This window comes from Aquarana catesbeiana, linkage group LG10 (assembly GCF_042186555.1).
Source record: "Aquarana catesbeiana isolate 2022-GZ linkage group LG10, ASM4218655v1, whole genome shotgun sequence".
Taxonomy (NCBI): domain Eukaryota; kingdom Metazoa; phylum Chordata; class Amphibia; order Anura; family Ranidae; genus Aquarana; species Aquarana catesbeiana.
This window is the reverse complement of record NC_133333.1, coordinates 20,110,074-20,254,252: the sequence shown is the minus strand read 5'-3', so window position 1 is coordinate 20,254,252 and position 144,179 is coordinate 20,110,074. Positions and strand designations below refer to the sequence as shown.

The window sequence follows — 144,179 nt, the reverse complement described above, 5'->3', positions numbered from 1 at the left end:
AACAGGCTCTTACCAGACCCGGTGAAACTGCAACAGTGATCCCTCCGGCTGGACGTTCGCTCACTCTGGGTTGCCCAGGCTGACTCTGGTCAGTAGTGTAGCATGTCTCTACCCTGGCAGTGGCTTTATCTTTCTCCCCCTCTGGTATATAAAAAATTATATACATTTTGTTTGTGTACAGTGTTGCATGACAACGCAATTACCAGTTAAAGTAGAGCAGTGCCAAATAGCAAAAAAATGGCCTGGTCATGTTGGTGGTAAAACCTTCTGGAGATGAGGTGGTTAAAATATATTTGAAAGCCAACATATATTTTTAGCCTAATGACAAAAATTCCTGTTGTAATTTAGAATTATATTTTTTACTCCAGGTGAAGAAAATATGGTGGGCTGCTCTACTCAAAGTATCTGTAATATGAACATCCGACATGATTTGGGAGACAGCTATCTTAACCTTGCTTTTTATTGTGATCCGGGAACCCCGGAAACTGAAAGTGGTAAGAAAAAAAAAGAGTTCCAAACAAATTTTTTTTTTTTTCTCGTGCTTTAAAGAAAGGAGTAAGGTTTGCTCCAGGTATGAAGTGAAGTGCAGACTTCCCAAAGCCACTGCTAATTCTCATACCATTCTAATGCCCCGTACACACGATCGGACATTGATCGGACATTCCGACAACAAAATCCATGGATTTTTTCCGATGGATGTTGGCTCAAACTTGTTTTGCGTACACACGGTCGCACAAAGTTGTCGGAATTTCCGCTCGCTAAGAACGCGGTGACGTACACCACGTACGATGAGACTAGAAAAGGTCAGTTCAGAACCAAGCGCGGCACCCTTTGGGCTCCTTTTGATAATCTCATGTTAGTAAAAGTTTGGTGAGAGACGATTCGCGCTTTTTCAGACTCGTGGCTTTCAGATCGTTTTCTACTGTTCAGCTTGTGCTTGTGGGTTTGTATCTGCTCTTCAGTGCGTGCAGCGAGTACCCTTGACTTGTCATTGTGTTCTTGTTCGTTCATTACTGTTTTTCAGGTCGCTCTTCACAGGCCTTGCTGTTCTTCAGTGCGTTCTGTTACTTCGTTCTGAGCAGCCGACCGTTTTCTAGCCATGTTGCGTATACATACTCCTCATAGCGTTTGTGCTGTGCGCAGTGCTGTGTCTAGGGCGGCACTGTGTGGGGGGGGCGGCAAAAAGCCGCCCCCCCCGAAAATGGCAGCGGCGCCCTCTTCCAGATTCCTGCACAGCAGGGCCACCATCTGGGGAGTACAGCTTAGCAGTGCAGTGGCGTCCCGGGTGCCGTCAAGCCGCCCCTCCGTAAAGCTGTGATTCTGTCTCTGATTGGCCCTCTGCTGTGGCCAATCATGGGGAGGAAAACAGCGGTCAGGAAGCTGGGCGGCGGCACGGTAAAACCAATTAGAGCCGCTCTCTCTCTCTCTCTCTTCTCCCTTCAGCTGACAGAAAGGGGAGGGGGGGCGAGCGGGGGAGTTCCCTGGTAAATGGAGCAGCAGATCTGTGACAGGGAGAAGAGAGATGCGGGTTGTCTGTGTATCTCCCCTGCTCGCCCCCCCTCCCCTTTCTGTCAGCTGAAGGGAGAAGAGAGAGAGAGCGGCTCTAATTGGTTTTACCGTGCCGCCGCCCAGCTTCCTGACCGCTGTTTCTCACCCCATACTTGGCCACAGCAGAGGGCCAATCAGAAGACTCTGGGGGGCATCATGGGAAAAGTAGTCCCTGAAGAACGACGGCCCCTGTGTGTCCACAGACATGCTACAGCCCCCAGCATGCATGCACTCTGCTGAGGGGGGTGTTAGAGGAGAAAAAGAGAGTACTGTGCTGGGGGAAGCCAAAGAGGGAGCCAAGCTGTACATGCACCACCAGAGAGCCACGCTGTACCTGCACCACCAGAGAGCCACGCTGTACCTGCACCACCAGAGAGCCACGCTGTACCTGCACCACCAGAGAGCCACGCTGTACCCGCACCACCAGAGAGCCACGCTGTACCCGCACCACCAGAGAGCCACGCTGTACCCGCACCACCAGAGAGCCACGCTGTACCCGCACCACCAGAGAGCCACGCTGTACCCGCACCACCAGAGAGCCACGCTGCACCCGCACCACCAGAGAGCCACGCTGCACCCGCACCACCAGAAAGCCACGCTGCACCCGCACCACCAGAGAGCCACGCTGTACCCGCACCACCAGAGAGCCACGCTGTACCCGCACCACCAGAGAGCCACGCTGTACCCGCACCACCAGAGAGCCACGCTGTACCCGCACCACCAGAGAGCCACGCTGTACCCGCACCACCAGAGAGCCACGCTGTACCCGCACCACCAGAGAGCCACGCTGTACCCGCACCACCAGAGAGCCACGCTGTACCCGCACCACCAGAGAGCCACGCTGTACCCGCACCACCAGAGAGCCACGCTGTACCCGCACCACCAGAGAGCCAGCCACACTGTTCCCGCACCACCAGAGAGCCAGCCACACTGTTCCCGCACCACCAGAGAGCCAGCCACACTGTTCCCGCACCACCAGAGAGCCAGCCACACTGTTCCCGCACCACCAGAGAGCCAGCCACACTGTTCCCGCACCACCAGAGAGCCAGCCACACTGTTCCCGCACCACCAAAGAGAGAGCCACGCTGTACCCGCACCACCAGAGGGGGAGAAAGATAAAGCCACTGCCAGGGTAGAGACATGCTACACTACTGACCAGAGTCAGCCTGGGCAACCCAGAGTGAGCGAACGTCCAGCCGGAGGGATCACTGTTGCAGTTTCACCGGGTCTGGTAAGAGCCTGTTGGCCATTATTCATTACTGTTCCCAGGGACTGAGCCATTAGGAAGTGCCTAACCTGATATCCTCTAGGCCTTGTTGACCGCCATAATGAGCTCCAACGCTGGGCCTCCAGTCAAAAAATTAAGGGGGATGACACAATTTTTACAGCTCCAGGTGACACCAAACCTAGTGACGCCACTGTCCCGGAGCCCACAACAAGTTCCGGCACTGAGCTTCGGTAACTGGCAGCCAGAGTGCGCTAGCGTGGGCAACCAGGACATCTGCCACCTGGGGTCCCACAAGCGGCGATCGGCTTTCTGTAGCAGCCGCCACCTCTCTCCCCACTGTCAGCCACACACACTCCTCAGCTCCTCCTCCTTCTCGGCTCCAATGTTCTAGTGTACACAGCCAGGAGGAGGAGGGGCCACAGAGGAGGGACACGACTTCAGTGCATGAGCCGCGCTGCTGCTCTGAGGTCTGTGTATAGTTTACAGTGGAGGGGGACACAGTAACCGGGAAGGGGGCAGATAACAGATGCACACATGGATGAGGGGGGGTAAGGGGATATGTGCTGGGTGCTTTGGGAGGGGAGAGGATATGTGCCAGTGGGGGGGGTTTGATCCTCCCCTCCCAAAGCAACTAGCACATATCCCCTTACCCCCCAAATGAAAAGATGCCGCATTGCCTCTCTGTCCTCTTTCCGCGGCGTCCCTCTGTCCTCCTCCAATGAAGATGACAGGGCGGATCTTTAAAAGAAAGGGGTGTGGCCTTGACAGGAAGGGGTGGGTCATATTTAAATTAGGGGGTGCGCAAGCTCAGTCAGGCCTAGGGCATCACAAAACCTAAATACACCACTGGCTGTGCGGGGGCTTGGTGTTGGGGTCCTGACCTTGACACAAGTCCAGTCCATGAACAGGGTGGGGAGGAGTTCATGAACCAAGAATTGGTTCCTCCAGCGTGACCAGTTCTGTCATATGCCTTTGCTCCGTGAGATCCGTGAGAATAATCCTAATGATTTCAGGAACTTTCTCCGGATGACGGACCCCGTATTTCACCGTTTGTTGGCTTTGCTGACCCCTTATATTAGCAGGCAGGATACCTGCATGAGGCAAGCCATCACTCCGGAGCAGAGGCTAGTCACCACCCTGTGGTACTTGGCGACAGGGAGAAGCCTGCAGGACCTCAAGTTCTTGACAGGCATCTCCCCCCAGGCTCTGGGGATCATTATCCCAGAGACCTGTTCTGCCATCATTCAGGTCCTGCAGAAGGAGTATATGAAGGTAAGATTTATCCTTTAACATCACATTTTATTGTATATAATGTTTGATAATATATTGTATTTCTTTCCTCATCCCCTAATTACCATGATTGTAATATGCTGTGAATGTCCCCTTTGTCCTCATGCATGCTGGATTTTTATGTAATTTATTTTTTTGCTCCTTCATACATATTTGCCTTCACTTACCTCCCCAGCATGGTCTCCTGGCCCTATATTCACCTCATGTAGTCACTTAACAATGTATTTTAGCAGCTCCATAGTAGTGCTTTACCCCAAACACCCCCTAAAATTTTAGGAAATGTGATTGGTGCTTAAAATTCATGCAGAGTTCCAGAGGCTTTTTTTGGGGGGTGCCCAAATCATTTGGAACCCTCCCTCCCCCCCAATTGCTAAGTCAGCTGATACCAATTCTCTATCTATCCTCAATCATCTATCTGCTGACTTTGCCAAACCCATACACACCATACCCATCTCTTTAGTGGTCAGATTTATGGATGAATTCCCCAAAGCATGTAGTGCAAGGGCCTGCCTGTATACTTTCAAATGGCACTGTTTTAAAGTTTTTGTATACTATTATTATCTTGATAGGTAATAGCAGAATGACCAAATGTGCTAAAATGTGTACAGTGTGTATTTATATCTTTGTATTATGACACTTCTTATCTGTCCAGTGGGCTGTCAATAGTGTAACTAAGGAGGGGCTGGCCAAAGTAATACCCATTATTTAGGCATTCATCTCTCAATGAAGTGGAGAGGGTTACCTGTCTCAGAGTTCCCCCCCCTATAATGTTAGAAATGGCCCAAGAGAAGGGGGGGAATCTGATAATTGGACCTTATACTTTTGGTTTTAAAAAATTTCCTCTAATAAATGTTATCTTGATGTTGGCCAAGAATGTTTGTGTCTAATCTGCTTTCCCTGTTTATGTGCACAAAGACTAATTATTTTTTTGGTTTTGACCCCACAGTTTCCTTCAACGCCACAGGAATGGCAGACTGTGGCCTCCCACTTTGCCCATCGGTGGGACTTTCCTAACTGCGGAGGGGCAATTGATGGGAAACACGTCCACATCGTCCCACCACCCAACTCTGGGTCGTACTATTATAATTATAAGGGTTTCAATAGTATTTTGATGTTGGCGGTGGTGTTGGCTACTTATGAATTTCTGTATGTGGACGTGGAGAAGAATGGCCGGATGTCCGATGGTGGAGTCATCGCCCAGACCGAGTTCTACAGGCGTCTCCAGAATGGCAACTTGGACTTGCCACCTCCAGAAGACAATGTGGAAGGACTCCCATTCGTCTTCGTTGCGGATGAAGCTTTTGGGCTGGGGGACCATCTTATGCAGCCATTCCCGATGAGGACCCTCACCCCGGACCAGAGGGTTTTTAATTACCGGCTGGCCAGAGCCAGAAGAGTGGTGGAGAACACATTTCGAATCATGGCCAGCCGGTTCCGCCTATTTCTTACACCCATACATATGGTGGAGTACAAACTGAATCACATCATCCTGGCGTGCTGTGTTCTACACAACTTTTTACGGCAACATTTTGCCCACTATGGTGGCTCAGTTGGGCCTGAGGCCGGAATTCAACATGAATCAACCCTGACTGCGCTTGAAAGTGGCCGTACTGGCTTGACCCCCCTGAGTGCCCGTGATGTCTGGCTAAGATACCTTGAATTCTTTGCGGGTAGGGGGGCTATAAATATGCCAGACAATGTGTAAAACCTTTTTAAAATTAAAAAAAAAAAACTCAAATCTTTGGTGACATTTACTGCTTGTGTTTTTTTTAGCTGACCCTGACAGAAATGTGGTGAGTCCTGAAAAGGGCGCGATTGTGTAACATTACAAAGCACTGTTGGGTAATATTTACTAAAGGCAAAGGCACTTTGCACTACAAGTGCACGTGAAACTGCACTGAAACTGCACTTGTAGTGCAAAGTGTATTTTCCCTTAGGAAATAACCCCCATTATCACAGAAAACACCAATTAGAGCACCACAAAAGTGTTGGAGCGTTGAGACAATAATCCACACAATGTTGATTACCAATCTTTTTAATAACAGCACAATCACATGTGCATTTAGAAAAGGTTTTTAAAACAAACCAACATGTTTGTTGTTTAACAATTTTTGGGGTCACATTAGAAAAAGTAGAAATGTCCATTTAAGATAAAACAGGCATGTGTAAAACCCACAAGAAAGACACAAATTTAGAACTTACAAAGTTCACATTTGGTAGAACTTGAAGGCAATATCAGACATGAGTATTTACAAACTGTGTTTGATATTGTGTTCAGATGGGGTGAAGTCACCACTAGAAAACCCAAATTTGGAAGATGCACACAAATTTCCAAATGTCAACATGTGCTAGCTGCCATCACGGGGGATCAAGGGACGTGTTTTGGGGGTGCAACCCCTTCCTCACAGCTACTTTATTATTGAGGAAGGGGTTGCACCCCCAAAACGCGTCCATTGATCTCCCGTGATGGCAGATAGCACATGTTGACACACTGTGTGCCTCTTCCAAATTTGGCTTTGCTACAAATTGACATGAAAAATTCTAAAAAATTCGGCACAACAAAAACCCAAGGCATTTTGAGGGGTTTTAAACTCTCCCTAAAACATCAATGATGTTCTTCATTTTTTGCTGAACATCATTGATGCTTTTCACGATGTTTTCCAAGTCCCTATTACACCCCATGATCTCCCCAATCAGGATCTGTGCACTTTCACTGATGAAAGGATCTGGATCCACAACATCACGATCCCCTAAAAAGATAGAAACAAAAAAACACCACGTATTATAAATATGGCGGCATCCATCTCTTACCTGAGCCTGTGGTCGTAGACACTCACCTGTTGTGGTGACAATTTCCACCACGTCCTCCTCCTCCTCCTGCTCTGCTGGTCTTCGGTGGATTTCCCCTTCTTCCAGAGGTGGGGGGTTTGTGGTCTCCTTGGATGAGGGGTGTCCTCCGAGTCTTTTATCCCCTATGTACAAAAAAATAGGTATACTTAGCACACAGATATTTGATCGCAGAAATAGGAATATGAAACATTGTTTGGAAGTGGGGTACAATTGTCTGTTTTGGCAGAGTTCCAAGATGTGGCATTTTTCTTGTCCTTTGTCAAGCTTGAATACTTACCTGTCTTGTACAAGCTTCACAGATGGAGCCCCCTCTATAGTATACACTGAAGCACCTGTGTGGGCCCCCCTAATAAAAAGGGTGTTCTTGTGTCCCACACTAGTGCTCCAGCGTCCAGATGTGTAAACTGCTGCTGAGTGTCCTCTCCTTACACAGAATCTAGTTGGCATTTCATTCTAGTAACAAACCCATCTACACAACCCAATTCTTTTCACACAAGTAGGCCCTAAAAAATGCTGGCAAATGCATATGGCCAAACAGAATATGTTTGATACGAACGAATAATGTGCCCATGAACATGAAAGTTGCCATTTTGAACTGGATAACAGTTAAGAAAAGCACATGGAGCAGAACGAACATAATAAACATAAAGAATAGTAACACAGCACAACTACCTACTTTTTTGCAGCACTCTCCAGATATTTCTGTACTGCTCGTGCGCTCTTAATTTCAGGTCCGACCACCGCTTCCTGAGCTGATCTTTCGATCGTCGTACCCCGAAATTCCGGTGCAGACTCTTGACTACTTTCACCATGATCTTGGCCTTTCGGACATTGGGGTTGGGGTAAGGTCCATACTTCCCGTCATAGTCGGTCTTCTTCAGGATGTCCACCATCTCCAACATCTCCCCAAAGGACATATTTGATGCCTTAAATCGTCTCTTCCAGGATCGGAACGTTTCTGCCTCCGGGCTTTCCTTCTCCTCCTCGTTGCTGTAATTAGCACGCACCTGCTCTGACTCCGCCGTGTGCTCTTCCCCACTGCACAGAACGAGAAGGGGCCGGAAATAGACTAGAAAGAACGTCAGGGGCGGGCAGAGTTACACGCATGCGCAGTGTCTATAAAGCGTAACACGCGTGCGTAGTACGTACGATCTGTGAGCAGAGGAAGGAGTATCGGAGGCGCCGATCGTGAAAACGAAGGTAAGATCTAAACTTGGGCCTATACTGCTTCTAAATTGAGGCCTATATTGTAACTATATTAGGAGAGTTTCGCCTGACATTAGTGTTTGTCTTGTGTTGTGTCTTGCAGAGAAAATGGATGGCTTCAATGACCACAATTTCCTCCCCCTGTTCATAGACAAATACAGGGAGCTGCTCTGTCTGTGGCAGGTGAGACATCCACATTACAACAATAAACAAAAGAGGCAGACAGCGCTGGAGAAACTGCTGGAGTTGGTGAAGCCGGTGGTCCCCACAGCAACCATCCCCTATTTAAAAACCAAAATTGGTGGCCTGAGGAGCACTTATCTAAGGGAGCGCAAGAAGGTCACAGATTCCCAGAGATCCGGAGCTGGAGCAGATGACGTTTATGTCCCCAGGCTGTGGTACTATGAGAGACTATGATTTCTGTCAGACCAGACTGGAGTCAGGGAATCCCTCTCTACTCTTCCTTCCACCCTTCCTTCCACCCTATCTTCCACCCCAGCTGAGGCTTCCGATGTCCTACCTGGGACTTCCAGCCAGGAAGAAGTGGAGGAGCCCAGCTTGAGTCAGGTATAGTATTCTTCTACAGATTTCTGGTCACTAAATAAATGATGTTTACTAGATGTTATTATTGATCACTAATTGGTGATTTAATAAAGTGTTTTACATATCAATAGACAGTAGTGGGCACAAAAAATTCGGACAAGAAAGAAAAATGCTGGGCTCAGAATGATAATCTGTTATATTTGTTAACATTCAATTTGCAACAGTCATGAGATGAAAATTGTGTGTGATTGATGAATAAAAAACTAAAACTATGTCCCTTTTTCATACACAGGTATACCTCAGCCAGGAGAAGGCTCTGGAATGTGGCACACAGGAGGAGGCTGTGGAATGTGGCAGCCAGGGGGAGGCGGGGGTTAGTGGCAGCCAGGAGGAGGCGGGGCTAAGTGGCAGCCAGGAGAAGCCTGGGACCAGTTGCAGCCTGACAGAATCGCAGGTTCCTCCCCTCCGCCTTCCATACAAAAGACCGAGGAAGGGGACTCACATGCAGGATTCAGCGCTCAGGCTCAGTCAGGAGGCTTCTGCGTCCCTCAGAGCCTTACCCACTCCTGAAGAGGCCTTTGCCTGCATGGCTGCCACCAAACTGAAGGGCATGCAGGAGGGTCAACGCAAGCTGTGTGAGGATCTTCTGTATAAAGTCCTAAGTAAGGGGGTGAGTGGCGAAATAACACCCAATACCCCCCTGAGTAAGTTGGCCCATCCCCCTCCTCCTCCTCCTGCCACAACTCCACCACAGCCACAGCGTGGAAGGAAGCGTGGAAGGAAGACCAGAGAGTGATGGCCCTGGGTTCAGTCTGGTCTGACAAAAAATGCAGTCTCTTTTAGCCTGGGGACATAGATGTCATCTGCTGCTTTCATGATCTCTGGGACTTCTGGACCAGACTGCACTCCCTTAGATATGGACTCCTCAGGCCACCAATTTTGCTTGCAAATAGTTGATATCTGTCCTGGGGGCCAAAGGCTTCACCAATTTCAGCTGTTTCTCCAGCGTTGCCTCCCTCGTTGTTTAGTTGTGAGCCCTTAATAAAGGAATTTTTGTTTCAATTATACTTGCCTATATGTGTTTTCCTTCAAAAATGACAGTTTGTTTGTGAGGAGGCAGGTACGTTTCAAAAATACAATGTGAAATTAACAAGGGACACCAATACCAAGAAACCTCCTTGAGATTAAATAATATAAGATATCAATGGTGTGGTAACTTGACACACAAAACACAGACAAAAATATTATGGAGTAAAACACAAAAAAAACATCAGCCTTGGAAAAAATACAAACACAAAAAAAAAAAAATGCCTTGACCAAAAAAAAAAAAAAAAATTTAAAAACCAACAAAAAAAAATTTGGTCAGATGTGATAAATCTAAATATATTGAGGGAATCACAATAAATAAATAAGAAAGAAGTTTGTGAGAAGTCTGTGTGAATATGAGCAGCAAAACTACTTCATTCTTCTCACATTATAAAGAAGAGAGTGCGCTGTATTAAACTATTTCAAACATTGCAGCCTGACGAAAGTGCTGTATCCATTCCGAACGTTAATTTTACCAGACCGAGCTGTTCCGTCTCGGAATTTCTTCTGAGCCTGCGTGGCACTTTGTGCGTCGGAACTGGCCACACACGGTCGGAATTGACGCGATCGGATTTTGTTGTTGGAAAATTTTATAGCCTGCTCTCAAACTTTGTGTGTCGGAAAATCCGATGGAGCCCACACACGGTCGGAATGTCCGACAACACGCTCCGATCGGACATTTTCCATTGGAAAATCCGATCGTGTGTACGGGGCATAACAAGCAATATTCCATCACTTTTTGAGAGTGTTGAAGCTGTCAACCTTTCTAAGGCCATGACTATGGTAAGACAAATGCAAACTGCCTATACCTATAATACCATAACCCTACTTCACCTATCAATAACCAGACAACACCCATTTTGGAGTAAATTGGCCGCACCGGCCATTTTATTAACATTGAACTATAACCTTTACTTACAAACAATCCTTTCACAGATACATTGTAACCATGTTGTGGATCATTGAAGGCACTGACCAAATTTTCTTCGTATCAGCGTGGCCACACAAGGTCCCCAGTCACTGCACGCCGACTCGAGGACCATACCACTCTGCACCATCCCACGCTGATACCCATCTCCCAATGCCAGTTAAACCTCAGTTAACTGGCATAAACCGAGGATCCCATACCATGATGGTTCCCCACTTATGCCATATTGGTCTTACTTTCAAATGCCTCCAAAGATCCCCAACTGCTACCCCTTACCCCAATAACCAACATACAGACAGTCAAACCAAATTATTAGGGCAGGAGGGTGGAAGCTCCTTCTTCCAGTGACCTGTGACTGAACCACCGGACCCAGGCCCCTCCCGCCCCCGAGAATAAACTTCCTAAGGCCACCCCCTACCCTGGCCAGCTACACTCCCCCAAATGTAACCCCTATAACTGCTGTTTTGCCCTGCTACCCTGTCATGCCAGCCAGCCCTGCGCCTAAGCCTCCCACCCCCGAGAATAAACTTCCTAAGGCCACCCCCTACCCTGGCCAGCTACACTCCCCCAAATGTAACCCCTATAACTGCTGTTTTGCCCTGCTACCCTGTCATGCCAGCCCTGCGCCTAAGCCTGCGTCTTGCTGCAGTTTCTCTTTACTATGGTAAGACAGATGCAAACTGCCTATACCTATAATACCATAACCCTACTTCACCTATCAGTAACCAGACGACACCCATTTTGGAGTAAATTGGCCGCACCAGCCATTTTATTAACATTTAACCATAACCTTTATTTACAAACAATCCTTTCACAGATACATTCTAACCGTGTTGAGGATCATTGAAGGCACTGACCAAATTTTCTTCATATCAGAGTGGCCACACAAGGTCCCCAGTCACTGCACGCCAACCCAAGGACCATACCACTCTGCACCTTCCCACGCTGATACCCATACCCATCTCCCAATGCCAGTTAAACCTTGGTTAGGATCCAGGCGGGCATACTTGTGAACTTCGGGAAACACCCTGCTCCATAGCATGCCTGGCACTCCAATCCAAAGCACCATAGCTACCTCCCTGGGGACTCCCAACTGGCGGCTGTTTGGCCGTACATCCACCCGCTTTGCCCCCCAAAAGACAAAAGAGTGTCCCATGATCTACATGAGATCAGCATCTTCATCTGAAAGAAAAATGCAGCACATAGCACTAACAACACCAATAGACAACAGAGGGACATAACACATTGAACTCTTATCTTAAAATAACCTATACCAGATGGGGGCAGCTCTGGAGCTCCCACTAGGCCTTCCACGCAGAGAGAGACGGACAGTACGGGCTCCGCCCCTGGAGAGTGTGCAGTGGGGGCGGGGCTTCAGCGGGGGACTCGGTCTGCAGCGGCCACCGAGCCCTCTCCATCCACAGCCGGCAGCTCCCATACAGTTGAGGGTCAGAGGAAGAAGCCAGCAGAGGGCCATGACACAGGCTGACAGAGCGGTGGAGGTAGCAGAGGCCCAGGCAAAGTGACCAAGAAGTTAATGGGCAGATCTGGCGCGCGGAGGCGGGGCATGGAACAGCGCAAATCCTCTAGGGACAGATCCCCGGGAGGGCTGTCTGCAGGGGCCGAAGAAATGGTGGTTGATCATTCAGAGGGTGAGCAGTCGCTGTCGGAAGAAGAGGGGCCACAAGGACGCCCAGCGGCAATGGAGGCGGGGCCTTCAGCTGGTGGAACCCTTCCTAGGCAGCCCGGTAAGTCTGTTTTTTCTTCTTTGCATATTGTGGGTGCTGATAGGGTGGTGGGACTAGGTCTAGTAGTCAGCTCCCTGCACAGCGGGCGGCCCCACCCATTCCCCCCCCTCTGGCCGTGTCAGTCCATGACTACGCCACGGCGGATCTGGGACTACAGGGTTTTCTGGTGGGTTTAAAGGAATTGGTGCACAGGTTTGAGCCGGGGCCGAGGGGGCACATGTCGCCAGCCTGGGTGGCGCCCGGGGGGTTGCTCCCACACCTCCCACAGTGGCAGCAGCACCCACGGCGAGTGTACCTTTGGTGGCGGGACAGGATGAGGCTCCCAAGACATCGGCGGGGGAGGCAGGCAAAAAACAGAATCTGGTCAGGCTGGCAGACGCTGCGAAGTGTGGGGTTTATGTATGTTTTGAGGGGCCCCTTGGGGCTCACCTTAAGCCAGAGGTGCGGGAGAAGGTCTGGAAAAGTGAGTATGTGGAGATATTCGCACTGCTGCCGCTAGAGAAGTTTAATTTAGACAGAGTGAAGCCTGAGAATCATAAGAAGGAGGATGAAGAGAAGAGAAGGTACAGGCTCATCCCGCGGACTTTCCAGAACTGGCTTCGGGCTTTCGCCATAATGGCTAGCGTGATTGGAGAGAAGAACCAGGAACATTGTTCGGCGCTGTTTTGCTATTTGGACGCCGTGGGCGAGGCAATAGAGTCTATGGGGGAACGGCGTGGTTGTGATACGACAAGCAGTTCCAGCAGCGGGGGGGGCGGTGGCTCATCCAACCCTGGACAATTGGCCACAAGGAAAAAGGGGGTGTGCTGGCAATATAGCGAGGGTTCCTGCAAGTTTGGGGGGGCTGAAAGTACAAGCACAAATGCTCCGGTTGCGGAGGTGCTCATCCTGTGTCCCGTTGCTGTAAGCAAGGAAAAGGCCCGCGCCGGTGAGTCTGTTAGTAAAAGGGACCACGCCAGTGAAGGTGGAAAGGATGCAGCCTTTTCTCGATAGGTACCCGGTAGGGGGGACAGCGCGGTTGTTGAGCCTGGGGTTTTTAGAGGGGTTTCGGATTCTGTCGACGCTGGTCGATGCGCCCCCTGTGTCTCGTAACCTGCGCTCAGCCTTGCAAAATGCGGATGTGGTTTTGGAGAAATTGCGGAAGGAGGTGGTGTTGGGCCACATGGGTGGCCCTTTTCCTTATTTGCCATTACCGGATTTGGTGGTCTCACCTTTGGGGGTCGTGCCAAAAAAGGAGCCCTATAAATTTAGGCTGATCCACCATCTTTCATTCCCAAAAGGGGGATCGGTCAATGATGCAATCGACCCAGAAATGTGTGCTGTATGTATCGTATACATCCTTTGATGCGGCTGTGTTTTGGGTTCGTAGGTTTGGGCAGGGGGCTCGTATGGCCAAAGCCGACATAGAATCGGCTTTCAGACTGCTTCCTGTTCATCTGGATAGTTTTCGGTTGCTAGGTTGTCATTGGAAGGAGGAGTTCTATGTGGACCGCTGCCTGCCCATGGGTTGCTCTGTATCATGTGCTTTGTTTGAGCAGTTCAGTTCATTCGTGGAGTGGGTAGTGCGAGCCGTCGCGGGAGTGAATTCTATCACCCACTACCTGGATGATTTTCTGTGTGTGGGCCTGGCCTCGTGTGGTGCTGTTGGCTACGCTGGAACACATTGCCGCTTGTTTCGGCATCCCCTTGGCCCCGGAGTAGACGGAGGGACCGAGTACGGTGCTGAGTTTCTTAGGCATTGTCCTGGATTCGGACACCATGGAGTGTAGACTACCAGAGGATAACCTGGTGGCGCTGCAGGCTGAGATTCGGGGGATACTGGGACTACGCAAGGTGCAACTTCGGACTCTGCAGTCATTATTGGGTAAGTTGAACTTTGCATGTCGCATTCTCCCAATGGGGAGAGTATTTTGCAGACGGCTGTCGGCAAGTACGGGAGGGAGAGTTACGTCTCCCACTCATTATTTGCGACTGGTACGGGAGCACAGGGAAGATTTAAGAATTTGGCAAGTGTTTCTGGATGGTTTTAACGGAAGGGCACTGTGAATGTCAGGGCCTGTTATCTTTGGTCTGGAACTTTACATGGATGCGGCAGGATCAGCTGGTTTTGGGGCCTTTTTTCAAGGTAAGTGGAATGCAGGGCCCTGGCCAGAGGCAGGTCTTTTGAGAAATATGTTGTTGCTGGAATTGTTTCCCGTGATTTTGGTGGTGGAGTTATGGGGGGAGTCCTTCAGGAACTTGAAAGTGCGCTTTCACAGAGATATTCTGGGGGTGGTACAGGTCATCAACAAGGTTTCGGCTGCGTCCCTGCCGGTGGTCCGGCTTCTCAGACACCTAGTTTTGCACTGTCTACAGCTGAATGTTTTTATTTATGGAAAACATCATTGCTGGCGCTTTGTCTCGCTTTCAGTGGGACAAGTTCCGGGAGTTGGAGGCGGGTCAACGCGGGGTTCCTTGTTCCCAATGGCTGTGGAGAATTGCCTTGGATGAGTATCCGTATGGATCAGACAGTCAATGAGCGCCGCGACGTAGGCGGCTTATAATAGGGTATGGCGCGAATGGTTGTCCCTGTCGCAGCAGGTCACAAGTAGGTGGGAGGGGCAGGACTTAAGGTTAATGGTGCTGTACTTTGTCTCGCATAATTTGGAAGCTGGGATGCCGGTGTCGGGGTTAGAGAAGAAGTTGACCTGGTAGGCTTTTTGGTTTAAATTTCAAGGTTGCCCAGATTTTACAAAAGATTTTTGGGTACGGCAAGCGATGAAGGGGTATTGACGCTCTAAGCCGAGCAAGGACTCAAGACGCCCTGTTTCTTTTGCGCTATTGGGGATGTTATTGGCGCAGCTGGTTAATGCTGTGTGCACACTGGCATACTTTTCGACCGGACTGGTCCGACGGACCGAATCCGGCGGACAACCGACCGTGTGTGGGCTCCATCGGTCCTGCAGCGTACTTTTTCGGTCAAAAATCTGACGGACTTTAGATTTGGAACATGTTTCAAATTTGTCCGACGGACTCGAGTCCAGACGAAAAATCCGCTTGTCTGTATGCTAGTCTGATGGACGAAAACCCATGCTAGAGCAGCTATTGGCTACCAGCTATCAACTTCCTTATTTTAGTCTGGTCGTACATCATCACATACGAAACCGTCGGACTTTCGGTTCATTCAAAAGTCCATCAGAAGTCCGTTGGAAGTGCGACGGAAAGTCAGTCGGACCAGTCCGGTCGATAAGTCCACCCGTGTGTACGCGGCATAATACGTGTTCATCTCAGTATGAGGTGGTGTTGTTCAAATAGGCGTTTACCCTGGCGTTCTTTGTGACTTTTCGGATTAGTGAGTTAGTTAGCCCTTCCAAGAAGATACAAGGGGGCATAGGGGCGGCTGAGGTCACCTGTGGCAAAGATAGGTTGTCCATATTGGTGTGCAGATCAAAAACGGATCAGTGGGTCAAGGGCAGGACAGTGCAGGTATTTTCACTACCGGGCTCGCCCTCGTGCCCAGTGGAGTTAGTTAAGGAATTCCTCGCGGTAAGCTCAGATGTGGCGGGGTCCTTCTTAGTGCACAGGGATGGCAACTCTTTGTCGAGATTTCAGTTCATTGCAGTTTTTAGAAAATGTTTGGCGGCCCTGGGTTTGTGGGATTAGAAATTTTCCTCTCATTCATTTTGCATTGGAGCTACTATGGAGGTGGTCAGATGGAGGTTGGACGAGGATGCGGTAAAATGCATTGGGAGTTGGGTGTCGTGGCAGTTCAAATCTTATGTGCGTCCCCACCTGTTGATAGTTTAGAGGGGTAGGGGAGTGCATAGGATGTGTGGGCATTGATATACCTGCTCTCGGGTGAGCAATTATTGTTATGTGGGTTGTTATTTCTTCTCTTTCAGGAGGAACCCAAGGCCTGGTCTGGATACTGGGCCATTCATATGTTTTTTGGGGGGAAAGAAGGGCAGATGTGTGGCCCGAGGGTAGAAAATTGGGCATTTCAAGACAGGAGGCTTGTATTAGGTAGCTGGGAGTACCTGCGATGCTACGGAGCAGGACAATTCCAGAAGTGCACAGATTTACGCGTTTGGATAGGCCGCCTGACATTCTAGTGTTACATGTGGGCGGCAATGACTTAGGGCTCAGGTCTATGTTGGATATTGTGCTGGATATCAAGTTTGATTTCTTGCGGCCCTGCATGGCCTTTCCAGAGATGCTAATAGCGTGGTCCGACATTGTGGCATGGACTACTTGGTGCTTAGGTCAGTGGAGAGGATTAATAAGGCCAGGAAGAAAGTGAACAGGGATGTCAGTAGATCTGTTGTCTCGAATGAGGGGTTGGCGATCAGACACTTGAAGCTGGAAGTTGAGACCTGGCGTTACATTCGGGGTGACGGGGTACACCTCAGTGCTGTGGGGATTGACATGTGGGCTTTAGGTTTACAGGATGGGATCCAGAGAGCATTGAGGGTGTGGCGGGGCACACAAGGGTAAGGTTTTCCCCTGGTGTGCTGTGGCGGGTTGTTGGTTTTGCGGGTGAAGGAAGAAACCTTGAGTTCGGGACCCATCGGTGGTATGGGTCCCATTGGTGGTATTCCAGCTAACGGTGGTTTAGCTGGAATTTGGTTATTGGGTGCACTGCGGTCAGTGTTTTTGTTGTCTCCGAGCTAGTATGTCAGCTGGAGGCCTATTTAAGTTAAAGGTACCACAGTGCCTGATTGGATCGTGTGGCAAGCTTGGGGTTTTCCTGCAAAGACCAACGCGAGTATGTGACTGATGGGTGGTGGTTTAATGGATGTTTTATAAAGTTATGTAAATGTACTTGAGTTGTTAATAAAGTGGCTGCTACGAACAATATTTACTCCAGCTTGGTGTGGTCTTCATTTATGGGTAAGGGTAAGGTAAAGTGGAACTGGGTATTGGTCTGGCAGATAGATGGTAAGTATGTAGCATCTGTTATACAATAGTCATGTGCACTGCATACATAAAAATATTTAATTGCAAACAACGCATCACCAGGTGACACAACAAGCACACCACCGGAGCAGAAGAAGCCGTCACTTGATTGATGACCTAAACTACCCCCAGATTATAGCAGTTGAGCCGTATCTTCCGGTCCTGGAAGATCACCTCCCCAAATCTTCACTGCCACAATCACTGGAAAAAGTTCCAGCAATACCAGGTTCCTAAGAAACCCCACCCACGCCAAGCCTTCGGCCAACTCTCCGCACACCACCATCCCCCAACATAGGCCCCAAAACCATACTATCCGGCTGCATCGGTGTAAAAGTCCAGATCAAAATTACTCACCGGCCCCTCCATCCATAAAGACCGGACAAAAAAACATGCAGGTGCTCCCGCATCAGAGTAATGAAATGAGTAGGAGAAGAGACGCCAGCAGTCGCCACTGTCAAACGGTGAAAAAACACCCGCCCCATGGGCATAAACCTGCACGCAAAATTCAACTTCCCTAACAGGGACTGCAGCTGCCGTAATTGGATTTTGCGTTTGCCCCCCACTGAGCGGATCTTAGCCTGTAGAGCATGCAACTTGTCTTCCAGTGCAGGCGACACTCCATGGCCCGCAAATCAATTACTATACCAAAGAAGCTAATTTCAACCACTGGGCCAACAGTTTGGTCAGTCGCCAGTGGTATTCTGAAACGTTCCGCAATATGCTGCAAAGTAGCCAGCAAAATCCCGCACGACCTGGAGGAAGGAGGGCCCACACATAGAAAGTCGTCCAGGTAATGGATGATGGAATTGATGCCCGACACGTCCCTCACCACCCATTCCACAAATGAACTGAAGGTCTCAAACAGAGAGCATGAGATCGAACAGCCCATAGGCAAACTCTGGTTGACATAAAAAACGTCCCGCCACTGACACCCCAAAAGGTAAAAACCGTCCGGATGAACTGGCAGCAGCCGGAATGCAGCCTCCACATCCATTTTTGCCATAAGGGCACCCTGGCCATAACGCCGGACCCAACACACCGCGGCATCAAATGAGGTATATGATATCGAGCATGCCTCCGGATCAATGGCGTCATTTACAGAACCCCCTTTTGGGAAGGACAAGTGGTGAATCAAATTAAATTTACCTGGCTCCTTCTTGGGCATCACCCCCAATGGAGAAACCACTAGGTCCTCCAATGGATGAGTTGGGAAGGGGCCACACATGCGATCCAATGCCACTTCCTTGGACAGTTTCTCCAAAACTACCAAAGGATGTTGTAACGCTGAACGTAAATTCCGAGACACAGGGGGGAATGCGCTGCAACGGAAAAGCATGGAATATGAAACCCTTCCCTAAAACCCAATTACAAGAGTCGGGCAGCCACCCGGTCTGGATACCTACTTAGAAAAGGAAGCATCCTTCCCACTCTTACCGGAGTCATCCCTCTTTCCCGAAGAATCTCCGGAACGTCCTTTCCCTTGTTTAAAACAGCGTGACAGTATGTGACTACCCCCTCAGCCGGAACATTCATGTTTGAAACGGCAACCGTTTCCAAACCTGCACACCCGTTCACTGAACTGCCAACACACCCTTTTTTGTTTCTGGGCTGGCTGTCCTGGTGCCTCTGAACCACCGTCCCTGCTAGGAAAAAACTACGTAGGGGTCCGCGCCAAAGACATAAGTTTCATCCATAAACTGATGTCTTTGTGGTCCCAGCGTAGGGATTGCTTTCCACTGACGAAATTGTCAATCATACCGAAGCCATGCCTGCCCCCCGTACACCTGTTGGGCCTCCCCAAAGGCATCCAGATAGCAAAAAAGCACCGAGCAGCACTCGGGCTGTTTCTCACCAATTACGCTCCCTAAGATTGCGAACGCCTGAAGCCAGTTAATGAAGGAGTGGGAAATAAGGCGATATCGATGCTTTTCTTTCTCCTCCTTTTTCGACTCGTCCGGTTTCACCCTATCCAAATTGAACTTCTCAAGTGGTAGTAAGGAAAAAACCTCCACATACTCACCCTTCCATATTTTTTCCCTCACTTCCAACTTGAAAAGCGCCCCAAAAGGGCCCTCAAAACACACGTACACCTCACATTTGGCAGCATCCGCCAAACGCATGGTGTCAGCCACCTTACTTGAATCCTTAACTGCGTCGGGTTTGTCGGAAACGGACGCTCCCAACTGCCCGCCCCCTCCCCCCGACTGAAGTCAGACCACTGACTGCCCCCAGCCCTGGAACCTACACTGGGGAAGGGGTGCTGCTACTTACCTCAAAACGCTGGAACAGCAATCGTAAACCTGTCAAGAAATTCTGCAAATCATACCTAGCTCCTGAGGCAGCAGCCGCGGGGGACGCTGAGTGAGGTGAGGGTGCGCTAGACAACACCGGCGAGAGAGGGGGTACACCCTACTCTCACCTGCCCCTTGCCCCAAGCTTAAAAGCCCACCCAAAACAGCCTGTAAAGAGGAAAAAGCATTAGTAATGGACTCACCAGGCTGCACAGGAGGACCCCGAGATGTATGTCCAGCATCCACCGCCGCCACTCGATCTGGCACCTCATCCTCTGAGCTGGACAGCTCACTTTCTGACTGGAGGAAGCCAACTTGCCACAGAAGGGACCACCACCAAAGAAGTGCTGGCACCAGATCCGGAAGTGCCCATCCCAGCCCCCGGGCTGCGCCTCACTCCTGCACTTGCCACGCCATCCGAACTTCTGGCTGTCCTCCTGGTAGTATTTCCTGAAGTGGGGGGTGCACACCCGGCCCCGCCCTCTGAACAGAGGACCCTACCAGCCTGATGTGGGGGTAGGGGGCCGCCGGCCACTTTAGACGACTGGCTGGCGCCTGCAGAACGCCCTCTCCCACACCGGGCTGCCTCCCTGGCAGGAGCATCACCAGGAGAGGTGGCCGCCCACTCCTGTCTCCCGTGACGTGCTGGCGGGACCGGGGGGAAAGCCGCACTGTGGTCTCGCCAGCCGAGCTCCGCCTCTGCCGGGGATTCCTCCCAGTGCTAGCACTGGCCGCCTGTGGGGCCGGTGGAGCCGGTGTGCCTGGAAGGTCCCTCAGAGTGGGGCTCCCAAAATGACACTGAGCTTGGGGGGATGAGGGGGGTGAGAAGCGCTCTGGAGGCCGAGACCTCCGAGTGCGCCGGCCCCCAGAAGTGTCTGCCACAAGGTTCCCCTCCTGTTCAATGGCAGCGATCTGCCTCTGTAGCCACGCTGAGCCCTTGGACGCAGCGGCCGCCTGTAGTTGGGATAAAAAAGTCCTCCATGTCAGCCATGCTTAAGGGGAAAGATCAGACTCACAGCAGCAGGAGCAGGCACAAGCTCCTACCTCCAGTGACCTGTGACTGAACCACTGGACCCAGGCCCCTCCTACCCCCTGGAATAAACTTCCTAAGGCCACCCCTACCCTGGCCAGCTACACTCCCACAAATTTAACCCCTATAACTGCTGTTTTGCCCTGCCACCCTGTCATGCCAGCCCTGAGCCTACGCCTGAGTCTTGTTGCGGGCTTCTCTTTTTATTTTAAGTTTTGGGTAGAGTTGAAAAAGGTAAGAACCTATTCCCTGTCAGTTTGCTTTTCTTGTCTTTTTCTCTTTGGGGAGACTTACCTTCACTTCCTGTACTAGAGATGTAACAGGAAGTGATAGTAAATCTCTAAGTAAAGGCAATTTCCTTTTCTGGACAGTTAAACTCAAAAGCTCATATCGTTTAATCGCTTGACCCCTAGCCAATTCTAACATTTCTCGCATACATGTAAAAATCAGCATTATTTTGCTAGAAAATTACTTAGAACCCCCATACATTATATATTTTATTAATCTCCCTGATGGTATTCCCGAGTGTGGCTCGGGGTTAAATTTCAGCACCATTAGCGGTAGCCCCGAGCCACACTCGGGATTACATCTCAGGATCCTGGTGCTGGTTACTTACCTTGTCCCCAGGATCCTGCAATGTCCCCCCGCGGTGTCTGCAGGCTCCGTCCAATGCCCGGAGCCTCTCTGTGCCAGGCTCCGTTCCCTAGTAGCATCGCGACGCACGGGGGTGGAGCCTGGCGGCAAATTCAAAAAAATGTCAAAATCATAACACATACAGTACTGTAATCTTACAGATTACAGTACTGTATGAAATCATTTCACTTCCCTTTTGTCCCCGGTGCTTTGGCCCATGCCCTGCATGCAGTTTTATATTATATATACTGTTCTTTCTGCCTGGAAACTGGAGATTGTCCATAGCAACCAAAAAGTGTCCCTTTACGTCAAAAGTGGCTTTAGACTAGCTAGAAAACAGCGATAATAAATTAGAACACTTGCAGAATTGAGCAATAGTGAATCATGGGGAAATTTATTTTATTATTATTATATTATTTTTTTTTTTATTATTTATATTTATTTATTATATTATAATTTATGATTTTGTGTTTCAAACTTCATCATACCCGGGATGTCTACTAGGCTCTTGGTGGACAGATATAGGTGTTATTGCTAAGAATTACAGACCTACAATATAAAACACCAAATTTCTATGCAAAATAATTGTACCGCTTTGAGACACAAAAATCTGAAATAATCATCCTGCCAGGGTGGTTAAGCAGAGGCCCTGGAGAATAAAATGGTGATGGTTGCAATTTTTTATGTTGCCCGATATTTGGAAAGAGGTTTATCAAGTGCACATTTTTTTGAAAAAAAAATCACTTTAATGAATTTCAGTGCACACAAACACAATATAATACCCATTTTTTTGGTAAAGTATAAAAGATGATGTTATGCTAAGTAAAATAGATACCTAACATGCCGCACTTTAAAAAATGCATATGCTCATGGAATGCTGACGGTACCTAAAAATCTCCAATGCTTTAAAAGCCATTCCTGGTTACCAGTTTAAAGTTAAATAGGAGGTCTGGTGCTAGAATTATTGCTCTCACTCTGACGTTCATCGCGATACCTCATATGTGTGGTGCAATCACTGTTTACATATGCATGTGGGACCTATGTGCCAAGATTGGTTTGATCAGATGCTGTACAAGTCGGTAACCTGAAGTGACTAAACAGAAAACGGGACGTGATGAAATCCTCATCACTTCCACTTTCTGACATCACACAGTAGGAGGATCAATGTTAGTTGCTCTCACAGTGTACAAGAAAGCCAATGCCACTGGTTGGATCTGTCCCAGGCTTCCCGGTGGAACAGAAGAGCCCAAGAAAGGCAATAGTGCTACCTTTAAATGTGATCGAGTAGCTGTATAGCCACTCAGAGAACTTTTTACTGTGTAGGGAATCGCCTGCAAAAAAAACAATACCGGGGCCATGGTTGTAGCCTGTAGTTTTCAGGGCTTTCCTGCCCACTTTTTTTTAAAAGAAAAGCAAAATTCATACAGGTATGTTTTCTCATGCAGGGGGATTTCACCATCACTACAAACAAAACATTCAGCCTCCTGGCTCTCTTATGGCAGCTTTACTGCTCTAAGTACCTCTTCAGGTTCTTCCTGACCATCGATACCTCTTTGGTCCTCCTGACCATGAAACACCTCCCGGTGTTTATGCACAGATGCTGCACCTCAGTGTCTTCCTTACAGCTTCCTAGCTGCTTTGTCCCTCATGGACTCTCTCTACAACTTCCTAGCTGCTCTGTCCCTCATGGACTCTCTCTACAACTTCCTAGCTGCTCTGTCCCTCATGGACTCTCTCTACAACTTCCTAGCTGCTCTGTCCCCCATGGACTCTCTCTACAACTTCCTAGCTGCTTTGTCCCCCATGGACTCTCTCTACAACTTCCTAGCTGCTCTGTCCCTCATGGACTCTCTCTACTAATTTCTAGCTGCGTTGTCCCCCATGGAATCTCTACACAACTTCCTAGTTGCTCTGTCCCTCATGGACTCTCTCTACAACTTCCTAGCTGCTCTGTCCCTCATGGACTCTCTCTACAACTTCCTAGCTGCTCAGTCCCTCATGGACTCTCTCTCAAGCTCGGGCCTTGCTCTGTCCCGACCTGGACACCATGGTGCACACAGCACCTCTCACGGCTCCCATCACACACTGATTCCCTCAGGAGGGTAGGGCTCTGAGCTCTAACTATGGCTCTCATAGGAAGCCAGCACACACCTGTGCAATTAGTGTGCTTGCTTCTTAGAAACTCTGGAGTAAACCATTTTAAACAGTGGCTTGCGGTCATCCATCCACAATCAGGGCCAGACTGGCCATAGGGCACACCGGGCACTTGCCCAATGGGCCGGGGGCCGAAGGGCCACATGTCCTTCTGGGGCCCAAGGCATTAATTGGTTAAGGGCATCAAATACAGCCAACAAGGTTCATATTTGGGGCTTGAGCAGTTGATGTTGTTAAAATCACAATGAGATGTCATAGAAGACCTATGTTCGGTCTTGACATAAACTGACATAAAAGTGAACAAAAAGAAGATTCCATGTGTGTGTCACCAAATCAACAGCACTCAATCTGTGCAAGAGGTCAAAATGAATATAAAAGTGTGATATCAAAGCACAAACAAAGATGTATTGATTGGTAAAAAAACTGTGAATCAATGTGAATAGCTTAAAAATAATTATAAAACAACTGCCGAGTAACCAGGAGAGGGCATTTTATTTAAAGTGAATGTAAAGTCTCGTGTTTTTTTTTTTTTTTTTTATTCAATAAAAATAACAAACATGTCATACATACCTGCCCTGTGCAGTGGATTTGCAAAGAGCAGCCCAGATCCTACTCTTCTCGGGTCCCTCTCCTGTGCTCCTGGCCCCTCCCTCCTGGTGAGTGCCCCCACAGCAAGCAGCTTGCAATGGGGCAACTGAACCGAGTCCCAGCTCCCTGTGTCCATTCAGACAAGGAGCTGTGGCCCGGCCCTGCCCCCTCTCTCTCCCGATTGGCTGACTGACTTTGATTGACAGCAACTGGAGCCAATGGCTCCGCTGCTGTGTCTCAGCCAATCAGGATGGAGAGTCCCGAATGGCTGAGACACTCGTGGACATCGCTGGGCAGAGATGGGGCTCAGGTAAGTTTTAGTGGGTGCTGGGGCAGCTGCTGCACACAGAAGGCTTTTTATCTTGATGCATAGTATGCATTAAGATAAAAAAAAACTTCTGCCTTTAGAACTAAGAACTTGGGGGCAATGGATAAATAGGAGGAGCCAGGCTGCCCGGCAGGGGACCCAAAAAGAGGAGGATCTGGGCTGCTCTGTACAAAATCACTGCACAGAGCAGGTAAGTATAACATGTTTGTTATTTTATAAAAAAAATATATATCTATATATAACCATTATATCTTATTTAAATTATCATGTTTTTGACTGCTGTACAAACATAATCATTTTCCCTTTCTTTGTATTGCTCAGATGTTCCCCTTTCGTGTTTTCAATGTGCAAAAACAAACTCAACCTGCCAAGGCTTTAAGGTGACCTGCCCACCTAACCACAGCTGTGGTTTAACCTATCTGGAAATGACTGAAGGTACAGTATAATGTGAAATTTGCATTAAATTCATTTTAAAGTGTACTTCAATAATGCATTTTTAGTTGCTCTCTTTTGGTCGTTTCTTGAAAGTATTTAATACAATGACAACAAAGAAGAAAAAACTATTAATCCTACCAGAAAGCCAATGAGCTGGTAGGAAGCTGCAGCTAGCTAGTCTGACACTAGGTGGCTCTGTGCCAGAATGGTGTCTGGTTACAGCAGACAGTGTCATCAGGTGCTAGGCCCCTTTTAGTTAGAGCCCCCTGCAGTGATGTCATGGGCGAGTCATTGCCCACATATAATCTAGGTTGGGAGGAGCCCTAGTGCACTCAGGGCCTGGAATCCAGGCACCCCACACTAACACATACAGTATGTAACGAGCACGTGTAGGCCCTGTACAGGGTGGGAGGGGGGGGGAGAGTAGACCTGCACCCACGAGAGCCAACTGTAGACTTTCTGACCTTTCAGGGCCAAGGCCAAGAGTTCCCTGAGTGGGGCTATTCCCCTGGAGGGTCTGAGGAGAAGTGAAGCCATGGAGGAGATCTCTACGGAGAACAAGTTCTGTGAGTACTAATGACCCTGGGTGGAAGGACAGATTATTAGAAGGAGATGGCTTAAAGTGCTGCATATGCTTTCACATGTGATTGCTGCAGACCGTCCACTAAATGTGATTGACTGTGTACTGTCAAGTGACTCCAGAATGTATGCCATTGTGATGTGACCGGTATGCCGTTTCCTAAATTTCATCAGTAAAGTGCAACAAGTCTACCCATTTGTGTGGACATTTCTTCCTTGGGATATAAAGGTCAATGTTGTATGGAGGCCTCTGGCGCGGAGTAGACACAATATGGTGGAGGGTTTGGCCTCACCAGGAGGGGTAGTGTTCTAGCAAAAGGACAGGAGTGGGGCAGGGACTAGTGCTCTTGGCACCAATTCTAGCCAATCACAAAGTCCCTCTTACAAGCTAACACCATGTGCTGTCTACATGTTCTTCTCTCTTATGAGTTACCTGTTCCAAGTCCTCTTTATGGCCTACGGAATACCTCCAGGGTGACAACCCTGCTCTTCATAGATAAAGAACAGTGAGCAAGCATTGTCACCTTTTTCTTTTTCATTATTGTAATACAATCAGGCTGCTTAAAAAGTAAAGGATGTGTCCATCCTTCTTTTTTTTCTTTTTTTTTTTAATGTGCTAGTGTTTTGCAGCTTTTGATAAGCTCCCCTGAGCCTGTTGAACGCCAAAGACCTGGACCCCTGTTTTCACACAGGGGGCAGCGGCCAAATCTCCAGTGATCCGATGTGCCCATTTGCATAGCTCCCAACTGTCCCTGAATTCGTGGGACTGTCCCGGATTTGGAGCAATGTCCCTCTGTCCCTCATTCCTCCTCATTTGTCCCTCATTTTGGTCTGATCTATATAGTTGTATATAAAATGCACTTTTTATCTTTCAAAAATTGTTTCCCAGTGCTGAACTTTTCATCCAAATTCTAAATTGTTGCATTTGTAAATGTTAAAAGCCAATACAAAGGAATAGTAGTGGTAAAAAAAAGCCCTTGTGGATTTAATGAACCTTTTTTTTTGGTTAATTCTCCTTTAAGGGGGTGTGGCAGGGAGCGCGTCCTATGCCTACATACGTTTGCTAGTAGGTGTCCCTCATTCCCATCTCAAAATGTTGGGAGCGTGTGTCATTCTGTCACATGCTCCCCCGATGGAGACTACAAGGGGTCATGCCGACCAACATCGCACAGAAATATCTAGATCAGGAACCCACACTGAAAAATGGCATGCATCTATCACTGTAGATTATGTACTCTTTGCAAAGAGGCTGCAGGACACTAGCTGTCCCAATGTGCAAAAAAAGAATTCAAAATGAGACGGTTACATTTTATTAAAAAAACGTGGCAAGTGTTTATGATACACATTTCTTTAGCAAATTCTACTCCCACCCTGACGTCTCTTTAAAAAGTGCCCGGGGAGCAGGAAGAATCAGCAGTCATGTACCCACTGTGATTGGCTGTATTTTATAAAAAAAATAAAACATTAAAAAAATGTGTTTTTAACTGATCATATAATCTCTGATCTCAGTTGCATAAGGGGCCTGGAGAGGAGGGGATGAAACAGCGGGTACACTGATCTTCCCAGTGAATGGCTATGAGGGGGGGGGGGGGCGTGTCGGCACATGTCTTGGCCATTGGAGGACAGGCAGGCAATGCTTCCAGCACAGCTAGAAAACTGACCATGCTGGGATCGATGTGATCAGTTTGAAATTGGAAAGCAATGGGACTGGCAGGATCACCAAGTATTTCACACAAAGAAATACAAAGAGAAGAGGATACTTTTCAAGTACAGGCACACATCAGGAACATGACATGTTGGGGTAGCATTTTCTTTAGGTTTATTTTTTTTCCCATGATTAAAACTCCTGAACACGTACAGCCGTGGCCAAACGTTTTCAGAATGACACAAATATTATTTTTTACAAAGTCGGCTGCCTCAGTGTTTTTAGATCTTTTTGTCAGATGTTACTATGGTATACTGAAGTTTAAATATAATATAATACAGGTGGTCCCCTACTTACAAACATCCGACTTACAAACGACTCCTACTTACAAACGGAAGGAGACAACAGGAAGTGGGAGGAAATCTACCCCTAGGAAGGGAAATTCTCTCCTGTAATGCCCCGTACACACGGTCGGACTTTGTTCGAACATTCCGACAACAAAATCCTAGGATTTCTTCCGTCGGATGTTGGCTCAAACTTGTCTTGCATACACACGGTCACACAAAGTTGTCGGAAAATCCGATCGTTCTAAACGCGGTGACGTAAAACACGTACGTCGGGACTATAAACGGGGCAGTGGCCAATAGCTTTCATATCTTTATTTATTCTGAGCATGCGTGGCACTTTGTCCGTCGGATTTGTGTACACACGATCGGAATTTCCGACAACGGATTTTGTTGTCGGAAAATTTTATCTCCTGCTGTCCAACTTTGTGTGTCGGAAAATCCGATGGAAAATGTCCGATGGAGCCCACACACGGTCGGAATTTCCGACAACACGCTCCGATCGGACATTTTCCATCGGAAAATCCGACCATGTGTACGGGGCATAAGAGTTAATATGGGAAAATGTGTCTCCACTGATGTTTTATTACCAATCCTTATTTCATTAAAAAACCCAAATTTTCAAAATCCAATTGTCATTGGGACAGAAAGTGAGGTGAAATCTTCTGAAGAGGAGCACAGACAGCAAAACAAATGTCACAGGGGTGATAACCCTTCCCTATGTTTTCCAAAAAGCTTAAAATAGATATTTTGGCTGGAGCTAAACACGTTACAAATGAACCAGTTCAAAATTACAAACAGATTCTACTTAACAACAAACCTACAGTCCCTGTCTTGTTTGTAACCCAGGGACTGCCTGTAAAAGCATTTTATGAGTGTGAAAGGCTTTTATTGACAATTACATTCAATTTAAGAGTCAATATTTGCAGTGTTGACCCTTCCTTTTCAAGACCAATGATGTTGTCAACGACAAGAACGAAGAATGGTTCTTATTTTTTTTTTTTTTACTTAGGTTCTATATAGATGATTTCTTAACAAGTTTAGAATCTGAGCATAGAAGTATAGTTTATATAATGATGATGACAATTATTATTATTATTTTTAAATTTGGCTTTGGTTGGGTATTGATGATTTAATAACAAGTTTAGACTTTGAACATATTGTGGATGATGAATATGATGATTATGATGATTATTATTATTATTATTATTTGCTTTGGCTCTGGTTAGATGATTTTTTTAAACAAATTTTGAATTTCAGCATAAATGTATAAACCAAAATAGTTTATATTATTAACATTATTATTGTAAAATATTATTATTATTATTATTATTATTATTATTAACATCTGTTTTACAATTCACTACACAGATGGAAAAGTCAATACAGACTATATAAAGTCATGTGTGCCAACAGAAAAGTGTAATAAAACTGGCAGCATTACCCATCTAAATGGCACAATGAAAATGGGGATTTCATGCTGTGACACTGATTCCTGCACTCCATTGCTACCCCAATGTAAGCTCCTTTATTTAAAGTGGAACTAAACTGTATGTGAGAACCACAAACTGAAAACACTATTTTGAATGAATGTTTACTATAATAAGCAAACTCCCCGATCCATCCATGTCTCCATGTCTTATTTTGTTGAGAAATCACTTTCAATCCCCGTCCACACACCCCCCCTAGCATTTCAAGCCGCATCCATCCGCGGCAAGGGAAAATTATTAATTTAAAATGTACTTCCTGGAATCCATCTGTCTATAGCTCAGGCATACAGGCAGGGTGTGTGCTTAGCTGAGAAAGCCCCTCCTCCTGATGAAAGAACAAAAATGTCCATGGCCTAGAGCAGAAACCAGGAAGAAACTGAAGAAATCTAATAACATGTTTAAAGCAAGCAAATCTAATATACCTTCCTATCTACGGTATTTACCGGATGTACTGCAGCAGGTTGGTTCTATTGTGTGAAACAACATACTGTACCTGTACAGTATAATAAATATTTATAATTTATAAATACAAATAATAATATTCGCATATCATGCACTAGACACTTGATGGCGCAAGTGCGCCGCTGGAGGTGCGTGCCGATTGGACAGAGGGGGAGCTAATCAGTGGGTCCGGCGGACCCGATGTCCGCTGGCCACCCGCGAATATTCCCCAGAAAGGCGGAACTGTAAAACAGGGCAGATTGCTGATAGAGATCTTGTGTTCCTGCTAAGCAGGAACACGGATCTCCATCTTCATCCAGTCAGACCACCCCCCCCCCACAGTTAGCAAGCACCTACTAGGGACACACTTAACCCTTTGATCGCCCCTAATTTTAACCCCCTTCCCTGCCAGTGCCATTGGTACAATGACGGTGCATATTTTTAGCACTGATCACTGTAATAATTTCACTGGTTCCCAAAAAGTGTCAGTTAGGTGCCCGATTTGTCCGCCGCAATGTCAGTCCCACTAAAAATCACTGATCGTCGACACTACTAGTAAAAAAAAAAAAAGAAATGTAATAAAAATATCCCATAGTTTGTAGACATGATAACTTTTGCGCAAACCAACCAATATGCGCTTATTGGGATTTTTTTTTTTTTACCAAAAATATGTAGCAGAATACATATTGGCCTAAATTGATAAATACATTTGATTTTTTACATTTTTTATTGGGTATGTTTTATAGCAGAAAGTAAAAAATATTGTTTTTTTTTTTTTTTTTTTCAAAATTGTCTGATTTTTTTGTTTATAGCGCAAAAAATAAAAACCACAGAGGTGATCAAATACCACCAAAATAAATCTCTATTGGATGGGAAAAAAAGGACAAAAACTTTATTTGTGTAGTGTCACACGACCACGCAATTGTCAGTTAAAGAATCGCAGTGCCGTATCACAAAAAATGGCCTGGTCATTAAGGGGGGTAAACCTGAAGTGGTTAATGCTAGCAGTATAAAGATTAAAATAGGTAACGTTGATTGAAAGAGTTTAGTTCTGGTTTAATTATTTTTTTTTGTAACACATTGATGGATGTTTGTAAAAAAAAAAAAAAAAAAAAAAAAAAAAAACCCTTGGTTTACATAATCGAAAACTGCTAATTTCACCAATCCCTTAAGGGGGCGAAATACTCCTCTGACTCATTCAGTTGAGTGAGTAAATTTAAACATGGTAAGGTCAGCAATGCACATCGGTTTAGTAAACTTTGCTTTTATTTTTAACATGCTTTTTTTTTTTTTTTTTTTTAAATGCTATTTTTATTATCTTCTGAAAGGGCCAGCTGACAGTTCTAAGGCCAATGGGCTGTCATGCCCAACATGCAGAGATTTAAAAAACAGCAAGTGTAACCCGGAATCAGAATTACAATGTGCCGGCAGTGAGCAAATGTGTGTTGCTCAATCCACTGAAACAGCAGGTATTTAATTAATCACAAGGACATATGTATTTTTTTGGGGATACTGTTTAAGTAAAAAAAAAGAAACTTAAAATAAAAACTCAGTTTTTATTTTTATTTTTCATTTTTCATAGGCAGACACATGCACAAAAATGTAAAATAAATGACATAAAAAATATATATAATTTTTTTTTAATGCATTATTATTTATTAATACTGTAATTGTATCTGACATTATTGTGACATTTAGGCTGCAACGGCATCTGAAGTGCTTATGAGGGCTTATTATGTTATTGAAGCTTCCAGTCTACATGTGATTACTGTGTCATAGCTGACATGGGGATGAAGTGATTTATTTTTTTTGCTTATATTTTTTTTTGGGCACTTTGCACTGAGCACATTTCTTGCTATTCATCCCTGATGAAGCCAATAACTGCTTCTGCGAAACATGCTGGGTTATGAAATTATGTAGCCCCCTTGTCCTAAACAGGGGCCTACTATGTCAATTTAGTTTTTGGCTGGGCTGTAGTTAGTTTAGACTAATTGTACAGTTTTTCACTTGGTTTTTCCCTAAGCTAACGTTGGCTTGGGATTTCTCACTGTCACCAGTAGATGTCACTGTTATTACTGGTCACAGTATGAGATAATACAAACAAAAATAAGCTATGAATATCGTCTTCAGCCAATCCAGAAGGAAGTTTATGTCACTGGTGTATGTTGGGGGAGGATATAAATTTCTGGGACAGGCCATGTCTCTCTTCCCCTGGACTGAGGCCCAGGGAGGTGCTGCTGGACGGGGCTCTGCTGTTAGGCCCAATATCCTGTTTTGGGGCCTAACATGTGCTGAAGTGGTCCTGAAGCTGTCCTGCCTGGTCTGGAGGAAGCCATGCCAAGGAGGAGACCCAGGGGAGCCCCCTTGCTGGAGAAAGCCAGGAAGAAGGTTGGTCTCTCACAAGGGCCTGGTGACTCACTTGGAGGATCCACTTCTATTTGGGAATGTGCTTAAAGTGTTGCTGGGTCAGCTTCAAGGATCTGACACACTGAAGCTTAACATTGATCTGGATCTGGGGAGGCTGTAAGTGATCTGCTACGGTATCTGGGACCCCCCTAACCCTCACCTCCTTAACCGTTCTGCAATAAAATTTAAAAAAGACAAAAGTGATTGGCGCTCAATATTGTTTCCCCCCATTTTAGCCATGGACTCAGCCCTGGGGGGAAATGCTAGCCTGCCCCTGCCTCTGGAGGTGCTATCCTGCTTTTGGGGTTCTCAGAGGGATGCTGCATTTAATTTTTTTGAAATTTGGCACTTTACATTCAGTTTACATGGTGCTTTCTGGCAGTGCCGGGACAAAGCCATCCAGCAACCAGGGTGAAGATGCCAAACTGTGCCCCCCATTATATGCAAGCTTAAGGGATCCTACCCCCAGCAGTCATTCACTTGTCAATAGGAGGATTTTTGTCAAGAGTGGAGTCATCGCAAGAACTGAGGCTGGTGGGAGAACCATGTGGCAGAGAGGAGATATAGAGCACAGCCTCCTGTCTCTCTACTGCTCTTCTCACTGCTCCCAGTGCTTGGCTGACAGAAGTAGTGATGCTGCTGTCACTACTCTTGTCAGGAATATAGTGAGAATGGCAACCCCCCAGGGTAGGGGTCCTATCTGCCCACCCCTGTCCTGGCCCTGCTTTCACAATAAACTTTGCTATGTTAGAGATCTTTGAGTTTATTTAGAGAGATTGTAGATTAGCTTATTTTGGAGGAGATCCCCATGAAAGACAAAGAGAAATCATTTACCTAGCAAAAGTCTAGGGGGGTTTGAAAGTTTGTATGCAAATAGTGAATATAGAGTTATGGTAGAAATGTGAGAAGTGGGAGATGTTTTGAGTATCCTTAAGGGAGAAGAAGTAGATATGATTACAGGTAATTCATATCTTGAACTGTTAAATATGATATATAATATAGGTCAGGGTTTCTCAACCAGGGTTCTGTGGAACGCTAAGGTTCCTCCAGAGCTTGCTAGAGGTTTCTTGAGTAATGAGCAATTTCCGCCTCTCAGATAAGTTCCCACTGACATCATTGATCTTTTTAGCTACCTGTAAGGGGGTAATTCTTCCCAATGACCACAAGTGCAAGGAGCATTCTTACCACTGACCATCACACTAATGTATCATGAGTTGTAGATAAAGTAATTTTTAGCAGGGGTTCCTGAGACCGAAAAGTTATTTCAAGGGTTTCAAGGTTTTCAAGGGTTTCAAGGGTTCCTCTATGTTGAAAAGGTTAAGAAAGGTTGATATAGATCCTCACAGGGAATAATAGAGTATTTTCAAGGAGAACACGTTAGTTACAGTATGTGAATATGCCTCAATGACAGGTGCGGAGTCTTGGAGAACACCCTCCAAATTAGTAATTATGTGAAAAAAAACCCAAAAAACGACTATACTTAAAACTATATTTGAATCGTAAAAATAAAAATGTGTAGTGTACTCTGAAGGGGATGGACAAGCATAGGGCATGCATGTCATACCTTAAATGCAGTATACTGTGTATTCCTGGCTACAGAGTAATGTAGATATACAGAAAAGCAAAATCTCCTTTTGGAGCACAGGTCGCAGACCTACCGCAGAAGCACATGTCAGAATTGTTTTAAATATAATTTAAAGGTTATATTATATTATATATATTATTGTTAAAGGTTATATAAGTTACAATCTTAAGGTTTTGAAAGCCTTTCTTTTCTTGTTTCGTCTGTAAACATACCATTGGAAGCTTTTTGTATTATCTGTTTGGTAAGTACAAAAAACACATGTTGATCCTGCCAGAAATTGTGAACAGAAAACCTTCTATGCTCTCTGCATTCTTCTTAGTGTAGCGCTATTCCTCTAGGGGCTGTGGTGAATAATCAGGTTCTTCCCCCCAAATAAGTGCAGAGGCTACCAGGCATGCAGTAATAGTCCACTCACTCTGGCTCATTGATGGTTGTCTTTTTAAAGTTTATTTGCTAGTAGAAGGATTTGGGGTGAGGTGGGATAGTCCAAAATGTCAGCTGTTGTTAACAGAGGACACTTCTCTGTCTAAGTAACAGAAGATCCAGTACAGGTAGACTAGAGCAGTCTATGGGATCATGGCTGGGACCCATGAAGTAGCTTTAGCACAGGTATAGATAGACTGGAACAGTCTAAGTTCACAGCTTGGGACCATGAAGTAGATTCAAGAACAGGTAAAGGCAAACTGGAACAGTCCACAGGTTCACAAATGGGGACCATGAAGTAGCTTTAGCACAGGTATAGTCAGACTTTAACAGTCTGTAGGTTTATGGCTGGGGACCATGAAGTAGATTCGAGAACAAATAAAGACAGATTGGAACAGTCCACATGTTCACAGCTGGGGACCATGAAGTAGCTTTATCACAAGTATAGATAGGCTAGAACAGTCTATAGGTTCACGGCTGGGGACCATGAAGTAGATTCAAGAACAGGTAAAGGCAGACTGGAACAGTCCACAGGTTCATGGCTGGGGACCATAAAGTACCTGTAGAACAGGTATAACTAGACTGAGACAGCCCATAGGTTCAGGCTGGGGACCATGAAGTACTTTTAGCACAGGTATAACTAGGCTGGAACAGTCTATAGGTTCACAACTGGATACCAAGAAGTAGCTTGAGCATAGAAAGTAGACTCTACTCACAGAATCCTGGAACAAGGTCAGTCCATGGGTTCAGCCCCTTGTAAAGTAATCCAGCATCCAGTCCAAAGGATGCCAGGGGCAAGCAGCCCCCTTCCTCTCCCAGCTCACAGATCCATTCCCTCACAGGGGAAAAAGATCATCTTCCCAGGGCTCCAGACTAACAACAACCCAACCACCATCTGAGCACATTTCCCCAGGTATTGGCTAGGTCCTGTTCAGTATTCAGGCAGGTCATTTAAATTCTCAATTCCTTACGTTCCTGAAGCTTCTCCTAGAGGCAGGGGGAAGCAAACATGCTATTAACCTGTGAAGCCCTGAACAAATCATACAAAACAACTACTGCTCCCCTGGATACAGCAGGAGCCAAAAACTAGATTTACCTAGTAGCCTAACTAGGTGGGTGCTACAGTAGGACAGGAGGTGTAATACTGACAGGATCACCAGGTGAAAATAAAGGAAAAAAATGTCTGATACAACTACTGCAGCCACCAAATGTAAGAATTGGTTTGCTGTAATATTTAACATTTTTATTTTTGGGGTTTAATCTCTATGTTTTGTTTGGTTTCTAAAGGTGTTAAAGAAAGTGCAATGGGTTGTGCTACTAAAAGTGTCTGTGATATAAAGAGCTATTCCTATAAAAATGACCCTTCTTTCATTAACATGGACTTTTCTTGTGACCCTAAAATTGGCAACCCCAAGGACCAACCTTCACAAGGTAAGAAAATATTACACATTTCATTCAATATAAGCACTGTGTGTTCTTATCATACACTTTTCCTGGGAAACATATGGGGTGATTTTCTGAAAGTCTAGTGTACTGGCTGTTTTGTCGACCCTTTTGTCGGCTTGTTGAGACCCATTCCTAAACAGTTGTCACCAGAACAGGTTTACCCATTAGACGATTTTTCCTTGCCTCCTGTTACTGTGACAACTCAAATATTTTTTATTTCCTATCATCTTCTGTGCAATGGTCACCAGGACAAATAGAAAGGGGGAATCTTTCCAGATAGGATACAGTATAAGCAGAAAAAAGCTAGGAAAAAAAATTTGATTTGCATACAGTTTAGGTTAAAAGCTTTCAAACTGTTGCAGTTTATATACAGCATATATTTATACATACAGTATATATAAATTTGGTGTTATCGCTCTCACTCTCTCATACTGATCACTGGAAGTTAAACATGGCACCTCATGGCAAAGAACTCTGAGGATCTGAAAAAAAGAATTGTTGCCCTACATAAAGATGGCCTATGCTATAAGAAAATTGCCAAGACCCTGGAACTGAGCTGCAGCATGGTGGCCAAGACCATACAGTGGTTTAACAGGACAGGTTCCACTCAGAACAGTCCTCGGCATGCTCGACCAAAGAAGTTGAGTGCACGTTCTCAGCATCATATCCAGAGGTTGTCTTTGGGAAATAGATGTATGAGCGCTGCTAGCATTGCTGCAGAGGTTGAAGGGGTGGGGGGTCAGCCTATCAATGCTCAGGCCATACACACTGCATCAAATTGGTCTGCATGACTGTCATCCCAGAAGAAAGCCTCTTCTAAAGATGATACACAAGAAAGCCCGCAAACAGTTTGCTGAAGACAAGCAGACTGAGGACATGGATTACTGGAACCATGTCCTGTGGTCTGATGAGACCAAGATAAATGTATTTGGTTCAGATGGTGTCAAGCATATGTGGCAGCAACCAGGTGAGGAGTACAAAGACAAGTGTGTCTTGCCTACAGTCAAGCATGGTGGTGGGAGTGTCATGGTCTGGGGCTGCATGAGTGCTGCCGGCACTGGGGAGATACAGTTCATTGAGGGAACCAAGAATGCCAACAAGTACTGTGACATACTGAAGCAGAGCATGATCCCCTCCCTTCAGAGACTGGGCCGCAGGGCAGTATTTCAGCATGATGATGACCCCAAATACACCTCCAAGATGACCACTGCCTTGGTAAAGAAGCTGTGGGTAAAGGTGATGGACTGGCCAAGCATGTCTCCAGACCTAAACCCTATTGAGCATCTGTGGGGCATCCTCAAATGGAAGGTGGAGGAGCGCAAGGTCTCTAACATCCATCAGCTCTGTGATGTCGTCATGGAAGAGTGGAAGAGGACTCCAGTGGCAACCTGTGAAGCTCTGGTGAACTCCATGCCCAAAAGGGTAAGGCAGTGCTAGGAAATAATGGTGGCCACACAAAATATTGACACTTTGGACACAATTTGGAAATTTTCACTTTTGTTGCCAACGGTTTAGACATTATTGGCTGTGTGTTGAGTTATTTTGAGGGGACAGCAAATTTACACTGTTATACAAGCTGTACACTCATTACAGCGCTAACAATCACTCAGTGTGAACCAAATCACCGCTTGTATAGTAAAGATCCCCACTCAAACATCGCTTAAGTGGTCCCTGTGAACAAGGAGTGTCCTCCGGCCGCTGTCCAATGTCTTTTCCTCGTGGTGGTGTGCCTGATAATTCCAGTGACAGGGTTTAATAGCGGAGAGAAAAAAAAAAGAGAAGAGTAGGCTCCTTATAGTGTAAAAAATGTAATATATTTATTATAAAAACCTCCCTATTAGTTTGGCATACATAAAAAGTTCCAAACATAGGAAACCGCAATGTCGTAAAAGCAGGGAACCGATGGGTATCAGATTGTGATCCACCTGCACTTCCTTCTCTTTGTATGGTGTATTTATTTGTTCCCATGTTAAAGAGATTCCCCATTAATTATAACTACAAAATTAAAAAACAATAAATAGGTGTTTCACAAAATGTAAAAATTCCTATACTATTTTGATATAGAAATAAACATAGTTACATAGTAGGTGAGGTTGAAAAAAGACACAAGTCCATCAAGTCCAACCTATGTGTGTGATTATGTGTCAGTATTACATTATATATCCCTGTATGTTGTGGTCGTTCAGGTGCTTATCTAATAGTTTTTTGAAACTACCGATCCCCCCCCGCTGAGACCACCGCCTGTGGAAGGGAATTCCACATCCTTGCTGCTCTTACATTAAAGAACCCTCTATGCAGTTTGTATAGTCATTTGTAAAATTATTTGAAAAAAAAAATATTTATACATTTTTTTTAATTTCCTAGTGTCAGTTTTTTTTTGGGAGTATAAAGTTTTATCCTTCGTTCTGTTTGGTTATATAATTTTTTTCCCATGTTGCAGTGATTTCCCATTACTTTTTTTCTTGACATTTTTTTTTTTCTGATAGATTTTTTTTGTCTTTAATTATTTTATATTTTAGGCGCTCCTCTTATGTGTGTACTCTGCAGAGCTGAGGATTCTTTAGAATGTGAAGGTATACTAGAGTTTTGCCCTACAAATCAGGTCTGTGCCTCCTCATACAGAGTAACTGCATCTGGTAAGTCAAAACCCATCACAAACCCAGGAGTTTGAAACTGAGTGTAGTGCTACCCCCCGAAAGGGGGCGCTGTAGTTTTAACTGGTTCTTTTCTCAAATTAGTGCAGGGGTAGCCAGGTACACAGAAACAGTCACTCTGTCCAGCTCAATGAACTAGGGGTTTGTCTTTTTGATTCATTATTGAAAATTGAACTTGGATGGGGTGTAAGGAGTTGTGGGATACCCCAAAAACACAGTAACAGTAATAGGAGGACACCCTTCACTTTGGGAAAGCTTCTTAGTTATTTCCTTATAGGATGCAGTTAAGGGAATGAGTAATATCTTGAGACGCTATTGGAACTGTCCCAGCACACACTGGCACTGATGTACAAGGGATTGTATCATCAAACAGTCACTAGGATCCTACACAAAGGTCCGTACTCACAATGTCCCCAGGTGTGCTATACCATACACCCCCCACCCCCTCAGTTCAGTTCACACCAGAACTTCCGAACATGGAAAAAGTTTGGACACGAACCGCAAATCCTATTAAAGTCTATGGGACCTGAACTTGAAAAATCAAAAGTCCCCATTTGAAGGCCTATATGTAAGTAATTGGCCATAAAAGGGTATGGGGGCCTGGGTACTGCCCTGGGAGACATGTATCAATGCAAACATTTTTCCTAAATATCATTTTTACAGGAGAAGTGATTTTAATGAAACTTAAAGTGAAATAATACAAATGAAAAATTATTTTAAATATATTGACACAGGGGTCCCCTTAGTCTGTCTGTAAAGTGGCTCACCTGTAGCATGTATAGAACCTGCTGCAGCAAAACTGACATATATAAAGAAAAGAAGTGACACTTAAAGCGGAGTTCCACCCAATAATGGAACTTCCACTTTAAGGGAAGGTGACCCCCTGACATGCCACATTTGGCATGTAATTTTTTGGGGGGGAGAGCGGATACCCTCTTTTTAAAGGGTTCCAGCTCCCGCTTCCTCCCGGAGCACCGCAGCACCGGAAGGGGAATCACCTCTCCCTCCTCCCTCTCGGCAATCACCTGGGACACATCACAGGTTCCAGATGATTGCCCGGCCAGTCACGGCGCGCTGCGCAGCTCACGCATACGCAGCACGTGCCCGGCTGTGAAGTCACAGCCGGATGCCCACAGTGACAATGCTGGCGCTGTAGAGAGGACATGAACACGAGCGGGGCTTCCCCCCGCATCGCTGGATCCTGGGACAGATAAGTGTCTGATTATTAAAAGTCAGCATCTGCAATATTTGTAGCTGCTGACTTTTATTTATTTTTTATTTTTTTAAGCAGAACTCCGCTTTAAATTAATTTTCCCGGCTGCAAGGAGATTCCAATCTCGCTTTGGTTTCCGGTCTGGACAAATCTAGACCTTCCGCTACCTACTGTAATTTAAGCGGTCCTCTAAGGCGAGTCTTTATCTCGCCAAGTTACTCCATTCTCTCTGTCTGGTTGACGTATGGAGGGAAACCCACCCTACGGGCAGGGATTACACTCATTATTCTGCTCCTCATGCCACATATGCCAGAATTGATCACATTTTTATCCCTAGCGGTAGTATCCCTCTGGTACATAAGACACTTATCAGAGAGACAGCTTGGTCTGATCACTCCATGGTCTGTCTGGGGCTCTCTGAACTTTCAGGCTCACCAGGCCCTTTTTTAGTGGCGGCTGAATAAATCCCTGCTCAGTGATCGGATTAGGTGCACTGAAATTGACCGGGCTTTGTGCGACTACTTTCAACAAAATTACACTATGGGGGTGAACCCCACTATGTTATGAGTGGCCCACAAAGCCACTATACAGGGGAAAATAAATCAAATATTGACCCAGATTAAGAGAGAGAACCGGCTGAATCTGGAGAGACTAGATTCCGATCTGCAGACCCTTTGTAAGGCACATAAACTTAAGCCCAATCGAAAGACACTCACTAAAACTGAGTCCACTAGGTTGGCGTTAAATCTAGCCCTGACTACTAGAGCCGAGAAGAGCTTGCGGTGGAGGGGTGCCTGTTTTTTTGTAGACTCTTTTTTGACTGACCTCTCCTTGCCGAAGCTGACTGCAGAACATTGCGCTCTGTTGGATGCCCTTATTTTAGAGGGTGAGGTTTTGGGGGTGATTAAACATGCTAAAACAGGCTCTGCGCCAAGGCCAGATGGCTTTTCTGTTGTCTGCTAAAAGAAGTTTGCTGATACCTTATCCCCATACGTGACTTACTTTTTAAATTCTCTGCGGGAGGAGGGCTCCCTGGATTCGGCCCTAAACATGGCATGTATTACAGTTATACCTAAGCCGGGTCAGGATCCCAGTGAGGTTAGCAATTATAGACCCATTTCTTTGATTAACAACAACCTAAAGCTCCTGACCAAAATTTTAGCTTACCGACTGACCTCCTTCATTGCCTCCATAAGGATCAGGTGGGCTTCATTTCCCTGGAAGCAGGGTCCTGATCAGATTTGTCAGGCTATAGACATAATTTCTCTGCTTCGAGTCGGGATGGGATGGGGGTCCTTCTCTCTCTCCTACTATCCATAGATTTGCAGAAGGCCTTTGATACGGTCTCTTGGCCCTATATGTTCAAGGTCTTAGATGTGTGGGGGTTCAGGTCCCAGTTTCTTATGATCTTGCAAAGCCAATTCTCTTCCCCCATTTATATAGCGTGGGGTACAAGGAAGGGCTGCCCCTTTGTCCCCTTTACTTTTTGCAATCCCTATCAAGACCGTCCCAGACATCAGGGGGGGGGGGTGCGTTGCGGGGAGTGGGAACATAAATGCATGGTTCGCAGATGATTTGTTGTTGTTTCTGACCTCTCCCATGACTTCTACCCCTAAGGTATTCAAATTGCTCCAAGACTTTGGTAGGGTGTCAAGGGTGGAAGTTAATTTGGCTAAGTCCGTGGCACTGAATGAGGATATGGTTGTCCGCCTTAAGAACCTCTTCCCTTTCAGTTGGAATCCTACTCATTTACAGTAATGACTTCTATAGACTATTTATAAATATAATTATCCCTGTGCCATAATTGGAAGCAGACCTCCAGTGGTGGTCCATACATAACTTATCCTGGCTGGGTTGACTCCATACAGTCAAGATGACATTATTGCCAAGAATTCTTTGAAGGTAAAAAAACCTTGAGACTTTACAACCACTGTAAGCGGCACCCCAACTCAGAAGTGAGCCGAATGCTTTTGCACAGTTCCACTTTTTAGACTCACAGCCATAGCTTGTCACCTTACTCCCAGTCACAATGTGAGTTCCTGCCAAAATCTTAGCACAGAACTTGGTTGTTAACAAGGTTTTTACTTGACTTATATCCACTTCAGTACTGCCTCTAGCTTCGGTACCTCCGGGGTCGGTCCCTAGGTCCCCTGTGCTGTGATGTTGGTCCCATGTGTGACCACGGATCTCTGCCTATGTAAACAAAGGGGGGAGGGGGTGGATTTTGTGTCCCTGAAAAGCAGAAAATAGAATCCTTCACTTCCCTTAGTAAAAGCAGCACACAGTACACAAAAACACTGGTTAGGCACACAGTTAACGCTTTGACCACACTAGATGTGTAACCCCTTCCCAACCAGTGTCATTAGTACAGTAACAGTGCATATTTTTTGCACTGATCAATGTATTAGTGTCACTGGTTCCCACAAAGTGTCAGTTAGTGTCCAACTGTCCACCGCAATATCGCAGTCCCACTATGTCATTGATAATACGCTAATATAATATAAAAAAATACATCTTCCAGTATATACTGTATACCATAGTTTGTAGATGCTATAAGTTTGGCGCAAACCAATCAATATACGTTTATTGCTTTTGTTTTGTTTTGTTTTTTTTACCAAAAATATGTAGCAGAATACATGTTGGCCGAAATTGATGTTGACATTTTATTTTTTTTATTTTTTCATTGGATATGTTTTATAGCAGAAAGTAAAAACCTTGATTGTGGAAAAAAAAAAAGTAAAAAATATTGTTTGTTTGTTTTTTTTTTGTTTTTTTCAAAATTGTAGATCTTTTTTTGTATAGAGTGCAAAAAATTAAAACCGCAGAGGTGACCAAATACCACCAAAAGAAAGATCTATTTGTGAGAAAAAAGGACATGCATTTTATTTGGGTACAGCTTTGCATGACCGCGCAATTGTCAGTTAAAGTAACGCAGTGCCGTATCGCAAAAAATACCCTGGTCAGGAAGGGGGGTAAATCTTGTGATTAAAGAAAACCAACTCTAACACTCTGCGTACCTTTTTGCTTTGATGCCCCTGTAATGTATAGTATGTAGGTGACCCCAGTTGGGATTTAATACAGATTTTTTGAATAATGAATACAGATGATGTCTTTTTTTCTGGTTTAGGAAACATTTTATTAGATTTCCTCTGCAATCCTTAAAGGCTCGATCTTGACTATTTAGTGTAGTACAGTGTTGAAGTAGGGGGGACTAAGAGTAATCTATAATACAAAACACAAGTGGTGCACACAACTGGCAGCACAAACATTTTTGCTTCTGTAACTTTGAGCACCTTTTATTTTTTATTTTCAGCTGCAAACACAACATCTTCCATTGCCCGATCATGTGTTCCGGAAGACAAGTGTAACATCTTTGGAACCATGAGTATAACCGGCAAAAGATTTGCCACGGGAACAAGTTGCTGTAAAGAAGACGGCTGTACACCTTCAATAGCACCATGTAAGGAAATCTCCAACTTCTGTTTTCTGTTCTAATTTGGAGAGTTCTTTTTTTTTTTTTTTTTTTTTTTTTTTATACATTGGCTGTTTTTTCACCTCCTGCCTTCAAGCAAAATTGCATAAATAAAATATTCATATACAGTTATCCTGGTAGGGGCTAGGGAGAAGGTTGAGTTTGTAGCTAATCCCTGGGGTTTTGCCAGAAATAGGAAAAACCCCATATTGCGGTTTAAGCCTTTGCCATTGGTCAGTCGAGTCACAAGAGCCAATAATATGAAGGAGTGGATAACCAAGCCTCCTTTTTAAGCAAGCTTGTATCAAACTATTGGTATGGGAAATGGGTACTGCCATGGGTGGGCATGTATCAAAGCCAAAATTGAAGAAAGAATGTTATGGAGGGGAGGGGAGAAGAGGGAAGGTGAGGAGAGGGAAGGTGAGGATAGAGGAGGGGAGAGAGGAGAGGGGAGGTGAGGAGAGGAGAGGAGAGGAGAGGGGAAAGAGAGTGAAGGGGAGAGAGGAGAGGGAAGAGAGAGTGGAGGGGAGAAGGGAGAGGGGAGGGAAGAGGAGAGGAGAGGGGAGGTGAGGGGAAAGAGAGTGAAGGGGAGAGAGGAGAGGGAAGAGACAGTGGAGGGGAGAAGGGAGAGGGGAGGGAAGAGGAGAGGAGAGGGGAGGGGAGGGGAAAGAGAGTGAAGGGGAGAAGGGAGAGGGGAGGGAAGAGAGAGTGGAGGGGAGAAGGGAGAGGGGAGGAGAGGAGAGGAGTACTGCCATGGGTGGGCATGTATCAAAGCCAAAATTGAAGAAAGTGAAAGTGAAAGGGAAGAGAAGGGAAGAGAGAAGGGAGAGGGGAGGGAAGAGGAGAGGAGAGGAGTGAAGGGGAGAATGGAGAGGGGAGGGAAGAGAGAGTGGAGGGGAGAAGGGAGAGGAGAGGAGAGGAGAGGAGAGGAGAGGAGAGGAGAGGAGAGGAGAGGAGAGGTGAGGTGAGGGAAAAGAGAGTGAAGGGGAGAAGGGAGAGGGGAGGGAAGAGAGAGTGAAGGGGAGAAGGTGGAGGGGAGAAGGGAGAGGGGAGGGAAGAGAGAGTGAAGGGGAGAAGGGAAAGGGGAGGGAAGAGGGAGGTGAGGAGAACGAGAGTGAAGGGGAGAAGGGAGAGGGGAGGGAAGAGAGAATGAAGGGGAGAAGGGAGAGGGGAGGGAAGAGAGAGTGGAGGGGAGAAGGGAAAGGGGAGGGAAGAGAGTGGAGAGGAGAGGGGAAGGGAGATGAGGGGAAAAAGAGTGAAGGGGAGAAGGGAGAGGGGAGGGAAGAGAGAGTGAAGGGGAGAAGGGAGAGGAGAGGGGAGGGGAGGTGCGGAGAAAGAGAGTGAAGGGGAGAAGGGAGAGGGGAGGGAAGAGAGAATGAAGGGGAGAAGGGAGAGGGGAGGGAAGAGAGAGTGGAGGGGAGAAGGGAGAGGGGAGGGAAGAGAGAGTGGAGGAGAGGAGAGGAGAGGAGAGAGGAGGTGAGGGGAAAGAGAGTGAAGTGGAGAGAGGAGAGGGAAGAGAGAGTGGAAGGGTGAAGGGAGAGGGGTGGGAAGAGGAGAGAAGGGGAGAGACGGGGAAGGTAGAGGAGAGAGGGCAGGGGAGGGGAGGGGAGGGGAGAGGAGAGGAAAGGGACAGACACCATTGAAGATAAGTGCCCAGTAGGTCACAAAGGCCCCCCATCTCCATACCACCTTTACTCACCTTACCAGTGCTCCCGCCCTGCTTTAGACAATTGAATAATGTGAATTGCCATTTGTAGGGCTAAAACACAAGCTATTGTAAAACTTTTGGTATAGGAAACTGGGCACTGCCATAGGGCGCATGTACCAAAGCCAAAATTGGGGAAGGGAAAGGAGAATGGAAAGGAGAATGGAAAGGAAAATGGAAAGAAACAGGCACCACTGAAGATAAGTGCCCAATGGGCCGCAAAGGCCCCCCTCCCCAAACCATCTTTACTCACCTTACCAGTGCACCCTTGCTGCTCCTGTGAACCATGGCCCTGCTATAGACAATTAACATGAGCTTCAAGACAAGACCTTACTGACCTACTTATGTAATTAAAGCCACTATGGAGCAATTCATCCTCAAATTCACGCTACAAGCAGAAATATCATTCAACTCAGGTCTCAGCACTTTGCTCTCTCCACTCTTCCATGGCACTTGCTCACAGTTCACATTAAAGGTTAGAAGACTGTCATCTCTCCAGCATGTACACAGATAGCAGTAAAAAAAAAAATATTTGATGTTATAACCCTTGCCAGTTCCTTTCAAAACTACAACCAAAAAAAAAAGGTTTAGGCCAGAGCTCCTCCCTAAATACATTCCTCTAACATTGTAATACTTATATTATTGTGCAGGGAAATCTAAATTAGCAAGACCCAACGGTGTGAAATGCAAAACATGTCTATCATCTTATTCTGACTCCTGTGAGACCGCTGACACCCTGGACTGTCGGGGGGATGAGAAGCAGTGTGTGAGTTATGCAGTGACAATGTCCACAGGTAAGTTTACTTTTTTATCTCATAATGACTTTATCAGATATACACAATCACATGTACATTCAGTCACAGCACACAGACCACACAATTTCAGCACTAGACATCGCCATGTCAGGGAATTCATAGAACATTGAGGCCTCATGCACACTGGATGTTTTTTGCAGCTGCTTCTAGGGGTGTCGGGCATTTTTTTTCCTGCCTCTAAACTCCCTTGCATGTTAGCCTAAGTATCCATGCACACATAGGCTTAGTTTTTGCAGCGTGTAGTGGCAGGGGCTTTTAGAGCAATAAATGAAACAATAATTGCGTTAGGTGTTACAAATGAAACAGAAAATACATAAACTTCGGTGACAGCTTCACTCACCAAAAATCCACATAGAAATATAAGTAAATAGTAAACCCAAATGTGTTGCGCTTCCCAACAATTAAAGTGCAAATGCATAAATAAATATATGAAAATGAATCAAGTGGAGATTGCAAAATAAATAAATGTATCCATATACAGTGCCTTGAAAAAGTATTCATATACATTGAAGTTTTCCACATTTTGTCATGTTACAGCCAAAAACGTAAATGTATTTTATTGGGATTTTATGTGATAGACCAACACAAAGTGGCACATAACTGTGAAGTGGAAGGAAAATTAAAAAATGTTTTTCAATTTTTTTTTTACAAATAAATATGTTAAAAGTGTGGGGTACATTTGAATTCAGCCCCCTACTTTGTAGAACTGCCTTTCACTGCAATTACAGCTGCAAGTCTTTTTGGGGATGTCTCTACCAACTTTGCACATCTAGAGAGGGACATTTTTGCCCATTCTTCTTTGTAACATAGCTCAAGCTCTGTCAGATTGGATGGAGAGCGTCTGTGAACAGAAATTTTGCCACAGATTCTCAATTGGATTTAGGTCTGGACTTTGACTGGGCCATTCTAACACATGAATATGCTTTGATCTAAATAGTGAAAATATGTAGCGCATAAACAAAATATGCATAATATTGTGATAAAAATGTGAAAAAAAATTAAAGTTCATATAAAAGTCAATTAACCAAATCAATATTAAACAAAAATAATTGCCTAAAACCAAAATGGAAAAGGCAAGTGAACGTCCAGCTGTGTGTAAACAGAATGTACAGCCACCGGGTGGTGTGAATTCCATGGAGGACAAACATGAACAGGATGGTAGGTATATGCTCTTACCAGATCTGGTGGACTCTATTGTCAATGACATAGAGTCATCAAGGCAGTGTGCCACACATGAAAAGTGTGTCGATGTGCAAGTGGATGAAGCCTTTACGATGGATTCCGGGGGTCTCCTAGGACTTTCCATTTCGGCCACCACTTCAGGAACTCCGGAATGGAATCTTGGAAGGTAGATGTAGCCGGATGGAACGCCAACTCATACCGGAAAATTATGTGGAGAAAAAATATTGCTTCCACATAGTGCAGGTAAAAAGGAGGTATTTTATTTTTAAAAAACCCATAACATTAAAAAGTGATCACAATGAGATAAAATAAAGGGCAACATAAAGGGTGAAAAAGCAACTCTACGCGTTTCTAAGGGTCTTCTACTGGGGCATAAATCACCTCTTCATATTGCCTGTATATATAGATATAATAAATAATATAGACCAATCAGCAGGAGGAACGTAAATACTTCACCTAATTGGAGGGAAATGGTCATCTGACTAGCGAACCCATGACCTAGTTACATGGACCAATGATGTGTTGAGAATGTGAGACATGTGGGCCCGTTGGTCAACCAGTGTGAAGATCGGAGAAACAAACTCCACGGCCATGGCCCGCATGGCAAACAAAAGGAAATGACGTCCATGACAGAAAGCCTGCGAAAACGTGGGCTTCGAGTCACGTGACCGATCCGGACCATATCATGTGACCGCACGAGGGGAATATCTGAGAACCACAACGGGCAGCCAAATGCTTGCGCAATACATCCTATCACATGATCCAACTTGCCCACATGACCAAAACCCAGGTCACTGGGAAAAGTATGATAAAAAGGGATAATAGTCTATTCTATAATGGTGGCCCTGGCGAACCACCAAAGCATGGTTAATAGTGGACAGGCAAGATGTATAAAACATATGTGTAATAATAAAAAAGGGGGGACAGGCTCCGTGGTAAGGAGACATGACTGGAAATGGGGGGCTATACACCAGTCACCCAACCGGAAGTGACTCCAGACCTCAAATTCAAAACTACATACAAAGAGGCAAAAAGGAAATGAGTGAAAAAATAAATAAAAAATATGTATAAAAAGTATAAAATAAAAGGGAATGATTCAAATGTCCAAGGACCACGACAGGAATTGGGAGACAAGGCAAGGAGTATGTAAGTCACCCAACCAGAAGTAGTAACGGACTAAAATAACTGTACACGGTTGAAAGAACCTTATGCAGTAAAGGATGGTTAAGACTGATTGAAGAACGAGTTGAGGTCCCACTCCACATTCAACCCAAACGGAAAGTAGGACCTAAACTCATGAATCCAATACGTCTCTAAGCGTGAGACCCCGCTAAGGCAGGACTCACCCCTCCAATGAGGGATAAATTTGTCAATCACTTGGAACAACGTGCCAGTGGGGTCTTTATTATGGAACTGTAAATAGTGACGTGGTACTGTATGTTTGCTTTTCCCACCCTTAATCCCAGCAATATGTTTGTTGACTCTGGTAGAAAAGGTCCTGGTGGTACGACCAACGTATTGCTTATGGCAAGGGCAGGTAAGCAAATATATGATGTATCGGGAAGCACAGGTGGTAAAATGCCTCATGGAATAAATACATGAAGAAACAGTAGATCTAAAAGTGTCAGTTTTATGTCTCCCCCCAGTATTGTGAAGGCACACGTTACACCTGCAGCAAGGATAGTAACCTTTACACTGCTGGAAGAAAGACACTTTCTCAGGGAGATCAATTACATTCTGGGCAACTTGCCCCTGAATAGACAGTGCACCCCTAAAGATGACACCGACTTGTTCAGGGAGAACAGGACCGAGCAATCTATCATTCTGGAGCACCTTTCAATGTTTTTTGAAAATCTCCCTGATCTGTTTAGACTGGGTGGAATAAGTGGTGAAAAAGGACCATCTGAATCTAGAATCCAGAGCTTCTTTGGGATGTTCCACTAAGGTGGAGCTTCTCTCTATAGAAAGTACTTTATTAATTTCAAGATCTAAAATGTCAGAGTTATAACCTTTTTCCAAAAATCTATCCTTGAGAACTTGAGATTGGGACAAGTAGTCTGAGGTCCTTGTACAGTTACGACGTAACCTCAAGAACTGACTGCGAGGAATTGACTTCAACCATTGGGCCTGGTTGAAGTCAATTCCTCGCAGTCAGTTGGAATGTATCCATTGGAATGTATCCATTATGGTCAGTAGGTTTGAAGTATGTCTTGAACTCCAAATGTTGCTCAACTACCATAATCTCAAGATCTAGAAAGTGGACTGAAGTGGTACTAGCCTCATAGCTCAACACAATCCCACAATCATTGAGATTGAGTGTGGCCATGAAACTATCCAATGATGTACGATCTCCATCCCATAGGAGGAGGATGTCGTCAATGTACCTCGCCCAGTGGATTGACTCAGATCTCTGGGCGGCATAGACGACATCCTCCTCCTATTGGGCCATAAAGAGGTTGGCAAGACTGGGGACGAACTTTGCCCCCATAGCCACACCTTTTTTTTGTAGGTAGAATTGGTTTTGGAACCAAAAATAATTATGTCGGGTGGCAAATTTGAGGAGCTGCATAATAAATTTCTGTTGTAATAGAGGGAGTTTGGCATCCTTCAAGAGATAATTCTCAACAGCATCAAAGCCCAAACTATGAGGTATACACGTATAAAGTGCAGCTACATCAGCTGTAACTAAAATCATCCCTTCTCTAAATTTGACCAACTCAAGCAATTTGATAGTGTCTCTAGTGTAGAGCGAACCAGGAGTTGGAGATAGAAGTCAACATATCTTCCTATGCGAGCCGTGACAGAGACGATCCCGCTGACTATAGGTCGGCCTGGGGGATTTACAGGGTCCTATTGGACCTTGGGGAGGTAATAGATGGCAGGAATACGTGGAACCTGGGGAACTAAAAAACTTTTCTCTTTCTTTTTTAGAATCCCCAATGAGAAACCTTCATCAATTAGTTCCACTAAAGCTTTTTTGTAACTAACAGTAGGGTCCAATTATTTCTATTAGGTAATCCTCTTTGTTTAAAATGACAATCCCCCCGCCTTTGTCAGCGGGACGGATTACAAGGTTTTTTCTCTCCCATAGTAACTTTAATCCAACTTTGATGCTAGGATTAATGTAAACTTTTTTCTTTGAAATGGATAATTTATCTAAATCCTGTAAAACGAGATTTTTGAAAACTTGAATGGAAGGTGCTATAATGCCAGGAGGGTTCAAAAGGGAAGGATTCGATAATCCCGAATGTACAAAATCTTTTTCAGATGGAATGACATCTATAGAAAGGAGGACCTTATCGGATGTGGGAGGTCTCAGAGGTTGGGCTAAAAAGTGCCTTTGTATACTAAGCTTCCGGGTGAACTTTAAAACATCAATAAATGTAGAAAACTTGTTAAGGGGTCCAGGAGGGACATATTTAAGCCCCCTATCGAGAACTGACTTTTCGGCATCTGTCAAGATAGCCGAGCTTTTAGGTCCTTTTTCTTTTTGCCTTGGACCCTCCACCCCCTGGGGTCCATCTTTTCTTTCTAAATTTCCCAGATATTCTTCTGTTGGTCTCTGAAAACCTGTATGTTGAATGGAAACTGGATGGTTTTGGTTGTAATTATAAAATCAAATCAAATAATAAATCATCTTCCCTATCATAGTAAGAATTGGATTATTGATAAGCATCATAAGAAACATTTTCTCGGAGTGGTGTAAATCGATTTTGTAAGCGAATTGGAGTACGGTAGTTAGAATCGTAATTCAGATGTCATTGACCATGATTAATGTGGTTATTTCCCTGATGGTAGGGGGAACCTCCAGAGTTTCTTCTATAATATGGGTCAACAGAATGTCCACGTTGTTGACCTCTACTTCTACCTCTGGAGCCTCCACCCCTATAGAACGGAATAAGGGGCGGGAGACCCATAGGAGGGCGGGGAGGCACTTGTCTGAAACACCCTTGGACTATGTTTTTGAGTTGGATGGGCTGCAATAGCAATCTTCTGGGAAGGCTCGTACACTAATCTCCTATCGGGATTGGATGCTATGGAATTGGAAGCCTCCATGGGAAGCAGCTCCCCATTGCCAGCTGAAGGTGGAATAATCTTCTTCTGCCAATTAAAGACTAAATTAGTCATATAATCGATGAAGTCTCTGTTGTATTTCTTTTGTTTTTTATTCCTTTGATCCTTTTCCTCTTTTTCTAAAATATTTTTCAAATTAGTAGATAAAGTAATATATTCTGCTGTGATCTTATGTGGAATCAACTTATCTCTCAAGTCTTTAATTTCTTAATCTATAAGAGAGAGTTTGGCTTTCTGTCACTGACATCATTTCCTTTTGTTTGCCATGCGGGCACGCGGCCATGGAGTTTGTTTCTCCGATCTGCTCACTGATTGGCCAACGGGCCCACATGTCTCCACACTTCATTGGTCCACGTAACTAGGTCACGGGTTCGCTAGTCAGATGACCATTTCTCTCCAATTAGGTGAAGTATTTACATTCCTCCTGCTGATTGGTCTATATTATTTATTATATCTGTATATACAGGCAATATGAAGAGGTGATTTATGCCCCAGTAGAAGACCTTTAGGTTGAAACGCGTAGGGATGCTTTTTCACCCTTTATGTTGCCCTTTTATTTTATCTCATTGTGATCACTTTTTAATGGTATGGGTTTTTTATAAATAAAATACCTCCCTTTTACCTGCACTATGTGGAAACAATATTTTTTCTCCACATAACTTACCGGTATGAGTTGGCGTTCCATCCGGCTACATCTACCTTCCAAGATTCCATTCCGGAGTTCCTGAAGTGGTGGCTGACTTGGAAAGTCCTAGGAGATCCCCGGAATCCATCGTAAAGGCTTCATCCACTTGGACATCGACACACTTTTCATGTGTGGCACACTGCCTTGATGACTTTATATCATTGACAATAGAGTCCACCAGATCTGGTAAGAGCATATACCTACCATCCTGTTCATGTTTGTCCTCCATGGAATTCACACCACCCGGTGGCTGTATATTCTGTTTACACAGACGGATCTGCATACCCATTTCCACCATTTTGGGGTTCACACCACACAGCTGGACATTCACTTGCCTTTTCCATTTTGGATATAGGCAATTATTTTTGTTTAATATTGATTTGGTTGATTGACTTTTATATGAACTTTTTTTTTTATATGAACAAATTTTTTTCACATTAATATCACCATATTATGCATATTTGTTTATGCGCTACATTTTTTCACTATTTTGTTTATTGTACTAGTCACACTGTAGGTAGCTGCTCCCCTTTCTATACTGTAGTTAGCGCGGTGTTTTCCCCATTCTTACAATACTTTGATCTAAACCATTCCATTGTAGCTCTGGCTGTATGTTGAGGGTCGTTGTCCTGCTGGAAGGTGAACCTCTGCCCCAGTCTCAAGTCTTTTGCAGACTCTAACAAGTTTTCTTCTAAGATTGCCCTGTATTTGGCTCCATCCATCTTCCTGTCAACTCTAACCAGCTTCCCTGTCCCTGCTGAAGAAAAGCATCCCCACAACATGATGCTGCCACCACCATGTTTCACGGTGGGGATGGTGTGTTAGTTTTCCACCACACATAGCGTTTTGCTTTTGGGCCACAAAGTTCAATTTTGGCCTCATTTGACCAGAGCACCTTCTTCCACATGTTTGCTGTGTCCCCCACATGGCTTCTCGCCAGGGCTGGACTGGGACAAAAATTTGGCCCTCAACTTCCTCCAAAACGGCCCACTTTAATTTTTTATTCCTGACCTGTATGGTGTGTTCCTTGGCCTTCATGAAGCTGTTTGTTCACTAAGGTTCTCTAATAAACCTCTGAGGGTTTCACAGAACAGCCGTATTTATACTGAGATTAGATTACACACAGGTGCACACTATTTACTAATTAGGTGACATCTGAAGGCAACTGGTTCCACTAGATTTTAGTTAGGGGTATCAGAGTAAAGGGGGATGAATACAAATGCACGCCACACTTTTCACATATTTATTTGTAAAAAATTTTGAAAGCCGTTTATCATTTTCCTTCCACTTCACAATTATGTGCCACTTTGTGTTGGTCTATCACATAAAATTGCAATAAAATACATTTACACACACAAATCCCCGCGCTGGCTCTCACGCACTCAATTGCGTGTGGCCGGCGGCGACCGCCGGGTCATGCGCATTGGGTCCCTCGCTGTGCAGCGGGTGCATGCACGCCCTCTGGCGGCTCTTAAAGGGAACCCCCCGTACCTGTACGGAGTTTTGCGCAGCGGTGCCATTGTGCCGCAGTATATGTGCGTGAGCCGGTACGGAACCGGTCAAACTTTAACGATAAGAAATTCTCTGGGGAAAAGAGAGAGATGGTTGGTTATGCCCCCACCCAGACACAGTTTGCTCCCAAGAGGGGTTTTCCGTTGTCTTGGAGGCATGGTCAACATCATCATCAGTTTGATACAGAGCTCCCCATAAGCATTGTTCTTCTCGCTTGGTTTTACATGTTCTTTACTGTGCACATCGATTATGCTTAGCTAGGCATCAATGTCTTTTCTTTACATTTTCAGAAATGGATTATGTCCTATTTGACTGTTTGTAATCCTTTTCTATCTGAAAAACCTCAATAAAAACATTGTTAAAAAAAAAAAATCCAGTATATATACCATAGCTTGTAGATGCTATAACATTTGCACAGATCAATTATTATACGCTTTTTGAGATTTTTTTTATAACAAAAAATGTAGCAATACATATTGGCCTAAATTTATGAAGACATTTTATTTTTTCATTTTTTTTTTTTATTGGATATGTTTTATAGCAGGAGGTAAAAAAAAATATATTTTTTTTTTAATTGCTGGTATTTTTGTTGATAAAAAAAAAACAAAAAAAAAAAAAACGCAATGGTGATCAAATATCACCAAAAGAAAGCTCTATTTGTGGGGAAAAAAAAACTGATATAAATTTTATTTGGGTACAGCGATGCATTTGACAGTAACGCAGTGCCATATCACAAAAAAATTGACCTGGTCATGAAGGGGGTTAAACTTCCGGAGCTTAAGTGGTTAATACATTCACCATAGAAAAACAGCAGCATGTCAAAGGGGAATATGGACTGTAACTTTAGAATACTGAATTTCATTTAGTTGACATTATTTAGCTTTGCGATTTAGAGAACGATAGTTAGGAGCGTGGGTTTTGTGAATAAAATGATGATTTATTATAGTACATTCACTCATGTTGAATTTATTTATTTATTCATTTATTCATTTATTATGACTAGCTGTATATTGAAGATCATTTCTGTAAGCTTGGTGGTATAATTGTGTAAAATTTGTCTGTTCCTACAGATTTTGACTCTGCAGCTTTTTCGTTCCGTGGCTGCGGCACTAAGGCGCTGTGCGAAGCCCAAAATTATCTCATGATCATTAATGATGTAGAATTTAACCATCGCTTTACCTGTACATAAGGTAAAATTGATTCCAGCAGTGGAGGACGCAGCATTAAAGTGTTACCAAACCCAGGACCCTGTATTCACTAGATCTGGTTTCCCACAGTACGCCGAACATGTTTTGGTAAATATAAACGGCTAAAATCATCAGCATTATATAGCAGTCTTGTGACTTCTACCAGTGTCTGGTTAAAGATTATAAGGAGGGGTTTTCATTCTGCTCTGACTGTCCTATGAGGCTGCAGGACCCCTGACCCTCTGTCTGAGCAGTGCTGATTGGCCCTGTGCTGATCACATGCACTCTCCAAACAACCCAAAAAAAAAAAAAAAAAACTCCCTAGTAGACATGGGCAATTTGTTTAGTCCTGAATTCGTTTTTTAACGAATTTAGACAAATTAGTTAATTCGGAAATATATGAATTTCCGAATTTTCTTATTTCCACATTTTTCCGAATATTCAAAATTTCGAAAATTCGGAATTTTGAAAATTCAAAAATTTGGAAATTCAGAAATTCGAAGTTTGAAAATCTGAAAAATCAAAAAAATTGGAAATTTGGGAATCCAACAATAACAATGAAAATCCGAAAATTCAAAAGAACGAAAATCTTAAATAATAATGACTAAATATTAAATTATAGGTATGCGAATTTCCTTTCAAATTTGGCTGTTAGTGAACTGAACAAATACAAATTTATCTGAAGTTACGAATTATCCAAAATAACGAATGAAGCATCTAAACAAATGGAACTGAACAAATTAATAATAAATAATAATATGTTTTTATTATTATTATTGTTATTTATTATTATTAATTTGTTATGTTCCATTTGTTTTGATATGGCATTCATTATTACAGATAATAAGTAACTTCGGATAAATTCATAACGTTCACTAACAGACAAAGTTACTTATTATCCGTAATAACGAATACCGTATCAAAACAAATGGAACGTAACAAATTAATAATAATAAATAACAATAATAATAATAAAAACATATTATTATTGTTATTTGTTATTAATTTGTTCCGTTCCATCTGTTTAGATGCTGCATTCATTATTTTGGATAATTCGTAACTTTGTAAATTTGTATTTGTTCAGTTAACTAACAGCCAAATTTGAAAGGAATTCACATACCTATAATTTAGTTATTATTAGTTAGTTAGTTTAGTTATTATTTAGAATTTTTGTATTTTCGGATTTTCCTTACTTATTTTCAGATTTCGAATTTTCAAATTTCCGAATTTTCGGATTCCGAATTTTCGAATTTACAAATTTTTGAATTTTTGAAAAAAACAAAAAACAAATGAAATGAAAACTAATTAGTTTTTTCGGCAGTGCACATGTCTACTCTCTAGCAATACACACCAAACTGAGCATGTGCAGCTTGTCCCCAAGCCTCTGTTCTATCAGCAGATAATTTGGGGACAGTGGAAGAAGGGGAAGATCAGAGAAGACAGGATCACACAGCCTTTTTACACAATGCAGAGGATTAACCCCTTAGGTTCCACAGTAAGTATAACAAACATGCTTTACTGCATATACAGACTGATTTTACTGTTGTGGGTTTAGTAACACTTTAACAGTCCCAACAATGGGGTTGGCAGAATTTCTCTTCTTATTGCAGCCGTCATCCTAAACAACCACCTTTAAGCCTAAATATAAAGGCACACATTATCACTGTTCTGTAATCATTATTAAATCATTAAAGTGATTGCAAATCTTTCGATTTTTTGTTGTGTGTTATTTTATTTAAATAAAAAAAAACATGTTATACTTACCTGCTCTGTACAAAAGCTCCCTTTGCTATCAATCTGCCCAGTGAGGAGGGAGAGAGTGGAGAGCGTCACTGCTCCCATGCATAACACTAGAGTGAGATTGGGCTCAGGTAAGTATAAGGTGGGAGAGGGTGGGATCCTTTCACACAGAAGGTTTTTTTAACTTAATACATAGAATGCATTAAGGTAAACAAAAACTTTAGGCTTTGTAACCACTTGAAACCTTTTTTGTAATGCAAACAGTGTAAATACTTGGATTTGATTTGGTATTGGTGCCTTGCTATGCTCAGACTTAAAGTGGGAGAAGCAGCACAATGAGGTCTGCTACAGCATGCTAATAAAAGCAGAGTAGAGTTACAAGAGATGAGGTCATCAGTGTGCTGCTTCTCCTTTCACTGTCCAGTTACAAGTTAGGAGTGTTATTATCTTATTATGACCCTAAACTAATCAAGGAATTACGGGGACAGTCCACCTAAACAGATCATAATTCAGTTTCCGGTAGATGCCGGAGAGGTAAACCACTTGACAGAATCTTTCAGGAACTCAGTGAGATGTCTTTATATTGAGTTCCGGGATCTGCACACACCCTGCTATAAGAGGTTCTCACTATCCTTGCGCTGAGTTCCCTGATCTGCACATCTGCTGTGCCCATTATAAGGGACTCTTGCCATCCCTACACTGAGTTCCTGAGTCTGCACACCTCCATTGCCCATTATAAAGGACTTCAGCCATCCCTACACTGAGTTCCTGGGTCTTCACACCTCCATTGCCCATTGTGAGTGGCTAGCACCATCCCTGAACTGACTTCCTAAGTCTCATTATAAGGGCTTCCAACTATCCTTGCTCTGAGTTACTGGGTCTGAACAGCTGCTGTGCCCGTCATGAGTTACTTCCACCATTCCTGTTGGATCTCTTGTTTATTTTCTATTATGCAGGATACATGAGGAACATCTGTTGATCAAAACAGATCCAGTTTAATTTTTTATCAACTTTGGGTATAGTTATTTATGCCATCCCTGACTTTTTCAGAAGACAGAAGTGAAAATGCCAAACATCGGAGCCCAGCCACCATACAAAAAGGTGAAGGTATGGTTTCAGCCTAAGCTCCTCCTGACTGCACCCCTCTGACGTTTTTCGCCATGGAGATCTCTATGATTAAGCCCCATGAGTGGGGTGAAACATGTCAGAGGAGTGTACTGAGGAGGAGCATAGGCTGAAGCTGTATCTTTAACTTTCTGCATAGTGGCTGGGCTCTGTTGTGTGGCGGTTCTACCTTTTGTCTTCTGATTTTCTTCTGATAGCTTGGATGAGCTTGCTTGGACACCAGCTTTGGAATGCAGGGGGGAGGCGTTATAGTGTTCTTTGCAAATAGATCACTGATTCTTTAATTACATAAACACACTTCTCTTTCTTCTATCTGCATATATGTATAAAGCAATATTTGGTCCACTTGCTCCTAGTTTGACTGTTGTTTTCAGGGGAACATCCTTCCAAAGAATTACAACATTTATAAAACACGTGACCTCCAAATCTGGTTAAAGCTTTAACCTGAATGAGCCAAATTTGCTGATGTTCTCCCAGTTTCTAAAACTAAAAAACAGATACAAATGTTTATCTAAGAGACACATCTATATACTATATATTGATTCACAATCCAAGGTTGGAAGGCACTCACCTTATGTGTTGGGTATTTCAACTTGTAGGAACTTTGTGAGTACTAACGTCAGGTCTACTCTGGGTTAGACATTATCACAAGAACAAATAGACACCATTGTTGTTCAGTAATAGTGAGTGATTGTTCTGTGCTGCATAGAGAAACCCCCATGGCAACCTCACTCTAGTAAATGAAGAAACTTTATTGAGCTGTTATAGAAATCTGAACACTTTTTGAAGCTGGTCTCTGCTTCTTCCTTATGAGATACCGTATGTACTACAATAAACACATCCAAAGTGATATAGAAATGTAAATGAACCTGGTGTTACATAAGAGATAATAAGATTACACTTAATTGAGTGAAAATCCATCTTGTGGTATTGTAAAAAATATATTACAGCACAAAATGACTCAACAAAAAAGAACTGAAAACTCTGAGTATTTAACTTAGTTCCCTATAGATGTTATCTCGTTTTATTACTGTTATTGTTTTTATTTATTAATATTATTTTTGTTTAGCATATAAGCTACTTATCCCAAGCGACCACTGTAAGGGCCACTATCAGAGTTCCTGAACATGCATCATACTAGCCTGCTCATGGTATGTTTCCAATAGGGATGACAGGCTTCTCTTCATGAAGAGGATATCCCAACATATATTATTAGGAACCCTGGAAAAGCATAGCAATAGTATATGTATAGGTTGTAAACTTTGTATGTCTTATTATTGAATGTACAATGTATTGGTTCAAAGCACCTATATGTTCATTGTGTTTGTGCATCTTGACGTTTAATAGAAAAACTATGGTTAAAAAATATATATTTATATGTAAATGAATAAAGTTCAGGTTACTTTCTATATCAAAAAAGACTAGTTTAAGCAGTTGTGGTAAATTTAAAGGGGTTGTAAAGTTAATTTTTTTTTTTTTTAAAAATAACAAACATGTTATACTTACCTTCACTGTGCAGCTCGTTCTGCACAGAGTGGCCCCGAACCTGGTCTTCTGGGGTCCCTCAGCGGCTGTTTCAGCTCCTCCCTGCAAGCATTTACCACCTTAATGCGAGCTCCCTCGCACGGTGGTGAGTGCTTGCGGGCGCGCTCCCGTGATACAGCTGGCGGCTATAGCCGCTCGCTGTATCACTCGGCCCCGCCCCCCGGCACGCCGCGTCATCGGATGTGATTGACAGCAGCGCGAGCCAATGGCTGCGCTGCTTTCAATCCATCCACTGCAGCCAATCAGCGACCAGGCTGAGCTGCAATGAAGATGACGAGGACGAGCAGCGAAGATTCGAGGCGTCAGGTAAGTAAAACGGGGGGCCTGGGGGCGGCGGTACTGTCAAAAGTTTTTTCACCTTAATGCATAGAATGCATTAAGGTGAAAACATTTTTACCTTTTACAACCCCTTTAATGCCATAGAATTCTGTCAGATACTGCACCACAGACTATGTGCACAGACAAGAAATGGTCAGAGACTGCAGACATGCATCAGGAGATAGTCAAAGGCTAGCAGGATGCAACAAGAGATGGTTGGAGTTAGTGATGGGCTAAACATACTTGGGTTTGGTTTGAGGAGGGGTCAGTGAACATTAGTAAATTCAGGTGTCGAATTTGATCCCTATTAAAGTCAATGCTAGCTGAACCTTAAAACGCAATAATACTTCCAGTTCCAGCGCCTTATGAAGTAGCTGTACTCCACCTCAGCTCCCGCAGCACGGCCCAGATTACTGCTTATAAAATCAGCCCTGACACCCGCTGCTGCCTGCACAGCCTTTTGAAAGCCCCTTGTAAACATGGACAGCTTTTTGGACAAAAGCGGTCCGTGAGTCCCGCCGGCACAGCTGCAAATCGAGGTCCGGGATGTGGCCTTGCCATTCATCATGGCGGACGTGCCTCATATGGAGGCGAGTGGCGGTCCTACCCATCCCTCACCCCCATCAGTGACAGACAACATTGAGAGAATCGCCCAAGCTGTTTCTGCGATTCTGGCCCCCACAATAGAAGCCTCTGTGGAAAAGGCTGTCAATGCAGGCATGCTGCTTATAAAAAAAGAGCTGGGAGACCATGCCTCCCGCCTCAATGAAGCTGAGCATAAAATCCCTAACATTAGGGAAGAGTTGTATCGGGCACAGGGAGCGGAGCAGGAACAGGATAAAACAAACCAGTACATCTTACAAAAACTGGAAGACCTGGAAAATAGATTGTGACGCAACAACCTACGCTTCATAGGTGTCCCAGAATCCATGCAATCATCTGCCATAACAGAATTTTGCGCCAGGTGCATACCTGAAGTGCTAGGCCTTCCAGGCCCTTGCACAGCAGAACATGCACATCGCATAGGGGCTTTTTCACGGAACGCACATCCCCCGTCCGATCATTGCCAAATATCTGAACTATGCTCATAAAGCCGCCATCTTAAAAAAATACAGACAGGCTAGGTCTTTACAAATCGATGGAATCAAAATCCTGATATTTATTGATTATTTCATTGAAGTCTCAAAGAAAAGGAAAGCTTTTCAGCACATATGCACGGGATTATACCAGCAACAGTTAAAATTCACTTTGGCCTTCCTCGCGGTACTATGCCTCAAAGCTCCCAACGGGGATCAGTTCACCTTCCACAACCCATCAGAGGTGGAGGTGTTTCTACACTCCCTCCACAAAGATCCACAATTAAACCCTCCTTCCAGGGCATCCTCCTCGCCTCGACCTATGGAACAGCGCAGCCCATGTAAGGACTCTCCTAAACGCCTCAAGTTCTCTGGATCCAGCAATCGCTCCAGCCATCCTACTCCTAGGTTATCTTTCCTTCATTCACATGAGTAAATGGTACACTGCTTAGACATTAATATGGGAATGTCCCCATTGGCGTTTACTTTTGCATCTATTGCCACATCCCTTTCTAGTTAGGCGGTCTATACTCATCCAATAAAAATTAATTCTTGTCTCTCTACCTTTTCTCATGGGCCTCCCCTTCTAGTGTCCTGAGGCAGACTAAATGAGTCACCTGCTCAATCAGGCAACTGTCCGTACTGCCTAATGGGTCTGTCTATGGGGAGCTGGCTCTTACAGCGAACCTATGTGGAAAAAAGTGAAGTCCTATGGTGGTTTTGTTGTATGGTTTATTTTTGCTCTCTCCTCCACATCTCATGTCTCCTACTATCCATTTACCTCTCTTACCTCTCTCCACCTGTTTGCACTTCAGGCAATCTCCGAATCGCCTAATGAACAACCACTACTACCCTTCAAAGCAATAATCCCCCTATCCCTGGTATTCACCCCTTCTAAAATATCAGCCAAATTCTTTCCTCCAAAAACCCCCCATGAGAGTTACCTCATGGAATGTAAAGGGACTTCGATCCCCTGACTCAAGATATTAAGACATCTCAAGAGACTGAAAACAGACATCACTCTACTCCAGGAAACTCACTTGACATCCCCTGACTTTCACTGCATGACAAAATTATGGGTAAGCACTGTAATAGGATCCGATGCAGTCGGCCGAAAGGCTGGGGTTGTGGTATTGGGCATTGGGTGGCGGTGGTGGTGTCATAACTCTGTAACCCCTAACAGTTACTCTTGTTGGGCGCATGAATGGGCCCTGCTGTTAAATATTATTTCAAAAATTGTAATTTCATGACTCAGTCAAACAGGGGCAGAAAAATTGGGCATTGGGTGGTGGTGCCACAACACTGTAACCCCTTACAGCTACTCTTGTTGGGCGCAGGAACAGGCCCTGCTGTTAAATATTATTTCAAAAATTGTAATTACATGCCCCAGTCAAACAGGGGCAGAAAAATTGGGCCTTGGGTGGTGGTGGTGCCCTAAACCAAAAATATTGTTGGAAGCTAGCATCATCAAGATTCAGGAGGAATAGGATAGGCAGCATAGGCAGTCTTCAAGGGATCCCAGATCCATAGCAAATTCAATTAGTTACATCAGCATCAGGTGCTTGATAGCTGCTGATCCAGGACTGATTCATTTTTATAAATTTAAGCCTGTCAAGGAAGTCTGTGGACAGGAGCACTCTTTGATCCGTTACAAACCCTCCAGCAGCACTGAATGTGCGTTCAGAAAGAACGCTGGATGCAGGACAGGCCAGTAGCTCAATTTTATATTGAGCAAGTTCTGGCCTGTGGTCCATCCTGAAGACCTAGTAACCCAGTGGATGCGCTGTTGGAAAGGTCTCCAAGTCTGCTCTTGCTCCTAGATATTCCTGCACCATATAATGCAGACGCTGGCGATGGTTGCTTGAACTGATCAGGCTTTGGCGCTGAGGACTGAAAAATTGTTTAAAGGCATCGCTTAGCCGGCCACCTTCTCCACGCTCTTCCTCTGACTGAACGAAGCCTCATCAACAAGTCGTCCAGCACCAGGAAATGGTAACCTCCCAGGGTCTGCAAATGCGTTACACAAACCTTTCTTCAAGGCCTCCTGAAGATGTTTCATCCTCTCCTCCCTCTGCAAAGGCAGGATGAGTTCTGCAACTTTACCCTTGCAATGTGGATTAAGAAGGGTTGCCAGCCAGTAATGATCCCTCTCCTTGATACCATGAATCCTAGGGTTCTTTCACAGGCTATGCAGAATCAGGGAGGCCATGCAGCGTAAGTTTGAAGAGGCATTCGATTCTGAGTCCTCTGCATCACTAAAGATCACATTATCTGTAACTACATGCATTGTCGCTGCTCACCATCCTTGTGGCCTCCTCAAATGGTGACAGGACAGTGCATGCATCCTTGATCAGTGACCATTGGCGTGGCGAAAAGATATTCGATATTCCATATTTGCACAGGTACTCATTGATGGCTCTCTGCTGTGTGTGCAGCCGCTGCAGCATTGCCAATGTTGAGTTCCACCTGGTGGGCATGTCAATCACAAATGAGGTGGATGGTGGGCAGGTTGCACTCCCTTTGAATTTCAGTCAGCCGAGCACTGTATGACCTGTGGAAAAGACCACACTTTTCTGACCTGCCTCAGTGAAAGGAAATAGTAGGTATTCTGGACGACCACCCTTCTTATAGGTACACCAACAGGGCCCTCAGATATCTGGAGGCACCAAATGAAGGAGAGGCAGGTTGTGCATGCATAAGATGTCTGCTTTATTGTAGCTTGTGTCTAAGCTTTTATTCCGTTACAAAACAAAGAAAGGCGTGATTATAAGAAGGGACACGTGTCCTTCTGCTTACACAAGCTTATTATATGGAAAGTTACATATTGTGCAAAATATCATATGACTTAGGATCTTACAAATTTAAATAGACAAAATGAGGAAGAAAAGATAACAAATCCAGTATATATATATATATATATATATATATATATTAATATATTAAAATATTTATATATTAATACATTAATACACCGCCTGAAGTGTATTAGAAACTGTACACACTGTATTATATACTTTGTACACCGCCTGCACTGTATTAGAAAATGTACAACGGCTGCACTGTATTATATACTGTGTACACCACCTGCACTGTATTAGAAACTATACACCACTGAATGCACGAATGCACTGTATATATAGGCTACACTGAATGCAGAATATATATATATACAGTATATACTAAACTGTGTGTGTGTGTGCATACTGCTGAATGCACTGTATATACACAATACACTGAATGCAGTGTGTATATATATATATATATATATATATATATATATATATATATATATATAAATATATATACATACTAAACTGTGTATATATATATAATATAAATGCAGAGTTTTAACCACTTGCCGACCGCCTCACATCTATATACGTGAGCAGAATGGCACGGGCAGGCAAAATCACGTACCCATACGTGATTGCCTTCCCGCGGGCGGGGAGTCCGATCGGACCCCCCCCCCCGGTGCCAGCAGCGGTCGGCATTTGTCTGGGAGCGTTGAGAGGCGAGGGGGAGGCCATCCGATCGTGGCCCCCCCTCGCGATCGCTCCCAGCCAATGAGAGACATCCCCTGCCTGTGTATAGTACACACAGGCAGAGGATGTGATGTCATCTCTCCTCGGCTCGGCAGTTTCCGTTCCGGCACTGAGGAGAGAAGACATCTGAGTAAGTGTAACACACACACACAGTAGAACATGCCAGGCATACATTACACCCCCGATCCCCCCCCGATCGCCCCCCGATCCCCCCCAATCACCCCCCCTGTCACAAACTGACACCAAGCAGTTTTTTTTTTTTTTTTTCCCTGATTACTGCATGGTGTCAGTTTGTGACATTTAGAAGTGGTAGGGCAGTAAGTGTTAGCCCCCTTTAGGTCTAGGGTACCCCCTAACACCCCCTAATAAAGTTTTAACCCCTTGATCACCCCCTGTCACCAGTGTCACTAAGCGATCATTTTTCTGATCGCTGTATTAGTGTCACTGGTTCCGCTAGTTAGGGACGTAAATATTTAGGTTCGCCGTCAGCGTTTTATAGCGTCAGGGACCCCCATATACTACCTAATAAATGTTTTAAGCCCTTGATTACCCCCTAGTTAACCCTTTCACCACTGATCACCATATAACCGTTACGGGTGACGCTGGTTAGTCCGTTTATTTTTTATAGTGTCAGGGCACCCGCCGTTTATTACCGAATAAAGGTTTAGCCCCCTGATCGCCCGGCGGTGATATGCGTCGCCCCAGGCAGCATCAGATTAGCGCCAGTACCGCTAACACCCACGCACGCAACATACGCCTCCCTTAGTGGTAGTATAGTATCTGAACGGATCAATATCTGATCCATCAGATCTATACTAGCATCCCCAGCAGTTTAGGGTTCCCAAAAACGCAGTGTTAGCGGGATCAGCCCAGATACCTGCTAGCACCTGCGTTTTGCCCCTCCGCCCGGCCCAGCCCGGCCCACCCAAGTGCAGTATCGATCGATCACTGTCACTTACAAAACACTAAACGCATAACTGCAGCGTTTGCAGAGTCAGGCCTGATCCCTGCGATCGCTAACAGTTTTTTTGGTAGCGTTTTGGTGAACTGGCAAGCACCAGTGGCCTAGTACACTCCGGTCGTAGTCAAACCAGCACTGCAGTAACACTTGGTGACATGGCGAGTCCCATAAGTGCAGTTCAAGCTGGTGAGGTGGCAAGCACAAGTAGTGTCCCGCTGCCACCAAAAAGACAAACAGGCCCGTCGTGCCCATAATGCCCTTCCTGCTGCATTCGCCAATCCTAATTGGGAACCCACCAATTCTGCAGCGCCCGTACTTCCCCCATTCACATCCCCAACCAAATGCAGTCGGCTGCATGAGAGGCATTTTCTTTATGTCCTCCCGAGTACCCCTACCCAACGAACCCCCCCCAAAAAAGATGTCGTGTCTGCAGCAAGCGCGGATATAGGCGTGACACCCGCTATTATTGTCCCTCCTGTCCTGACAATCGTGGTCTTTGCATTGGTGAATGTTTTGAACGCTACCATTCACTAGTTGAGTATTAGCGTAGGGTACAGCATTGCACAGACTAGGACACACTTTCACAGGGTCTCCCAAGATGCCATCGCATTTTGAGAGACCCGAACCTGGAACCGGTTACAGTTATAAAAGTTACAGTTACAAAAAAAAGTGTAAAAAAAAACAAAAAAAAAAAAAAACAAACAAAAATATAAAATAAAAAAAAAATAGTTGTCGTTTTATTGTTCTCTCTCTCTCTATTCTCTCTCTATTGTTCTGCTCTTTTTTACTGTATTCTATTCTGCAATGTTTTATTGTTATTATGTTTTATCATGTTTGCTTTTCAGGTATGCAATTTTTTATACTTTACTGTTTACTGTGTTTTATTGTTAACCATTTTTTTGTCTTCAGGTACGCCATTCACGACTTTGAGTGGTTATACCAGAATGATGCCTGCAGGTTTAGGTATCATCTTGGTATCATTCTTTTCAGCCAGCGGTCGGCTTTCATGTAAACGCAATCCTAGCGGCTAATTAGCCTCTAGACTGCTTTTACAAGCCATGGGAGGGAATGCCCCCCCCCCCCACTGTCTTCCGTGTTTTTCTCTGCTCTCCTGTCTCAACAGGGAACCTGAGAATGCAGCCGGTGATTCAGCCAGCTGACCATAGAGCTGATCAGAGACCAGAGTGGCTCCAAACATCTCTATGGCCTAAGAAACTGGAAGCTACGAGCATTTTATGACTTAGATTTCGCCGGATGTAAACAGCGCCATTGGGAAATTGGGGAAGCATTTAATCACACCGATCTTGGTGTGGTCAGATGCTTTGAGGGCAGAGGAGAGATCTAGGGTCTAATAGACCCCAATTTTTTCAAAAAAGAGTACCTGTCACTACCTATTGCTATCATAGGGGATATTTACATTCCCTGAGATAACAATAAAAATGATTTAAAAAAAAAAAAATGAAAGGAACAGTTTAAAAATAAGATAAAAAAGCAAAAAAAAAAAAAAAAAAAAAAAAAAAAAAAGCACCCCTGTCCCCCCTGCTCTCGCGCTAAGGCGAACGCAAGCGTCGGTCTGGCGTCAAATGTAAACGGCAATTGCACCATGCATGTGAGGTATCACCGCGAAGGTCAGATCGAGGGAAGTAATTTTAGCAGTAGACCTCCTCTGTAAATCTAAAGTGGTAACCTGTAAAGGCTTTTAAAGGCTTTTAAAAATGTATTAATTTTGTTGCCACTGCACGTTTGTGCGCAATTTTAAAGCATGTCATGTTTGGTATCCATGTACTCGACCTAAGATCATCTTTTTTATTTCATCAAACATTTGGGCAATATAATGTGTTTTAGTGCATTAAAATTTTAAAAAGTGTGTTTTTTCCACAAAAAATGCGTTTGAAAAATCGCTGCGCAAATACTGTGTGAAAAAAAAAAATGAAACACCCACCATTTTAATCTGTAGGGCATTTACTTTAAAAAAATATATAATGTTTGGGGGTTCAAAGTAATTTTCTTGCAAAAAAAAATAATCTTTTCATGTAATCAAAAAGTGTTAGAGAGGGCTTTGTCTTCAAGTGGTTAGAAGAGTGGGTGATGTGTGACATAAGCTTCTAAATGTTGTGCATAAAATGCCAGGACAGTTCAAAACCCCCCCAAATGACCCCATTTTGGAAAGTAGACACCCCAAGCTATTTGCTGAGAGGCATGTCGAGTCCATGGAATATTTTATATTGTGACACAAGTTGCGGGAAAGAGACAAATTTTTTTTTTTTTTTTTGCACAAAGTTGTCACTAAATGATATATTGCTCAAACATGCCATGGGGATATGTGAAATTACACCCCAAAATAAATTCTGTTGCTTCTCCTGAGTACGGGGATACCACATGTGTGGGACTTTTTGGGAGCCTAGCCGCGTATGGGGCCCCGAAAACCAAGCACCGCCTTCAGGCTTTCTAGGGGCGTAAATTTTTTATTTCACTCTTCACTGCCTATCACAGTTTCGGAGGCCATGGAATGCCCAGGTGGCACAAAACCCCCCCAAATGACCCCATTTTGGAAAGTAGACACCCCAAGCTATTTGCTGAGAGGTATAGTGAGTATTTTGCAGACCTCAATATTTGTCACAAAGTTTTGAAAATTGAAAAAAGAAAAAAAAAAAAAATTTTTTCTGGTCTTTCTTCATTTTCAAAAACAAATGAGAGCTGCAAAATACTCACCATGCCTCTCAGCAAATAGCTTGGGGTGTCTACTTTCCAAAATGGGGTCATTTGGGGGGGTTTGTGCCATCTTGGCATTTTATGGCCTTCAAAACTGTGATAGGTAGTGAGGAGTGAAATCAAAAATTTATGCCCTTAGAAATCCTGAAGGCGGTGCTTGGTTTTCGGGGCCCCGTACGTGGCTAGGCTCCCAAAAAGTCCCACACATGTGGTATCCCCGTACTCAGGAGAAGCAGCTGAATGTATTTTGGGGTGCAATTCCACATATATATTAAATACACTGCCACTAACTAAATAGCCTGCCTGCTTAAGCTAACTCAAGCTATGTCTCTGTCCACGCCAACAACACTACACACGGTCGCTCTGTAAGCAGCCTTATATAGTGTGGGGCATGGACTTAGTCCCCCTGAGCCATGCCAATTAGGGCTATCTCAGCAGAGTGCACTGTGATTGGCCAAAGCATACAGGTCAGGTGCATGCTTTGGCCAATCATCAGACGTCAATGCACTGCGATCTCGCAGTGCATTACGGGGCGTTCCGAGGTGCTCGAATTTCCCGCGAATGCCCATAATGTTCACTGTTTGGCGAACACCCAATGTTTGAGCACATCCCTATTTCTGATATGTCTGTTGTATCATGTACTGTACTTGTTTTAAAAAGTCTCCTGTTTTCTTTGTATTGCTTCCTTTGTGCAAAATACCTGCTGATCCTGCCAGTCCCTCTACTTTCCTATACCAAACGGACCATGTTACACATAGAAGAACATCCATATCAGCCTGGTCAGTTTTCTGACTGTCCTGGGAGCACAGCCTGACTTTCCTCCAACGATCAGACTTGTGCTGACATGCCCCACCCACTCCACAGTCATTCACTGATCAGTGTGCTGTTGAGCGCACTGCTGTTTCTCCTCCTCCTAGCTTTCTAAGCCCCTTATGCAGCTGAGAACATGAGAAAAGCGATTATGTAATCATTTATTTAAAAAAAGAAAAAAAACGTATTTAGATTTTTTTTAGATATAAACACAAATGTTTTGCCTTTAAATTTCAATTTTATATCGATTGGGTTGTTTTACAAAGAAAGCTTCACATATACTTTAGGGAATGTCATGCAGCCATCACTGGAGTGCATGTAGACAGGAAGGGGCTGCAGAGAGACTGCAGGAGAACAGCAGGAGTGAGATGTGAAAGGAGTTAGACTAAAAAAAAAAAAAAAAAAAAATTAAAACAATATGAAGCTTGCAACTGTTTTCCAAATATTACGATAATGCTTGTGTAAGATGTGTCTCAAAATCTGTTATCGTTTCAGAATAAATATTCAGACAAATTTTCCGTTATGCGGAGATTCGGATTTATCCGAATAACCGAATTACAGTATAAACAAAATTTACCGAATGCTCCGAATAACGAAACAAAATTTGTCTGAATTTCCGAAATTTGAATTGAAATTCGAATTTTACATCGAACTCCAGTCGATTTTCTAACTGCAAACATATTTCTGAAATCAAAGACTGTGTGTGTTATTAGAGTACTCTTTGGAAATAATGCTGTTTTTGTTAAGCCAAAGCTGATTAAAAGAGTCATTGTAATCATTTGATGAAAATGTTTGTTTGTTCCCTTTGCCACATTCGAATCGAAAAAAAAAAAATCTAAAGTTTAAAAAAAAAAACGGTAAATTCGAAGAAAGTTTGAAAAAGACATAAAACACATTACAAATACGGATTGAACAAATCAACCAAATTTAATGAAACTAAATGAAACAAAACAAAACACATTTTTTTTCGTCATGCACATGACTAGTCATTAATTTATCCTCAATTTAAAGTGATTGTAAAGTCTCATTTTTTTTCCTATAAAAATAACAAACATGTTATACATACCTGCCCCGTGTAGTGGATTTGCACAGAGATGCCCAGATCCTCATCTTCTCGGGTCCCTCTCCTGTGCTCCTGGCCCCTCCCTCCTGTTCAGTGCCCCCACAGCAAGCAGCTTGCTATGGGGGCACTGGAGCCGAGTCACAGCTCCCTGTGTCTATTCAGGCATGGAGCCCGGCCCCGCCCCCTCTTATTCCTGATTGGCTAGCTGACTTTGATTGACATAAACAGCAGCCAATGGCGCTGCTGCTGTGTCTCAGCCAAGCAGGAGGGAGAATCTCAGATGGCTGGACATCGCTGGACAGAGATGGGGCTCAGGTAAGTCTTAGGAGGGCTTGTGGGGGGCTGCTGCACACAGAAGGCGTTTTGTCTTAATGCATAGAATGCATTAAGATGAAAAAGAAACTTCTGCCCTTACAACCCCTTTAAATAGATCAATATCCGAGATTGCTCTTTTAGGAATCAATATGATCGCCTTAGGGGATCACAAACTATTTTTTCCCTATTGGAGCAAATTGGACCATGCTTTATAAGGGTTTCTTTTTTGTAGTCCTTATAATCATTTGTGGCTACATAGTTCTCCATAAATGTTTTTTTTATTTAATTATTTACTTTTATTGGTTGAACTTAATGGACCTGTGAATTTTTTTTTTTTTTAGGCTAACAATGTGAATATTTGATTACAAGGCTCTTAAACAAAGGGCATGCATGGGTGTTTTCTCATATAGGGCATAATTTATGTTATGTCATGTTAATAATGTGCATTACGTAAAGATTTGCATGGACAAAGGCGAGATGCTCAATTTGCGCCTTCCTTGTTCCACAGAGATGATAATTAATACTATTATTAAATGAAGTGCTCTTTAGGACTAAATTTCCTAGAGGCAGCTTTGTTTTCACACATACCTGTTTTCATTTGTGCCCTTACCAAAAGCAATAACTAATAATACATTTGACCTAAGTAATGAACATCAGTCCTCTTTATAGCACATAGCATAAAGGACACCACATTCCCACGTTGGAGGCAACTGTGTGTTCCAAGTATCAATTCATTTCGGCAAGCACAGTCACTTTGATACTATAGTATCATAGACACCACAATAGAAAATATATGTTGCTTTATATGTATCTAGTTGTTATACAAGAGTTCGGGGGCCATACTAAAAGAATTTTATAAAACAAAATTCTGATTATAGTTTCAGTATTCTGCATTTAAACATTGGAATTCGGAGGTTCAAAGTCAGAATTCTGTGATTGAAAGTCTGATTTCTGAGATTAAAATCATAGCTTTATAGCTATATATTAGTAGCAACAGCAATTGTAGCAACAATATGGGGGCACTGAAGCCGAGCCACAGATCCCTGTGTCTATTCAGACATGGAGCCCCGACCTGGCACCGCCCCCTCTCTTTCCTGATTGTTTAGCTGATTTTGATTGACATCAGTGGCAGCCAATGGCGCTGCTGCTGTGTCCCAGCCAATCAGGAGGGAGAATCTCAGATGGCTGAGACACTCGTGGACATCGCTGGACAGAGATGGGGCTCAGGTAAGTATTAGGAGGGCTGAGGGGGGCTGCTGCACACAGAAGGCTTTTTATTTTAATGCATATAATGCATTAAGATAAAAAACCTTCTGCCTTTACAACCCCTTTAAATAGATTAATATCTGAGATTGCTCATTTAGGAATCAATATGATCGCCTTAGGGGATCACAAACAATTTTTTTCCCTATTGGAGCAAATTGGACCATGCTTTATAAGGGTTTTTTACTTTTTTTTTTGTCCTTATAATCATTTGCGGGTACAGAGTTCTCCATATTATGTTTTTTTTTTTTTTTTATAATAATTTTTATTTATTTAATTTTTTACTTGTATTGGTTGAACTTAATGGACTTGTGTATTTTTTTTTTAGACTGTCTAACAATGTAAATTTAATTACAAGGCTCATAAACCAAAGGCATGCATGGGTGTTTTCTCATATAGGGCATAATTTATGTTATGTTATGTTAATAATGTGCATTACGTAAAAATTTGCATGGACAAAGGCGAGATGATCAATTTGCTCCTTCCTTATTCCACAGAGATGATAATTAATACTATAATTATATTAGGTGCTCTTTAGGACTACATTTTCTGGAGGCAGCTTTGTTTTCAAACATACCTGTTTTCATTTCTGCCCTTACCGAATGCAATAACTAATAATACATTTGACCTAAGTAATGAACATCAATCCTCTTTATAGCACATAGCATAAAGGACACCACATTCCCGCTGTGGTGGCAACTGTGTGTTCCAAGTATCAATTCATTTCCGCAAGCACAGTCACTTTGATACTATAGTATCATAGACACCACAATAGCAAATATGTGTTGCTTTATATGTATCTAGTTGTTATACAAGAGCCCGGGGGGGGGGGGGCATAGTAAAATAATTTTATAAAACAAAATCCTGATTATAGTTTCATTTAAAAGTTGGAATTCTGAGATTCAAAGTCAGAATTCTGTGATTGAAAGTCTGAGTTCCAAAGTCAGAACTCTGAGATTAAAAGTCAAAACTCAAAGAAATCAGGATTCTGAAAATCAAAAGTCAGAATTGTAAATTTGAAGGTCAAAATTCTGAGATTAAAAGTCAGATTTCTGAGATTAAAATCATAGCTTTATATCTATATATTAAAGGCAGGATTGCAAGATCAACAGCCAGAGTTTCAAGAATAAAGTCAAAATTCTGAATTTCAAAGTCAGAGTTCTGAGAATAAAAATCAGAACTCAAAAAATCTGGATTCTGATTTATAAATCAGATTTGTTAATTTCAAGGTCAGATTTCTGAGATTAAAAGTCAGATTTCTGAGATTAAAATCATAGCTTTATATTTATATAATAAAGGTAGGATTGCAAGATCAACAGCCAGAGTTTCGAGAATAAAGTCAGAATTCTGAATTTCAAAGTCAGAGTTCTGAGAATAAAAATCAAAACTCAAAGAAATCAGGGTTCCAAAAATCATCCATAGGTTCCATAGACTTCAATGGATCAAAAGCGTGTATTGAAAAACGCAAAATGCACCTGCAATATGCAAACTTTAACTTGCATAGGTGTGAATCAGGCCTACAATTATGGTGTTAAAACTCACTTTTGATCACAGAATTCTGACTTTGAAACTTAGAATTTTGTCCTTGTAACTTGGGATTCTGACTTGGTAACTCAGAATTCTGACATTAAAACTCTGAATACTGGTATTTATTTTCAGAATTCTGATTTTTACACTCAGAATTTCGACTTTAATCTCAAAATTTTGGCTTTAATCTCAGAATTCTGATTTTGAATCCAAGAATCCTAACTTTAAAGAATGTAGAATTCTGACTTTTCAATGTCAGATTTCTGACTTTTTCTCTCAGATTTCTGACTTTTTAATGCACAAGTCTGACTTTAAAATCAGAATTTGTTTAAATTTCTTTTAGTATGGCCCTTTCTCTTCCATATATTGTAGCAAATGGGACAAACAGAAAGTAAAGTCTTCAGCAATGTAGAATTTGTAAGAATTTCCTCATGTATATTTTTATACTCACATTTCAATTACAATTAAAAGCACCACATCTATATTTCAATCCAGAAGTTAAATAAACAATTAAATATGTTTAACCACTTCAATACCAGGCACTTAGACACCGTCCTGCCCAGGCCAATTTTCAGCTTTCAGTGCTGTCGCAATTTGAATGACAATTGCGCGGTCATGCTACACTGTACCCAAACAAATTTTTTATCATTTTGTTCCCACAAATAGAGCTTTCTTTTGGTGGTATTTGATCATCTTTGTGTTTTTTATTTTTTGCGCAACAAATAAAAAAAGACCAAAAATTTTGAAAAAAAAACAAGTTCTTCTATCTGTATATATATATATATGTCTGATTTGTATTTCCAGGTAGGGAGCGTGCACAGTACACACAGTAAACATTGTTACACACACACACATTAACCCTTTGATCACCCTAGATGCTAATCCCTTCCCAGCTGGTGTCATTATTACAGTGACAGTGTATAGTATTGGCACTGATCACTGTATTTGTGTCACTGGTGATGTCAGACTCTGTTAGTCAGTTCCCCCCCAGCGTCAGTTAGTGTCACATTACCCGCTGCATTATTACAGCCCCATTATAAGTTGCTGATCACTGCCATTACTAGTATAAAAAAAAAAATAACAATGTATACATACTAGTGGGAGTACAACTGGGGGAATCCATGGTGGAGAAGGATCTGGGTGTCCTGGTAGATCACAAGCTCAATAATAACATGCAATGCCAAGCTGCGGTTTCCAGAGTAAAGTCCTTTCTTGTATTAGGAGAGGTATGGACTCCAGAGAGAGAGATATCATCTGTACAAATCATTAGTAAGACCTCATCTGGAATATGCGGTTCAGTTTTGGGCACCGGTTCTCAAAAAGGATATCAGGGAACTGGAGAAGATGCAGAGAAGGGCAACCAAACTAATAAGAGGCATGGGGGAGCTCAGCTATGAGGAAAGATTAGAGGAACTGAATTTATTCACTCTTGAGAAGAGGAGATTAAGGGGGATATGAGCACCATGTATAAATATATAAGGGGTCCATATAGTGAACTTGGCGTTGAGTTATTCACTTTTAGGTCATGACAGAGGACAAGGGGGCACTCTTTATGTCAAGAGGAAAAGAGATTTCATCTCCAAATACGGAAAGGTTTCTTCGCAGTAAGAGCTGTGAAAACATTGAATAGACTCCCTCCAGAGGTGGTACTGGCCAGCTCAGTAGTTTGCTTTAAAAAGGCCTGGATTCTTTCCTAAATGTACATAATATAACTGGTTACTGACATTTATAGGTAAAGTTGATCCAGGGAAAACTGATTGCTTCTCGGGGGATCAGGAAGGAATTTTTTTCCTTTGCTGGAGCAAATTGGTTCATGCTTTGCTGGGGTTTTCACCTTCGTCTGGTACTGTGGGTATAGGATTGTGTATATGGGATTGTTTGATTTTTTTTTATTATTTATTGGTTGAACTGGATGGACTTGCATCTTTCTTCAACCAGTTTAAGTCCAATATGTATTTACAGGTGTGTCAGATGGGGACCTTAGATCGTAAGATCCTTGATGTTAATATTTTTAGTAGGTTGTTAAAAACTTGGGACAGCACAATGGTGGTCAGAAATCTAACATTCTAAATCTGAGGTTTATACCCCACAAAATACCCATCTGCACAGAGTTTTTAGGTTCCTCCTGTGTTTGTGTGGCCACACACAGCCCGAAACATACTCTATAAATACATTACCTGGCTTCAACCCAAAGTCTGCCTCACATTACCAGACCCTTTGAGTAGCACAACTCACTGCACTTTCTTTAAAAAGTTTCATTAAAACCAAATGACATAAATAAAGTGTATCCAGGGCATTTTTTTAGCAGGAATGAGGGAGAACGTATTTTCGGTACCTCTAGCACTGAATGTATGTAATGACAAGGGGTGCTGGAGTGTGCTGGAGGGTCTATTGATGCTGGCTGCTGGGGGATCTATTGTTGCTGAAGAATTCTATTGTTGCTAGCGAGGGATCCATTTCTGGGGGGGTCTATGGTTGCTGTCTGCTGGGAGATCTATTGTTGCTGGTACGGGTCCAATGTTGCAGGGGTGGATTTATTGTTGCTGGAGGGGTATTTTGTTGTGGGGGGTCTATCTTTGCTGTTGGATCGTTTGTTGCCTTGGGGGGTGTCTATACTTGCTGGGGGATCTACTGATGCTGGCTGCTGGGGAATCTATTGTTGCTGAAGAAATCTATTGTTGTTGGCAAGAGATCCTTTTCTGGGGGGCTTACATTGGCGAGGGGGTCAGTTGTTGCTGGGTAAGATCTATTGTTGAGGGATGGGTCTATTGTTATGGACACTGATTGGTATCCCTGGTGGTCCTGGGTGGCATACCTGGTGGTCATCATCGGTGGGCATCCCTGGTGGTCCTGGTGGCATACCTGGTGGTCATCATTGGTGGGCAACCCTGGTGGTCCTGGTGGCATACCTGGTGGTCATCATTGGTGGGCATCCCTGGTGGTCCTGGTGGCATCCCTGGTGGTCCTGGGTAGCATACCTGATGGTCATCATTGGTGGGCATGCCTGGTGGTCCTGGTGGCATCCCTGATGGTCCTGGGTGGCATACCTGGTGGTCATCATTGGTGGGCATGCCTGGTGGTCCTGGTGGCATCCCTGGTGGTCCTGGGTGGGCATCCTGGGGGGGCTGTGCTGGGATCTTTTGTTGCCTAGTATATTGTCGCTGGCTACTCACATGTAATCTCTCATGCAGCGATCACATGCAAGTGCTTGGCCCTGGATGCAGTCAGTCTTCGCCCAGGTTCGATCACTTGCAAGTAATTGCTAAATGAGAGATTACATGCGATTAGTTGCAGGAGCCAGCAGCCTTCCATTACTTTTAATAGGGTTGCTTCCCACAGCCAATCGCAGGAACCTCCCTGAGGTTCTCGCACCAAATTGGAATGCAAGTGTAAAAGAAAAGTGTCCGTGCCATAAATGGGTTGATTTAGTAGTGCAGTTGCTCCAGAGCTTAGTAAATGAGAGGAAGCTCTGATGACTTCCATCATCCAATCATGTGCAAGCGAAAACACAGTTTTTTTGTTTTTTTTTATGTGTTTCTTTTAGATGATTGGGTATGTTTTGCAAAGTGAAGCTTTACCTCATTTACCAAGCTCTGGAACAGCTTTCTCAATGTTTTCAACACAGAGGAACCCTTGAAATAGTTCTCCGGTCTTGGGGAACCCCCTCCTAAAAATCTGCAACTCATGATACATTAGTGTGATGTTCAGTGGGAAGAATGGTCCTTACACTTGTGGTCATTGGGAATTACCTCCTAACAAATAGCTAAAAAGATCAATGGTGTCAGTGGGAACTTATCTGAGAGGCAGAAAATGTCCAGTGCTGAAGGAACCCATAGCAACCTCTGGAGGAACCCTAGTTGAGAATCACTGCTCTGGAACAACTGCACTTACAGGGTGCATACTCTCAGAGTCTCCCATTTTTAGGCAGTGAAATATGTCTACCGCACTTCATTAGGTACAAAAATAAAAGTTGTATTTCCTGTCTTGGAGGTTTTGGACACTCCCAACTCTTATATTAATTTATGTACAAAGACGGTGTGCATATTTATTTATAGGTTTGAAAAATAAAGGAACGGTTCCAACTTCCTCATTGTGTTTCTCAACTTGATGGATATTTGCATCTGTACCCTCACTCACTAGTGTCTAAACTTATATAATAGAAGCTAACAGCCAGTTTCGGGGAGTAGTGATGAAACAGACATCTGTTGGGCACACGTTGGATGGGATGATGGAAGATTTGCTAAGAGTCCTCTTCCTTCTTTGTTCTTTGGTGGCACCAGCTATGTCTGAACTCTATAGGGAGACTTTAATAAAGCTTCTGTACCTTTTTTCTGCCATGAATTGTTCTTGTTAATTCAAGCCAAGAAACATCTGCAAAAGTTTTGGTTCACACAGTGGCTCGTGCACCAAATTCAGGTAGTTCTAATTTGTTCCACTGCTACATTGTGCACGCAACACCTGCACTAAATTCAAAATAAAATATAGACATGATGGTGATGAGGCTGCACTGACGGGCACTGATAAGGCGGCACTGATGGGCACTGATGAGGTGGCACCAATGAGGTGGCACTGATGGGCACTGATGATGGGTACTAATATGCATCACTGATGGGGACTGATAGGCGGCGCTGATGGGCACTGATAAGTGGCACTGATATGCAGCACTGATGGGCGTTGAAAGGCAGCACTGATGGGCACTCATAGGTGACACTGATGGACACTGATAGATGGCACTGATAGGCATCATTGATGAGGAGGCACTGGCTGGCATTACTAATGGGCACTGAATTACATCCTTTATGGGCACTGCCTGGCATCATTTATGTACACTGATTGGCCTCCCTGGTGGTCCTAGGTGCCATACCTGGTGGTCATCATTGGTGGGCATCCCTGGTGGTTCTGGTGGCATACCTGGTGGTCATCATTGGTGGGCATGCCTGGTGATCCTGGTAGCATCCTTGGTGGCATACCTGGTAGTCATCATTGGTGGGCATGTCTGGTGGTCCTGGTGGCATCCCTGGTGGTCCTGGGTGGGCATCCTTGGGGGGGCTGTACTGATAAACATTCAGCACAGACCCCCCCTGTCAGGAGAGCAGCCGATCGGCTCTCCTCTACTCACTTCTGTCAGACACGATTGAGGAAAAGCCAATGCACAGCTTTTCCTGTTTACACTGTGATCAGCTGTGATTGGACACGGCTGATTACGTAGTAAAGAGCCATCGATTGCTGCGCCGTGTGCCCCTCCGGGCACGCAATCAAGGCTTACCCTGCTGGACATCATATGACGTCCAGTCAGGATAACCGAACCACCACCCGGCCGTCATTCTGCTGTTGGCCCAGCAGGAAGTGGTTAAAGCAGACACAAATGAATGCAGCTCTGTAATCATTAATACCCCTTTCACACTGACAGCACCCACCGTTAGTTGCTAAAGCGCTGTTCGTTTTAGCGGTGCTTTTGCTGCGCTTTTCTGCCGCTAGCGAGGCGTTCTTTACCTCCAAAAAAAGGTTAAAAACCCCAGTTTTGTGGCTCTTTCAAAACGCTTTTAAGGCACTTTGAAAGTGCTGAGCATTCATTCCAATGGGCAGGGTGAATAGATTCACTCATCAGCAATAGATTTCCCCAGCAACAATAGAACCACCCCAGCAAGAACAGTTAACCCAGCAGCCAGCAATTCATTCTATGCAGTAAGGTAGATGTAGAGGGGGAACTCTGTGGACTATGATGTAAAGGGGAACTCTGTGGACTATGATGTAAAGGTGAACTCTGTGGAAGTTGATTTAAAGGGGGACTCTTGTGATTAACTTCATATGATTAGAAATGTTATTTAATAGCAACATCTATGCATAGTTTATCTATGCATACTGTGAAAAAAAATTGCTGTGCGGCGCTGAAGTGTTCGGGTTTGACATGAAGAAAAGGTGGAAAACCCTAGTGGTCGACCTGAAGGGCTGAAATTAGAGGGGAGCTGAACCCAGATGTCCTGCAGAGCTGACTGGAAGGGAGATACTGGAAAGGATCTGAATCTGCCTAAAGTAAGTACAGATCTGTGTCATGGGGCCTGTCCTGTGAGGGCCATCCCTTCAGCTGGAAGAGTCAGTGGACGGGTGTCTGTCAAGGGGATGCTAGATAGTATTATGAAGAGAAAATTGCATCAAGTCTGCTGCTAGAGTGAGCAAAAAAGACTTATTTCTTCCATACAAGTGGCAGTATGGCTCAGCAGAGAGTCTACATTCACAAGTAATCCGGTGAGGCCTAATGAGAGTTGTCCTCGCCTGTGAATAGTCCCAGTTGGAGTTTCCCACTCTTCCCTTCTCCCATCCATGTTCCAACAATAAATACAAAATTTAAAAATATGCTACTCAACAGATTAGGAAAAGCTGCAAACATTGTGAATAAATAACCCATGAGGGGGGAAAAAAAAGCAGTCCAAACAGGTGAAATGAAATCACAAGTGTTTAGGTCGAAATCAATGCTGAAATTGAAGATACATTCAACCTCTGAAGGATAGGCCACCATCCAGTAAGAAATCATCAAAGATTGTGAATCCACCACCGATGAAGACAATTGGATACTCTTATGCCGCGTACACATGACCGTTTTTTCCCGTCGGAATAAACTCTGAAGGTTTTTCCGACGGAGTTCCAACGGAATTCCGCTCAAACTGTCTTGTGTACACACGGTCACACCAAATTCCGACCGTCCAGAACGCGGTGACGTACAACACATAGGACGGGACTAGAAAAAGGAAGTTCAATAGCCAGTAGCCAATAGCTTCCGTCTCGTACTTGCTTCAGAGCATGCGTCATTTTTGGTACGTCGGAACAGCATACAGATGAGCGGGTTTCCCGATAGGAATTGGTTCCGTCGGAAATATTAAAGTTGTGGTCCGGCCGAAATTATACTTTTTAAATAAAAATATCCCTATAATACACAAGCTTAATGTATTCTAGTAAAGTTAGTCCGTAAACTAAGGTCTGTTTTGTTAGTTTATAGCAGTAGTTTGTTATTTTATAAACTTACAGCAGGCCGTGGCCATCTTAAGTGTGGGCATCTGAAGCCAGACTGTATTTCTTCCTGGATCTCATCCTTGCAGATCTCGCACATGCTCAGTGCAGCACAAGCAGTGTAATAGGTTTCAGGTCAGGTTTCCATAGCAACGGCAGTTTCAGAGGAAGTTGCCGCCCCTTCCCAGAAGGCATTGCAAACAGGAAATGATGCGATGGGCCGCGGCCAGGGAGGAGGAAGCGAAAAATGAATACAGCAGATATACAGTAGGTGCTGAGAAAAAAAATAGAAAAATATCCAATTTGTTTACAGTGCACAGTTTAGTGAGGGATGCTGAAGAGTTGTAAAAGTGGGTGGAACTCCACTTTAATAACATGTTCTATTTCTAGATCCGTCAGAATTTTCTAAAAACAAAATTCGATGAGGCCTACACACGATCGGAATAGACGATGAAAAGCTTCCGTCGGACTTTTTCTGTCGGACAGTCCGCTCGTGTGTACACAGCATTACCGGACTCAGTGGACCCAATGCGAGCGGCACCGGAATAAAAACAGGCATGGAACTGGGAGACAAAAACAGTGGCGCATGAGAGGCCACCGAAACACACTGATAACACAACTAAAAGTCTATGAGGTCCAGGAAGTATATGTATGCAGCATTAGCGGCAGCTCCCTTGAGAGCGAAGCAGTCTCTGGAAGTACAATGGGAGAAAAACAAGGTGTGCCAAAAACTGTGCAGCAGAAGATGCAACGAATGGTATATTTAACCACTTCAGCCCTGAAAGGATTTACCCCCTTCCTGACAAGAGCACTTTTTGCAATTCGACACTGCGTCGCTTTAACTGACAATTGCGCGGTCGTGCGACGTTGCACCCAAACAAAATTGACGTCCTTTTTTCCCCACAAATAGAGCTTTCTTTTGGTGGTATTTGATCATCTCTGCGGTTTTTATTTTTTGCGCTATAAACAAAAAAAGAGCGACAATTTTGAAAAAAAAAAGCAATATTTTTTACTTTTTGCTATAATAAATCTCCCCCAAAAACATAAAAAAAATGTTTTCCCTCAGTTTAGGCCGATATGTATTCTTCTACATATTTTTGGTAAAAAAAAAATTGAAATAAGTGTATATTGATTGGTTTGCGCAAAAGTTATAGCGTCTACAAAATAGGGGATCATTTTTATTATGAATTTTTTGTATTAGTAATGGCGCCGATCTGCGATTTTTATCATGACTGCGACATTGCGGCGGACATATCAGACACTTTTGACACTATTTTGGGACCATTGTCATTTATACAGCGATCAGTGCTATAAAAATCCACTGATTACTGTGTAAATGACACTGGCAGGGAAAGGGTTAACACTAGGGGGCGGTCAAGGGATTAAGTGTGTCCTAGGGAGTGATTCTAACTGTGGGGGGGATGGGCTTCCACTCACATAACAGCGATCACTGCTCCCGATGACAGGGAGCAGTGATCTCTGTCATGTCACTAGGCAGAACAGGGAAATGCCTTGTTTACATAGGCATCTCCCCGTTCTTCTGCTCCGTGACAAGATCGCCGGGCAACCGGCTGACATCGCGTCCTCAGGACCCACGGTCACAGAGCATGCGGCGCTCGTGCCCACAATGCCGCATCTTAAAGGGGACGTACCTGTATGCCCATTTGCCCAGCCGTGCCATTGTTCTGGCGTATATCGTCGTGCACTGGTCGACAAGTGGTTAATTAAAATCCCTAAAGTCTTATCAGGGATTATCATCATATTTCCACAGTATTTTAAATGTACACCAAACTGTTTGGAACCATACTCATTGCTAAGGAAGAAATATACTATTTGACTAATGATCAGCACAGATCTTGACACCTCCCTCCACTCCACCCTTGGTGTGGTACATAAAAAGAGGACTTGAGTAATGAGTCTGCACTGGATGACGCTCTGGAACCTCGGATAATGGCAATGACTTTGGCAGGCCTGCTGGTGCTCTTTGCACTTGTACCTTCAGGTAAGTAGTCCAATAATTGCAAACTTTTAATCATCTAGCAATTATTAATTTTGTTCAATGTATACATTTTATCAATCATACTTTAAATGGTGATGTGTGATACAAACCATAATATACATGGCATCTTTTTCAAATACTGTATATGCATGCTGTAAACATGTATTTACTGCAAATTTTCCCTTTTTAATTTATTTTATTTAATGTTCTTTTATGCATTTTAAGATCACTTCCATCCATTCAAAATTGGTGATAATGTATGTTTAGATATTATTACTTTATTTCTTTTTTTTTTTTTTGTCTTCTTTTTTATTTATTTATGTATTTGTTTAGATCATTTTCATTATAAAGCCCGATTTACATTAACTTATATTTATTCATTGGGTAGCTAATGTAAAACAATGACTGGGTACGTGGGGCGTGCTATTCAGTCCAGTGACTGAATGTAGTTCTTTCTTAAAAATTTTTTGAATTAAAACTAAGCTTTCTAATTTGAGCGAAAAAAAAAAAAAAAAAGGAACAATTTAACCTGTTGTTGGTCATCAACTTATTTTAGACACAATAAAGGAAATGAACAGTGGTTATGTTCATATTTTATTTATTTATATATGATCAAGACTAAGAAATTTCAGTTCTTTTTTTGTCAGATAAATATAAAATATTGTATATGATTTTTTTAATGCAAAAAATATTAACAAAATATAATAAATAGTTTTATATTTAAGTCATTTTTTTTATTCTTTTTTTTTTTTTTTACTCTTTAGTGCATTAATGCATTTTTTTCTTATTTAATAATTTTTATTGAGTTTAAGAGAAGTTTTACAAACATACAAAGAGTTGATGAACTCAAAATTTACGTACGCATGACATATAGCATTACAAGCAGATAACCATACTTAGCACAGGATAATAAATCGTACAGACCAGAGTACTATTGGAGATTGATCAATGAGCATATGATGAAGTGAACATGTGTGAGGGCCAACCATTTTGCCTGACATTCTTTAAACCATTAAAATTAATTGCAAATTAACTAATACACCACCCCACACAAATTCTCTTGCCTTTGTGGCTGTGTGTGGTGAAGAGTCTAAGGATGAGCTCCGGTGTGTTATTTGGATATACTGTATTTATCGGCATCTAACACACACCTTCACTTTAAGAGGGAAGTTTCAGGAAAAAAATAAAATTTTAAATAAAGAACTGTGAAGCAAAATAAGGGTCAGTGCCCATTAATGCAGCCTAATCAGTGCCCATCTGCAGCCCCACCATTGCCATGAATGCAGCCCCACCATTGCCATCAATTCAGCCTCACCAGTGCCATGAATGCAGCCTTACCATTGCCATGAATGCAGCCCCACCATTGCCATCAATGCAGCCTTACCATTGCCATCATTGCGGCCTCCCCAGTGCCATGAATGCAGCCTCACCATTGCCATCAATGCAGCCTCACTATTGCCATCAATGCAGCCTCACCATTGCCATCATTGCAGCCTCACCATTGACATGAATGCAGCCTCACCATTATCATCAGTGCAGCCTGATCCATACCCACTCAGGGATTGGTTGGGGGGCACAAAAGATATATACCATATTTATCGTTCGGTTCTGGCAGCCTCGGAGGGGACAGGGAGGGAAGCAGGACGACCGCCTACAGATTACATACAGGAGAATCTCCTGTTTGCTCAGCGACCTCTTTAATACAAAGTCCCGCCTCCTATGATAGACAGAACAGTTGTCCAATGCCAGCCCAGGAGACAGGACTTCCTATTACAGAGGCCGCCGAGCAAACAGGAGATTCTCCTGTATGTAATCTGATGGCACTCATCCCACCCCCCTCCCTGTCCCTTCCAAGGCTTCCAGAACCGAACGATAAATACGGGATATATCTTTTGTGGTCCCCCAACCAATCCCCAAGTGGGCATGGATCAGGCTGCACCATATCAATGGTGAGGCTGCATTCAGAGGCTGCATTGATGGCAATGGTGAGGCTGCATTATTGGAAATGATGAGGCTGCATTGATGGCAATGGTGAGGCTGCATTCACGGCACTGGTGAGGCTGCATTCATGGCAAAGGTGAGGCTGCATTGATGGCAATGGTGGCTTTTGTGCAGCGCGGCACTCAGGGATTCGTTGGGGGCCACAAAAGATATATATATCCAAATTACCAGTGGGGCTGTATTAAACCAGAACACGTGCCGCAATTGGCCCGCAGACCAGACTTTGGACATACCCGGCATAGAGGTATGTGCGTTGTTGAATATATTGCCATAGTTCCAGTCAAAATGATGCAGAACAAAATTTGAGACCCACAGCTCCCAGACTTTACAAAATGTGGGCATAATGTCTTGGAGTTCTTATTGACGAGGACCCAGTGTATTGGAGTTGTATTGTCAGGGGGGGGGGCGGATAGGTGTGTTGAGAGCCCTGCCTTAGCAATCACCTGCTTTGTGGCTGTAAGGATGTGCAGCATAAGAATGAACTGAGATTTAGTCAGACCTTCCAGTGCATTTTTTTATGCTTAGATATTGTTAAACATTTTTTTTCCATGGAAGTTTTATTGAAGTAGTAGAATAACATACAAATAGCTTGAACAGTAATTGTTCAATGACAATTGGTGAAACAGAGAAAAATTACAGAGGGGAATAAATTGACTATGCATAAACCTTGGATAAGTGAAACTGGTCTCAATTCCTATAGTGGAGTGGAAGATCCTTTATTAGAGTGAAATGTTTGGGCTGAGTAACTTAAATGATTCAGGGTTTTTGCCTTATTTGATATTGGTGGGATTGGGCGCAGTTAGTTGCCCTTGAAAGAGTGTGGGTGAGTTTGTGGGTGAGTTTAAGGGAGGGGGGCGAATCTAAGCATGGGGAAGGGTTTGCAATAGGTAGGGTATGTGTATGGTATGACAGGAGGATCATATGTGATGTATGCAAAGGTGTTTTTGGAAGTTAGCTTGGTGAAAGCTAGAAATAGAAAGTGGGTGAGGAAAGGGAAGAAGGGAGGGAGAGAGGAAGGGGGAGAAGGGGAGGAGAGAAAAAAAAGGGGGGGTCTGCCCATCTCTTCCTTCCCTCCCCAGTGATTGACAAATCAAGTGTAGCTCCTGTTATACATTTTTTTTGCCAATGTAGAGTATACTATCTCTTGCACAGGAGTATTCAAGATGGCCAAAACTCTTTTGGTAAAGCTACTTACAGCCTGAAAGGCATAGGGTTTGGGGATCATAGTACAGAATAAACTATTAGATAATCACCTGAACGACCGCAACATACAGGGCTATACAATGTAATACTGACATATAATCACACACATAGGTTGGATTTGATGGACTTGTGTCTTTTTTCAACCTCACCTACTATGTAACTATGTATTCGCCAGTTATGGGCTTTGATGGCCACTTATGGGAGGCATAGGGCTGATTTACTAAAACTGGAAAGGTCAAAATCTGGTGCAGCTGTGCATAGTAGCCAATCAGTTTCCAACTTCAGCTTGTTCAATAAAGCTTTGACAAAAAACAAACAAACTGGAAGCTGATTGGTTTTTATGCAGAGCTGCACCAGATTTCACATGCTCAAGTTTTAGTAAATCAATGCCATAGTGGGAGGATGTGTGCCGACACCATCATAATATATGAGTACAAAGGGAAAAAATTGGCTGCACACCTTCGTCGATCCAACAAATTTTTGAAGAAGCACAATGTCCGTGTGAAATGCGTCACCCCTTTGTCCTTTGTGTCGTGGTCCTGGTGGCAGTCTTTATTGTACAACAAATTTGTTGGATCGACAAAAGGTGTGCAGCCAATTTTTCTCCCTGTGTACTCATGCTCACGGATGCAAGCCGAGGCTAGCACCCAGACCCTCCAGCCTCGTGGATGATTACATTCAGAAGGAGCCGCACTGGCTATTGAACTTCCTTTTTCTCGGCTCGTCGTACATTTTGTACATCACCACGCTCCTACGTTCCCATGTTCATAATTGTTGGCCAACATTTGTGTGACCGTGTGTATGCAAGACAAATTGGAGTCAACAACCTTCAAACAAAATTCCACGGTTTTGTTGTCGGAAAGTCGGATCGTGTGTACGGGGCATAAGACTTTAACAACTTACGACCAGTACAAGAAATTTTGCAGAATCCTATAAAGAAAGCTAAGGGCCCTCACTTGAACTATGGAGTAAATTATAAACACCCCCTATCAGTATGAAGACCAATAAACCCACCTCCATTCAAAAATGTGCTTAGTATCATATATAGTGTGATATATCCTTTCCATTATCTTGATTATGGAAAAGTACCTGAGACCAAATAACAAAATCTCATCTCCAAGTAAGTGCAATTACCCATTGGAATCGCACTATACAAGGTGTACAGAAATCTCTCACAAGGGTGGAGACCTCTGGGACAGGTTCAGGTTTTACCTGATTTAAATGGCTGTAGCAGTTCAATGATAAACTTACAGTATAGTATAATTAATGGCAAAACATTTTTTTTTTTGCTTTGGATAGAATGGAGAGGGATTAGAACATCTGTCAGTGTTTATTGCTGTCTGTGTCCCTGTTTTCCCCTGTTTACTATTATCATTGAAAGTGAAAGTAAAAGAAAATCCCAAATTTTGGGTTGTTCCCAGGAAAGTGATAGCGGGGAAATCTTCCAATGGGGATCCCAGTTCTAGTGACCAGAGGGATCCCCAAGAATTTCATTAATTTGCAGGGATTTCTTCTCATTTCCCATAGCTTCCTAACTGTCCCTGATTTTGAGGGACTGTCCCTGATTTGGAGCAATGTCCCTCTGTCCCTTTTTCCTCCTCATTTGTCCCTCATTTTGGTCTGATCTATATAGTTGTATATAAAATGCACTATTTATCTATCAAATAGTGTTTCCCAGTGCTAAACCTTTCAACCAAATGTGATTTGTATCTTAATGCAGACTTCTGGACAAATCAGGGAGCCAATCACACAAGCAAAAAATTCTGTTTCGGGGGGAGGGGGGGGGGTACGTAATGTATACATTCTGTGCACAGAACACCTCCAGGTAGCCATATTGCATTGCGTTTTACAGTAAACTACAGAGCCTCAGTTTGAAAAGGAAAGGTAATTTTTAATCACATTGAATTACAATATGATTTGAGTCACAATTGTATATGCTATATATATATTTTTTTATTTGCAATTTTTTTTTGCCGCGGAAGTGGAGTTACCCTTTAAGCCAGGGGTCTCCAAACTATGGCCCTCCAGTTGTTCATGAACTGCAGTTGCCACCATGCCTAGTCATGTCTATGAATGTCAGAATTTTACAATGCCTAATGGGATGTGTAGTTCTGTAACAGCTGGAGGGCCGTAGTTTGGAGATGCCAGCTTTAACCACCTCCCGATCCGTGCTATAGCCGGAAGACGACTACAGCGTGGGCCTCAATTGCTGGGAGGGCATACATGTACATCCTCCCAAGATGCGCGCACCCTGTGGTCAGTGAGTCAATGAGACTCGGCTGATCACAGATCGGAGTAAGAGGGCTATCTGGCCCCTTACCGCATGATCAGCTGTCAGCCAATGACAGCTGATCACATGATGTAAACAGAAGATTGTAACCGGCTTCCAGCCGATCACCGGCTTCTGTCAGAGGGACACCAGTTTTGAACAGGGAGAGCCACTGTTGCTATGCAGTGTCCACCAGTGCCACCTACCTGTGCCCATCAGTGCTGCCAATCAGTGCCCATCAGTGCTTCATCATCAGTGCCACCTATCAGTGCTGCCTATCAGTGTCACTAACCAGTGCCTACTGGTGCCAATCAGTGCCACCTATCAGTGTCATTAACCAGTGCCTACCAGTGCCAATCAGTGCCACCTATCAGTGCCCCCTACCAGTGCCCATCAGTGCCACCTATCAGTGTTGCCTATCAGTGCCACCTATCAGTGCCCTTCAGTGCCGCCCATAAGTGCCCATCAGTGCCACCTATCAGTGCCCTTCACTGCCACCTTATCAGTGTCCATCAGTACAGCCTATCAGTGCCAATCAGTGCACATCAATGAAGGAGAAAAATGAACTGTTTTTAAAATTTTATAACAAACTATGAAACTGTTTTATTTTTTGTTTTTTTTTGTATTTTTTTAAATAAATAAAAAACCCAGCAGTGAATATAGACCACCAAAAGAAAGCTCTATTTGTGTGAAAAAAAAAAAAATTTGTTTGGGTACAGTGTTGTATGACCACCCAACTATCATTCAAAGAGTGACAGCGCTGAAAGCTGAAAATTGGTCTGGGCAGGAAGGGGGGAAAGTGCCCAGTAAGCAAGTGGTTACGCTAAGTGATTTAGAATTTCGTTGTCCTGTTGGCCTCTGAATTATCTTCATAGTTTTGTCTCCTACCATCATTGGTCCATGTCATTGTGCAAGCAAAGAGTCCAGGAAAGTGATATATATCCAGGTATCTAAGACTCCAGGAGAACTTACTGTACAGACTTACAATTTCAGTATTCTGAATGAATATTATTTTCATTTTCATTTTGATATTCCATCAATATTTAAAAGGAATATCGCATGGCTGTTTGTATAAAGGGGGGCAAAAAGGGCATTTGTCCTCTGCCAACTACAAATGAGACTTATCAAACCTCATTTTGAAGACAGTGAATTTGTTTTCCCGCCATCCCCTATGTCACTACGAGGTGCAGTATTAATGTAGGGGCTCGACTGAACCTCTAAGTGCAGGAATTTAATACTCCTGGAATAGTTCATATTCAACAAAATTTTCAGCAGAAGTTTTCTCATTACTAGCAGTCCGTATAACTATACCTTTGATGTTCACAAATATCACAATCAGGTTTGCTGGATTATACAATATACTAGACCTAATTTTGTCTACTTTTTGTTTTTCTTTTTTAGGGTTTTCAATCATCTGCTTTAAATGTATCGATTCTCGGGAAATCTCCTGCACAAAAAGCTTGCAGTCGCAGACCTGCCCTTCAGGATATAGTTGTGGCACAGCATTGACTGTATCAACACTAAGTATGGGAACTCTACTTATATTAAACCACAGGATTGTTTTACGTTACTTTTTCTCATGCCAATAATTTCTTCTTCTTACCGAATGTTTTTAAAGAGACCCTGTCACCAGACTATTTATTTCATTTTTTTCTATAAGATAATACTGTATGTGTTGGAATTGCTGTGATGGTGAAATGCTGGATGATTGGTCAAAACTGTGGAAACTGCAGTTCAATGCTTCTAAATGTAAAATAGTACACCTAGGGAAAAAAGAATCCCTGGAGTACAACATTGGGGGTACAGTGTTGGCCAGAGCTACAGAGGAAAAAGATTTGGGAGTACTTATTTCAGATGCCTACAACATTAACAAACTGTGACCAGGCAGTGGGAAAAGTGAATAGAATTCTAGAAGGCATCACTAGAGGAATCACCAGCAGGAGGAGGGAAGTTCTGAATCATCTTTATACATCTCTATATCATGAAATGGACCACCAGCAGGAGGAAGGAGGTCCTGATTCCTCTATATAGATCTTTATATCACTAGAGGAGTCATCAGCAGGAGGAAGGAGGTCCTGATTAGAGATGTGAAGGCCTGAAAAAAATGGAAAAATTCAGAAAGAAGACGTTTTTTTTTTCTGTTTTTTTTCCTGAAGGCTTTTTTGTTTTTTTCCCAAAAATTGGAAAAATTGAAAAAAGAAAAAAAAATGTGGAATATTTTATTTTAACATGATGAATAAAATATTTTAAGACAGGGTGTTCAAATATTTTCTGAAAAAAAAATGTATGATATCAGATTATTCTAATTTCTGTGCACTGACTGAGGACAAGCAAGTCCTAGGTAACAAACTGAACCCTCCAATGCAAGAACAGTATGCATTTCTTCCTTTAGGAGGTGCTGTGCTGCTAATGTAACAAGAAAAAGGTTTCAGTTTTTACTTTTGCATGTTAGTGGGTGTGTTTGGTTTGTTCTGTCCTCTTCACCAAGCCTCAAAAGCATTGGAAGAAAATACAGAGCAACAAAAAGGACCTGAAAGTATATACTTAATTAAAAAAGGTAAGAGTTTACATTTAACTGATTCTGAATCCAGAAAACTGAATTATTTGGCTACATTAGTTTATCTTTATAAACTTTTGTGTAAATAATAATTGAATTACCAGTAATCTGGTTATTCCCCCACCACCACACACAACCATAGATTAGTGTCTTCTTGCAAAGTAGTCATTTTTTCTTATTTTTATTTCCTACTCCCCTCAGAAAAATGGTGAGACCAACATCTAGCATACGGAGGCATTTTCACATTGTTCTTCTGAAAAGAAAAATGTGATTTGCAAATATTGTAACATGAAATATGCATTTCCAAATGCTACCAGGATGACAAAACACATTCTTGTGTGTAACAAGTGTCCTGTAGATATTAAAAAATCCTTCATGGATTGAAGTGAAGAGGACAACAATGATGACAATGCACATAGTTTTTCTCAACATTCTCGTAACAGAATGACTTTCAATCTTAAAAATACAAAGTGCTAATGTAGCATTTTTTTCAATTTTTTTGAAAATTTTATTTTTTTCCAAAAAACCCAGAAAAAAAACGGGGTTTTTTCCGAGCTTCAAAATTTCCGGAAATGTTACATCTCTAGTCCTGATTCCTCTATACACATCTTTATATCACTAGAGGGATCACCAGCAGGAGGAAGGAGCTCATGATTCCTCTCTATATATATTTATATCGCTAGAGGGGATCCCCAGCAGGTGGAAGGAGTTCCTGATTCCTCTATACACATCTTTATATCACTAGAGGAATCACCAGCAGGAGGAGGGAAGTTCTGAGTCATCTTTATACATCTCTATAACACTAAATGGACCACCAGCAGGAGGAAGGAGGTCCTGATTCCTCTATATAGATCTTTATATCACTAGAGGAGTCATCAGCAGGAGGAAGGAGGTCCTGATTCCTTTATATACATCTTTATATCACTAGAGGGGTCACCAGCAGGAGGAAGGGGATCCTGATTCCTCTATACACATCTTTAGATCACTAGAGGGATCCCCAGCAGGAGGAATTAGCTCATGATTCCTCTATATATATATATATATATATATATATATTTATATCGCTACAGGGGTCACCAGCAGGTGGAAAGAGGTCATGATTCCTCTATACACATCTTTATATCACTAGAAGGATCACCAGCAGGAGGAAGGAGCTCATGATTCCTCTATAGAGATCTTTAGGTAGCAGGAGGAACAGGGTTCTGATTTCTCTGTATAGATCTTTAGTTATCACTAGAGGGATCACCAGCAGGAGGAAGGAGCTGCTGATTCCCCTATATAGATCTTTAGTTACAACTAGAAGAATCACCAGTAGGAGGAAGGAGGTCCTGATTTCTCTATATAGATATTTATATTGCTAGAGGGGTCATTAGCAGGAGGAAAGAGGTCCTGATTTCTCTGTATACATATTTATATCACTAGAGCAGTGGTTCTCAACTCGGGGGTCGAATTACTATTTGCTAGGGGTCACCAAATCCTGGGCTGTTCCTCTCCCAGCCTTTTTGACGCTGCCCAACAGGGTTGTTCCTGGAGCCTGTGGCCGCACCAGCTGGGCTGCCCACTCAGCCTCTTCGCAGCTGCCCATTTAGTTCACGGCATGGCTGGGGGGCAGAGACTGGAGGTCAGCTGACTGGTAAGGAATGTGAAGTGGGAGGGGCTGGCGGAGACCCTATCTCCTGATTTCGGCATAGGTGTCACTGCTGCGAGACACCACAAAGCTGAAGACACAGTGAAGCCGTAGTCACAGTGAGTAACACTACCTGTGATTAAAAGTCCCCACTACAATTCTCAGATCAGCAGATGACCTTGATCAAGAGCACCTAAGTTGGCTGATCAGAACTCCCCCCAGCACTGTCACTCATCCCAAATCCCGGCACTCATCCCATCCCCCAAACCCCCCCCCCCGCCGCACACCAAGGAGTAAGAGAAGGAATAAAAATAGAGAATACATTGAAGGATGGAAGGGAGAGGAAAAGATGGGCAGGAACAAAGAAAAAGAGAGAGAAAGAATAAGTGAACAAGAAACACAGCTAGAGAGAGAAATGGGGGGGGGGGGGGGGGTGGACAAGAAATTTGGATAGAGAGAGATCTAAATCCTAAATCCTAAAATGTACCATAAGGGGTTTTAATACTGTACGAGTGGAAGGGTGTCATAAACCAGATGTGACCAGAACTGTGTGACTGCGACAGAGTGAACCAGACATAAATAGGTGAAAGTTAGTTTATTAAGGAAAATGCATATGTGAACACACCACCAATACAGAGTGAACAACCAAACAATTAGTGATATAAAACCAACCAGCATATGTAGCAAGAGGGAGTACCAGAATCGTAGTCAAGCCAGGCCGGGGTCATAAACAAGGAATCAGTAGCTGGGAAGGGAGATAAACAGGACAAGAGAGGATGGATGGATCACAGGAGGGACAGGTCAGGTACAAAGCTCAGAGTCCAGGGTTCAGGTAACAGACAGGAAACAGGAACAACAGGTACCAGGAATCAAGCTTCAGGTTCAGGCTACAGGATCAGGAATTAGAGTAACAGGATACAGGTCAGGGCTCAAGGACAATACCAGGGCAACATAAGTCTGCAATTGCTGGGTATTTATACTGCAGCTCTGCTAATTAAGGTCAGGTGATACCTGTCTGCAGAGGGGAATACCTGCTCCATATTGCCAGGATTCCTCCACTGGTGGACGCCAGTACTGCGGCCCAAAGGTGACAAAATACTTGCAGGAAAGAGCAGCTCCGAACTGCCAGGAGACACCTGCTGGTGGACCTCAATACTGCACGCCAAATGATCGATATTACCAGCGGAGAAGACCTTTCCTGACAGTACCCCCCCTTGAAGGAGCGACCTCCGGACGCTCCAACTAGCCATTGCTGGGGAAAGTCCATGGTGTCCAGCTGGGCAGCGGGCACCTCAAGCTGGGCAGCGGACAGGAACACTCCAGGCTGGGCAGCGGACAGGAACACTCCAGGCTGGGCAGCGGACAGGAACACTCCAAGCTGGGCAGCAGGCATGGGCACTTCAAGCTGGGCAGCAGGCATGGGCACTTTAAGCTGGAGAGCTGGCTCATCAGGCTGGGCAGCGGTCTCATCAGGCTGGGCAGCGGACTCATCAAGCTGGACAGCGGGCTCATCAAGCTGGACAGCGGGCTCATCAAGCTGGGCAGCGGGCTCATCAAGCTGGAGAGCAGGCACTGGCACCTCAGGCTGGAACACTGGCACCTCAGGCTGGAACACTGGCACCTCAGGCTGGAACACTGGCACCGAGACATCAAGCTGGAAGGCAGGCACCGAGACATCAGGCTGGAAAGCAGGCACCGAGACATCAGGCTGGAAAGCAGGCACCGAGACGTCATGCTGGAAAGCAGACACCGAGACATCAGGCTGGAAAGCAGACACCGAGACATCAGGCTGGAAAGCGGACACACCTGACTGGAAGGTAGGCACGTCAGGCTGGAAGGCAGGCACCGAGACATCAGGCTGGAAAGCAGGCACCGAGACATCAGGCTGGAAGGCAGGCACCGAGACGTCAGGCTGGAAGGCAGGCACCGAGACATCAGGCTGGATGGCGGACACATCTGACTGGAAGGTAGGCACGTCAGGCTGGCAGGCAGGTACATCAGGCTGGAAGGCAGGCACCGAGATGTCAGGCTGGATTGGATTAGCTGGTGCGGAGGCAGGTTGGGTTACTGGCAGGATTGTCTTGGTTGGAAAAAACTTTCGTTTTTTCTTTGGCTTAGCCACTGGAGCTCTGTAGGTGAGGGGTGCAGCAGACTGGAGAGGAGGATTGGGATATCGCAGAGAAGAGGGAACAGTAGCTGGGGGAAGTTCTTGTGGGTTTGTAGGTGGCTGAGAAGAGGCAGGTGGGTTGAATGTAGGATAGGTACAGGGAGCAGAGACCGGATATGAGTATTTGGTTGGCAGCAGCGTATACTGAGCTGCAACTGAGGTTGACATGGGTGATGGGGAAACATACATTTGGGTAGGCTGGTGTTTGCTGGCAGAGGTGGTTTGTTTGGCTGGAGCTGCTTGCATCATGTCAGACCATGCTGAAAGTATAGGTTGTACAAACTGTACTTTTAAATCTCCCTGTCTAACAAAAGACTGAGCAGACACAATGCACTCAGCAATCACCTGTGGGGAACAGGCTGAATAGTGCTCACAAAAATCGGCTGGATCGTCTTCAAAAAGCCACACTAGGGATACAACCTGATTCATATCAAAAGGAGGAGTGAAATCATCACGGCCCTCTGGAATACAGGGCAGGGCCAGCTCAGTACAGATCTTGATCAAAGGCTGAACCTCCCCACACAATATATAACCCTGATCGACCAGGGAGTGAGCCAAACGTATAGTGGCAAACAACTGGTCGCTAGACCATCCTTTCAAAGCCTGGCGGCAATAATCACCACTTTCAGATGCCAGCAGAGAAAAATAAATAACCTCATCGGCATTCATGTTTGCAACCAAACTGAATCAAAATGGTTCCCCTGTGCAGCCACTTCTGGTCAGGGATGGCCCTGGTATTCTGTCATAAACCAGATGTGACCAGAACTGTGTGACTGCGACAGAGCGAACCAGACATAAATAGGTGAAAGTTAGTTTATTAAGGAAAATGCATATGTGAACACACCAATACAGAGTGAACAACCAAACAATCAGTGATATAAAACCAACTAGCATATGTAGCAACAGAGAGTACCAGAATCGTAGTCAAGCCAGGCCGGGGTCATAAACAAGGAATCAGTAGCTGGGAAGGGAGATAAACAGGACAAGAGAGAATGGATGGATCACAGGAGGGACGGGTCAGGTACAAGGCTCAGAGTCCAGAGTCCAGGGTTCAGGGTTCAGGTAACAGACAGGAAACAGGATCAACAGGTACCAGGAATCAGGCTTCAGGTTCAGGCTACAGGATCAGGAATCAGAGTAACAGGATACAGGTCAGGGCTCAAGGACAATACCAGGGCAACATAAGTCTGCAATTGCTGGGTATTTATACTGCAGCTCTGCTAATTAAGGTCAGGTGATACCTGTCTGCAGAGGGGAATACCTGCTCCATACTGCGGCCCAAAGGTGACAGAATACTTGCAGGAAAGAGCAGCTCCGAACTGCCAGGAGACACCTACTGGTGGACCTCAATACTGCACGCCAAATGATCGATATTACCAGCGGAGAAGACCTTTCCTGACAAAGGGACTCAGGGAAATTTGTGGGTTAGGGGCGCAAATTACTTGTCTTGCCTTGGGTGCTGACAACCCACGCTACGAAAATTTTACTGTTCCCCACAACTTGGGAAATTTTATCAAGGGGTCACAGCACTAGAGAGGTTGAGAACCACTGCACTAGAGGGACCACCAGCAAGAGGAAGGAGGTTCTGATTCCTCTATATACATATTTATTTCACTAGAGGGATCACCATCAGGAGGAAGGAGCTCATGATTCCCTTATATAGATCTTTAGGTAGCAGGAGGAACAAGGTTCTGATTTCTCTACATAGATTTTTAGTTATCACTAGAGTGATCACCAGCAGGAGGAAGGAGGTCCTGATTCCCTTATATAGATCTTTAGTTACAACTAGAAGCATCACCAGCAGGAGGAAGGAGGTCCTGATTCCTCCATATGGATGTTTATATAGCTAGAGGGGATCACCAGCAGGAGGAAGGAGGTCCTGATTCCTCTATACACATCTTTATATTACTAGAGGGACCATCAGCAGGAGGAAGGAGGTCCTGGTTTCTCTATATTGATCGTTATATCACTAGAGGGATCACCAGCAGGAGGAAGGAGCTCATGATTTCTCTATAGGGATGAGCCGAACACCCCCCGGTTCGGTTCGCACCAGAACCTGCGAACGGATCGAAAGTTCACGCAAACTTTCGAACCCTGTTAAAGTCTATGGGACTCGAATGTTCAAAATCAAAATTGCTAATTTTAAAGGTTAATATGCAAGTTATTGACCTAAAAAGGGTTTGGGGACCCGGGTCCTGCTCCGGGGGACATGTATCAATGCAAAAAAAAGTTTTGGGAGCAGTGATTTTAATGATGCTTAACCACTTGCCGACCGCCTAACGCAAATATACTGCGGCAGAATGACACGGGCAGGCAAAATCACGTACCTGCTTGCCGCAGGCGGGGGGTCCGATCGGACCCCCCCGGTGCCCGAGGCGGTCGGCTTCTGTCTGGGAGGGTTCAGAGATGAGGGGGAGGCCATCCATTCGTGGCCCCCCCTCGCGATCGCTCCCAGCCAATGAGAATCTTCCCCTGCCTCTGTATAGTACACAGAGGCAGAGGAAGTGATGTCATCTCTCCTCGGCTCGGTATTTTCCGTTCCGGCGCCCAGGAGAGAAGACACCTGACTGAGTTACACCAACACACACACACAGTAGAACATGCCAGGCACACAACACACCCCCCATCACCCCCCAATTACCCCCCCCCCCCTGTCACACTGACACCAAGCAGTTTTTTTTTCTGATTACTGCATTGGTGTCAGTTTGTGACAGTTAGTGTGGTAGGGCAGTTAGTGGTAGCCCCCTTTAGGTCTAGGATACCCCCCTAACCTACCACATAGGTAGGTGTTTTTTTACATGACAAGTTACCAGTTCGTCATCTCCCTACTTACCTTTTCCACTTACCAACATATATGTTGTTTTATTTAAAATAACATCTTAAAAAACAACACCCTTAGGTCATACATATTCACTTATCTATATATCTATACATATATATTATGACCTTCTTGTCTACTACTTCAAGGTCTACCATTGATCACTCATCTATGTTATTTTTGGACACCGAATCCCCTACCAAATTCTGATAGATATTATACCTTTTACCAATTCTCTGTACACATATGTGTTTCCCGTCTATTATATCCATCTATTGATTTATGTATTTATATCCACTTATTGATTTATGCATTTTTACTCAACATTTCCTGTGTTGCACTTTCTTGCCATGTGCTCCATACTGTATTTGTAGCTGAAATTCTGTCTCTCTATATATTTTTTATATATATAATTTTTATACTTACCGTATTTATCGGCGTATAACACGCGCCGGCGTATAACACGCACCCCAAGTTTAGGAGAGAATTTTAAGGAAAAAAAATTTTTAGGAGGGAAGTTTAAGGAAAAAAAAACTTACATTAAAATGCCCATCAATGCAGCCTTATCTGTCCATCTGCAGCCTTTTCAGTGTCAGTGCAGCTTTGTCAGTGCAGCCTTGTCAGTGCAGCTTTGCCCCAGTGCAGCCTTGTCAGTGCAGCTTTGCCCCAGTGCAGCCTTGTCAGTGAAGCTTTGCCCCAGTGCAGCCTTGTCAGTGAAGCTTTGCCCCAGTGCAGCCTTGCCTCAGTGCAGCCTTGCCCCAGTGCAGCTTCGTTAGTGCAGGTCTGCCCCAGTCCAGCCATGTCAGTGCAGCTTTGTGCACTCGGTGTAGATTCAAAAAATGGCGCCGAGACTGCAGGGAGCCGAGATACACATACTCGAGTGTTCTCGGCTTTTTCCGGCGCTGCCGTCACGCCCAGTCCCGCCCCTGGACCTGTGTTATGTCCATCATAGGGCGGGACTGGGCGTGACTGTGAGCGGCGCCGAAAAAAGCCGAGAACACTCGGGTACGTGTATCTCGGATCCGACAAGAGCCGAGATACACATACCCGAGTGTTCTCGGCTTTTTTCGGCGCCGCTCACAGTCACGCCCAGTCCCGCCCTATGATGGACATAACACAGGTCCAGGGGCGGGACTGGGCGTGACGGCGGCGCCGTAAAAAGCCGAGAACACTCGAGTATGTGTATCTCGGCTCCCTGCAGTCTCGGCGCCATTTTTGAATCTACCCACGGCTGTGTATGTCGGCGGCGACCGCGGCAATTGCCGCGATCGCTCCGATGACACAGAAATCGGCGGGGATCGGCCTATAACACGCACCCACGATTTTCCCCTGATTTTCAGGGGAAAAAAGTGCGTGTTATAGGCCGATAAATACGGTATATTGTCTGTACATACGTGTGTGCTTGGTTATGTGTAAATATATATGCACACATGTTTTTATATATGTGTATATATATATATATATATATATATATATATATATATATATATATATTTTCTGATTTCTGCTCCACCTAGAACGCTTATACGTGGACTGGTATGGAACACAGAAAACCATATTCCCCATTTCAGGCCATCTTTTCCAACTAGCCATTATGTTGATGTACAGATTTTGGCCTACTGGCCCATAGAGACTGCGCCCTGTTTCTCAAAGGCTCTGATGAAGAGGTTATCCTCGAAACGCGTCAGCCAACTCTAAACACCTGCCTCAATATGGGCTCATGATACTTTTAACCCATTTTTATCTTTAAATTTCCATGTTTTTTATATTTTGTTACCTGTTTGTATTGATATGTAGTATTGGCATTATTTAATTGCTTTTATTTGCCTTTATTGGCTTTTATTTTCATATGAATAAATTTTATACTTTTTGAAGTGAGCAATTGATCACGCGCCCTTCATCCATCACTCTCCATATAGCCTTACCTGACCACCCCGTGGTCATTTTCTGGGCAGGGGGACATGCAACACCATCTCTTTCAGCTTTGCTATAATTTCACAATACTACTTTTCTCAAACCCAAACAGACCCTCACAAGCGCAGGAGTAATCTTTCCTTGTCCACAATTTGCATCTACCCCCCTAACCCCCCCTAATAAAGTTTTAACCCCTTGATCACCCCCCGTCGCCAGTGTCACTAAGCGATCCTTTTTCTGATCGCTGTATTAGTGTCACAGGTGAAGCTAGTTAGGGAGGTAAATATTTAGGTTTGCCGTCAGCGTTTTATAGCGTCAGGGACCCCCAAATACTACCTAATAAAGGTTTTAACCCCTTGATTGCCCCCTAGTTAACCCTTTCACCACTGATCACCGTATAACTGTTACGGGTGACGCTGGTTAGTTAGTTTATTTTTTATAGTGTCAGGGCACCCGCCGTTTATTACCGAATAAAGGTTTAGCCCCCTGATCGCCCGGCGGTGATATGCGTCGCCCCAGGCAGCGTCGGGTTGGCGCCAGTAGCGCTAACACCCACGCACGCACCGTACACCTCCTTTAGTGGTATAGTATCTGAACTGATCAATATCTGATCCGATCAGATCTATACTAGCGTCCCCAGCAGTTTAGGGTTCCCAAAAATGCAGTGTTAGCGGGATCAGCCCAGATACCTGCTAGCACCTGCGTTTTGCCCCTCCGCCTGGCCCAGCCCAGCCCACCCAAGTGCAGTATCGATCGATCACTGTCACTTACAAAACACTAAACACATAACTGCAGCGTTCGCAGAGTCAGGCCTGATCCCTGCGATCGCTAACAGTTTTTTTGGTAGCGTTTTGGTGAACTGGCAAGCGCCAGCGGCCTAGTACACCCCGGTCGTAGTCAAACCAGCACTGCAGTAACACTTGGTGACGTGGCGAGTCCCATAAGTGCAGTTCAAGCTGGTGAGGTGGCAAGCACAAGTAGTGTCCCGCTGCCACCAAAAAGACAAACACAGGCCCGTCGTGCCCATAGTGCCCTTCCTGCTGCATTCGCCAATCCTAATTGGGAACCCACCGCTTCTGCAGCGCCCATACTTCCCCCATTCACATCCCCAATCAAATGCAGTCGGCTGCATGAGAGGCATTTTCTTTATGTCCTCCCGAGTACCCCTACCCAACGAACCCCCCAAAAAAGATGTCGTGTCTGCAGCAAGCGCGGATATAGGCGTGACACCCGCTATTATTGTCCCTCCTGTCCTGACAATCGTGGTCTTTGCATTGGTGAATGTTTTGAACGCTACCATTCACTAGCTGAGTATTAGCGTAGGGTACAGCATTGCACAGACTAGGCACACTTTCACAGGGTCTCCCAAGATGCCATCGCATTTTGAGAGACCCGAACCTGGAACCGGTTACCGTTATAAAAGTTAGTTACAAAAAAAGTGTAAAAAAAAAAAAAAAAACACAAACAAATATATAAAATAAAAAAAAATAGTTTTCGTTTTATTGTTCTCTCTCTCTCTATTCTCTCTCTATTGTTCTGCTCTTTTTTACTGTATTCTATTCTGCAATGTTTTATTGTTATTATGTTTTATCATGTTTGCTTTTCAGGTATGCAATTTTTTATACTTTACCGTTTACTGTGCTTTATTGTTAACCATTTTATTGTCTTCAGGTACGCCATTCACGACTTTGAGTGGTTATACCAGAATGATGCCTGCAGGTTTAGGTATCATCTTGGTATCATTCTTTTCAGCCAGCGGTCGGCTTTCATGTAAAAGCAATCCTAGCAGCTAATTAGCCTCTAGACTGCTTTTACAAGCAGTGGGAGGGAATGCCCCCCCCCCACCGTCTTCCATGTTTTTCTCTGGCTCTCCTGTCCCAACAGGGAACCTGAGAATGCAGCCGGTGATTCAGCCAACTGACCATAGAGCTGATCAGAGACCAGAGTGGCTCCAAACATCTCTATGGCCTAAGAAACCGGAAGCTACGAGCATTTTATGACTTAGATTTCGCCGGATGTAAACAGCGCCATTGGAAAATTGGGAAAGCATTTTATCACGCCGATCTTGGTGTGGTCAGATGCTTTGAGGGCAGAGGAGAGATCTAGGGTCTAATAGACCCCAATTTTTTCAAAAAAGAGTACCTGTCACTACTTATTGCTATCATAGGGGATATTTACATTCCCTGAGATAACAATAAAAATAATAAAAAAAATGAAAAGAACAGTTTAAAAAAAGATAAAAAAGCAAAAAAATAATAAAGAAAAAAAAAATCGCCCCTGTCCCCCCTGCTCTCGCGCTAAGGCCAACGCAAGCGTCGGTCTGGCGTCAAATATAAACAGCAATTGCACCATGCATGTGAGGTATCACCACGAAGGTCAGATCGAGGGCAGTAATTTTAGCAGTAGACCTCCTCTGTAAATCTAAAGTGGTAACCTGCAAAGGCTTTTAAAGGCTTTTAAAAATGTATTTATTTTGTTGCCACTGCACGTTTGTGTGCAATTTTGAAGCATGTCATGTTTGGTATCCATGTACTTGGCCTAAGATCATCTTTTTTATTTCATCAAACATTTGGGCAATATAGTGTGTTTTAGTGCATTCAAATTTAAAAGGGTGTGTTTTTTCCCCAAAAAATGCGTTTGAAAAATCGCTGCGCAAATACTGTGTGAAAAAAAAAATGAAACACCCACCATTTTAATCTGTATGGCATTTGCTTCAAAAAAATATATAATGTTTGGGGGTTCAAAGTAATTTTCTTGCAAAAAAAAAAAAATTTTTTTTCATGTAAACAAAAAGTGTCAGAAAGGGCTTTGTCTTCAAGTGGTTAGAAGAGTGGGTGATGTATGACATAAGCTTCTAAATGTTGTGCATAAAATGCCAGGACAGTTCAAAACCCCCCCAAATGACGCCATTTTGGAAAGTAGACACCCCAAGCTATTTGCTGAGAGGCATGTCGAGTCCATGGAATATTTTATATTGTGACACAAGTTGCGGGAAAGAGACAATTTTTTTTTTTTTTGCACAAAGTTGTCACTAAATGATATATTGCTCAAACATGCCATGGGAATATGTGAAATTACACCCCAAAATACATTCTGTTGCTTCTCCTGAGTACGGGGATACCACATGTGTGAGACTTTTTGGGAGCCTAGCCGCGTACGGGACCCCGAAAACCAAGCACCGCCTTCAGGATTTCTAAGGGCGTAAATTTTTGATTTCACTCTTCACTGCCTATCACAGTCTCGGAGGCCATGGAATGCCCAAGTGGCACAAACCCCCCCAAATTACCCCATTTTGGAAAGTAGACACCCCAAGCTATTTGCTGAGAGGTATAGTGAGTATTTTGCAGACCTCACTTTTTGTCACAAAGTTTTGAAAATTGAAAAAAGAAAAAAAAAATTTTTTTTCTTGTCTTTCTTCATTTTCAAAAACAAATGAGAGCTGCAAAATACTCACCATGCCTCTCAGCAAATTAACTAGAACCTTCAGGGCCCCGGTGCAAGAAATCATGAAGGGCCCCCTTGACCCCCAGCTGGGGCCCTTCCCTCCGAGCCGATGGCGTAAATGCCAAGGCCCGGTCGCAAGTGTGATGTTTGTGACCCTGGTAGTTCTGCCACTGGCGTCTGTTTTTTTTATTTTTATTGTATTTTTCTACCATTTATTTATTGTTTTACAATATTATTTTTATAAAAAATATTTTAATTTTTTTTTAAGAGTTGGGGGGCTTTGGTGAGATATCAGGGGTCTAAGCAGACTTCTGATGTTTCACCTTTGAGAACGAGAAAGGAGATTGAGAGCACAGCCTCAGCTGCACAGAATGAATGGACAGGAATAGCTCTGTATAGAGCTGCCCCTTTATTCGCAAACTGAAGCATAGTAGATACAGTTTACTGTGATTCAGTTATGAATGGATTGAGCCTGTGATCGGTATGGATCACTGACTCTTCATGCAGATACCCTACAGCAGCTGGCAGGAGAGGGGAGGGGGGAACTCTGTTGAGCTGTGGGGACAAGGGGAGGGGCCAGGAAAGAGCGGCGGGGCAGGAAAAAGTACAGGGGGGCTGGAGAGCACACGGGGGGCAGCAGAAAGAAGCTGCATAGGAGGCGTGGTGGGTGCGACTGCATATAGAGGAACTGATCTTTCCATTTCCCCCACTTCTCATCTCCTTTCAGCAGCTGCAGGAGGAGAATGGAGAGATCAGTTTCCCTGTATCAGTGTTTCTCAACATTTCTTCAACATTTTAGTCAAGGTGCAACATATTGCCTCTACACTGCCTGTCAAATGCCTCTGAAAAGCGATCTGCATCACTTTTCAGAGGAATGGTATTTTCTTGTTGGTATTATGAACCCACCCTAAAAAAATCTGTTCTGATCGTAAAGAAAAAGGGGGTCAGAATTACAAGTAATGTGTATACATACATGCATGTAAACACACACGTACGCAAATACACACATATACATATAAATACATGCACACACATAAACGCACACACATGAGCAAACACACAAACATGCGCACACACATATAACTCTATACACATGCACACACACACACATGCGCACACACATATAACTCTATACACATGCACACACACACACATGCGCACACACATATAACTCTATACACATGCACACACACACATGCGTACACACATATAACTCTATACACATGCACACACATGTGCACACACATATAACTCTATACACATGCACACACACACACACACACACACACACACATGCGCGCACACATATAACTCTATACACGCGCACACACATGTAAACATACACATGCACACAAATAAACGCACACACCCATATAAAACACACACATGCACACACCCAAACATGCAGACACACACATATAAGCACACACATGCAGACAAACATATATAGATCGCCTTTTTAAAAATCTGCAGCTGCAGCTCTGTACCTTAGACTCTCCATGCCGGGTACTGCACTGTAGGGGGAGGCAGAGAGCACAGCACACAGTGTGCTAGACACGTCCCACTTACTTTCACTTTGTGACCGAGCTCCTGCACTGCCGAATGATTTACGCATCGGCTGAGGATCAGGGAGCTCGGTCCCATATGCAGCCACCGCTCGGGGAGAGGGGGGCACACGGGCCCCCACGGGCCCCCTGCAGCATGGGGCCCAGTCGCAATGGCGACTTTTGCGACCCCTATACTTCCGCCCCTGCCATGGCCTTCGAAACTGTGATAGGCAGTGAAGAGTGAAATCAAAAATGTACACCCTTAGAAAACCTGAAGGCGGTGATTGGTTTTCGGGGCCCCATACGCAGCTAGGTTCCCAAAAAGTCCCACACATGTGGTATCCTCATACTCAGGAGAAGCAGCTAAATGTATTTTGGGGTGCAATTCCACATATGCCCATGGCCTGTGTGAGCAATATATCAAATTTGTCACTTTCCCGCAACTTTTGTCAAAATATAATTTATTCCATGGACTCAACATGCCTCTCAGCAAATAGCTTGGGGTGTCTACCTTCCAAAATGGGGTCATTTGGTGGGTTTTGTGCCATCTGGGCATTTTATGGCCTTCAAAACTGTGATAGGTAGTGAGGAGTAAAATCAAAAATTTACGCCCTTAGAAATCCTGAAGGCGGTGATTGGTTTTCGGGGCCCCGTACGCGGCTAGGCTCCCAAAACGTCCCACACATGTGGTATCCCCGTACTCAGGAGAAGCAGCTGAATGTATTTTGGGGTGCAATTCCACATATGCCCATGGCCTGTGTGAGCAATATATCATTTAGTGACAACTTTTTGTAATTTTTTTTTTGTCATTATTCAATCACTTGGGACAAAAAAAATTAATATTCAATGGGCTCAACATGCCTCTCAGCAATTTCCTTGGGGTGTATACTTTCCAAAATGGGGTCATTTGGGGGGGTTTTGTACTGCCCTGCCATTTTAGCACCTCAAGAAATGACATAGGCAGTCATAAACTAAAAGCTGTGTAAATTCCAGAAAATGTACCCTAGTTTGTAGACGCTATAACTTTTGCGCAAACCAATAAATATACGCTTATTGACATTTTTTTTACCAAAGACATGTGGCCGAATACATTTTTGCCTAAATGTATGACTAAAATTGAGTTTATTGGATTTTTTTTATAACAAAAAGTAGAAAATATCATTTTTTTTCAAAATTTTTGGTCTTTTTCCGTTTATAGCGCAAAAAATAAAAACGGCAGAGGTGATCAAATACCATCAAAAGAAAGCTCTATTTGTGGGAAGAAAAGGACGCAAATTTTGTTTGGGTACAGCATTGCATGACCGCGCAATTAGCAGTGCCAAATTGTAAAAAGTGCTCTGGTCAGGAAGGGGGTAAATCCTTCCGGGGCTGAAGTGGTTAAAGTACAAAAAAAAAAAGTGAAAGATTCCTTTAAATATCGTAACTGGGGGGTGTCTATAGTATGCCTGTAAAGTGGCGTGTGTTTCCCGTGCTTAGAACAGTCCCTGCACAAAATGACATTTGTAAAGGAATAAAAGTCATTTAAAACTGCTTGCAGCTTTAATGTAATGTCGGGTCCCGGCAATATGGATGAAAATTAGTGAGACAAACGGCATGGGTACCCCCCCCCAGTCCATTACCAGGCCCTTTGGGTCTTGTATGGATATTAAGGGGAACCCTGCACCCAAATTAAAAAAAAGGAAAGGCGTGGGGCCCCCAGGCCCTATATACTCTGAACAGCAGTATACAGGCGGTGCAAACAAGACAGGGACTGTAGGTTTATTGTTAAGTAGAATCTGTTTGTAATTTTTAAAGTGTAGCTCCAGCCAAAAAATCAATTTTTAAGCTTTTTGGAAAACATAGGGAAGGGTTATCACCGCTTTGACATTTGTTTTGCTGTCTGTGCTCCTCTTCAGAAGATTTCACCTCACTTTCTGTCCCAATGACAAATGTTTTTTGAAAATTTGGGGTTTTTAGTGAAACAAGGATTGGTGATGAAGCATCAGTGGAGAGGAGACACGTTTTTCGCATATTAACTCTTACAGGAGAGAACTTCCCTTCTTAGGGGGTAGATTTCATCTCACTTCCTGTTGTCTCCTTCCGTTTGCAAGTAGGAGTCATTTCTAAGTTGGATGTTTGAAAGTAGGGGCCTGTCCTATATACTCTGCAGAAATTGAGGCTTTAGGTGTTGGTGTTGCCACAACACTGTAAGTCCTCACAGTTACTCTTGGTGGGCGCAGGAACGGGCCCTGCTGCAAAGTATTGCATCAAAAATTGTAATTACATGCCCCTGTTAAACAGGGGCAGAAAAATTGGGCCTTAGCCACTGCTGCCACAACACTGCAAACCCTCACAGATTGTCTGAACGCATCGGTCAGACAGCCACCTTGTCCACCGCTCCTTCTGTGACTGACTGAAGCCTCAGCAACACATTGTCCAAGAGGACCAGGAAATTGTAACCTCCCAGGCTCTGGAAATGCATTGCACAAACCTTTCTGCAAGGCCTCCCGAAGATATTTCATCCTCTGCTCCCTCTGCGACGGCAAGATAAGGTCCGCAACCTTACCCGTACAAGTCCATGGGTTTCTTTGGACTGTAAATGATCCCTGGAAGACTGCTGCTGATGCTGAGTGCCAGGCCCCACCTCCATGCTGACACAATCTTCCTCCTCCTCTTCCTGTGTGATCAGCGGACACGCAGGAACACTGTCTGGATAAAGGGGGCCTTGAGAGGTAAGGAATTCGTCCTCTTCATCCTGTTCTGCCTCAAGTGCCCTGTCCATTATTCCATGCAGCGTGTGCTCCAACAGGTGGACAAGAGGGACAGTGTCACTGATGCATGCACTGTCACTGCTCACCATCCTCATGGCCTCCTCAAATGGTGACAGGATAGTGCATGCATCCCTGATGATAGCCCACTGGTGTGGGGAAAAAAAACAAGCTTCCCTGACCCTGTCCTGGTGCCATAGTCGCACAGGTACTCATTGCTGGCCCTCTGCTGCATGTGCAGCCGCTGCAGCATGGCCAACATTGACTTCCACCTGGTGGGCATGTCACAGATTAGGCAGTTCTTGGGCAGGTTAAATTCCTTTTGGAGGTCAGCCAGCCGAGCTCTGGCATTATATGACCGGCGGAAATGCACACAGACTTTCCTGGCCTGCCTCAGGACATCCTGTAAGCCCGGGTACCTGCCCAAGAACTGCCACACCACCAAGTTAAGGACGTGAGCCAAACAGGGCACATGGGTCAGTTGTCCCTGTCGGAGGGCAGAGAGGAGGTTGGTGCCATTGTCGCAAACCACTATTCCTGGCTTAAGCTGGTGTGGCATCAACCACCTCTGAGCCTGCCCCTGCAGAGCTGACAGAATCTCTGCCCCAGTGTGGCTCCTGTCCTCCAAGCACACCAGCTCAAGCACTGCATGGCATCTTTTTGCCTGCATACTTGCGTAGCCTCTTGAACGTCTACGGAGCACCGCTGGTTCCGAGGAAAAAGCACAGTAAGAGGCCATGGAGGAAGAAGAAGAGGAGGGGGTGGAGGAGAGAGGTGTGGCAGAATCGCCAGTAGTAGCATTTTGGAGGCGTGGTGGCAGAACAACCTCCAACACTACTGCACCTTGTCCTGCATCCTTCCTAGCTGCCAGCAGAGTCACCCAATGCGCCGTGAAACATAGGTAACGCCCCTGTCCATGCCTGCTGGACCATGAGTCAGCGGTAATATGCACCTTACCGCTGACCGCCCTGTACAGCGAGGCCAAGACATTGCCTTCCACATGCCGGTAGAGAGCCGGAATCGCCTTCCGTGAGAAAAAGTGGTGTTTGGGAACCTGCCACAGAGGAACCGCACATTCCACAAACTCACAGAAGGGGGCAGAGTCTACCAACTAAAAAGGCAGCAGTTGAAGTGCTAGCAATTTAGCCAAGCTAGCATTCAACCGCTGGGCATGTGGATGGCTAGGAGCAAACTTCTTTTGGCGGTGTAGCTGCTGGGGCAAGGAAATTTGCCTGGTACAATCTGATGTCGGTGTACTGATAGCAGATTGCCCGCAAGTACTTGGCTGTGACACACCTAATTCTACACCTTCATTCCTCTCAGTGCAGGTTTCAGAGAGGACTGAAGGTATAGTGGGGTTGGAGATCCCAGCTGATGAGGAGCAAGGAGAGGTCCACTTTGTTCTTTGGTGTGGGTCTTTTAGGTACACTTGCCAACAAACTGCATGGCAGGTCGACATATGTCTGGTCAAGCATGTGGTGCCCAAGCGGATGATGTTTTGGCCACGTGAGATACGCTTGAGACATATGTTGCAAATAGCAGCGGTGCGATCTGATGCACTCGTCTCAAAAAAGGCCCACACCAAAGAACTTTTGGAATAACGCGCAGAGACAGCACACCCTGCACATGCGGAGCTCTGCAGTGTGATGCAGTCAGTGTGCTGGCCTTAAGCTGGCCCCTGGAGGACATCCTGCCTCGTTGGAGATGTGCCTCCTCCTCCTCCTCTCTCCTATCAGGCACCCACGTGGAGTCAGTGACCTCATCATCCCCTCCCTCCTCATCACTGGAGCAAACCTGGCAGTATGCTGCAGCTGGGGGAACATGACTGCCAGATTTCTGTCCTTCTTGGGCACCCCCTCTCTCTGGGCTCATGTTACTGCCTTCCTCTAGCTGGGTACCATCATCGGAGCCTTCAAAATGCTGGGCATCCTCCTGGAGCATGTACCCAACACTGTGGTCAAACATTTCGGGGGACTCCTCAGGAGGACATGGTGGGGCTATGGAGAGAGTGACTGATGCCATTGAGCAGAGGGAAGAGGCCGCATTGGCAGCTGCTTTGCCAGACAAAGTACCCAGAGCCTGGGTGAGAGAGGATGAGGAGGATGAGGATGGCTTGCTCATCCACTCTACCAAGTCTTCCGCATGTTGTGGCTCAACCCGGCCAGCTGCTGATAAAAAGGACAAGCGTGTTCCACGGCTACGTGCTGATGAGGATTCACCATGTCCATGACCAGCATTGTTGCCTCTAGACACAGAGCCTGTTTGCCCTCTTTTATTGGCTTGTGACTGTCTGCCTCTCCTTGTTGGCCTTCCAGACATACTAATGGCCTGCAGTGAGATGTAGCTGCACAAAGCTGGGATGTATATATATATATATATATATATATACTGATTATACTGCAGCTAGCAGAATCAACTGCCTGCCTGTAGTATTATTAGTATGAGAACACCAGCAATTGTCTTCAAGTAGCTTTAGGTGCACACTGTGCAAAGGACACAGTACATTAACTGTAAATACTGCAGCTGCCTGCCTGTGGTATTAATAGGAACAGAACACCAGCAATTGTCTTCAGGTAGATTTAGGTGCACACTGTGCAGAGGACACAGTAAACTAACTGTAAATACTGCAGCTGCCTGCCTGTGGTATTCATAGGATCAGAAGAACTCCAGCAATTGTCTTCAGGTAGCTTTAGGTGCACACTGTGCAGAGGACACAGTACACTAACTGTAAATACTGCAGCTGCCTGCCTGTGGTATTAATAGGATTGAACACCAGAAATTGTCCTCAGGTAGCTTTAGGTGCACACTGTGCAGAGGACACAGTGCACTAACTGTAAATACTACAGCTGCCTGTCTGTGGTACTAAGAGCATCAGACGAACACCAGCAATTGTCTTCAAGTAGCTTTAGGTGCACGCTGTGCAGAGGACACCGTACACTAATTGTAAATACTGCAGCTGCCTGCCTGTGGTATTAATAGGATCAGAACACCAGCAATTGTCTTCAGGTACAGTAGGTGACCGCGATATTGTGTCAATCTCGCCGCTGTTATTGGCGAGATTTGGCACCTGCCGAGCTGGCTCGCTCATCGGGAAAGGAACTTTTGTTTTCCTTTTGCGTTGAGCGACAGGCAGTGCTGACAGCTGTCTGGTATGAATCATGAGGGGAAACGCCGCGCCTAATTTTAAATAAAAAAAAAGGCGTAGGTTCCCCCCCAGGAGCATACCAGGCCCTTAGGTCTGGTATGAATTTTAAGGGGAACTCCCTTCACCGAAAAATCGGCGTGGGGGTCCCCCCAAAATCCATACCAGACCCTTATCTGAGCATGCAGCCCGTCCGGTCAGGAAAGGGGGTGGGGACGAGCGAGCGCTTCCCTCCTGAACCGTACCAGGCCGCATGCCCTCAACATGGGGGGTGGACTCTTTGGGGAAGGGGGTGCCCTGCGGCCCCCCCACCCCCAAAGCACCTTGTCTCCATGTTGATGAGGACAGGGGCCTCTTCCCGACAACCCTGACCGTTGGTTGTCGGGGTCTGCGGGCGGAGGGCTTATTAATAAGGGGGCCCCCAGATCCCGGCCCCCCACCCTATGTGAATGATTATGGGGTACATCGTACCCCTACCCATTCACATAGGGAAAAAAGTGTCAATAAATAAAACACACTACACAGGTTTTTAAAGTAATTTATTAAGCAGCTTCAGGAGCCTTCTTCCGACTTCTCCGCTATCTCCGGCTTCATCTCCCGGTGTTCGGTCTCTTCTCCCGGTGTTCAGCCTCTTCTCCCGGTGTTCGGTTCCTCTGCCGGGCTCCTCCGCTATCTTCTGCCGCTCTTTTGCTAGCGGTGACCCGGTCTTCTGTGCCGTCTTGTCCCCTCTTCTCTTCTTCCGATGTTGACGCGACGCTCTCTCCCGCTGGAATGCTGTGTGCGAGCTGCGCAACCATTTATGTAGGCGGTGACCTCGCCCCCTTGTGACGTCACAGTCCCAGCATGCGCAGGGACTGTGACATCACAAGGGGGCGGGGTCACCGGGTGACATCACCCGATGACCACGCCCCATGCCTATATAAGGAATACCACCTCGCATCCTACAAATAATCCTGGCCCTCTACTCCTCTCCAACGTCTAGAATCATGATTAACCACTCATTGGAGCCACTCTTTCCATTTTCAAAATAGCAAGTAAAACGCTTACTATCACTCCCTCTTCCGGCCCTATGACCCCCTTGGAAAACAATCCAGACTTCCCCCCGGGCGTTACACTTAAAGACCAAACCCTTGATGCACGCACCTCACATGCCAGGGCACAGCGTTTTTTCCAAAATGGGTCACTCCTACCACACCACGCACTCTCCGCTACAATCCCTAAATACAATTTCCCCTTTTACAAACACCCCCAACTGCGACACTTTTTTGCCACTACCAAGCCCACCACTCAATGGCACAGGGATTACTCTCCTCTTGAACTCATCTGCACCAGCATGGAACCTCAGGGTCACTTAATCACCTCCATATACTCTCTCCTTCATTCCGGACATAAGGTCAAGGAAGACAAAATAGTACGACAATGGGAGTCAGACCTCTCTATGGATCTCACTCCCACTGAATGGGAACGCATATTTACCCTCATTCACAAAGGCTCAATCAACGTTTCAACACAGGAAAATACATACAAACTGTTTTCAAAATGGTACAGGACTCCAGACAAAGTCCACCACTTCCACCCCCCCGTACCCCCAACATGCTGGCAATGCAATGCGGCACGCGGCATCTTACTTCACATTTGGTGGGACTGTGCCCTCATTCAGCCATTCTGGTCAGAAATCCACCAACTGATCTCACAAATAACCACCTACTCACCAGCCATTATCTCCTACATCCCACCCCGGCTCCCCTTGGTTCCTATAAAAGATCCCTTTCGCTTCACCTCATTAATGCAGCCAACCTATGTGTCCCACTCCTTTGGAGGACTACTACTCCCCCAACGGTGACTGATTGGATCTGTCGAGTAGACAGAATAGCAGACATGGAAAAACTCATAAGTCAAGCTAACGATAATCCAAACAAATTTAATGCCACGTGGGCATGCTGGTTACACTACAAGCAATCCACGACTCAGACTACACCACCTTCCACCTTACCGCCTCCACCCGGAACTCCCTGAATTGTTCTATACTCAAAGAACTCATACCCCATGCACCCAATACTCTCGTCTACCAATCCCTAAACCCTCCCTGCTTCCCACACCCCGTTCTTACCCTAAATGCCCCCATTGGCCACTAATCCTTCTCTCAGAATGGGCCCCGCCCACTATACCTCCGACTGCCCCGGTATCCTAACATAGATACACTCCCGAAAGGTCACTGGAAACCCCCCTCCTTTCCCTAGCCTTGACAATCTTACAATTTTACTTCCTAACGAGACTCAGTATTATGCCCTACCACACCGTTCTGACTTGTCCACTGGTTTACTTGTCTTCAGAAGCCCTCCCATCCACAGAAAGCTCCCTATAGGGGTGGATGGTACTTGGGCCGACCTTTGATGGTGTGGACATACCCTCCATACATGCCCCGATTTTCACATTCAACACCTACCCTTGTATTACACAGCACCAGTTCTCACAGGTGCGATGTTCACCACTCTCCATGAGATACCTCAATTTCACATAGTGAACCAGATGTTCTCCATGAGGTTCGATTACAACTACTGGTTACAGTTCATGTCTCATCTTGTGACTTTTTACGCTTCTAACACTAATAGGGCGTACACACGGTCGGACTTTGTTCGGACATTCTGACAACAAAATCCTAGGATTTTTTCCGACGGATGTTGGCTCAAACTTGTCTTGCATACACACGGTCACACAAAGTTGTCGGAAAATCCGATCGTTCTAAACGCGGTGACGTAAAACACGTACGTTGGGACTATAAACGGGGCAGTGGCCAATAGCTTTCATCTCTTTATTTATTCTGAGCATGCGTGGCACTTTGTCCGTCGGATTTGTGTACACATGATCGGAATTTCCGACAACGGATTTTGTTGTCGGAAAATTTTATCTCCTGCTCTCCAACTTTGTGTGTCGGAAAATCCGATGGAAAATGTCCGATGGAGCCCACACACGGTCGGAATTTCCGACAACACGCTCCGATCGGACATTTTCCATCGGAAAATCCGACCGTGTGTACAGGGCATGAGACATGTATTCCTTTAATTTTTGTGTTTAGTTACTCAGCCTTTAAACTGTATCTGCCTTTTTGATTTTCATGTTTTGCATATTGACATGTATACTGCATAACTCCTGTTATTCTGTCAAAATTTAATAAAAAAAAAATATATACAAAATACACTGCAATGCCCCGTACACACGGTCGGATTTTCCGATGGAAAATGTCCGATCGGAGCGTGTTGTCAGAAATTCCGACCGTGTGTGGGCTCCATCGGACATTTTCCATCGGATTTTCCGACACACAAAGTTGGAGAGCAGGAGATAAAATTTTCCGACAACAAAATCCAATCGCGTCAATTCCGACCGTGTGTGGCCTGTTCCGACGCACAAAGTGCCACGCATGCTCAGAAGAAATTCAAAGACGGAACAGCTCGTTCTGGTAAACTTAGCGTTCGCAATGGATACAGCACTTTCGTCACGCTGCAATGTTAAAAATGGTTTAATACAGCGCAATCTCTTCTTCTTTATAATGTGACAAAAATTAAGTAGTTTTGCTGCTCATATTCACACACACTTCTCACAAACTTATTTCGTTACTATTTATCGTGATTCCCTCAATATATTTTGATTTCTCACATCTGACAACATATTTTTGTATATTTTGTATATATTTTTTGGCTTTAATGTAGATTCTTTTTTGTGTTTGTATTTTTTTTTTTTTTTGGGCGATTTTGATTTGTACTCCCGAAAATGTTTGTGTGTGTTTTTTGTGTCAAGTTCCCACAACACCATTGATATGTTGTTCTATTTAATCTGTAGGAGATTGTTTGGTGTTGTTGTCCCTTGTTAATTTCACATTGTACTTTAGAAATGTACCTGAATCATCACCAACAAACTGTCCTTTTTGGATGAAAACACACACAGGAGAGTAGAATTTACCTAAAAAATTTTATTAAGGGGTCACAACTAAACAAAGAGGGAGGCAACGCTGGAGAAACTGCAGAAGTGGGTGAAGCCTTGGACTCCCAGGGCAGACATCAATAATTTGAAAGCAAAATTGGTGGCCTGAGGAGTCCTTATCTAAGGGAGGGCAGTCTGGTCCAGAAGTCCCAGAGATCCGGAAAGCAGCAGATGACATCTGTGTCCCCAGGCTGTGGTCATACGAGAGACTGCAGCTTCTGTCAGACCAGACTGAACCCAGGGCCATCACTCTTTGGTCTTCCTTCCACGCTTCCTTACACGCGGTGGCTCTGGTGGTGGAGTTGTGGCAGCAGGAGGAGGAGGAGGATGGTCCAACTCAATAACATCCGTCTTGGGTGTTAGTTCCCCACTCACCCCCTTACGTAGGACTTTGTATATAAGGTCCTCACAGAGCCTGCGTTGACCCTCCTGCATGCCCTGCAATTTGGTGGCAGCCATGCAGGCAAAGGCCTCTTCAGGAGTTGGTAAGGCTCTGAGGGACGCAGAAGCCTCCTGGATCAGCCTGAATGCTGAATCCTGCACGGGACTCGGAGTGGCCTTCCTGGCTCGTTTATGTGGCAGGCGGAGGGGAGGGACCTGAGACTCAGTCAGGCTGCGACTGGTCCCAGGCTTCTCCTGGCTGACACTTAGCCCCGCCTCCTCCTGGCTGCCACTAATCCCCGCCTCCTCCTGACTGCCACATTCCACAACCTCCTCCTGGCTGAGGTATTCCTGTGTATGAAAAAGGGACATAGTTTTAGTTTTTTCTTCATCAATCACACAATTTTCACCTCCTGACTGTTGCAAATTGAATGTTAACAAATATAACAGACTATCCTTCTGAGCCCAGCATTTTTCATTCTTGTCCCAATTTTGGGTGCCCACTACTGTCTATTGATATGTAAAACACTTTCAATCAGCACTTAGTGATCAATACTAACATCTAGTAAACATCATTTATTTATTGACCAGAAATCAGTAGAACAATGCTATACCTGACTCCAGCTGGGCTCCTCCACTTCTTCCTGGCTGGAAGGCCCAGGTTGGATATCGGAAGCCTCAGCTGGGGTGGAAGGAAGCGTGGAAGGAAGAGTAGAGAGGGATTCCCTGAATTCAGTGTGGTCTGACAGAAATCGCAGTCTCTCATAGTACCAGAGCCTGGGGACATAAACGTCATCTGCTGCAGCTCCGGACCTCTGGGAATCTGTGACCTTCTTGCACTCCCTAAGATATGTGCTCCTCAGGCCACCAATTTTAGCTTTTAAATAAGGGATGGTTGCTGTGGGGACCACCGGCTTCACCGACTCCAGCAGTTTCTGCAGCGCTGCCTGCCTCTTCTGTTTGTGATTATAGTGGGGGTGTCTCACTTACCACAGACAGGGCAGCTCCCTGTATTTGTCAATGAACAGGGGCAGGAAATTGTGGTCGTTGAACCCATCCATTTTCTCTGCAAGACACAACACAAGACAAACCCTAATGTCAGGCCAAACTCCCCTAATCTTGTTACAATATAGGCTTCCATTTCGAAGCAGTATAGGCGCAAGTTTAGATCTTACCTTCGTTATCACGATCGTCGTCTCCGATGCTCCTTCCTCCGCTCACAGATCGTACGTAATACGCACCTGTGTTACGCTTTATACACACTGCACATGCGTATAACTCCGCCCGCCCCTGACGTTCTTTCTATTCTATTCCCCGCCCCTTTTCATTCGGCGCAGTGGGGGAAGAGCACATGGCGAATAGACAGCAGGTGCGTGCTAATTGTAGCAACGAGGAGGAGGAGGAGGAAAGGCCGGAGCCTGAAATGTCCCAATCCAGAAGGAGATTTAAGGACTCAAATATGTCCTTTGGGGAGATGTTGGAAATGGTGGACATCCTGAAGAAGTCCGACTATGATGGAAAGTATGGGCCTTACCCCAACCCCAATGTCCGAAAGGCCAAGATCATGGCGAAAGTGGTCAGGAGTCTGCACCGGAATTTCGGGGTACGACGATCGAAAGATCAGCTCAGGAAGCGGTGGTCGGACCTCAAATTACGAGAACATGAGCAGTACAGAAAGATCCGGAGAGTGCTGCAAAAAAGTAAGTAGTGCTGTGTTCCTATTCTTTTTGTGTATATTACGTTCGTGCTGCTCCATGTGCTTTTAGGAACTGTTGTACAGTTTAAAATGGCAACTTTCATGTTCATGGGCACATTATTCGTTCGGATCAAACATTTTTCGTTCCAACTATAAAATACCATTGTTTAGGCCATATGCATTTGGCCACCATTTTGACGCCCTATACTTGTCTTCAAAGTATTGGGTTGTGTAGATGGCTTTGTTACTAGAATGAAATGCAAACTAGATTCTGTGTAAGGAGAGGACACTCAGCAGCTGTTTTCACATCTGGACACTGGAGCACTAGTGTGGACACAAGAACACCATTTTTATTAGGGGGCCACACAAGTGCTCCAGTGTATACTATAGGGGGGTCTCCATCTGTGAAGCTTGTACCAAACAGGTAAAGTATTGCAGCTTGACAAAGGACACTAAAAAAGCTACATCTTGGAACTCTGCTAAAATAGACAATTGTACCCCACTTCCAAGCAATGTTTCATCTTTATAGTTCTGCCATCAAATATCTGTGTGCTAATTATACCATTTTTGCTTTACATAGGGGAGAAAAGACTCGGAAGACACCCCTCATCCGAGGAGACCAGAGCCCCCCCCCCCTGGAAGAAGGGGAAATCCCCCCAACACAAGCTGAGCAGGAGGAAGAAGATGTGGTGGAACTAGTTACCACAACAGGTGAGTGTCTGCGACCACAGGCTCAGATAAGAGATGGATGGCGGTATTTTTTTTAGACCTAATTTATTTTGGGGTTCCTCTCTTTTTAGGTGATGGTGAGGTTGTGGATCCAGATCCTTTCACATCCGAAAGTGCCCAGATCCTGATCGGGGAGATCATGGGGTGTAATTTACAATTGATAATAAAAAAATCATTGATGTTTTGGGGCGAGTTTAAAGCCCCTCAAAATCACTTTCTTCTTTTGTGTGCTACAATGTGCTAAATGTTTTTGTGATTTTTCCCAAAGCCAAATTTGGAGGATGCACACAGTGTGTCAACATGTGCTATCTGCCATCACGGGAGATCAATGGACGCGTTTTGGGGGTGCAACCCCTTCCTCAATTATAAAGTAGCTGAGAGGAAGGGCTTGCTCCCCCAAAACACATCCTTTGATCCCCCGTGATGGCAGCTAGCGCATGTTGACATTGGCAAAATTGTTTGCATCTTTCAAATTTGGCTTTTCCAGGGGTGATTTTCCCCCATCTGAACGCAATATCAAACACAGTTCCTAAATACTCATGTATGATATTGCCTTCAAGTTCTACCTAATGTGAACTTTGTAAGTTCAAGATTTGTGTCTTTCTTGTTGGTTTTACACATACCTGTTTTATGTAAAATGGACATTTTGAGTTTTGATAATGCCACCACAAAAATTGGTATACCACAAACATGTTGTTTTTTTTTCAAAACCTTTGGTAAATGCACATGTGATTGTGCAGGTATTAAAAAGATTGTTAATCAAGAATGGGTGGATTATTGTCTCAACGCTACAACACTTTTGGGGTGATGTAATTGCTGTTTTCATTGCAAATGGGGGTTATTTACTAAGGGCAAATCCTCTTGGCACTACAAGTGCAGTTTCAGTGCATTTGCAAGTGCACTTGTAGTGAAATGTGTTTTTGCATTTAGGAAATAACAGCCAACAGTGCTTTGTATAAGGTTACACAATCACGACATTTTCTGCACTCAAAACATTTCTGTCAGGGTCAGCTAAAACAAACACAAGCAGTAAATGTCCACCAAGAATTTCTTTTTTTTTTTATTATAAAAAGGCTTCACAGATTGTCTGGCATATTGATAGCCCCCCTACCCACAAAGAACTCCAGGTAGCGTAACCGGACATCACGGGCACTCAGGGAGGGCAAGCCAGGACGGCCACTTTCAAGCGCCGTCAGTGTGGTTTGATGTAGGATTCCGGCCTCAGGCCCAACTGAGCCAGCATAGTTGGCCGAATGTTTCCTTAAAAAGTTATGGAGAACACAGCACGCCATATAATATGGTTCAGTTTATACTCCGCCATATGGATGGGTGTCAGAAATAGTCGGAACCGGCTGGCCAGGATTCCAAATGTGTTCTCCACCACTTTTCGGGCTCTGGCCAGCCGGTAATTAAAAACCCTCTGTTCCGGGGTGAGGGTCCTCATTGGGAATGGCCGCATCAGGTGGTCCCCCAGCGCAAACGCTTCATCAGGAACGAACACAAATGGGAGTCCTTCAACATTGTCCTCTGGAGCTGGCAAGTCCAAGCTGCCATTCTGGAGACGCCTGTAGAACTCCGTCTGGGCGATGACTCCACCATCGGACATCCGGCCATTCTTCCCCACGTCCACATACAAGATGTCGTAATTAGCCGACACCACCACCAACATCACTATACTATTAAACCCCTTGTAATTATAATAGTACGACCCCGAGTTGGGTGGTGGGACGATGTGGACGTGTTTCCCATCAATTGCTCCTCCGCAGTTAGGAAAGTCCCACCGCTCGGCAAAGTGGGAGGCCACAGTCTGCCATTCCTGTGGCGTGGAAGGAAACTGTTGAGGAAAAAACAATAAACATTACTATTTTTACTAAGAAACATGGCAAGCAGATTATACACAAACATTATGGGGCAACCTCCAGATAGCATTTACTAAGGGGAATTTATCAAGGCCAAAGTGTAAGGTACATCTATCATATTCCCCCCCCCCCCCCCCCCCATGGGCCATTTCTAACATTATAGGGGGTGTGTGGAAATCTTGGACAGGTAACCCTCTTCACTTCATTGAGAAATGAATGCCTAAATAATGGGTATTACTTTGAACAGCCCCTCCTTAGTTACACTATTGGCAGCCCACTGGACAGGTAAGAAGTGTCATAATACAAAGATATAAATACACATTGTACACATTTGAGGACATTTGGACATTCTGCTATTACCTATCAAGATAATAATAGGATACAAAAACTTTAAACAGTACCATTGGAAAGTATACAGGCAGGCCCTTGCACTACATGCTTTGGGGAATTCACCCATAAATCTGACCAGTAAAGAGATGGGTATAGTGTGTATGGGTTTGGCAAAGTCAGCAGATAGATGATTGAGGATAGAGAATTGGGATCAGCTGACTTAGCAGTTGGGGGAGGGAGGGTTACTAAAAAATTTTGGGGGACACCACAAAAGAAAAAACTCTGGCACTCTGCCTGAATTTAAATCAAAAATAAAATTTCCAAACATTTTAGGGGGTGTTTGGGGTAAAGCACTACTATGGAGCTGATAAAATACATTGTTAAGTGACTACATGAGGTGAATATAGGGCAGGAGACACCATGCTGGGGAGGTTATTGAAGGGCAAATATGTATGAAGGACATAAAATAATAATTACATAAAAATCCAGCATGCATGAGAACAAAGGGGACATTCACAGCATATTACAATCATGGTAATTAGGGAATGAGGAAAGAAATACAATATATTAGCAAACATTCAATACAATAAAATGTGATATAAAAGGATACAAATCTTACCTTCATATACTCCTTCTGCAGGACCTGAATGATGGCAGAACAGGTCTCTGGGATAATGATCCCCAGAGCCTGGGGGGAGATGCCTGTCGAGAACTTCAAGTCCTGCAGACTTCTCCCTGTCGCCAAATACCGCAGGGTAGCGATGAGCCTCTGCTCCGGAGTGATGGCTTGCCTCATGCAGGTATCCTGCCTGCTGATATAGGGGGTCAGCGAAGCCAACAAACGGTGAAACACGGAGTCCGTCATCCTGAGAAAGTTCCTGAAATCATCAGGATTATTCTCACGGATCTCACGGAGCAAAGGCATATGACAGAACTGGTCACGCTGAAGCAACCAATTCTTGGTCCATGAACTCCTCCCCACCCTGTTCATGGACTGGACTTGTGTCAAGGTCAGGACCCCAACACCAAGCCCCCACACAGCACGAACTCTACGAGGAGTACGCATACGAAACATGGCTAGAAAACGGTCGGCTGCTCAGAACGAAGTAACAGAACGCACTGAAGAACAGCAAGGCCTGGGAAGAGTGATCTGAAAAACAGCAACGAGCGGACAAGATCGCACAGAAAACTCCAATACGAACTGACTGCACGCACTGAAGAGCAGATACAAACCCACAAGCACAAACTGAACGGCAGAAAATGATCTGAAAGCCACGAGTCTGAAAAAGCGCAAATCGTCTCTCACCAAACTTTTACTAACACGAGATTAGCAAAAGGAGCCCAAAGGGTGCCGCGCTTGGTTCTGAACCGGCCTTTTCTAGTCTCGTTGTACGTGGTGTACGTGACCGCGTGGTTGGCGATCGGAAATCCCGACAACTTTGTGCGACCGTGTGTAGACAAAATAAGTTTGAGCTAACATCCGTCTGAAAAAATCCTAGGATTTTGTTGTCGGAATGTCCGAACAAAGTCCGACCGTGTGTACGCCCTATAAGTGTAGCTAACTGACTCGCTTGCCTACTCTATCTAACTTAAATCAAATGACACTGTCTCTCTCTCTATCTCTCTCCCCGCTGCCGCAACACACTACACAAGGCCGCCATGCAGGTGTTGGGCGTGTACTAAACCCCCGAGCCATAATTGGCCAAAGCCACCTTGGCTTTGGCCAATTACGGCTCTCTGTACAGACAGCTCTGTGATTGGCCAAGCATGCCGAGAGCTGCCAAAAGGCTCCCAATCTGCGGAGGAACGGTGTATAACACACACCCACGATTTCCCCCTGATTTTAAAGGGAAAAAAGTGTGTGTTATACGCCGATAAATACGGTATTTCCAAAAATGTGGAATTTGTTGGAAAACGATTAAACAAAACAAATTTTAATGAATTTCAAACAAAAATGTGTCCAAATTTGTATTCGGACCATTGCACATGCAAGGGAGTTTACTCCCACTTTAACATATTTTAGGCATGCTAAATACTACTCTAGCAGGCACAGAGCTGTCTCTCAAGTGAAATTCTGAAGCAGCATTTCTCAACCTCTTTTACCCTAGAGCGGGGATCTTCAAACTACGGCATTCCAGCTGTTGCAGAACTACAAGTCCCATGACGTGTAGTCGGACGAAAAATTCGGACGAAATTCAAATTGTTTTTGAATACTTTTCGAATAGTTTTCAAATCTGTAATTCGAAAACTTTCCAATTTGAATAGATTTCCAATTTCCAAAGAGAATAAAATCGAATAGAAAATAAAGGAATAGGGGAAAAAAAATCTATTCTATTCCTTTATTTTCTATTCTATTTTATTCTCTTTGGAAATTGGAAAACTTTTTGAATTCGAAAACTATTATAATTCGAAAACTATTCCAAATTGATTCTGAAAATTTTTTGAATCGATCCAAATTCGAATTTGAAAAGTTTGAATCGATTTAAAACCAATAAACTAAGGGAATTCCGAAAACGAATTAAAAGAATGAAACAGATTTAACTAAGCAAATTTATGTAAATAACGAATCAAAACGATTCGCTCTGCACATGTCTAGCACATACAGTAATTAGATACTCCCAGAAAAGCAGAGTGCTGTGATGTGTGAGGAGGGAGGGGACAGTGATTAGGATATTAGTCTTTTAAATTGGTCAATATGATAGCAAGTTTAGAGGAACATTGCAAGTCAATTAAAATCATGAATAGAAAGGAAAAAACACTTTAACCGCTTAGCGACTGCCCGCCGCTGATTTACTGCGACCGGGCGGCCGCTCTGTGCCAGATCATGTACCTAGTACGTGATCTGACAGTTCCGGGTCTGGGGTGCGCTCCCGCGCACGCCCTGGCGGCGACGTACTCCAATAACATCGTGTCCATTCACAGCGGGAGCCAATCAGTGGGTCCGGTGGACCCACCGATCGTTGAGGAGAAAGGCAGAACGCTGTTCTGTGAGGGCGGAATGTGCTGATCATTCCCCCAGTCAAAGCACATCCCCTACAGCTAGCAATCACTCCTATTGAACACGTTTAACCCTTTCATCGCCCCTGATGTTAACCCCTTGCCTGACCGTGTTTATTAGTACAGTGACAGTGCATATTTTTAGCACCGATCACTGTATTAGTGTCACTGGTCCCCAAAAAAAGTGACAAAAGTGTCAGCTAGTGTCCAATTTGTCCTTCGCAATATCGCAGTCCCACTATAGGTCGCCGCCATTACTAGTAAAAAATAAAAATAAATAAAAACACCCCTTAGTTTGTAGACGTATAAGTATAACTTTTGCGCAAACCAATCAGTATACTCTTATTGGGATTTTTTTTAACAAAAAAAAAATGTAGCAGAATACATATTGAACAAAATTGACGAAGAAATGTGATTTTATACTTTTTTTTTTGGATATGTTTTGTAGCAGAAAGTAAAAAATATTGTTTTGTTTTTTTTTTTCTCAAAATTGAAAATTGTTGCTCTTTTTTTGTTTATAGCGCAAAAAAAACTAAAAAAACGCAGAGGTGGTCAAATACCACCAAAAGAAAGCTCTATTTGTGGGGGAAAAAAAGACATATTTTTATTAGGGTACAATGGCGCAATTGCCAGGTTAAAGTAATGCAGTGCCGTATCGCAAAACATGGCCTGGTCATGAAGGGGGTAAAACCTTCCTGAGCTGAAGTGGTTAAGTAAGTCATTTCAATGCTTGATTTTGCTGTGCTTTTAACTGCAACTTTTTCAATATACTGTATTAGCTATGTGGCTATGCACATTTCTTTCTAAAATGCATACAGTACATGCTGCCTGGCTAATATTTATAAACTATTTGTATGCAGATTCACCCGGAGTCACTGGGATTACAGTTCTTGCGCGAGGATGCGTCCCCAATAACCAATGCGACGTAACTGGAAGCATAAGATTTAAAGACGGCAATGTCAAAACCGCAACTTTGTGCTGTGGAACTGACTTCTGTTCAACTGCCGTACCCACTTGTAAGTACATTTGTAGATGTCCTTTCTCTCTCATAGAAGTCAAATTATTCATGTTTGTTAAAGTGGTTGAGGCCAACCTCAGGTAATGATGATGAAATGAATCCTCCTACATAAGTTGTACCTGTTTATCTGCTGTCTTCTCTACATCCGTTCAAAGTGCTGAATTTATAATGCTTGTCTGAGCTGTTAGAAAGCAGGGGGCGGAGAGCTGAAATGACACACTGCAAAGCTCAGTGAGAGCTGATTGGAGGGAAGGGACACACCCCCTCCACACAGCACATAGGAACAGAGCTAAAGCTGCCAATCAGCTGGAGGTCCCTCCCCTGTCACCTTTTTTCTCTTTTGTCAGCAGCGACTCATGCTGATAGCAGAGGAAGGAGGCAGCAGACAGATATTACACTTAGTGCTCTGGATTGAGACAAGTACACATTATAGAGGGATGTTCTTTAATCATATTTCATGTCTGAGGTTTACACAACCACTTTAAGTTTCCGTATATAACCCTTTCTACGAAATCCTTATTCATTTTATATTTTTTCTAACTTCTACAGAATTTTCCAGCACTATATTTAGAAATATAGTGAAATATGCTATATTACCAAATGTATTGCCTGCCTTTACCGCACATGAACTTTAATGACATCCCAGTGTAATGCCCCGTACACATGGTCGGACATTGATCGGACATTCCGACAACAAAATCCTAGGATTTTTTCTGACGGATTTTGGGCCAAACTTGTCTTGCATACACACAGTCACACAAAGTTGTAGGAAAATCTGATCGCTCTGAACGCGGTGACGTAAAACACGTACGTCGGGACTATAAACGGGGCAGTAGCCAATAGCTTTCATCTCTTTATTTATTCTGAGCATGTGTGGCACTTTGTGCATCGGATTTGTGTACACACGATCGGAAATTCCGACAACGGATTTTGTGGTCGGAAAATTTTATATCCTGCTCTCAAACTTTGTGTGTCGGAAAATCCGATGGAAAATGTGTGATGGAGCCCACACACGGTCGGAATTTCCGACAACAAGGTCCTATCACACATTTTCCGTCGGAAAATCCGATCGTGTGTACGGGGCATTAGTCCGTAGGGTTCAATATTGAGTTGGCCCACCCTTTGCAGCTATAACAGCTTGAACTCTTCTGGGAAGGCTGTCCACAAGGTTTAGGAGTGTGTCTATGACATTTGTGAGGTCAGGCACTGATGTTGGACGAGAAGGCCTGGCTCGCAGTCTCCACTCTAACTCATCCCAAAGGTGTTCTATCTGGTTGAGGTCAGGGCACTGTGAAGGCCAGTCAAGTTCCACCACCCCAAACTCCTTCTTCCATGTCCTTATGGACCTTGCTTTGTGTACTTGTCCAAATCATTTGGTGGAGGGGGGATTATGGTGTGGGGTTGTTTTTCATATAGAAAATAAGACCCTTCAATTAGGGGACTTATATACCCCCCAGTATAGTGGGACTTTGTAGGCGAACCATGCAATTAGAATAGTTAAAAGTTATTTTATTTATTTGAAAAAGCATAAAAACAAGAAAAATACATTGGACATAAATCTCAAAGATAGTACTTATACAGTATAATTCACTTTCGCATAACAATTTTGTATACTTCCATTTATAATAGAATATTTTCTCTAAAGGCCTGACATGTTTCAGGACGATGTCCCTTCTTCAGAGGCGTATTGCAGAGATAAAAAACGTGTATATAGGAGATACATTCTGAAACAACAAATGAGAATGATTTGCACAATATGACAAAATGAATTAAAGAAAGTTTAGCAGCCCAGCATGCCACAGTGTCCATCATACCTACCAGTGAGAAGTTATTCAAAAATGAAAAAAATATATGCATAAGTGTGCACAGACATCCAATTTTGGATGGAGCGGTAATTTATATCTTTTAGGTAAAAAACACTGACTGTCGGTTGACCAACCAGTATAGAGTAATGGTTATCCCTCGGCTTCAGGATATGACCTCGCAAAGGCCCCCAAATGGGAGGACAGCCCCGGTGGGTCCCAAATTAACTTTGAAAGGGGGTTGTTTTTCAGGGGTGGGGCTTTGCCCCTTAGTTCCTGTGAAGGGAACTCTTAAGGCTTCAGCATACCAAGACATTTTGGACAATTTCATGCTCCCAACTTTGTGGGAACAGTTTGGGGATGGCTCCTTGCTGTTCCAACATGACTGCGGACCAGTGCACAAAGCAAGGTCCATAAAGACATGGATGAGTGAATTTGAGTCCTTACCTCAACACTATAAAACACCTTTGGGATGAATTAGAGCGGAGGCTGCGAGTCAGGCCTTCTTATCCAACATCAGTGCCTGACCTCACAAATGCGCTTCTGGAAGAATGGTCAAACATTCCCATAGACACACTCCTAAACTTTGTGGACGGCCTTTCCAGAAGAGTTGAAGCTGTTATAGCTGCAAAGGGTGGGCCAACTCAATATTGAACCCTTCGGACTAAAACTGGGGTGCCATTAAAGTTCATGTGTGTGTAAAGGCTAAAGGGGGCTTCTGCTTGATTCCGAGCATGCGTGAACTTTTGTGCGACGGACTTGTGTACACACAATCGGATTTTCTGACAACAAAGTTTTGTTGGTGGAAAATTTGAGAACCTGCTATCAAACATTTGTCGGCGGAAAGTCCGACAGCAAATGTTTGATGGAGCATACACACGGTCGGACACACGGTCGGACTTTCCGACAACAAGCTCACATCCAACATTTCCCGTCGGCAAAATCCGACCGTGTGTACGCAGCAATAGAGTTTTCTTTTGGTGATATAATTTTTGTTCCATCTCATTTTTAACAAAGACATTTTTTAGAATGCAAATTTCAACCAGGATATAATAATAGGACCAGAAATGCAAGAGTCATTCCAAAAAAACAGAACAAAATGGAAAACACATATATGGTCTCCATTCTTCAGTTATCTTTATCTACTAAGGAACAAACAATGCGAGGCTGAATATATCACATTTCTATAATATTCAGCAGGGTGTGCTATCCCTAAACTATATTTATGGTCGTGGCCCTATGACCGAGACAGATATGGATCACATAAACATGCTACAAGACTTACAACATAAATAGACCTGAAGTGTGGTGGTCTGGTCAGTATGCCAAGAAAAGGGAGTATACCCAAGATAAGTCATGGGAAATTATGGAGAAAGGATGTGCTGAGAAGTGCCCTGAAAAAAGGGAAGGGAGGGTTCTTATAATATGTACACTGAAAAAAGCAGTACCCCCAGGAAGGGGTAACACACAACCTAAAAACCATGTGGTCAGTGAAAGTTAAAAATCCCCCAACCCCCAACTCTATCATTGGTGGTCAGTGGCATATTAACCCCCCTCTCAAAAACAATCCCACAATCATTGGTGGCATTTAAAACCCCCACCCCCTCCCTCAACCACTTTGGTTGTTTTTGGCAAATTAGGTCCTTCCCTTCCAAAGTGATCCCATAACCAGTGCCCACCCCAATCTTTGATCACTTATTCCTTCACTGCAGCCAAGAGGATTTAATGAATAAATTCATTCATTCAATTATCCTTGTCCTCAATACTACACTGTTTACACTTGTCATCGCTGTGATTGCCCATTACAGCGACCACAAGGCACAGAGCCACTCCAATCCAATGTCTAATAACAGTGTTAAAATAAATAGAAAAGATGCAAAGATCAGTTAAAAAATTGAAATTGGAGAGCCACGCAACTGCTAAGAGGTCCAGATACAACTCTCTTCTAAAATAAAAGTCAGGGGAACAATCCGAAAAGCTACTTTTTGGATTGTCTGCCTGACTTTATGGGGAAAAAGTTGTATGTGGACCTCTTAGCAGTGGTGTGGCACTTCAGTTTTAACTTTTGTTACAAAAGTGTACACACTGCAAGCCAAGGAGACCATAGAGATCCTCTGGTGTGTAGAAGTTGCCCACCCGGGAACTAGAGCGTTTACATCAACATCATTACTTTGATGATAACCCTACAGCTCCAATGCTATTTTTCCCCTTTCCTCAACTGCAAAGACAAGTTCAGTCATCCTAAGAGGTGCACCAACCAGCCAGCACACTACAACAGCCAATTCAAAAGTGTCTAAAGCTGAATGCCAAACCATAGAAATACAGAAGGGATCCCCATTGCAAAAACAGATGAAAGTCCAAGATCATTTTAATTGTTGGTCATATAAAAAGTCAAATAAAAAAGCTTTTTGGGGGTAACACAGCTCCTCCTTCATCTGGGTTTGAGACAGGATGAACAGTAACTCCACAGATGTGTATTAGAACTAGTATTCAAAGTTGCTGGTGTTCCGCTTGAAATCTATATTTAATTTTTTTTTTGTCCCAATAGAAAAGACAAATTGTAATCATAGCATAAAAATATACTTTTTTTTCTTCAGTGCCGGAAATTAGCAGTACGCCAAATGGCCTGACATGTAGCACCTGTTCCACGATTTCAAGTGACTTTTGTAGTCCTTCTAACACCTTCCAGAAGTGTACCGGCAGCCAGACAAAATGTGGACGTCTGTCTTCGTCTATTGGAGGTATATTCTCTGTATTGTGTCATGTAGAAGCATGCCTCGACTCCTGAGCAATCTGTTATGGTTATTTTATGATGACATAGGTCATCTGTGGTACTTCCGGACAGAGGAGGCACATTAAAAAGAACAAAAAAATACGCTAAACTTTTTGAAATTGAAAGAGAAGTTTGGGTTTTTTCTTTTTCTTTTTTTTTATCATACTTACCTAGGTGGATGCTGCATCTGACCCCCACCAGCTCTAAGACTGAGAAATGAGCAATCAAACACTGCTGATCGCTCAGTTCCCAGCGCTCCATGAGAAGAGAGCTGGTGACTGTCAGCCAGAGATGGTGATTAGGAGAAAAGTGGAGGATCCCTCTGGATTTCTGCTCACCTGGAACATGCAAACCAGTGTGGAGTCCACTAGAAAGCCACTTTTCTGAGCAAGAGGATGCTTAGGACCTCTCCTAGCTCACTGGAAGAAATGTATGTGAGAGAAGGAGATATTGAGACTCTTAGCAAAGTATAATGAATGCATCAGTTTGCGCTTAGGTGACCTTCACACCTATATGTTTGGACATCCCATTTTAGAACCATGGGCATTATTATAAATTTGTGCAAAGTATAAATCCACTTGCGCCAAATAGTGAAAAAAGTTATAAATCTGTGTTAAGTGATGATCTAGTATTTGCAGCTGCTGTTCCAAACCTTGTGGTCAACACAATGATATATAATCCGCAAGAGTAATAACTTTATGCAAAAACAGCACTTGCTACTAAGAAAATATATATAGACCATGCGGGACTCATTTATCCACTGTCTCTATTGTCTAGTGTAATTGCTCGCATGGTGTGGATGTTTAAACTATTTGTGTATGCATAGCCTACTACAGAGGCTTTTAAAAAAAAAGCTACGCTAACTAATTTATGCTATGAGGAGTCTGGTCTCCGTTATCTCTCTACTTTTCTGCCATTGACATCCTATACTGGAACTTTTGGCCATCGTGTGGAGGACTTTTTGGGAACTGGCTGGAGGATATCCTGGGGTCACGGAGACCACCAAAGCCTTAATTGATCCTTCTTATCATAAGACAAGGGGGTTCAACAACATCTGGTGAGTGCCGATCTTCACTCCACTTGTCACATGTGGTCCATCACTTCCTCCTCTTCTCCTGTTGCACTGAACATGCGCTGGTGACAAGAGCTCTGCACATGTCTGTGGGGGGTACTACAACACTGGCGATGCTCTTTGTAGAGTTGGCCTTACATTGATACGAAAGCAATGTGGGCAGCTGCACCCTGCAATTGGGCTCTTATAAAAGATTACACGGGTGAGTCTGGGAGGACCCCCAGACCTTAAGATCTTCATAGAAGAGTTAACATCCCCCCTAGAGAACCATATACCAAGCCAAAGACAGGAAGACCCCAAGAGGTACTGTCAGAGAGGTTACCTGGTTGGGCGCCGGGGCGCGCCGGGGCGTGTTGGCGCTCGCGTTTCTGTCCGTGCTGGGGCGCGTGTCCCTGGGGGCACCGGTGTGTCTGGGCTGGCCGACCGTGGCGTGCGGGGTGGCGTCCGGGCGTTCGTGCGTACGCGCGTTCGCGCTAGCGCGCGTTCGCGTTAGCGCGCGTTCGCGTTAGCGCGCGTCCGCCTGTGGGCGCTGCTTGTGACGCGACCCGGTTCGGTGGGCGTGCACGCCGGTGTCGGGGGCGCGCTCGGGCGCGTGCGGGGGCGCGGCGCGCTTTGGCGAATCGGCGCGCGCACGTGCGCGGCGTTTTGGCGCCAATCGGCCTATTTAAGGCTTGCCTCTATGCTGACCCAGTGCTGCCTGATCAAACAGCTCTGTACCTTGTCCGTGATCATCCTGAGTTCCTGTTTCCCTGTTGTGCTTATCCGTTGTGACCCGGCTACCCCTTGGACTATCCTTGATTGCTGCCTGAACCCGACCCCGGCTTGTCTGACCTTGTCTTTGCCTCACCCTCTTGTACCGCTGCTGCCAGCCCGTTGCCGACCTCTGCCTGTGTGTGACCAGCCTGATCAGTTCCTGCCCAGCATCTGCTCTACCCAGTCTGAAGACCTACCGGTTGCTTGCCAGACCATTGTGCTCCAGGATCCTACTACAGGCCCTCATACCACTCCGCATTCGGGGCCTTCTGTCTACTCTATCAGGGGCCCCGAATCGGATACGTAAGGGAGCCTACCCTCTGCCCAAGCGGACTCACCTGTCTGGTAAGTGTGGGACCTGATAGTATCAGGCAGCCATGACTGAGTCCGGGCAGGGGGCCTCCCCCATGGATGAACTGTGCAGGCACCTAGCGGGCCTCACTCAAGCCGTTAAAAGTCTGCAAGAAGGCTACACTAGATTGGAAGGGCAGGTCCAGGCCCTCTCAGCCTCTCCTTCAGGAGCAGCGTCCAATTCGGCTTCGGCACCCTCTGTAGTGATGCTTCCACCAGAGCCCAGAGTACCTCCACCCGAGAAGTTTTCAGGAGATCGCAGTAAGTTCCAAGCGTTCCGCAACGCTTGCGAACTGTATTTTGCCTTGCAACCCCGTACATTCTCCCTGGAAGTTACTAAAGTGGGGTTCATCATATCCTTGCTGACTGGTGAACCTCAAACCTGGGCCCACAATCTGCTGAAACAAAAGGCTCAATCCCTTGATTCCGTGAGTGACTTCTTCCTAGCCATGTCCCAACTGTACGAGGACCCTCAGCTAACGGCAACGGCTGAAGCCACTTTGCACTCCCTCCAACAAGGTCGCAGAGCGGCTGAAGATTACGCCGTGGAGTTTAGGCGTTGGAGTGCCGACACGGAGTGGAATGACGCTGCCTTGCGTCACCAATATCGGCTGGGATTATCTGACCCTCTAAAGGACGAGCTGGCACGAGTGGGGGTTCCCCAGACACTAGAGGAACTCATCAATTTATCTATCCAAATTGACCGTCGCCTCAGGGAAAGACGCTCTGAAAGATCAGTTGGTCATCCACGTCTTACCTGGATGTTGCCCAGGGCCCCTAGTGCCCCGCACCAAGCTCCATTGGTCTCATCCGCTTCCGCCCAGGAAGGCTCGGAGCCTATGCAGTTGGGACTGCTCCGTCCCTCTCTGACCCCAGAAGAGAAGACCCGAAGACGCACACTCAACCTGTGCTTGTACTGTGGAGAGCCCGGTCATTTTGCAAGAGCATGCCCCAATAAGAGGCGTAAGTGTCTACCGTCTTCCTCATTGTGTGCACCTGTCCTACCTAGTACCGGTAGCCATTTAACTCTCTCCATTGTCTTGCAGTTACCTGGAAGGAGCATCCCAGTACCGGTCATCGTTGATTCAGGGGCATGCAGTGGATTCATTGACCGGACCTTCGTTGAAACTCACCATATCCCCACTCAAACTAAAGCCCAAGGACTGGCAGTCTTTCTAGCAGACGGTTCCACCCTCCGTTCCGGACCCGTCACCCAAGAAACGGTTCCTCTTTTGGCCACCATTGGCCCGGAACATCAGGAACTATTACGCCTAGATGTCATCTCCTCGCCTCTCTTCCCAATTATCCTAGGGATACCCTGGCTACAGGCCCACAATCCTAGCATCAACTGGGCTACGGGCAAGGTTCAGTTTTCCTCCGAATATTGTAGACAAAACTGCTTACGGGGAACCCCACCAATCTCTTCCCAATGTCTGTGCATGGACTCTGAAACTAAACTCTACCAAGATCTTCCTGAACCCTACCGGGATTTCCTAGACGTGTTCAGTAAGAAGGGGGCAGAAACCCTTCCAGCACATAGACCCTATGACTGCCCAATAGAACTTCTACCGGGTACCGAAGTCCCCTTTGGTAGGATCTTTCCCTTAACTGAGCAGGAGCTGGGCACCTTGAAGACTTACATTGACGAAAACCTGAAGAAAGGGTTCATTCGTCCTTCTACGTCTCCAGCTGGGGCAGGCATCTTCTTCGTAGAAAAAAAAGATCATTCCCTACGTCCCTGCATTGACTACCGGGAGCTTAACAAAATTACCATAAAGAACAGATACCCGCTACCTTTGGTTCCTGAGCTGTTTCAGAGGTTAGGATCTGCTACCGTGTTTACTAAACTAGACCTCCGTGGAGCTTATAATCTGATCCGTATAAGAGAAGGAGACGAGTGGAAGACAGCTTTTCGTACCCGATTTGGTCATTATGAGTACCTTGTCATGCCTTTTGGTCTGTGCAACGCACCGGCAACATTTCAGCACTTTGTTAATGATGTCTTTCATGATTTACTGGATTTATACGTCATCGTTTATCTAGATGATATCCTGGTCTTCTCCGCCTCTCTAATGGAGCACCGCAGACATGTACGAACTGTACTCTCCCGGCTAAGACAGCATGGGCTCTACGCCAAACTTGAGAAGTGCGAATTTGAGCTCCAATCCATCCAATTCTTGGGTTTAATCATCTCTCCTGATGGCATTAAAATGGATCCTCAGAAAGTATCCGCCATTCTGGAGTGGCCTGCACCGACTGACAAGAAAGGGGTACAACGTTTTATTGGCTTCGCCAATTTCTACAGAAAGTTCATCAGGGGATTTTCTTCAATCATAGCTCCCATTACGGAACTCATTAAACAAGGGTGCCGGTTCCACTGGACCCCTAAAGCACAAGAGGCCTTTGGAAAACTCAAAGCGTTGTTTACCTCAGCCACTATTCTTAAACATCCCAATCCTGCCTTGCCTTTCGTCCTGGAGGTGGATGCCTCCGAAGTTGCAGTCGGAGCTGTACTGTCTCAGAGACAGGGTGCCAAAGCACTCCTGTATCCAGTGGGATTCTTCTCACGTAAGCTCTCTCCGTCCGAGAAAAACTATGATGTGGGTGATCGGGAACTTCTGGCCATTAAAGCAGCTCTGGAAGAATGGCGTTATCTCCTGGAAGGTGCAGCACATCCCATCTTGGTCTACACAGACCATAAGAACTTAGAGTACCTAAGAACGGCCAAGAGATTAAAACCCCGGCAGGCCAGATGGGCACTTTTTTTTTCGCGATTTATTTTCCACATCACGTACAGACCTGGATCCAAGAATGTCAAATCCGACGCCCTTTCCCGGATGTTCCTTGACTCTGAAAGAACCCTGTCCCCAGACACCATTCTTCCTTCTGGAAATTTTCTCGTTCTACAGGAAGACATAATTTCTCAAATCAGGCGAGCTTCCTCGAGAATGCCCCCACTTGCTGAAGCCTGTGCCAAGGATGGACTGCTCTGGTTCAAGAATAGGATTGTGGTTCCTGAGGAGCTGAAAGCACGGGTACTAAGCTTGTGCCATGACCATAAACTTGCGGGTCACTTCGGCACACGAAAAACAATTGACCTTGTCCAACGCTCCTTCTGGTGGCCTCATCTTACCAGGGATTGTAAGGCATATGTGGAGTCCTGTGATACGTGTGCCAGAAATAAGACTAGCCGGTCAAGAGCATGGGGCCTACTGAAGCCATTACCAGTCCCAGAGAGACCTTGGGCCATGATCTCTATGGACTTCATCGTGGAGCTCCCACCATCAGAGGGTTTTTCATCCATTTTTGTTGTAGTGGACAGGTTGTCTAAAATGGCCCATTTTCTCCCCATGAAGGGCACCCCCTCAGCCATGGAGACCGCCGCTATCTTCATCAAAGAGATCGTCAGACTACATGGAGTCCCGACCAATATAGTCTCGGACAGAGGCGTCCAGTTCACCTCCAGGTTCTGGAGATCCCTTTGTGGTGCCCTTGAGATCGAGTTGTCCTTTTCCTCGGCCTACCACCCTCAGTCCAATGGACAAACCGAGAGGACGAACCAAACCTTGGAGCAATACATCCGCTGTTTTTCAGCTTTTTCCCAAGATGACTGGGCCTCCCTGCTTCCCATCGCAGAGTTTTCTTATAATAACTCTTTACATTCAGCGACTAATCAGTCTCCGTTCTATGCCAACTACGGTTTCCACCCATCCTTCTTACCTGGAGCATTTCCTGAATGCCCTGTTCCTGCAGTCTCCGAGACCTTGAATTTTTTCGCCAATAACAATAAGTTGCTACAGGAAACCATGACCAAGGCTCAGGAAGACTATAAGAGGATCTTCGACAGAAAGAGGCGAGGAGAACTTATGCTAGAACCTGGCAATTCTGTCTGGCTGTCCACCGCAAACCTCAAGCTAGCTTGTCCATCCAGGAAACTGGGTCCCAAATACCTGGGTCCTTTCTTGATCAAAAGGAAGATCAACAATGTGGCATTTGAATTGGACCTCCCCAATTCCCTGAAAATTCATCCAGTATTCCACGTTTCTCTCCTAAAACCGGTCACGCCTAATTTCTTTCCTGGTCGTTGCATTGGTCCACCCAAAACGATCAAGGTTGATGGCGAAGAGGAGTTTGAAGTGGAAGCAATCCTTGATTGTAGAAGAAGGCGCAATCAGGTACAATATCTGGTGAAGTGGAGGGGCTACGGTCCCGAAGACAATTCGTGGGAACCAGAAAACAATTTGCACGCTAACGATCTCCTTCAATCCTTCAAAACCTCTCATCCCGCAAAGATGGCCCAGCTGGGCATCCGGAGTCTGCCCTTGAGGAGGGGGCACTGTCAGAGAGGTTACCTGGTTGGGCGCCGGGGCGCGCCGGGGCGTGTTGGCGCTCGCGTTTCTGTCCGTGCTGGGGCGCGTGTCCCTGGGGGCGCCGGTGTGTCTGGGCTGGCCGACCGTGGCGTGCGGGGTGGCGTCCGGGCGTTCGTGCGTACGCGCGTTCGCGCTAGCGCGCGTTCGCGTTAGCGCGCGTCCGCCTGTGGGCGCTGCTTGTGACGCGACCCGGTTCGGTGGGCGTGCACGCCGGTGTCGGGGGCGCGCTCGGGCGCGTCGGGGGCGCGGCGCGCTTTGGCGAATCGGCGCACGCACGTGCGCGGCGTTTTGGCGCCAATCGGCCTATTTAAGGCTTGCCTCTATGCTGACCCAGTGCTGCCTGATCAAACACCTCTGTACCTTGTCCGTGATCATCCTGAGTTCCTGTTTCCCTGTTGTGCTTATCCGTTGTGACCCGGCTACCCCTTGGACTATCCTTGATTGCTGCCTGAACCCGACCCCGGCTTGTCTGACCTTGTCTTTGCCTCACCCTCTTGTACCGCTGCTGCCAGCCCGTTGCCGACCTCTGCCTGTGTGTGACCAGCCTGATCAGTTCCTGCCCAGCATCTGCTCTACCCAGTCTGAAGACCTACCGGTTGCTTGCCAGACCATTGTGCTCCAGGATCCTACTACAGGCCCTCATACCACTCCGCATTCGGGGCCTTCTGTCTACTCTATCAGGGGCCCCGAATCGGATACGTAAGGGAGCCTACCCTCTGCCCAAGCGGACTCACCTGTCTGGTAAGTGTGGGACCTGATAGGTAGCTGGAACTATCTATCTGAGAGAGGTGGGCAAACCATAGGAGGGTCATTTTGAAGCCATTGGAGCCTACCAGATCATTCACATATGCTGTTACCTTACAGAAGTAAGGTGAGAGGCCAATCTGCACAGAGGTGTCACTGCACTAAAGGAAAAGACACTTGTCACTTTTCTCTTATCTATCTTCGCACAATGGAAGAATTTATCACTTCTGATACTAGATTTATTTTAGGACTATTTATGGGCTGCACTAAGTTTTATTAAATTAGTCACGTTCTGATTAGCACTCATTGTTTTGTTTTCTTTTGTAATTTAGGATTGTTGCCCTGCTACTTTGTGTATTTATCAATTGATGACATACCATCGACTCACAGTTTGTCAGAATTTTTGCACTATAGATATATATATATATATCTATATATATATATATATAGATATATATATATATAGATATATATATATATATCTATATATATATATATATATATACACAGTATTTCACAAAAGTGAGTACACCCCTCACATTTTTTGTAAATATTTTATTATATCTTTTCATGTGACAACACTGAAGAAATGACACTTTGCTACAATGTAAAGTAGTGAGTGTACAGCTTGTATAACAGTGTAAATTTGCTGTTCCCTCAAAATAACTCAACACCCAGCCATTAATGTCTAAACCGCTGGCAACAAAAGTGATTACACCCCTAAGTGAAAATTTTCCTGCCTCGGTGTCATGTGACTCATTATTGTTACAAGGTCTCAGGTGTGAATGGGTAGCAGGTGTGTTACATTTGTTCGCTCTCACTCTCTCATACTGGTCACCTGAAGTTCAACATGGCACTTCATGCCAAAGAACTCTCTGAGGATCTGAAAAAAAGAATTGCTGCTCTACATAAAGATGGCCCAGGCTATAAGAAGATTGCCAAGACCCTGAAACTGAGCTGCAGCACAGTGGCCAAGACCATACAGTGGTTAACCAGGACAGGTTCCACTCAGAACAGGCCTCGCCATGGTTGACCAAATAAGTTGAGTGCACATGCCCAGCATCATGTCCAGAGGTTGTCTTTGGGAAATAGACGTATGAATGCTGCCAGCATTGCTCCAGAGGTTGAATTAGTGGGGGGTCAGCCGGTCAGTGCTCAGACCATACGCCGCATACTGCATCAAATTGGACTACATGGCTGTCATCCCAGAAGGAATCTTCTTCTAAAGATGATGCACAAGAAAGCCCGCAAACAGTTTGCTGAAGACAAGCAGACTAAGGACATGGATTACTGGAACCATGTCCTGTGGTCCGATGAGATCAAGCTAAACCTATTTGGTTCAGATGGTGTCAAGCGTGTGTGGCGGCAACCAGGTGTGGAGTACAAAGACAAGTGTGTCTTGCTTACAGTCAAGCATGGTGGTGGGAGTGTCATGGTCTGGGGCTGCATGAGTGCTACCGGCACTGGGGAGCTACAGTTCATTGAGGGAACCATGAATGCCAACATGTACTGTGACATACTGAAGCAGAGCATGATCCCCTCCCTTCAGAGACTGGGCTGCAGGGCAGTATTCCAACATGATAACGACCCCAAACACACCTCCAAGACAACCACTGCCTTGCTAAAGAAGCTGAGGGTAAAGGTGATGGACTGGCCAAGCATGTCTCCAGACCTAAACCCTATTGAGCATCTGTGGGGCATCCTCAAATGGAAGGTGGAGGAGCGCAAGGTCTCTAACATCCACCAACTCCGTGATGTCGTCATGGAGGAGTGGAAGAGGACTTCAGTGGCAACCTGTGAAGTTCTGGTGAACTCCATGTCCAAGAGGATTAAGGCAGTGCTGGAAAATAATGGTGGCCACGCAAAATATTGACACGTTGGACATTTTCACTTAGGGGTGTACTCATTTTTACTGCCAGCGGTTTAGACATTATTGGCTGTGTGTTGAGTTATTTTGAGGGGACAGCAAATTTACACTGTTATACAAGCTGTACACTCACTACTTTACATTGTAGCAAAGTTACTTTACATTGTAGCATTTCTTCGGTGTTGTCACATGGAAAGATATAATAAAATATTTACACAAATGTGAGGGGTGTACTCGCTTTTCTGAGATACTGTGTGTGTATATATATATATTTTTTTTTTTTTTTCCCTTAGTAGCAAGCACTGTTTTTGCATAGAGTCATCACTCATGTGGACTATACATATCATTATTATAATGTTGACCCCTTTTTTTTCCATATGTAACACTCCACTCTTCTGGGAAGACTTTCCACAATATTTTGGAGTGTGCCTGTGGGAATTTATGTCCATTCAACCAAAAGAGCATTTGTGTGGTCATGTACTTATGTTGGACAAGAAGTCCCCTTCAAATTCATTTAAAAGGTGTTCAGTAGGGCTGAGGTTGATGTGAATTGTGTGAAGACCACTCAAGTTCCTCCACACCAAATCTGTCTAACATTAACAACAGCTATTACCAGCAATAAGCTGCATAGACAAATCACATGAAAAAGTTAAGTATCAAATTATTTTATTTATTTATTTATTTAAGGTACTTATATAGCACCGTCAATTTAAACAGCACTTTACATATACATTGTACATTCACATCAGCCCCTGCCCTCAAGGAGCTTACAATCTAAGGTCCCTAACTCACATTCATACATACACATATTGGGGTCAATTTAGACAGGAGACAATTAACCTACCAGCATGTCTTTGGATTATACGTGTGAGTAATTTTATGTAAATGGCATCTCTGTTTCAGAATTATTGGCTTTCAAGCCATTGTTTGCAATGCTGTACTTATTTTTATTTTCCCATTTTCTTCTTATTCCTACAGGACAATTGTCCTCTTTTCTTGGCTGTATCACGCCAAGCGTGTGTGGCCTGCTCGGAAACCAGCAAGCGACATTTGACTCGAATTTAAAGGTGAAATTGCAAACCACCTGCAGTAATGGCAGCTTTTATCTCCACAGTTCATTTTATCTGTCCCCCCTCATTTTCTTCGTATTTAAATTATTATTGCTATAAGGTGATTTTTGTTACGTCCACAAACATATTGGAATGTGAATATTTTACCATCAAAACTCAAAATTTACTTAAAATATTAAATTTTCCTTTAAAGCCCAACTCAAGCCAAACCATTTTTTTCAGTTCTGAATTTCAATGAATAGATAAATAATGTAAATATTTATTATTTATGTACACCTTTCTCATGTGTAATATACTCATCCATGAATTCAATGCAGTGTAAAGGTCCATTACGGCAATGCCCTTCAAATCACATACTGTATGTGCATCTGCATACAGATACAGTCACTGGTACATTAGGATAAGCTTGTTTCTTTCAATCTCTTTCAACACCTTAATCCATTTTAACTTTTGCACATTTTACGGGCCTGAGCAATGTTTTACATTTACATTATGGGCCCAATTATTCAGCAAAGATTTTGTAATTTCTTAACCACTTGCCGACCCATGTACGCATATGTGAGTCTTCGGGAAGCGATGCTGAAATCTGGATGATGGCTGCAGCTACAAGCATCATCCAGATATCATTCTTTAGCTCCAGTGAGTGACAGACAGAGCTTTCTTTTGGTGGTATTTGATCACTTCTGGTTTTTATTTTTTGCGCTATAAACAAAAAAAGACAGACAATTCTGAAAAAAAAAAAATATATTTTTTACTTTCTGCTATAATACATATTCTAATAATAAAAAAAAACATAAAAAACAAATTTATTCATCAGTTTAGGCCAATATGTATTCTGCTACATAATTTTGGTAATAAAAATTGCAATAAGTGGATATTGATTCGTTTGCGCAAAAGTTATAGTGTCTACAAAGTAGAGGATAGATATATGGACTTTTTTTTTTTAATGTTTTTACTGGTAATGGCGGTGATCTGCGTTTTTGTTTTTTTTTGTTTTTTTAGTTGGACTCCGACATTGCGGTGGACAAATCTGACACTTTTTTGGGGACCAGTGACATTATTACAGTGATCAGTGCTAAAAAAAATGCACTGATCAATGTATAAATGACACTGGCAGGGAAGGGGTTAACACTAGGGTGCGATCAAGGGGTTATCTGTGTTCCCTGGGTGTGTTCTAACTGTGTGGGGGATGGGCTCACTGTGACAATGCAGAGATCGCTGTTCCTGATCACTAGGAACAGCAGATCACCATGTTGTCCCCTGTCAGAATAGGGATCTGCCTTGTTTACATAGGCAGATCCCTGATCTGCCTCTCTGTGAAGAGATTGCGGGTGGCAGGTGGACATCGAGTCCGCCGGACCCGCGCGCGTGCTCCCATACCCACAGTATCTGTTACACGAAACGACGTACAAGTACATTGTTTTGTGCAATAGAGCTGACCTGCCGCATTATATGTCCTGTGGCTGGTTGGCAAGTGGTTAAGTAAAAGAGATTGGAGCAGCTAAACAGCCACTAGGTCACTTTTACAACTGGCGGAAGAGGGCCCCCCCTCGTTCCATTGTGGTGTACTGCCATTTCTGGGATCTCCTGTCCCACCAAGGAGCCTGGTGATGCTTTCAGAAGCTGCAGCAGCTGACCATAGAGACAAAGGTGGAACTTACACTCCCCAATCATCTTTATGATGTATGAAACCAGAAGCAACAAGGATTTTGATTATTTTTATTTATCAATGTGAATATATATATATCTATATATATAGATATATCTATTTATATAGACATATCTATATATATATATTTTTTTGCATATAATTCAAAGGAAGTTTTGGCACTAATTTAGTCCCATTATCTGTTTATTACTTGGGAGTGTATATTTTGCATGGACATTATATACTCACTTGGTTTTGTTTTTTGATTTTTGGTTTGGAATTTAGTCCTTTTTTCTTTGCTTACCAGCACATATCTGAAGACATGTAGTAAATATGATAATGCACCTTTATGCACATTCAAGTATTAGTGCACATTCACATTTTTATTTATTTAATTGAATTCATTTTGTATACATCAGTAGTTCTTTGGCTTATTAAGGATAGGTGAACAATAGAGCAGCACCACATCTACTTTGCTTCTCTTTCATTTTCGTACTCCACCTAGTGGTAGTAACCAGTAGAGGCAGCAGTTCTTTTAATTAGTCCTTTCTTTACTAGTACTTATTCCTTTCACGCGGAATCATTTACATTTCTTATAATTAAAAAGTATGGTGGAAACATCCACATGGAATTCCTACCTTCCAAAAATGAAAAATTCAACAATACATACATTAAACAGCAGTGTGCTGTACGATTTTTGAGATACCGCCAGTAAATTTGTTAACAAATTATTTGTGTATTGCAATAACCAGTGGGGCTGGTGCAGCAGTTCACAGATTAATTTAATTCAAGCTATGAAAAACACTGGTTGATTATAATACACCAGCAATGGGTAACATCAGCGAGGGTGACCTATTGCTAGGTTGGAAATGGAGTACAGTACCAGGAATGAGTTCCCTAAAATCACTTGGGAATGTTTTGTGCATGGAATTACTAAATAATATGTCTAAATTAGATAGCACTGATGGGTAAAACCTGTAGGAAGCAAAAAGTGCATTGATATTTTATTAAGCCATGAGATCCCTCTGTAATCAGATGTATTCATAAATGGGCCAGTACGGCATTAAGCAGAGACTATGATGGTGAACTGGTGGTTATTAGCAAATGGGTATGATAGAGAGTGTAAGTATCTGTGATTCACAGAATCGGTCATCAAAGAGTCTCTTCACCCAATTCAGCAATTTCCACAAGTTGCAAAAATATGCAGTTTGGCAAGCAGTTAGTAGCATTGTCATGAAGTGTGTAAAAGTTACATAAATCAGGTTAGTAGTATGTGGGTCAAGCAAGGTATAGATAGCGGAAGGCAAGCGAGGAAGATAGCAAGCCAGATATAGAGTCGCAGGATGATACTTCTTTAAACAGCTTACTCACTGCTTCACCTTCCACGTGCACTTTAGCTTGTCAGCGCTTTCCAAAAGTCATTCCGGTTGGCTGGTGACAGTATCGATGAAGGTCAAGCTACTGCTGCTGATAATAAGGCAGTCCCTCCACTCAAGATGCCAAGGTTTCCTCACGCCAGATGAGAAGCCGGCTGGCTATTTTCCATATCCATCATGGCTGAGCATCGGCATGGGTACACACAAAAGATCCATAGAAAGTACAGGCCGGCAACTCGACAGCTTCTCCATAGAAAATATTTATTTGAGCATTACAGCAATAACATTATCCAAAAATGCTGACACGTGTTTATGATTTTGATGAAGGCCTAAGGCCGAAACGTGTCAGTTTTGGATGATGTTATTGCTGTAATGCTCAAATAAATATTTTCTGTGGAGAAGCTGTCGAGTTGTCGGTCTGTACTTTCTATGGATCTTTTGTGAGCTTAATAAGCCAGAGCACCGACTACTCTACACACCAACTATACTATATAGCGGTAGAGCTTGGGTGGGATTTTCTCATGGGTACACACAGGCTCCACTATGTATGTTGCTTAAACTGGAGATGAAGGTAGGGATAAAGTTTCCATTAATTCTCGGGCGTGAGGTAGAGAAAATGACTCTCAAAACAAGGCCTCATTCAATACGAGAAGTGTAGTGTTCAGTCATTGTCTCTGACTTGGGGAATACTGAGATGAGCTGGGGAGTGAGTGGTGGGTGCTTGTGGTACTTCCCTTTCTTTGTCGGTGGTTTTGACAGTGAGGATTGGGGTGAGCTATCAGGCTAATAGCCAGGGGTGGGTCCAGAAATTCACGATACCAGTCAAGCAATTCCACCAGTGGGATACGGAGATTCTCACAGAACTATGGTATTTTATCCGGGGTTCTTAGATAGAATTGTTTCCCCTTGTATGCGGCATTTAGAGCGAAAGAGAACCGCCATTTATAAGTAATGCGGAGGGTTTTTCAGCAGGGGGTGTAATGCTCTCCTATTATTCAATGTTATGGGTGAGAGGTCTTGAAACAGGGCATTGAAGGCGTTCATTGAAGGTGATGAGTTCATGTTGGCGGGACCTTGCCAAGATTTCCTCCTTCAGATTGAAATGAGGGAGGCAGCATATTATATCCCTGGGTGGTGTGATGTCAGCAGGCCCTGCCTGTAATGCTCTATGTACCCTCTTAAAATCATTAGGGGTATCTGCATGTAAAAGAAAAGTTTCCTCAAATAACGGGACTTTAAAAGACCATGAACACAAGAAATGTTTAGTAAAAAAAACAGTTTTTATCAATTAACATATCAAAGAAGAAGCTAAAACACATGATGACATTGAAGTGCATATGAAGTTGCAGCATGAAAGAATGGAAGAAGCCCAAACCAACTGCCAACCAGACATATTCATCTGGGCTTCTTCTATTCTTTTATGCTGCAACTTCATGTGCACGTCAATGTCATCATGTGTTTTAGCTTCTTCTTTGATATGATGTTAATGAATAAAAACTGTATTTTTTTACTAAACATTTCTTCTTGAGTGTTCCTAGTCCTTTAAAGTCCCGTTTTTTTAGGAAACTTTTCTTTTACATGTTGTACAAGGGATGTGGACCTGAACCTCGATTTTCCCATCCATTTAGTCTTATCCACTGTTTGTCCTAGGGGTATCTGCAGGACGTTCCAATAGGTTATTGAAGATGGATTGTAGTGCATTCACAATTTTATCTTGTTTGACAGACTCATGGACACCTCGTACCCTGCCTCTATTTTCCAAATCCTCTAGGTATCTGTTAATAACAATCAAGTGTGAGGAGTGAGAGCCTGTGACTTTTTCCAAAGGTGTAATAACTCTGTCACGTCTGGCACCTGCTTTCTCTGCCCCTGCCATTTTTTACGATAGGGCCAGGATGTCAGCTTTTAGCTCAGTAATAGATGAGGAAAATGTTCTCTAGATGTCAGCTGCTATTTTTGTCATGTCCGAAAATGTTAAGGGGTGATCAGGGGTGTCCAGGCCGCTTCCCATGTCCTCTGAAGAGGAGTGAGACTCTTCACTAAAGTCATCCTCCCCACGTTCCTGCGGCATCTTGCCAGAGGCCTCCTGTCCTCTCGGCCTCGGCTGAGATTTGAAGAGATCTGGGATGCCATGGGGCGCAAGAGATCGACGATAAGCGGTGGGATCGGGAGCCAGAGGAATACCCGTTCAGTCTGCCCATTTCAAAGCCGATGAGGCTGTCGTGGGAGCTCCTATAGCTGCGGGCTACATGGAGCTCTCCTAACACACAACTATCCTCGCTGCGTGCCAAGCTGTGCCCCCCTCTGAGTAATTTTCTAGCAAAATAATGCAGATTTTTACATGTATGAGAGAAATATCAGAATTGGCCTGGGCAGCTAGTGGTTTTGATAACAAACTGATACATACATTCTTTTGTTTGTTTGCTTTTATTTTGTTTTTTTGTTTTTTTTACAAACAAGCCTTTGACCCATTTCACATGGGCTTTCCGATCACTGACCTGGCAGTTTTTCAGGTGGACCTTATCGGATGCTTCATTCAGCCCTATGGAGCGCTGACACCTGCCGCTATCCAATCCAATCCTGTCTGTAAAATCCAGACATATGGAAACCCTATTTTCCAACCGTCTGGCGTACCGGATCAGATCGGATGAAAACGGACAGGTGGTCCGTTTTCATCCAAGCTCCCCATAGAGGAGAGCGGGGCTCTGACAGGTCAGCAGAGTGAGCGGAGACGGACCTGTCATCCGCCTGCTCAGTGGGGATCAGCGGATCGATCCCCCACTGAGCAAAACGGAGTTCGCCGGGCAGAAAGCCGCGTGAAAGGACCCTTTCTCTTGGCAATATTGTCCTGCACAAATATTTAATTTCTATCTATAGATCAAAAAGTGTAACAAAATGAAAGAAATGTATTTTACTCTGTGTTAACCAGTATTAGATTTAAAACAACTATTGATCTTGAAAATAAAAAGTCTATATCCTAGTTTGTATCTGTCCCATTTATAATGATACTAAAATTATGCAACTATTACAAAGCATTGCAAAGGTATTTACACATAAAAGAAGGCTTTTTTAAATTTAATTTTAATAAGTCACTTAAAAATGTACGGATCAAAACTAATGTAAATGAAAAAAAAAATATTAATGGTAAAAAAAAGAAATGAGAAAATCAGCAGCAAACTAATAGCATGGGGAGAAGGGGAGGAAGGATTTAATTAGATCTGATAAAGAATAACAAAAGGGGTTAAACAAGAAAAGTTTAGTTAAATAGGGGTTAAACAGGAAGTTTATTTATTTTTATTTAACTTGCAAGAGAAGGATAATGCGTAACCCTACGACTAAGCACCAGGTGGGTGCAAAACGCGTTTTCCTGGTAGAGAAGTGTCCTACATGTGGAGTATATATGAGGAACCCCGCATGCCCACCATAGGGGGATCTGCCACCAGGTTGCCCCTCCTACTCTTTATATAGGTAGACCTTAGAACAAAAGGTCACAGAAAGGGGCATGGGCAGTTACACATTAACCCAGTAATGGCTCACACCTGTGTCTCTATAATTGACAAAAGCTCGAATGCCATTATACATAATAGCAATTGTTGAGCTAGGGTCCTACCATCAGGGAAACCCTTTCACACACCTGATGCCATAGATGACTTCATTCAATAAAATTGCTAACATGTATATACATATATATATATATATATATATATATATATATATATATATATATATATATATATATATATATATATAAAGCGTAGGATTATTCATGCCTTTGATGTTACTCTGAAAGAAAGGTGCATGTTCATCACCCACATTTCTAATCAGATTGGGTCCATCCAAACTAAGCAAAAAGCAAAAAGCAAAAGACTGAGATCACTTGTGATAGGTTTATGACACAAGCAAATACTTATCAAATGTCCAGATCCTCCTTGAACCACAACAGGTCTTCTTCAGGATCCATATAATGCCGAGTCCAAAACTAGGCTGAATTACTCCAAAAAAAGGAGCTTTCATATAACTGTAATCATATTGACACTTTAGGCCAAATTTGCACATTTTTACTAAGGGGTGTACTCACTTTTGTTGCCAGCGGTTTAGACATTAATGGCTGTGTGTTGAGTTATTTTGAGGGGACAGCAAATTTACACTGTTATACAAACTGTACACTCACTACTTTACATTGTAGACAAGTGTCATTTCTTCAGTGTTGTCACATGAAAAGATAGAATAAAATATTTACAAAAATGTGAGGGGTTTACTCACTTTCGTGAGATACTGTAATTACATATGGGTCCAGTTGAGAAATAAAATCCTTGATATGGAAACAGAGGAGATCCTAACCTGACCAGGGTGTCGACTGGTGTCTAAGCTGACTGCATCAGAGGGAAACAAACACCACTAATAGTATGTCCAAATACAGTTTTATGTGGCGTTTGGAGGCTACAAATAGAAAAATAATGTCAACAATAAAATCCTTGCTCTTCTCCAACACAAGGCACCCCCACATTTGTAAAGCATGGGGACTTCAATATCTATAGCAGACTCTTGTTGAAGAGCCTCCCACCAGCAACATATGATGAGGTTGCTGCATAACTTCCAAACCACCTCTCTGACATTCCATGGTGCTTATGCAGGTCCTTGGTGCCAGTTCTTGCCTTGCACAACAAATCCAGTTTCCACAAATGCATCCAAGTGGAGGACCTGAAGATGGCTTTCTCACAGCTTGAACCACAACCAGGACCAATCCTGTAAGATGGTAGACTAAGTGACATTTCATCCTGACATTCACATCCCAGTGTAGGCTAGATAGAGCTTTCTTTCATTCTATTGCAGTTCAGGAGTTATAGAAAAATGTATTTGTTTAAGAAACACATCTGTGATGCCAGAGAGCCCTTCCTAAGATGCTTCCCAGGGTACATGTCACAACTTACAACCAAGATGTTATTGGGCTAAAAGTTAAAAATTAAAAAAAAAAAAAATTAAGAAAATAGCAGAGGTTAGTGTCTTTCACAAATATACAGGCTCAATCTTTCTAATGAGGGCACAGACACAAAAATACACCTGAAAGATGTTCTACTCCCTCTCCACTCTCTTGCAAAAATGAGCAACAGTTTGCCAGTTAATTTTTTACAGGCCAATTTGGCATTGTGTTGACTAGAGACTGGATATAGGGACTACAACACGTCCGTTCTTTATTAGTGTCTGTGTCCCTGTGAGGGAGATCCATCAAAGGTGGTAGTTTGGCTAAA

General features: G+C 44.2%; 2 protein-coding genes across 2 annotated transcripts; both read left to right on the top strand.

Annotated features, from left to right (window-relative positions):
* The first annotated feature begins 28,764 nt into the window (after window positions 1-28,764).
* On the top strand, window positions 28,765-53,954 carry LOC141109940 (uncharacterized). Its single transcript, XM_073601194.1, has 7 exons — window positions 28,765-28,907; window positions 30,649-30,789; window positions 35,022-35,165; window positions 37,700-37,816; window positions 42,361-42,507; window positions 44,875-45,018; window positions 53,563-53,954. Exons 1-7 carry the CDS (start codon window positions 28,850-28,852, stop codon window positions 53,679-53,681), a joined length of 870 nt encoding a protein of 289 aa, XP_073457295.1. The 5' UTR covers window positions 28,765-28,849; the 3' UTR covers window positions 53,682-53,954.
* Window positions 53,955-80,631: 26,677 nt separating this feature from the next.
* Window positions 80,632-136,005, top strand: LOC141111495 (uncharacterized). Its single transcript, XM_073603787.1, has 5 exons — window positions 80,632-80,683; window positions 87,555-87,677; window positions 120,947-121,102; window positions 125,504-125,647; window positions 135,815-136,005. The coding sequence occupies exons 1-5, from the start codon at window positions 80,632-80,634 to the stop codon at window positions 136,003-136,005; spliced, it is 666 nt and encodes a 221-aa protein (XP_073459888.1).
* Window positions 136,006-144,179: the final 8,174 nt, after the last annotated feature.

Excerpts from the sequence above, each read along its gene's own strand:
- LOC141109940 (XM_073601194.1), top strand. The coding sequence starts at position 28,850 with ATGAAAATGGGGATTTCATGCTGTGACACTGATTCCTGCACTCCATTG. Across the intron at positions 35,166-37,699 it reads CAAGGACCAACCTTCACAAG|GCGCTCCTCTTATGTGTGTA; the intron begins GTAAGAAAATAT and ends TTTATATTTTAG. Across the intron at positions 42,508-44,874 it reads TACACCTTCAATAGCACCAT|GGAAATCTAAATTAGCAAGA; the intron begins GTAAGGAAATCT and ends ATTATTGTGCAG.
- LOC141111495 (XM_073603787.1), top strand. The coding sequence starts at position 80,632 with ATGGCAATGACTTTGGCAGGCCTGCTGGTGCTCTTTGCACTTGTACCT. Across the intron at positions 87,678-120,946 it reads ATTGACTGTATCAACACTAA|ATTCACCCGGAGTCACTGGG; the intron begins GTATGGGAACTC and ends ATTTGTATGCAG. Across the intron at positions 121,103-125,503 it reads TTCAACTGCCGTACCCACTT|TGCCGGAAATTAGCAGTACG; the intron begins GTAAGTACATTT and ends TTTTTTCTTCAG.